The sequence below is a fragment of the Ammospiza caudacuta genome, chromosome 16 (genome assembly GCF_027887145.1).
Source record: "Ammospiza caudacuta isolate bAmmCau1 chromosome 16, bAmmCau1.pri, whole genome shotgun sequence".
NCBI lineage: Eukaryota > Metazoa > Chordata > Aves > Passeriformes > Passerellidae > Ammospiza > Ammospiza caudacuta.
The window spans coordinates 983,028-1,124,526 of NC_080608.1; the positions used below are offsets into that span (position 1 = coordinate 983,028).

At 53.1% G+C, this 141,499-nt stretch overlaps 2 protein-coding genes and 2 non-coding genes across 4 annotated transcripts; all 4 read right to left on the reverse strand.

Moving 5' to 3' along the window:
- Positions 1–7,780: 7,780 nt before the first annotated feature.
- On the reverse strand, positions 7,781–32,094 carry ETF1 (eukaryotic translation termination factor 1). Its single transcript, XM_058815079.1, has 10 exons — positions 31,879–32,094; positions 17,943–18,118; positions 17,062–17,201; positions 13,832–13,970; positions 12,770–12,960; positions 12,202–12,331; positions 11,693–11,848; positions 11,113–11,177; positions 9,870–10,017; positions 7,781–8,631 (listed from the first exon to the last, which is right to left on the reverse strand). The coding sequence occupies exons 1-10, from the start codon at positions 31,962–31,964 to the stop codon at positions 8,549–8,551; spliced, it is 1,314 nt and encodes a 437-aa protein (XP_058671062.1). The 5' UTR covers positions 31,965–32,094; the 3' UTR covers positions 7,781–8,548.
- A 1,229-nt stretch (positions 32,095–33,323) lies between these two features.
- HSPA9 (heat shock protein family A (Hsp70) member 9) lies at positions 33,324–54,805 on the reverse strand. The gene is made up of 17 exons (XM_058815533.1): positions 54,606–54,805; positions 53,277–53,335; positions 51,676–51,763; positions 51,406–51,587; positions 50,626–50,750; positions 48,855–48,928; positions 48,664–48,770; positions 47,709–47,871; positions 46,986–47,078; positions 45,179–45,388; positions 42,710–42,937; positions 41,852–41,956; positions 40,624–40,741; positions 38,313–38,407; positions 36,672–36,764; positions 34,823–34,963; positions 33,324–34,097 (listed from the first exon to the last, which is right to left on the reverse strand). The coding sequence occupies exons 1-17, from the start codon at positions 54,675–54,677 to the stop codon at positions 34,038–34,040; spliced, it is 2,013 nt and encodes a 670-aa protein (XP_058671516.1). The 5' UTR covers positions 54,678–54,805; the 3' UTR covers positions 33,324–34,037.
- LOC131565015 (small nucleolar RNA SNORD63) lies at positions 41,301–41,369 on the reverse strand. Its single transcript, XR_009275425.1, has one exon. It is a non-coding gene; the product is annotated as a small nucleolar RNA SNORD63 (small nucleolar RNA).
- Positions 42,410–42,481, reverse strand: LOC131565016 (small nucleolar RNA SNORD63). The gene has a single exon (XR_009275426.1). It is a non-coding gene; the product is annotated as a small nucleolar RNA SNORD63 (small nucleolar RNA).
- Positions 54,806–141,499: the final 86,694 nt, after the last annotated feature.

Genomic DNA, 141,499 nt, shown 5'->3' on the forward strand with positions numbered 1-141,499 from the left:
GGAGCAGCCCGGGATGGTGGAAGGTGTCCCTGCCATGGCAGGGGTGGGATGGGATGGATGGGATGGGCTTTAGGGTCCCTTCCAGCCCAAAGCAGTCTGGGATTCTGTGGTACATGGACTCAGAAGATGGCTCTGCATGTTGGACTGTTTATTTAATAAACAGTTCTGTTTAACAAGTCCTGATCTGTGCCTTAGGCCTGGTCTGCTGGCACCACTGGGCATTTCCTTGCAGCTGGCCTCAGCCCTTGGCAATGAGCAGCTGATTCAGCCTTTGGGGTCTGGATCCCTCTGGCAAACTGTGCCTCTGCCACAGGAGCCACGGAGCATCCAGGGGCCAGCCAGGTGCTCTGGGGACCAAGGACACCCAGGCTGCCCTCTGGCCACAGGCAGGGACCAACTGCAGCCACAGGCATTGGAAATTGGAAACAAAACTGTGCTGAGCAGCAGAGTGCTGTGACAGCACAGCACTGGGCTTGCCATGGAAATGGACCTGCAGCTTCCTGCTAAGCATCTTTTTCTGTTACCTGTTCAAATCTCTGCCAAATGGTGAAGAGATGGAGGATGAACAAATGGAAATGGTGCAAAGTCCTTTCTTACTGACAGCTCACCTGCTCCACAGGCCAGTGGAGTCAGCAGAAATGTCCTTCATCACTCAAAATCCCTTAGAGCAATACTTACCATGAGGTCTAAACCCTTCTTAGGGCATTTAAAAGGCAAAACAAGAACTGCAAATGCCCCTCCCCATCAAACCCCTGCTGCTGCTCACCTGGGGATAACAAATTGATGTGTTCCCATTTCCATTTGTGGGGACAAAGCCAAACCCAGGGATGCCACTGCCCCAAACCCTCAGGGTGCCCCCAGCAGCGCTGCCCCTCACCCTGACACCCCTGCCCACACAATGGGTACAATCCCACTGCAATCCTTCCTTTCCTGCCAAACTGGGCCCCCTGGCAGCTGGGCTGGATCCTTCCCATCAGAGCCCCTAAGGAAGGATTGCAGTGGGATTGTACCCATTGTGTAACACCCCCACACAGAGAAAGGTGGGACAAAATCCAGCTCCTTTCTGCTGCCCCTGGCTCTGGACATCGACCAAGGCAGCAGAGATTTGTTTGGGACACCAAAGTCAAAAATCAGCATGTCTCAGTCTAAATATACCCAGGGCAGGGATGTGCTGACAGCACCAGGCTCCCAGTGCTTTCCCAAGCACAGCCTGGTGTTCTGGGGATGGGAAGGATTCCTAGGGCAAAGGAAATGAGGAGAAAATGAAAAAGAGAAGAAAGGAGGGGGGAAACCTTCCATGATTCTGTACAAAGGGTAAATCAGTGTGGCCAGCCTGGCAGTTTGAGGGTTCCTGCAGCACAGCAATGGATGTTGCACATCAGGATGGGTCTCACCCTGGCAGGAGATGTCAGATGGAATTGCAGTTCCTGTAATCTGCTCTTAATGGTGTAATAAAAGCAATTCCTATGAGGTGAGAAGGAGAAAAACACAGAAAATAATTAAGGAAAGCATTATAAAAGCATCAAATATTTTGCCTTTAGTGTGGAACACCAAGGAAAGCAGGAGTGGGGATATCAACCCCTGTACCTGTAAATTAAAATTGCTTCTGAACAAGTCATAATTTAAAACCTCATGAGGACTGAGCAACATGTCCGAGGTATAATAAGATGAAAAAACAGGTTTTGATAAATTAGTTCTGAGATAAAACTCGCTGGGAAAGAGTCAGTCCTAGGAGGGGCAGCCGAGGGAGCTGGGAAGGGGCTGGAGCCCCAGGAGAGGCTGAGGGAGCTGGGCAGGGGCTCAGCCTGGAGCAAAGGAGGCTCAGGGGGCCCTTGTGGCTCTGCACAGCTCCTGCCAGGAGGGGACAGCCGGGGGGGTCGGGCTGTGCTCCAGGGAACAGGGACAGGAGCAGAGGGAACGGCCTCAGGCTGGGCCAGGGCAGGCCCAGGGTGGGCACAGCAGGAATTTCCCCATGGAAAGGGGGCTCGGGGATTGGCAGGGGCTGCCCAGGGGGGTTTGGAGTGCCCATCCCTGGAGGTGTCCCAGGAAGGGCTGGAGGTGGCACTGAGTGCTCTGGGCTGGGAACAAGGAGGGGATCAGGCACAACTTGGAGGTTTTTTCCTCCCTAGGGAGGTTTTTTCCTCCCTAAATGTTTCCATGGTTCAAGCACAACATTCCCGTGCCTACCTGGCTGCAGGAATTTGAGGAGCAGTCTCTGGGTGTGCCCTGCTCAGACAGGGCTGTGCCCGTGTGTGACAGATCTGTGTCCCATCTGCACAGCAGCCACCAGGGACACAGCTGCTAATTAATGCTAATGAGGCCCCTGCTCAGGTGGAGGCACACAGGGAGGTGGGGCAGTTCCTGTCCCACAGAACTCGCTCTGCCGGTTTTCCTGCGAGGTTGAGGATGGGGGGAAGTGGAAGGGAAAGTCCCGACCTGGAGATATCTCGGTGTTGTGCAACAGGGCGGGGATTCCTGGAGGGTCACCTCAGCCTCACTGCATGGCAGCAAAGTGATCCTGTGCTTGGAAAAACCCTGGGCACCCCCATTCCCCCGGGCTGACCCAGTGGGACTCAGCCATCGGCTCTGTCCATGTTTTCTGTCCACTCATTGTCCCAGGGAAGGATTTGCTGGTCATCCCCACAAGCTCTATTCCCACACAGGCTCTGTCTGTCTGTCTGTCTGTCTGTCTGTCTCTCACGTGCCCTGGCACCACCACAGCACACTGGGGCAGCATTTTGGGAGTGACACCGCTGGATTTTCTCTCACTACATCTTTCCTGGATAATGAGCTGATCTGTTTCTCCTGACACCCTCCCACACTGGGCTGTCCTGAGGCTGGCCAAGATTCACAGCCCAGACAAGCCCAGGCTCCCCAGGGTCCTTCCAGCAGCCACTGCCCCTCGTTCCTCCCCAGGCTGGCCGCAGAGCAGCTCAGGGCACACGGCAGATCCCAGCAGCCTCAGCCAGGCTGATTTGAAGGTTCCCCACTCCAAGCAAGTCCTGGAGCCTCTGCAGGGAAGAAAAGCAGCCACCTGGGATCTCCAGGCACATGGCAGGGAACAACCAGGCAGGGAAACACGGCTGTGAGGATCCCTCAGCTGGGGAGGAGGGGTTTGTGCCAGTGTGTGATCCTGGTGGCCAAACAGGTGAAGCAGCTTCTCAAGAAACTCCTGCCCTGGCACTGAAATGGAGAAACTGGGCGAGCAACAGCTTTTGTCTCACAGCTCTGGAGGGGGCTGGGGTGGGAGGGGAGCCCACACAAGGGACATTCACAGGATTTACAGAGTCCTTCAGCAGCTCCTGCCTCCATCCCAGCTGCCCAAGAGCTGCCATGTCCAGGGTGGCTCTGGGGAGAGCAGAGCTGCACACTGGGCATGGCCACAGGGCTGCAGCAGAGCCAATGGGGACACCCGGGGACACAGAGGGAAGGGGGGAGAACTGACCCCAAAAGGGGCACAGTGAGATGAGCAAGGAGCCCAGAGCCACCCCAGCATAGCAGCAACCATGGGACACCTGCACAGAGGGGACAAACGGGTGGCAGTGGCAGGGCTGTGTCAGCGCTGTGGCAGAGCTGTGGCAGTGTCAGGGCTGTGGCAGTGTCAGGGCTGTGGCAGAGCAGTGACAAGGCTGTGGCAGAGCTGTGTCAGGGCAGCAATGTGTGACCCCTCCCAGCCCCTTCCCAGCCTAGCCAGGGCCGGGGCTCCCCCAGCTCCCCCACTGGCAGCTGAGCCCTGCAGCAGCTCCAGGTCACCTCCCCATCCCGCTCTTTACAGCGGCCAGGACCTGCCCTTTGGTTTATTTAAGCACTGACAGTGATGCAAAAGTGTTGGAAGAGCAATTTTTCAGCACTGCCTAAAAATAGCGGGGTGAGATTCCAGAGCTGCCTCCAGCAGCACCGGCCGGCCCGGCTGCCCGGGACAATGGCATTTGTAACCCACGAGTGACAACAGCACAGGCCGAGCTCCAGCTCCCGAAATAACAACTCAGAAAGGGCAAATTGTGGCTTTAATTACAGCCAGACAAAAAGGAGCGTTTCAGAAGAGCATTATCAGAGTATCTGAGCATGCAGGGCCAGCTGGAAAGCGAGTGGGGAATGCAGAGGGAGCGGGGCGGCCTCCCCACACAGACACCCCAAATTCCAGGTGTTCCTCAGAGGAGAGGCACATGCAGCTGGAGCTTTCAGAAAAGCTGAAGCCTTTGGCACAAGGGAAAAAAACCCTTCAGAGAGCCAGAAGGAGCTGATGAACAGTGACAAGGAGCCTCCAGCCCCACATCAAAACCCAGGAGCACACAGGGATGGGCTCTCTGAACCTCCCCAACGTGCACAGCAGAAACTCCATGGGACATCCTGGAGTGACTCTTCTTCTCAGTTCCAGATAACCAAGATTGGATCCCTTCTGGGGAAATAGTAATCCCTCACAGAATCCTGCCCAGCTTCCAATCCCAAACCTACTGGAAGTGCCCAAACATGGCCCCATCAAACTCCCCAGTCCCAGCAGCAATCCCGTGTGCTGGAGGCAGCTGAGGCTCCTGGATGGGAGCTGGTGCCCACCTGGACAGGGCAGGGAGAACCCACCTGATGCTCTGCAATATTCAGTATGAAAAAAGGCTTTTTTGGATACAGAGCAGCCCGAGTGCACCGGGAACAAAAGCCAGGCTGCAGCAGAGCTGCTTTCTGAATGTGAAGGGACCCAGTGACCTGATCCTGGCAGCTGAAAGGAAGCAAAGTTTCACCACGTCTCTCTCCAGAGCCCTTGCATGGGTGAGGAGCTGCTGGGAGAATTCCAGGTGCCAGGCACTGAGGTGACCCAGCACACCCAGCCACAGCTGTGCTCTCACTGAAACGAGCAGGGGAAGAGCCGGGAACCAGCCAAACTCCACGGGGAAAGAGCAGCTCAAACACAGCTGTGACAGCAGAGCAGAGCTCTGGGCATCTCTCCACAGCAGCCAGGCCTCGCTGCTCCTCTTGGATTGCACAGCTGGAAAGCAGAAACCAGGCTTGGTGCTGCCAGTAAAGGGTCAACTGAGAAATATCTGGGATTTTATTAAGCAATACACACACACACACATCCCTGGCTGCACCAAATGGGGAGGCTGCAGGAGCACTTCTCTGCAGGCAGTAGCTTCCCCTCACTGCACCAACTGAAGGGATTATTTTTATATTTTTAATTTAGTGCTGAGCTCAGCTTGATGCCTTTACCTACACCAAGAGCTGAACAGTATCACTTTTGTTTTCCTGGGTCACACAGAGTGTGAGATTTGTGCATCACTTTAATGTCTGCTCCAGCAGAAACCTCCCATGTCCAAAATTTGGGAATCCAGAGAATGGAGAACAAGCCAGGCTGTCCCACCTGCCACAGCTGCAGATGAGGCACTGTGTGAGGCAGAGCACGAGCTTGGCAGTCTCAGCCCCAGGAATAACTCTGCCAACCCCCAGTGTGGCAGCAACAGGCCAAGAGCCTCACACCAAACCCTGCTGTTCCCATGGAAGGTGGAGCCTCAGCCTTGGAGAACCTCAGCTAAAAGCCCTGATATTAATGATACCTCTCCCAAACTGCCTGCCCAGCTGTGGGAGCAGGCAGGGGCTCCCTGGGCAGCCAGGGACACATGTGGGTGGCCACAGGAGAAGCCAGAGGTCAGGGCAGGCCCACAGAGCCAGGGCTGGCCCAAGGGGCAGAGTTGAAAAGGCTTCTTAAAAAACACCCTGGGGTTCTGGCCTTGGGATGCTAAGGGCAGGGTGCTGCTGCTGCAGGCTGTCCTTCCTCTGCCTCAGGTGTTCAGAGCACCCAGGTAACACAGCCCAGCTGCCTTTGGGCCTTTCTTGGGTTTCTCCCTCCTTTGGAAGCCACAGTTTCAAGCTCCAGCTTCAAAGAGGCAACTGAGTGTGCTGGAGAAACAGAACCATGGAATCACTGAGGTGGGAAAAGCCCTCCCAGACCATCGAGTCCAAACTGTGCCTGATCCCCTCCTTGTTCCCAGCCCAGAGCACTCAGTGCCACCTCCAGCCCTTCCTGGGACACCTCCAGGGATGGGCACTCCAAACCCCCCTGGGCAATCCCTGATTTCCATGGGGAAATTCCTGCTGTGCCCACCCTGGGCCTGCCCTGGCCCAGCCTGAGGCCGTTCCCTCTGCTCCTGTCCCTGTTCCCTGGAGCACAGCCCGACCCCCCCGGCTGTCCCCTCCTGGCAGGAGCTGTGCAGAGCCACAAGGGCCCCCTGAGCCTCCTTTGCTCCAGGCTGAGCCCCTGCCCAGCTCCCTCAGCCTCTCCTGGGGCTCCAGCCCCTCAGTGTCCTTGCTGCAGAGAGGGGCCAGAACTGGGCACAGCCCTCAGGGGCCTCAGCAGGGCCAGCACAGAGAGAAACATCCAGAAACACAAACTGAGCTGTGAAAGAGCTGCCTCCAACCTCCAGCCCTGAAGCTGGCATTGAGCTGAGAGCAAAAAGCAAAGAGTTTCCTGGACTAGAGAAAATAAACCAGGAGTCTGTACTATATTCTTAAATATGGTTTAATACTCTTCTCCATTTCTGTACATCACAACACCAAGATATCACTGCTTGGGATCTCTCTGCAGAGGCTATATAGTATGCAAAGGCTAGGATCTCCCACCCCCACTGAGTGTGTTTGCATGTGTAAGTGTAATACATATCAGTATATATTGATATACACATCAATATATAATGCAATATATATCACTGAAGAGAACACATTGATTAAAGAAATACAAAAATTTGGCATCATTTCCAAACTTAAATAGTAAAAATAAAAACTACAAAAAGGAGCTGCATACCCTAATGTATAATGTGAAACAACAAGCAGTATATTCAAAAATGTAAATTTACAACCAATTTTTGTGGTCTTGTCATGTCACATTAGACCCATTTACAATGGCAAAATCCAGAACATACTGCTGTGAGGGCCAGGGCTGTGCTCAGCCCTGAGCAGACCCAGCCCCATCTCCTGGGAGAGATTCCAGCTTGGATGTGGGGATGGCAGCAAAGCCACCAGCCAGGGCAGGGACCAGGGGACAAATGGTATTGCTCACAAGGACAGGAATTTTGGACCTCAAACAACAGTGGGACAGAAATTTGAAGAGAAGCTCCCTCTGTTCAAGTGAACCAGGACAAGAGGCGAAGGTTTGCAGCTGGAACAGGAGCTGCTCCTGAGGGAAGCACCGGGAGAAATGCTGGGAGAGCCCCAGGGAGGGACAGGACCTGAGCTGTGTCACTGCTCCATGGGACAGGACCTGAGCTGTGTCACTGGGCACAGAGCCACTGTTCCCTGGGACAGGAGAGGACCTGAGCTGTGTCACTGCTCCATGGGACAGGAACTGTGCCACTGCTCCATGGGACAGGACCTGCCCTTGTGTCACTGCTCCCCTGGCCTGCACAGCCCCTGACCCCCAGAGTGTCCCCAGCAAGCTGGACACACCCCAAGGATGAGCTCCCTGATCTATGGATGCTCTGTGGAACAGGCAGGACACCAAGCCTGGGCAGTCTGGAGCATCCAGAGGAGATCCTTTGCCTCCTGCAGGGCACATCCCCACAGGACAGACACTGCTGGGAGCTGGGTGTTCCCAGGGCTGTGCCAGTGCTCCACGGATCAGAGTCAAATATTCCACACTCCCAGCACTAATTCAGCCTTCACTCCACTGACTCAGTATTCCTGTCAAACACCCACTTCCATTTAAGACCTGTGGGCTCAAATTCACATAATCAAGGAAACCTTACGCAGTCCTAAAGCAAAAAGAAAAACTTACTGAGGAACAAAAAGCCAAGTGTACCTTACTTCACTGAAATCTCATGTTTATTTTTGTCAAGACTGAAAAAAAAATAAATTCCTGAAGGCTGCACTGCTCAAATCCAAATTAAGCCCAAGACTCCAGCAGCATTTTCATTGCAATCCATGAAGTGCATTTCCTAGTTTGTAAGAGCAGTGTTTCTGCAAATAGATTAAAGCACGTTCGGCTGGTGAGCCTCCCCAAACCATCAGAATTTGCAAGCCACATGTAATGAACCAGCACTCAGGTCAGTGCCTCCTCAAGCTTTTGAAGAGAATTATGGCTCCAACCTCGTTCCATTTCTTCTGCAGGCTAAGCTGAGAATGCCATGTAAATGGGTCACGGCGCTGCCAAATGCAGCAATTGATTTCTCCAATCAAAGTATAAAGAAACAAACCAGTAGGATCTTACTTCTATTAATTTTGGAAGGAAGAGGTTTACAGCAGTTAATGTATCATGAAGGTTAAAAAAATCATTTCCATAAAATACAAGAGCAACCAATTTCACCATTGAGTAAAAGTAAAAACTGGGATTCTTTTTAAATTAGTCCAGAGTGGCATATAGGAACTTAGTAGTTTGCTGCTGTACTGACACTATGACAAATCAAAGTGTAGGGTTTTGCTTTCTTAAATCCAAATGCTCGTGGATCAAGTTCTGGAAATGTTCCAATTCTAAGGCAGGGATCAGTTGTGTTTTCCACCATGAGTTTGCTCCTTGGGTTGGATGCTGGAGGGGCGAGGCACGTGTTGCCGGACCCAGCTCGACTACCTAGTAGTCATCAAGGTCAAAAAATTCATCGTCTCCTCCTTGGTATTCCATGCCCTGGAAGTCCACCCGGTACCGCAAGATACCTGCAAAGAAACAGCCTTTAGCTCCCCCAGGCACAGCTCCTCACTCAGCCCTGGCAGCACAGGCAGCTGGGAGGGAAATGCCACAGGGAATTCATTCCGTGCCCCAGGGAAGCTGCCCAGCCTGGCCAGATTCCTCCTGGAAAAGCTGAGCCTGTTCTGGGGCTGCATCTCCACAACACCAGTGGCACATCCCTGCTCGAGGGTCACTGCCCACATCCAGCCTGGCAGTGAAATCCACAGGGCAGCTGGCACTGCAGCTACTTTTGCAATGCAGTAAAAGCAGGATTTATGTCTGTTTTCCTTTTCCTACCCCAAACACCAACCCAGGGCTCTGGAAATCCTGTATCCCTGGAATCACTCACTGAGGTGAAGGAGATTTGCAAGGACATTTCCTTTCCAGCCTACAGGGCATGGGAGCAAAGAGGATCCCACCATGCAATGAGGCTGGATCTGGCAGGAAATGAGAGACTCCTGGAATTACAAACCCTGAAACTTAGAAACCTTGCTCCTTATGGAGCCAAACAATCCCAGGTTCTTTCCTCCCAACTGGTGCTCTCTGTAACCTAGAAATTCTCCTTTACAATGCCCTTCTCCCTGGTTCCCACCACCAGAGCTGAGCCCAGCCAGTAGCACAGCTCTGTCTGGAACCCCAGCCCAGGCAGGATGTGGATCATGGCACTGCTGGGGTTCCCCCTGGCCAGGACTGGTCAGGCTGGCACAGGAGCCACCTGCACTCTGCCAGGCCTGGCTGATGCCAGGGAGCTGCAGAGCAGGACTGGCTCCCAGAGGCCTCACTGCTCCCCAGGATGGACTAAAACCACTTTTCTTCTGAAAAGAAGCAGAAGATCAGGGAGGCTCTGAGAGATGAGCAACAGCTCCAAGTGCTTCAGGAACAGGGCTGGGGGTTGTCAGAGCCCCAGGGCAGGGCAGGGGCTGCCACCAAGCCCCTGTGCACACAGAGCCAGGGCTCTCCTGAGCTCCAGCAGCTGCACAGGGGCACAGCCCATCCCTGAGCCCTGCACAGCACACAGGCATTGAGGAACACAGCTGGAAAATGACAGGGCCCAGCATGGATCACCATCCTGCTGGACAGGGAATGAATCCACCCTGCTGAACACAACTGTTCCTCAAACTGGTTTCAAGACTGCCAGGAATTAAGATTAATCCCGCTCATGTTGGCACCAGGTTATCAAACCAACCACTAAATAACACAAACAGATTTTCCTCTTGCAGTTTACCTCCAATTCCTCCAAATCCTTTCACAAATTGGGATCCTTCTTGTGATTTGTCTGTAACAATTTCCAATGTTGCTCCAAATTTCTTGTAGTTGTTTGCAAACCACTCCAGGAGGGGCATACTTTCTATGAGTTCATGTTCCTGCCCAGTCTGTGGAGACATTGGAAGGGAAAAATAAATAATATAGCCCTGTTACAGTCCCTGTGTGTTCAGTACTGAGAAAATCCCCTCCCAAGGTTGGCTCCATGGCTCTGTCAGCTGTAGCAGGGACAGCAGCCCTCCCAGGGCTCCCTCCACAGGGACATTCCTGGGGGAAGGCATTCCTGGCACAACTGCACCAGGCAAGGGCAGGCACAACCAGCAGCTCCTGGTGCTACAGAATTAATCACTGACAGGGTTTTGGGCCTCTAACACAACATTCAGTGCAGAAGCAGGAGAAAAACTGCCTTGATGCTTCTGCTCCAGTGTCACTCCACAGTACACCTCAGCTTCACTGCTCATTCAGACTTGCTGTGCCCCCTCACCCAGCAGGAACACTGATCCACGCAAGCACAGAGCCAAAAGGCACCATTTCCTGAGCAGGAAGTGCAGTGATTATTGTGAAACAGAAGCCCCTCAGTGCAGGTAACACTGCAAACCCCCCATGCACAGCAGGGATTGGCAGCCCTCCCTCCAGGAGGGAACAGCTGGGAATGGCTCCCAGGCACAGCCCAAGTGGGACACATCCCACCCTTTGGCAAGGGACACTTTTTTCCCAGTTTATCCTGCAAAGTAACACAGACCCCTGGTGCACGAGGGCTGTTTGACCTGCACAGGCAGCAAATGACAGCTCCAGGTGTCAAAGGCATCCCAAAGCTGACACTCCCTTGGCTCCTGATCCAGGTCACCATTCCTGACCTCACAGTGGCTCTGCACAACCAAAGCAGTGCCAGTAAGCAGGAAGCAATGGCTCTGGGGCCTTGCCTGCGTGGGGGCTACCAAACCCTTGGAGGTGATGGTTTGGTGGTGCCCAAAGATTGGCACTGCCCATTTACACAGCCTAGGCACTGGCAGCAGGGAAGAACGGAGAAAAGCAGGTGTGGGATCCAAGGGGTTACACAGGAAGAGCCACAGGATCCTGCCCTGAGGTGTCACTGAGTGCCAGAAGGTCACTGTGCTCAGGTGCTTGGGACAAACTTAGCCCAGATGTCCAGAGCTCTGCACCAACACACTGAGAACAAAGCCAGAACCCCAAAGCTGAAATACCTCCTTGTCTGTGAAGTGGGATTTATCCTTCTCTTGCTCTGGTGTCAAATACAGGATCTTCTCCTCTGAGAAGGGAGGAAAAAATGATAGTATCAGTTTGGGTAAGGCTACAAGATGCAGTTTAAAGACAGCAGGAGACTGAGCACAGCCAGCAACTACAACACAGAGGGTCTGGGCACCACCACTGCCTTCCTTCCTCTCCAAAGCTCTGTGAGCAACCCACAGGGCACAGCAGCACAGAGCAGCTGCAGAGCCAACACAGAGGGGCACAGGCCCTGCTGCAGGCCCAGCAATTGTGTTTCTGGACACAAGGTCCCCTCAGGCTCCCCTCAGGTACCACACTCACAAAGCTGGAAGGAGGTTCCAGGCTGGCCCTGAGACCAAGTGCCCCCCGGCACTGCAATTCCCTCTGTGCACTGGAGCCCTGCTTGCTCCAGCTCTCCCCCCAGAGGCTGGGAAAGCTGCAAAGAGCCCTACACAACATCCCTGTGGTCAGACATCCTCAGGGAGCCCCTCCAGCAAACCCATCCCAGCCAGGTGTCCCACCCTGAGAGCTCCCATGTCCCAGAGCACCACGTACCCTCCGTGCCTTGGCAGTGCAGGACGTATCTCATGATATCCAGGTTTTCATAGACTATCAGGATCTCTACTGCTCCCATTTCCAAAGCTTTTAGTGTATCTTCCACACCAAAGCAGTACTTGCCCGTGTCCTGGCTGATCTCATCGAAGTATCGTCCTGCAGGGCACACAGAGGCTGCCATGAGCACCCAGCACAGCACACAACTCCAAACAAGCTGCATCTGAGTGCCAGAAACTGGGAGAAGCAGCTGCCACCACAAGGCCTGGAACTAAGGGGATCTCTGATGGAAGGACAGAGAAAGTCCAAGATGTCTGGTGTGGAAAAAGGAACCAACCAAACCCCTGCCCCATACCAGCAGTTGAGGTGTGCAGGTGACAAAAGGAACACTGCAAGTGCCACTCTCAGGCAGCATGGCAGGGCTGGGGCAGCACAAGGGCACTGCCAGGAGGGTGAGAGCGGCACCTGTGCCACACACCTGGCTCAGGAGGATGCTGCAGTGCATCACTTACCTATTAGCTTTTTCTCTTGGATGAATTTCACATTGGAGAGGACCTCAGTTGACAACTCAATTGCTTGATTGAAGCCATTTTCTCCTCCATATGAAATATCAACTAGTTTGAGCACTTTGGATTGCAACCGCTGAAGGAGAGGAGGAGGAGACAGGAAATGGTGAATCCAGCCCAGAGCAGAGCTCAGACTCCTCACCCTGCCATGGGAGCCACTGCTCTCACCACTGCACTTCACCTGAGGCACCTCTGAATGCACAGTACTGAAGCACAGTTTTCAGGCAACAGGGACCAGGATTAAGTTTACTGGAGTTCAATTCCAATAAAGCTTCTGCTTTATTGGAACACAAAGAATGTGAATGCCAGTTCCAAACCAGCGGGGACAGATTTCTTATTAGCCCTGTTTCAAGAACAGGAGCTCTCAGCTCCTTGCAGGAGGTATCAGAAATGGGAGACTCCTTTGGATGCATCACATTTTTAGTTTTGATCAAATCTCTTCAGAGGCCAGAGTTCCATTCCCCTGTACAATCACCACCCCAGCACTGACACTCAGCCAGGAGGGTTTGCTCACCTGATCAAACATGTCAGACTGGCTGAGCTCAGTTTTGAAGTCGGCCGAGCCGGCGAGGACGAGCCCGGCCACGTTGACCTTGTCCCCGGAGATGAAGAGCTGCACGGCCGTCTCGGCCACCTTGCGCACGTAGTTGTGCCGCTTCTCCATGCGCAGGCGGGCGAAGCGCAGGGCAGACTGACCTCCTCTGCCTGCAGGGAGGGACAGGGCACCCATGGGGACACACTGCATGCCAGCAGCATCCTCAGGACACAGCTGGCTCGCAATAACCACAGCCAAGGGCAGCTGCAGCCTCCTGAACTCAGTGTGCCACGAGGCGAGGCAAGGGCTGCCACGAACACTCAGAGAATAAAGAGGGCTCATTCCCACCAGGAGATTTTTCTCCACAGAGGAAAATGTTTCTTTTCTTTCTATAAAGACCTGCAACTCTGTAGAAATGGAACATTTGAGCACATCTTCTCTCCCTGTACCTTCAAGAGAAGCCATCTCCTTTGTACACTGCCTCAAACGCTGCTGACGCAGAGCACAGCCCAGCAGTCTCTGCTGCACAGCCTCACTGGAGGCAGTGCTTTTGTTTCATTTTGTCCCATCCCACTCTACAAAGGACAGTGGGCTGGGAGTAACCAGCAGACAATTTGCTGAACTCATCAGTGGCTGGCTAGAACACAGCAGCACAGAGTGGAACTCGAATTTTCCTTGCTCCATGAGGCCCCATGGAGCTCCCTGCAGAGAGCAGCTCGCTGCTCCTCCCTGCGGGGTGCACACAGCACCAGCACATCAAACCTTAATGACCCCACTGAGTGGGATTGCTGCTTGGGCTACTAACACCGAGTTACAACTGTCCCAAAGCCAAAGAAAGGGTCAAACGCAGCAAGAAATAAAAAGTGCCACTTCTGAGATCAACTGAATATTGCTGTGATTCATTAATTCTGACAGAAGGCTCAGACTGGAGGCTTTGCTGTCAGATTCCAAGGGAGCACAGACTTGAGCAGAGCTAAACCCCCACAGGCCAAGTTCCACCCTGCCATCCCAGCCCAGGACAGAGGCAGCCCAGTGAGTTACCGTGCTTCTTTGGAAGATCCACAGTGAATTTGTGCAGCACTTCCCGCGTGTTGCCCTGCAGCGTCCCGAACAGGGCCCCGCTCCCGTCTATTACAATGAAGCCAAACTTGCTGTCGTCGGAGAGCAGCGCCGTGAGGGCCTGCAAAGGACACAGTGTGAGGGGGCAGCACAGCACAGCCCAGCAGCCCCAGCTCACAGCTCTCATGGCTGCATTGGCATCAATAAAGGGGAGGAAAACCAGCACATTAAGGAGCTGTAACTATTCCAGATCACTACAGAATCTCAGGATTGTCTGGGTTGGAAGAGAGCTTAAGCACCTCCCACTGTCCCAGGCTGCTCCAAGCCCTGTCCAGCCTGGCCTTGGGCACTGCCAGGGATCCAGGGGCAGCCACAGCTGCTCTGGGCACCCTCTCCCAGAAAGGAATTCCTTCCACACATAATCCCATCCCATACAACACTGTCAGGAGCACAGAGGAAACTCAAGTTTAATTTTGATCCCAATTTCCCAGCTTTGCCAGTTCTCCACCTGAGGTCACGGTGGAGATGGGCTCTGGAGAGTGTGAAGTGCAATGGATCCCACCTCTCTGAGGCTGCCTCACCTCTCTGGCTGGCACAACTGGAGCAGTAATTCTCCTCAGTAATTCTCCTGGCATTCCAACCAGGAAAGCAGACCTTGCTCAATTCATTGTCGGTTCAGTTTTGTAGTCCAAAGCACTGACACAGCCTCCCTAGCACCACTACTGGGCTGCTGCACCTGCTGACTTCAAGTCCCACAGGCAGAATGATGAAATAAATCTACAGTGGCTGTAGCAAATTCAGCCTTACAGAGCACAAGGAAGAGCAGCAATAATAGTCCTGTGCATAACTGGCTGTGGAGAAGACAGCCAGAACATTTGCTGCAAAATGAAGTTATTCTTCAATTTTCCTCCTTTAAAAAAAGCAGCTGACTATTTCCCATAAGGTCATTTAAGTTGCCCAACCAAAGCACAGAGCAGTATCAAGGTTTTTGAGTTCATTTTGCTCAAGCATCCAAACTCTGCACTCCTTTCTCAAGGCAGTCTCTCAGCTGCTGCAGCCTCAGGGGCTGTCTGAGTGGGCAGAAACATCCAGCACACACACACACACACACACTCCTGCTCACTTACACATGCCCAAAAAAGCAATAGCCAGAATCCTCTTTCTGGCTGGCAAAACCACATCAGTAGGATGGGGAACTTGTCAAAACTCCAGATTGCTTGAAGTCACCAGTTTAACACTGCAAGTGATGGTGCTGGGTTAGTGCACGGGATCTGGAGCTGCCTGCAGGGCTGTCAGCCTGATTACTGGGCTGAACTGACAGGATAAAACCCATCAGTCATTCTCTTCCAAAATCCACACTACCCAGGATGCAGCTCTCAAGCTTAGAAGAAACAGAGGCTAAGGTTTAATGGAATCTCCTGGCCAAAGTAAATATTCTGTATTAATTCCTCAGCAGTGGGATGAATGAGAGGAGGAAGTGGCATATTACACTGCTAACTATTGAACTGGGACTGAGCCAAGCAAAACGTGGGACTGGAATGAATGCTCCAGCCAAGGTATCAGAGTAAGTCACTGTAAATCCTGCCCCTCAGACACATCAGGGCTCACAGCCCCTGGGGGAGTTACTTCAGTTCCACACAGGCAATAAAATATCTAGAAGATATCTTATCAGATGCTCTTGCCAGGCAGCACATGACTACAGCTCTGATTTCTTGCTTTCCTCTTATTTCATACAGAACCAATGATCAGTGATTCCCTGATCAGCTCTGGCAGCAATTGCACTGTTTGACCTGTCAAGCACCAAGGGATCATTGCCTTTGTTCTGCTCCTTCAGCCTGCACTGATGTCCTCCTCTGCAGCCCAAAGGTGAAGAGCAGTCCCTCCTCTCACCTTCCAGGGGAGCTGTGGGTGCCCCAGCAGCTGCTCTCAGCTCAGGGGCTCCAGGCTCTGCAGCCAGAGAGGGGCAAAGGCAGAGCTCAGAGCCCACGGCCCCAGCAGGGCAGGCAATCCCCAGGGAAATAAATAACCCCACAGCCCCAGCAGGGCAGAGCACAGAGCCCGTGCAGGGAGGGGCTGGCACTGATCCATCACCAGGAGCAGCAATTCCCACAGATTCCCCTCAGGTCACTGCCTCACACCAGCACCAGTGGGTTTGCAGCTGCTCCTGGGAACAACCTGCTGGGCACTTCTGTATGGAATCAGTGTCCTGAGGCAGCAGCTGCACAGGAGACCAAATGAATTCATCTCCTGCCAGAGCAGGAGGAAACCCAGCAGCCTCCCACTGCCCACAGCAGCAGGGACAAACACTTCCCTGGGCCTGGCATCCTGGCTCTCTGCTGAATTCTCTTATTTCCCTCTTGCTTTCACTCATCTGTGCACACAGGGACCCAGCAGAACTCCAGACCTGTGTCTGTGCACAGGTTTTTATTCCTGGGAGGTCAAAGGCATGTTGGGATTTCATCCTTTGTGGAGACAGAATAGTAAGGATGGACCTCACCTGTGCAACAAGCACACCTTTCCCTGCTGTACTCCTGCCCTCTGGAAGCCACTTATGGATCAAATCTCCACAGACCCAAACAGACAAGCACAACTACATCACTGGAGGGCCTGCCAAGCCCTGTCAGATGGGTCTGACAACAGGCAATCAAGTCTCAGGCCATACATTTATTATGGGAAACATCAAGGACGTGAGGGGCACTGCAAACATTGAGACCTCTGCACCTGCCAGAGCCAGAACAGCCTCAGAGGCAATACACTGACTGCAGTAATCCACATTTCTTTCAATATGCCTCAAACCATTCATTTCACTTAATTAGATGTTGGATAAAAATAATCCCACTTCCCCCCAGACAGATTAGGCACATGCCAGTTCCCCATCAAGGCTCTCAGTTAACACATCTGATAGCATGGCAGGCAACACTGATAATATCTTGGCAGTATTTTAAAGGCTGACTTGCAATAGTATCTATGGGCCTCTGTGGTTAAGGAAAAACCCAGCCTTCCTCCAGTTACAGAGAGAAGCTCCTGTCTGGGTTACAGAGTCAGGGCTGGAGGAGCTGGGCAGTCCCTCAGCTCCTTCCAGCAGGCATTCCTCATCTCTGGCATTCCCAAGCCACCCAGAGCCCTCCCCAGGCCATGTTCCTGCTGCTCTTGTGGCTCAAGCACAGCAGGGCTGTGCCCACAGCTTGGCCCCTGCAATGGGGAGTTCTTACCTCCGTGTGGAATTTGTTGTCACACAAATACAACGACGTATTGATTGGTTTGAAAGGTTCAAAGTCAATGTTGACTTTCTTCTCTTTTCCTTCTTCTGTCACAATTGTTCCACAGTAAACAACCAGACCATTTGGAGGTACTACAAACAACACAATGCAGGTTTAGATCACTAAGGAATGTGACAAGCTGTACTCATCAAAAACTGACTGCCAGCACAATGAAATCAAGATCCCAGACTTTTCATTTTCCCTTTTCCCCACCTTATTCTCTCCCAGGTCTCTACAATGGGAAACAAACTCATTTAGTGCACCTGTAGCAGACACGCAGCTGCCTCTCAAAGCCATGAGTTTGCAAGCTCACACCCCCAGAGAAGGCTGAGCAGCCCCTGAAGCTCTGCTGCTCCCCACACAGGGATCTGCAGAGTGCCCATCTCAGGGAAGGCCACAGGCCAGGGCAAAAGCAGTAACAATGAACTCTGCCAGGGCTCATCTGACATGGCCTGGGTCTGTTCCCCCCACAATGATGGCAGCTGCTCAATGCCATGCTTAAGGCACACAGAAGTTTCTGCTTGACACAATATTACTACTTTAACACAAATGAACTGTTGCAGAATATCCAGCTCTTAAGCCTGGCCAAGTTTAGCAGAGTCAGCCCTAAGAACAGAATCATGACCCCATTCCTTTAAGACAAGGACCACCTTACTACTCTAATCCCAAAGTCCACCCCTGAAGCAGCCATCAAGGCAACATACCTGGAATATCAGTGCAAAACAGCAGCACAGGCCAACAGATTTGATTAGCAGCAAACTGCATAGTGCAGGAACTTAAGGCTGCTTCCAAGCAAGGGAAGTGTGCCAGCATCCACACAAGCTAGGAGTTACCTTTGTTATAGAGTTTCAGTCTTTGCTGTACAGATGTGATGGCTCCCAGCACTGAAAGGCGATTCACCCGGGACTTGATGTTGGAGGCGGTGCCAAACTCGTCCGCTAACATCTTTGCCACTCGTGAGATCTGGTCTTTGGGGGGAATGATCAACGAGATCATGCTGGTACCATTGCTGCGGAGGGAAAACAGGGATGTGAGCAGGCAGCAGAGCAACAAGCACCCTCACACCAAATCCCTCCTCTCTCCTCCCTCCCCCAAGGACGCTTCTTCACTGTCGCCGGCGTAATTCCCCTTCTGCTGGACAACAATGGGAGAGGAAAGAAAACAAAACCAAAACAGGCTCTGCTTCAGTGCTCAGCCTCCACCAAGCAAGTCCTCCAAAAGCTGCTTGTTCACTCTGGGGCACTACATGGGAAGAAAGAACACATGTACAGAGCAAGGGCTGCACAGACCAGGGGCTGTGAGCAGAAGGAATGGAAGCAGTTCCCAGCAGAGATTATTTAAAACAATGCAGCCACATACTTCAAGGACATCTCAGAGCCCATTTAATTTGTTCTCAGACAGCTGGAGCACCAAGCAGCCCAAGTGCTGTCTTTTAACACGTTGTTTTCCTCAGATTAATACAGAAAATGGAAGGGGAAGGATTCCTTCGTCACAGTGAGTCTTCTCTGCTTTCCCACTATCACTTTTGTCCCCAGAGCAGCTCATCAGCTCTGGCAGCTGCTTTAACTGAGCTGTGCTAAGCACACACTGCTGCTTCACCAGCACCAACCCCAGGCACAGAGTCAGGAGATAAGACCCCACAAATCACAGGACAGGCTTAAATTAAAGGAAAATAAGTTTGATATTCATTTTTCCTAGGGCTTTTGGGTGGGTCTTGCAGAAATCTTAATCCCCAAAGCTGCCTTGTGGTTCAAATCCACCCAAAGCCAAAAGGAAAATTGGGGAAGCTCCCATCTGCCTTCCAGCAGGTACCTCCCATTTGCCATTGAAGTATCCCAGATGTTTGAAGTGCTGCCTCTGCATTGTCTCAGATTTAACCCAGACCTCATGCTTCCCATTAGAGTAATGGCACAAAAATCAAATCCCTCATCGTATTCTCCAGCTCTCTCAAGGGCAAAGCAGCTAAGCTCTGTGAAAAAGCCTTTTCTCAGGATTCTGAGTCAGAGCACCAACAAAGTGCTTTTCAGACATCAAACCCCAGGGTTTTGCTCTTTTACATTTCTTCTGGAAGGAGCCTACCCCAGCCCCTGCTCGCTGCTGTTTCAGGCTGGCACATACCAGTGTCCTGCTGAAGTGTTTGGGCTACAGAGGCAGCAGGGAAGTGCTTTAAAAAGCATCACTCCATTAGCTTCCTTACACATCTTGTACAGCCCTCTCCCAAAGATCCTCAATCCAGGCCAAGTTGAAATGGAGGCTGGTAGGTCAAATAAGTCCTTGACCTTAAAGACAACTAATTGGTTTTAATATGTGAGCTCCCCATCCACACCAGTCGAAGTCACAAAGCCACACTGGCCTGTGTTATTCCCAGGAGGAGCTCTGAGCCATGCTGGCAGCTCTCAGGCTTGCAGGTCACCCCAGCCAAGAATACTCCACACAGCTCAGTCAATTAGAGCATTACCCACCCAGTGAATGGCACCAGCCCTAGGGGACAGATAATGGCTATCACTCCCAGCAGGCTCCTTTGAGCAAGAGGCTGATCAGAATGAAAGCAACTCTTCCCCACTTCTGTGCAAGCAGCACTCCCGAGTTATCTTCTCCTCTCAAAGAACAAAGTCTTACAGCTTCCCAGAGATCAGAAAGCTCTGCCCATCACACCTAACTTCCTGCACCCCCTAAAGGCATCCTAGGGTGGCAGGTGGGAGTGGGACTGTCACACCCCTGGGCACTCCATGGCTCTCCTGCTAGGAGGAGATTGCACACAATTTGTCCTGAATTGAGGGCAGAGGGGAAAGAGCAGGGAGCAAGTCCTGTCACAAGCTGCCTGGAAGAAGAGCCCAATCCCTCACCTACAACCCCCTTGCAGGAATTTGCAGACCAGGAAGGCTCCCCAAGCCTCCTCTTCTCCAAGCTGAGCCCCTCCAGACCCCTCAGCTGCTCCTCACAGGCCTGACTCTCCAGATGCTTCCCCAGCTTTGTGCACAATAAGGAGGAAGGCTGGGTGTGCACTCCCTAGAGCAATTCCTCAGTAAAAAGTCATTTGAAAAGCTCTCTTCAGTTTTCAACAAGCCACCCCCCTCAGATGCCAGCCCCTGGCCTTGTGCTGTGTTCCAGTGCCCCAGAAACACTGGGGCCAGCACAGAGCACCCACTGGATCCTGCACACAGCTCCTCATGCACCAGGCAGGGTCACAGCACTGCTCCTCAGGGACATCCCACCCGAAGTAACAGAGTGGCCTTCACAAGCCTTGGGATTCATTACTGCAAACAAACAAATGTAAAGGGTCTCAGAGGATGCATTCCCCTCATTTAAATCCCCAACTAGTTCAACACAGCACAGTATTGTGCCTGGGCCAATCCTTCAGCAAATTCCAGTCTGGATTTGTATCCAAAAGCACCTTCCACTACCAACATCAAGTGCACTTCTCAGGTTTGGCATGCTTCACCACTATTCACACAGTCAGAGCTATTTCAGGCTCAGACCAATTCCTGCAGAATCCAGCAGAACAGCTGGCATGCAGCTTGCCACAGGAGCCACCCTGCAGGCTGCTGGAAGCCCAGAGCACAAGGAACCAGCCAGCTTGTCACCAAGTCCCCATGCACCCAGCACTCCAAGGGATCACTAAACAAGCAAACAACCAAAGACTGAGACCAGCAAGGCAGCACTGAAGCAGATGGGCAGCAGCACTCAGGGTGGCTGCAGAACTCCCTCACATGCTGCCAACACCTCGTTATCTGACCGTGCAAGAGCAGCTTTCCTCTCTCAAAGCAAGCTTGTACCTGTCTGAGACCCTAATGCAGTATGGCAGGGCCTAAAAAACCCTGTGCTGCATCTGCTAAACTCACCCCAAGGAGACAAAATGCAGCAAGGGGTTTCTAAGAAAGCTGCTGTTCAAAAACACTCAGAAAAAATAGGTTATTCTGCAGAGTAAGGTAATTTCCACGTCTCCTCTGGGTCTTTGCAGCCTCAACAAGATAAAGGGTATTTCTGCAAATCCCACCCTGTCCCCTCCAGAGCTGAGGGCTCCAGAGAACACTTACCTGGGAATGAGGGAAGGAATTTCCCCAGAACCATCCCAAGGCCTCCCAAAAGGGGGCACAGCTGCACCACACACCTGCCATGGGACACAGCCAGGTGATGCGCTGGGATCAGGGGCACTGCTCACACTGGCAGCTGGGTGTGCCCTGCATCCCCCTCAGCACTCCTGGGGGAAGCATGGGCCCCATGCCAGGCCATATCCTGGTATCACAGCACTGCTGAGCTTGCCCCTGCTCAGCACACCAGTTCCACCACAGCAGCTGGGAGCTGATGCTTTTGGACCAAGCTGAGCCAGGGCCTTGCAGAGCTCCAGGCATTGCTGTCCCTGCTCTGGCCAAAGAGCTGCCAGTGCCATCCAAGGGCGGGATGCTCGAGATGTCTGTGATGTCTGAAGCACAGCCCAGCCCACAGGCCAGCACCACAGGTGCCACTGCTCAGGGGACAGGGGCAGAGGAAACAACTGGGAGCACGAGGGGCAGCAGCCCACACACTCCAAAGAAGCAAGGAGGCAGCTCTGCCAGCTCTGGAGAGGCAGGAGGCCTGCACTGTCTGCACTGTGGGCACTGCTCACAGTGCCAGCCCTGCCAGGAATGGGCAATTGGCTCAGATTTAGCAGCACCTGCCATGAGCAGCATTAGGTACCTCCAGGAGCGAGGACAAGGATCAAAGCTCCAACCTTCCCACACCACAGCAGGTGAGCTCTAGCTTTCTCCCACTGTGCTGGAGGGCTGTTTGAGGGAAGAGAGGAAGGAAAAATAAGCACATTTCACTCTTGGGACACAGCAAGTTCCTCAGAAAATCAAGGTTTGTGGATAGGACAGCCTTTCTATTATTAAAGCTCCAATGTTGCTACAGTTGGAATTTTAGACAACTGTGCCACCAAACAGCTCTCCCAGACACACAGAGACCTCAGAGCAACTGCTGACAGGTGATCACAGCGAGTGGCAGTGTGGGCAGCACTGAATCACCGCTGACCCAGTGCCCAGAGCTGCAGGGGAGCTGTGCCACTCCTTTCTTGCAGCTCCTGTCCCTGCCAGGAGAGGAGGGAGCCCAGGAGCCCTCCCTGCTGTGTGTCAGGCCAGGAGCATGGCTGGGGCCCTCCCAGGAGCAGCAATGGCCCAGGGGATGTGGCACCAGCTGGGTCCCTGCTCCCAGCCCATGCTCAGTACCAGGAGTGGGGCCCTCTGGATGTGCTCTGTGCTCCAGCACCAGGAGGCACCAGAGCAGAGCCAAGGGCACAGAGCAGGCACTGCACCCTCCTGGCATGGACTGCTTTCCATGACAGCTGCCAGAGGAGCCTCCTGCTCTGGGTGGCCATCTCACCATGTTCCTACCCTCCTGCCACCAGAAGGAACAGCTGAGCAGATCCTCAGACCTTCAGTTTCAGCTGGCACCAGACAGTAACGTGGTGGTTTTCCACAAGGCTCCCACCTCCTTACACAGCTCTGTGCTGTGAAATGGGTCCTGCTCTGCCACAGCCCAAAGCAGCAGCAGCCAGCACAGCTCCCCTCCAGCAGGCACACAACCACAGCACTCTGAGGAGGAGCACTCAAGCAACCTGGCTCCTGCAATTTGGGCTGTGAGCTGGCACGGGAGAGCACTAATTTCACAGCCTGCTATATAAATAGCAGTGACTGGCCTGCCCTGTGCTATCAGAGAAGGCCTGACAAACAGCAGCTGAGCTGTAGCTGCTCCACAGTGAAACATTTCACACTAACAGCACACTGTGGAATGTGGGATACAGAGGCAAGGCAGGGCAGTCATTCCCTAGGACTCCAAATGGGCTTATTTTATTTTAACAGGGCACAGCTCCATGAGCATCCTGCTCTCCCCAGTAACCAAGGGCAGCACCAGGCCTGTGGGTGACTGCCAGAGACTGGCAGGAGCACAGAGCCAGCAGCTCCCAGATAATCTGATCCCAACCACATTCCACAGCCAGGAAGCTTTCTATGAACCAACTGTTGGCACACAGTGCCCCAAGCCATGGTACCCTCCCCAGGTACCCTGTGCTGCTCTCATCCAGGACTGGGCATCACTGGGCAGGCACAACACATCCCAAGGAGCCCAAGGAGCCTGGACAGCCAAGGCTACCCAGGTTGTGTGGTGGCTAAAGCAGTTCCACGTGCAGCCAGCTGCAGGGCAGATGCAGCAATGTCACTGCAATCCAAGGCACAACTCCACCAGGAACATCACAGAGGTGCCAAGGAGCTGCTCCTGAACCAACACCCACAGTGCTGCAGGCACGTGGCACTTCAGTGAAGGACTACACCCAGGGCACACAAAATCTGGGATGAGAGGAAAGAATATTTGAGGGTTTTTCAGGCTGTACCTGAGCACAGATGCTGAATGGAGTGCTATAAAAAGGACGTGTCCTTTGGTAGAGGCAAGTACAAAATTGCTGGTTTGGGTTCCCTTACAACAGCCAGGCCATCAGACACTCCCCACTCATCCTGCCCTGAGTGCCAAGGCACTGACCTTGCCAGAGGGAAGCTCTACACACACTCCTGCAACTCATGAATGATGGCTGTGAAACAAACAGGTCACAGCTGCACCCATTAAAGATTTCATGTCTTTTAATAAGACAAAGCCCTCATCAAACACAAAGTGCCTCAAGTCCACTTGAGATGCCAAATCTGGAGAGACAACAGCTGATGCAAGAGCTGCACAACTTTTCCTGGAAAACCTGCTAGGAAAGAGCAGGGAATCTCCAGATCCCTCAGAGGCCACATCACCTGGAAGCCAAAGACTGCACAGCCTGTAAGATAACAGCTGAATGCTCTGCAATAAACCCAGCAAACACCCCCAGCCTGACTGCTGCTTGGAGGCACCAGGGTTTGTGATGCCTCCACCAGAAGCAATGAACTCCCCCTCCCTGCTCAGCCCATGGGCCCTGAGCACTGCACAGACACCCAGCAGAGCACACAGCGCTGGGCAGCTCAGTGGGACCCAGCACAGCCCCTCTGAGGTTTAATGTGGAGCTGAGCCAAAAGCCAGGCAGAACTTTGTACAGCACAACTTCAGCAGGAACCCCACAATCCCCCAGAGGCATCCTGCATTTCACCCCAGAGCTCTGGATCATCTCCTAAAAGGCAACATGAATACAAGCCATCCCTCAAAGGCTTCCATGTCACCCAAAGAAGGGTTTGAAGGTATGGAAGGGACCAGTTCCCAAGCAAAAGGAAGGCAGAGTTCACCTCTCTGGATGCACTGACACCTCAGAAGCACAGGAAAAGGACAAGATGGGGGCAGGGTGGGTATGAGGAGAGGATTTGCAGAGCCAGGAGACCAAGTAATTAATTCTTCAGGAATCCTTTTCAGCACAAGCATTTATTGGAGAAATTGAGCCCCCCTCCTCCACTGAACTGAAGAAACACCCCAGACACTGAATTCCTCCACCAGCCTCTGAATGCCACCTCTCCCCTGGACAAAGGAAAACCACTTAACTGCACAGCATGAGACCATGCAGCTATTCCACCATGGCTCACACAAAGCCAGCCTCTCCTGCTGCAGTCCTGCTCCAAAGCCCACAACAGGAATCCTATACATCATTCTCCCCTAATGCTGGCAGACTGGATAGAAAAAGCACCTCATGTAACCAGAACCAGCTTGAAGCAGACACTCAGACTGGCCTGGAAAGGCATCCTGCCTTCCTACCCTCACCCACCACCTTCTCAGAGAGCAAAGGCCTCCAGATGCCAACCAAGCTGTGAGTGCCAGCCAGGGAGAAAAGCACCCAGCCAGAACCCACCCTGGGAAACACAAGTGAGCCTCAGTGCACCCCTGGCTCCAGCAGCCAGGGAAAGCTTCCCACAGCGAGGCAGCAAATGACAGCAAAGGAGCAGAGCAAGGGTCAGGTGAGGCAGGGCTGCCCCTGAGCCAGGAGCTGCCCCTGAGCCCAGCCTCCCTCAGTGCCAGGACAAAGGAGGTGAGACAGGAATCAGGTCACGGACTCCTGCACACAGCACAGCCTGGCAGCTCTCCTGTGCCTGAGGCTGCACAGGGAGCAGGTGACAGAGAGCCCTTGGCCCCTGGGCCACCACACAGCACCTGCCCAGAGGGACAGGTCAGCAGCTCTGTCCCCACACTGGGGCTGGCTCTGATCCTGCTGCTCAGGCCACCACCAGCACCCCCATCCCACATCCCTGCAGCTCCAGAAGCAGATCCCAATTTCATCCCAAGCACTGAATCAGCACAAGTGCATCCTGCACACCCCTTGGAGAAGGTGAATCAATGCCTCTCCAAAATCCTTGGATCAAAGGCAACACACCACAAAACACAATTGCACAGGCATGTTTTGAATAGGCCTCATTGGCTGCATCTGACCTCATGCAGAAAGCCTGGATGCCCAATTACTGGGAAGTGGAACAGACATTTCTGCACTTCAGACATTTGTGACTCACTGGGAGGCTCAGTTTTGCCACAGCTCCCCTGCTCTCCCTCCTCCTTCTCCAATTATTAATGCTCCAAGTTTAAAAGACTTGTTGCATTATGCTAATGGGCCATTTGGGTACAAGATGTACACTGAGGGACTGAAACAAATCCAGATTTGCTTATTAAGATGCTAATGCCCCAGAGCTACATGGGAATAGGTGGCTAACAGGAGGGAAAAGAAATCCAGTTGCCACAAAGCCAAAAAAGTCTGTCCTCTTTTGAGGTGCTTGTTCCCATCTCCTACCACGTCATTCCTCAGGGGCTCATTCATTAGCTCGATGTGAATGATGATCTGTGCATGAATCACGCTGCTCACTAATGATTCACACAGTTGTAAAAGAGGTACCAGGCTGCTGAACAGCCACAGGCAGTCAGACACTCACTGGAGTTCTGATCTGGAGCCACTTTTCCAGCTCAGGTCCTCCTCAGCCACCTGCCAGTGAGCTCTCTCCAAACAGCACTTGCTAATTGTCACTGCACTTCCAAAGGAACAGGTACAGCAGGCAGGTGAGAGCCCAGGAGATGTTTTACAACCATTAGACTGAGGCAACCAGCAGGATGTCAACAACCCTTTGGACATTGTCCCTGGCTTCAGCTTCCCTGGCTCCTCTTCCCACCTGGCACAGCTTTCTCAGACCTCCCACCCTGAGCACCACTGAAACACAGGACACTGCTTAGTCCTGAGAGCTCTGATCAGCCCTGCCTGTATGAAATCCACATTCAGCTTGTACCCCAGCCCTGTGGACACTGGCAGCCTGAAGAGGCCCAGCAGAGCAGGGAAATGGTGTAGAAGCAGCTGCTGCTCATCCCACGTGGTTTGCTGCCACAGTGCCCTCAGCTCTCCCTTCTGCCCTGCACTGTTTCTATTCCAGCCCCTCTGCAAACACCTCCTCCCTGTCCCCACAGCAGCAAAAGGCACTACTGGCATGACAGCCTCTGCCTCTCACAGAAACATGACCTCCTTCAGGAACTCCCCCTGCCACAGGCAGCATGAGAAAGCACAGCTTGGAGGAAGCAATCTGCCTTGGGTAAGAACTTCAACCACAACCTCTTCCCTGAACACCCCACACTAAGGTCACATCACCAAGTCAGAGCAGAAACCTCACTGTCAGTAAAGCTCAATTCCTGCACACCCTCCTGCTCCCCCAGCCCTGGTCCCACCCGTGCCTCACACAGTGACAGCCCAGCTCAATCCAAGCTGGAGCAGGACCTTTCTGCAAGAGAGGGCCACTGGAGACACCAGCTCACAGGAGAGATCCTCAAGCCTCTCCCATGACTGGCACTGGCACAACGTAACAGAGCTGCAACCTAAATACCACAGCACGAGTTGGAAAGCCAAGGACCACCTTGGCATGGCTCTGCCCTTCCCAATGCACCAGCTCACCCAGGCCTGGGGCAAGGCCTCCATCACACCCCCCATCCTGAGGGGAAAGCTGCAGAAACAGCTCCTGTATCAAGTTAAACTGACCCAGAGCTCAGGTCCGAGGCACAGCCACAATGACAAACAGATCCTGATAAAGAAGGCAGGGAAAGAGATCTGCTGCCAGGCTGGGAGCAGGGGAGGGAGCCCCTGCACTGACACATCTCTGGCAGGGCAGGCAGACACCAGCCAGTGCTGACAGACCTCACTAAATGCTCCTCCTGCTGTGTGACACCCCCTGAGCCAAGAGAGCTGCTCTGGTCCTGCCTGGCCATGGTGGTGGGGTCACCCTAAATCTCCTGTATGGAGCAGGAGAATCCACGCCGGAGTTAACTCAGCTACAACACTGTCCCACAGTTATCCCAGCACAACTGCACCTGCAGCACCACCAGCAGAACAACCCACTCACAGGAGAGTGCTGCAGGAGCTGTGCCTGATCCAGGTGGGAAATACAGCTCACTCAGGCAGCAGGAGAGAACCCCAGCACCATGGCTTCCCAGGACTTTGTTCAAAAGAAACTGGGAGCAAGGCAAAGCTGTACAGGAGAGAGCTCTCACTGACCCAGTGATCCCTGACTGCCCCAGCAGCGGAGCTCTGCAGCCCTGCCCACAGTGGTGTTCACTCACAGCCAGATGGGCTCTCAGGCCTCTCATGGAAAGGGCCCCCATCCTCACAGTGGAACAGGTTAAAACTGCCTTATCCCCCAGAAGTATCAGCTCATCCAAGCCAATCTTAGCCCTGCCAAGCTGCCCAGTCCCAGAGCAGCACCATCCCAGCATATCCCACAACAAGGTGTTGAGAAGTGCAGCCTCCTGCTCCTGCTCCACAAGGCTGGGAAACAGCAGCAGCCTGAACCTAATTCCAAGGTTGGACTTTTCCATCAGGACCAGCAAGACTCCAGAGAGACTGCAAGAGAACCCATCTGCAAATGATGTGGGCAAATCTTTTCTGTCCAAGCAACAGGTGAGCTTGTTCACCCTCAAGCAGAACTATGCTCCATTTTCCAGGAACTCAAGCAGAACTTTGTCTCTCTTTGGAGAGAGAGAGGCCTCTGTCCCTCATGGTGACTTTGTTCCTCTCCCCTTCTGTTTCTCCCATATAGCAGATGGAAATCTCAACATGGCAGAATCCAAACCCAGGCAGGAACTGCAACATTTTGCTTTCCTCCCAAAGACTCTGGAGACACCAAGATGTCCCCTTCTCTTGCCATTTCTCCCTCCTCCAGCTTTGAAACATTTCTTCCAGTTACAACCACAATAAGTTACTTGTTCAGACTTTGTTTCTGCATTCGCCTGTCTGACCCACCTTCCAGAGCACATCATTTGGGAAATGTTCCTCCCCACACCAGCCTCAGTTGTGTTTGCACTCAGTGCCTTCAGTGACACCTCAATCTTCACCTCCTCTTTCCCTGTTCCAGTAAAGTAACCAACAAGGGCTTCTGCTCCCAACAGAGCAAGCTCAGGACAAGGGAGAGGTCTCCAGAGAGGATGTTCCTCAAAGTTTTCCCATTGTAAGGGAGCTCCACACCCTTCACTCTCACCTGGGGTCTGGAAGCCCATCTGGCTAGGCAGGTGCCAGTACCATTGCAAGCAGAGGTTTGCAGAGGAAAGCACTTCTAAGACATGGAGAAGTTTCCAAACATGATTCCAATGTGACATCTCAGGTCCTCTCCCAGCAAAGAGACTGCTTGTTGTTGCTGATACTTCATTTTGCCAAGCATTTACAGCTTAGATTAGCAGAAAACCCTGCCCATAGGCCAGCTAACTATTCAGAACTGCAGAGACCAAAGGAACAAAGAGGGATTGTCAATTTAGCACTGACACTGAAAAACTGCATGAAGCAACAGCAGAAAAGCCCCAAGAGAGAGGAGAAGAAAGGAAAACACAGTGGCTAATGCTGCTTCTGCTTGGGCTGCAGCAGCCCCACAGAGAAAGACACAGCTGCAGCTTCTGGGGGGCCCAGTGTTTCTCCAAACCTATTCTACAAAACTGAACTGTGTACTGAAAGCAAAATGAATCCCTCAGTAGGGGAGAAGCAGAAATGTTGGATCTAAGTCTGAGCACTCCAAGCTCTCAGAGATGCATGACAAGGTTAAACTTCTGCCAAGGCCACAACTGCCCCATCAGGAGCCTTTCACTCCCATCTCCTTCTGGCCACAGAGGTTCATTGCCTGCAGGGCTGAACTGGTCCCTGTGCTCCCCTCACACCCTGTGAGAGCCCAGCTACCCCCTCCACCTCACCAAATCACAAACACCAACTCAGCCACTCTGCACAGGACCACACGGTTTGCAACTCAGCTTTGGAGAGCTGGAAGGAGATAACTTCTGGTTTAGGAAGCAAGACACAGATAACAGCTCCTTCTAGTCCCTGTCAGCAGAGACAGGGCTTTGAGGTGGGGCTGGGGAGTTAAAAATTATTTTTCATTGTTTGGAACTGACAGATTCTTTCTATAGAGATCAGTGAGAAAGGCAGATTTCCTTAGCAGGGCTGGGAAAACAACACAGAGCATTCCCACTCGGATGTTAGCTCCAGGTTTGAGAGGCAGCCCTACCCCTGCTGGCCTCCACCTGATCAGCTTCTGGGAAAGCTGAGGTTTTAACCTTTCCCCTGGGTGCTCTGACCAAGCACTGCCCCTCTCCTCACCCATCCCATAAAGGCCCTTCCTCGCCCTCCTGCTCACTTTTGTTAACCCCCTGCAGGCTGCACTGAGAGCTCACCCCATGAGCTGGGTCAGAGCAGAGGGGCCCCCACACATGCCAAGGCAATGTCTGACTCCAGCTTCCTCCATTTCCCGTCCTTTGATCCCGGCAGGAGCAGCCAGCACACGAAACTGGGACACTGCTGCTGGGTCACTAATGGAGCACATGAGTAAGGCAAGGTGGGGACGCCTTCCCAGCGAGGCCTGGCCCTCCACATCACCCTGCTGGAAGGCTTTGCCCCTAACCCAGCCCAGAACAGGTCTTCCCACTGCACAGGAAGGGGAAGTGACTCCTGCAGAGGCAGGAAAAGCCTGTTCCACTGCCCCACAGCTCCTGTGCCAGGGAGCCCCAGCCTGCTGGGGGCTGAGGCTGCAGCACCTCTCCTCCTCACTGCACCCACACCAGGGTCATTTGGGCTAGGCATCCCTGGAAGACACCAAACCAGCATCACCTCGCTCAGATTAGACTGCTGGCACCAGCACCGCCTTCCTCAGGAGCTGCTTCAGCAGCTGGCACAGATTAAATTAAGGGACAGCAGCATCACCACTTCCAGGAGATGTGCTGGATCCAGGGGGCACAGCTAAACCTCCTGCACGGATCTGACTGTGCCTGTGGCACCTCTACTGCACAGCAGAGCTGTCCAGGGATCACTGGAGGAGGGAAGACAGGGCAGACCCTGGCCTGTGGCCCCAGGAAGCTGACACCACAGGAGACACCTGCCAGGAGCACCCCAACAGCTGCTGGGACCTTCTCTGCAGCACTCGCCCATCCCAAACAACACTGAAATGGGCACAGCTCAAACCAGGGAGAGACAAAACTCCAACTCCACATTTCCAAAACCCACCCAGGCTCCCTAAATGCTCTTGCACAATGCTCCAGCGGATGCCTGGAGTTTCCCAAGCCCTTTCAGCCTCCCAGGACCCCTGTGAGCACAGCCTGTGCTGCCCACAGCACACACAGACTCAGCCCAGTGATCAGCTGGGGCAGCCAAAGTCCAGTGTGCCACAGAGAAGGGCAGCCCAGGCTCCCCACTCCCTTCTACCCCCACCATCCCTGCACAGCTGCTCATGAATCAGAGTAAAACACATCCAGGGAGACCTGTGACTCGGGATCCCCTCCTACCTGGGTTAGTTTTCAGCTAATGATTGCACAGACCAAGCACCAGCACGAAGGACATGGCAAGACAGCAGATCTGCCAGCTGGCCCCAGAACGATGCCAGTGCTGCCCAGCTACAGCAACACCTGTTCAGGTGAGCCTGGGGAAATTGGAGCCACAAGGGCGGCTAAGGAGTGACCCCTCATTTTTATTTTACCAGGCTGTCTGCCCAGACACACTTTCTTTGCTATTTTACAGCCCCAGAACCTTGAAGTCTTGCAATTCCTCAGGCCCAAGAGGGTTCCCAAACGATGGAAGCAGCCACTGCCAAGCTGCCCTCTCAAACAGGCACTTCTGGCATGGGGCAGGCTGCAGGAACAGATATTCTGGGGGGACAAAAAAAGTTAAAGTGCAAGGATTAAAGGGGAATTAGAGACTTTAAATTTCCCACTGTCCAAACTTTGGAAGAGCTTACTTCCAGGGAAATGGAGCTGAGCACCTTCGCTGGGAGGGGAAGGGGCGAGAAAGATCGAACAACTCCCGGTAAGGAAAGCACCGAGTACGCGCTGCCCTCACCCCGCCGCCCTCCCCGGCCCAGCCGGTCCCTTGGGAGCGGCCCAAGGCGGCACGGGGACAGAGGAGCGGCTCCCCCGGCTGGAATCCGCCTCCCGCCGGTGCCAGCTGGCACGGGCCGGCCGGACGGGCCGGGCAGCGGGGACCCGCACCTGTGCCACCCCCGCCGGGCCGGGGGCACCGCCCCGCCCGGGGCCGGCTGCGGGAGCGGCTGCGGGGCCGCGCGGGGCCGGCGGAGCCGGGGGCAGCCGCCGTCCTTTTCCCTTTTCCCGTGCGGGAAGCGCGGCCACGCTTGCACTCGGCCCTGCCCTCCCGACCCCGGCCCGCCCTCCCGCCGCCCCCCGGGCCCGAGCGGCCGCCGGGTCCCACGCGGCCGCACAAAAGGGCCCCGGGGCCGGGGCTGCGCCTCCCGTCCCCCCGCGCCGGGCGGGCCCGGCCGGCGCCCCGGCCGCGGCCCCGCTCCGGCCGGAACACCCGGCGCTCCAGGGCGGCGGCCCCGCGGGCCCGGCGCTCACCCGCGGGCCGCCTCCAGGCTCTTGATGAGCTTCTTGATCTTCCAGATCTCCACGTTGCGGTCGGCAGCGCTGGGATCGTCCGCCATCTTCTCCCTCCTCCTCCTCCTCCTCCTCCCGCGGCGGCAGGCGCTGCGGCGGGCGCGGCGGCGCGGGGCGGGCGGGCGGCGCGGAGCGGGGCGCTGGGGCCGGGTGTGTCCCGGGCGGTGCCGGTGCCGGTCGGGCCCCGCCGCTCGGTGCCCGCTCCCCCCGGCGCGCGGCGCTGACGTCGCACGCGGTGCTCGCGCTCCCCCGCGCCGCGCACCATGTGTTGCAATCGCCTCACATGGGGGCCCTTGACGTCACTTCCGGGGGGAGCCGGCAGCGGGGCGCCGCGCCATTGGCCGCCGCCCCTTCCCGAGCGCGCGCGCGGGGCATTGTGGGGCGCGTAGTCCGGAGCCCGCCTGGCGGGGCGGGAGCGCGGGCGCGCGTCTCGCGAGAGCTGCGCAGAAAGGCCCGCGCGCGCTTAAAGGGCCCGTGAGGGGCGGCGGGGCCGGGGCGGGGCCGGCACCGAGCGGGACTGAGGGGACGGGCGGGGCTCGCGCGGGAACAGCCCGGGGGACGGACACCCCACAGCCGCTCTGCACCATCGACTCACGGCCAAGCACCGCCACCGGGGGAATCGGCCACCCCTGGGGGCTGTGTGTCACCGGAGAGCTCGCACTGACCCCCCTGTCCGAGCCACGTTCATCAATGCCCGCAAGGGAGAGGCCTCCGGGCTACGGCCCCCAGGCAGTGCCCAGCCCGTCCCGCTGTCCCCTCATCCAGCGCACAGCGCCCGGCTCTGCCCAAGAGGATTCCAGCCTGGACAGGGAACGGCCAGGGCTGTGCAGCCATTCACGCAGGGGCTGCCCCACTGTGGGAGGCAAGCACGCGGGTCAGACACAACTTCCCTTTAATGAACCCACACCGACGGCTCCTGAGCACGTGCCGGGCCACCTCTGTCCCCTCTGCTGGAAACTGTCCTGAGTGCCAGAACAAAACCCATCCTTTCCTCCCCCTAATACTTGAGCCTGCAGGACAGAGCAGCCGCAAACACGGGTTCTGTTCCAGTTCAAGAGACACAGAGTTACACATGGGGAAAAAGGAGACACAGCCACATTTCTGCACCTCCCTGCAAGGCTGGGTTGCTGGAAGCACAGTGGGCAAGTGCTGCTCCAGGCTGCAGCCTGTTCGGTAAGGCTAAGCCCAAGCACAAGGTGCCTGATGGTGAAGTCCCAGTGCTACTGCAGTCACAGGACCTGGGGCACCTCATGAGAGCAGCACTGCCACGCTCAGCAGAGCCCACCCCCAACCTGACACCAGAAACCTCCTTTGTGCCTGTGAATGAAGCACAAGTTCAGAAAGTTACAGCTGTCACAGGCAGTTAAGTACTTGTGCTCTCCACCAAAGGCCAGGAGACCAGGAACTCCACGTTGGACACTTTTCTGCTTTTATTTTAAAAAAATCCAGAATGGATCCAGTAACAGTTTTATTATCAAGGAAATTGTTTTACCATAAGCAGAGAACAGACACAGGATGGAGCAGAAGGCTTAGACAAGCAAAGTATTGAACTTCCACGCTGCCTCTTTTGTAAGAAATAATGTTACAGCTGAGTTTGAAGTAGCCCCTTTCCTTCAGAACAAGGGTACCAGCCTAGCCCAGGGCTAAATGGTCTCCAGCAATGTCCCCAGCCTTGCCCCTGCTGCTCCCAGCCCTCACCTGCTGCCAGCTCCTCAGACCCACGAGGAGGAGCCATGCAGGCTGAACTCTCCTCCCCATGCCCGGACAGCTTCCATCTCCACCCTCCAATTTCATGACATGGTTTCCAAGCTTGGATCTCGGATTTACTACACCATTGTGTCAAGTATTAAATGATCAGCCAGTCCCCAGGTGCTCAGGGAACACGCCAGGGCCAAACTCGTAACTTTGTCTGGCATGAATTAACTTTCATCAAGTGACAATTTATCTAGCAGACACATCACTAAATTTATACATTGAAGAATTTTATATATAGAATACTGCAAAAACACAGTAAGTCTGAATTCTGCCCCTTGCTGCTCAGGAAGGTCCCTTCTCTCCCAAGCATCAAGAAAATCGACCTCTTCATCATTCTCTTGTCAAGGCAAGACAGAGACTCCTCCTTATTGCTTCTCCTCCTTCTGATCTCCTGCACTTCCAGACCCCTCTCGCTCCGAGGCCATCTGTGAACAAACAGGATTGTTATACAACAGACTGCTTCTCCTGGCCACTTTGCCCTGGCTGGCTGCTCAGGTCAGCTCCAGCCTGCAGAACCCTCCCTGGAGTGCAACCAGCAATGTCCACTGAAAAGGGAAATCATCTCTGCCTGAGCTCTGAGAGGGAGAAACAATCTTCCCATTATTCCCCTTCCCAGGGGATGTAACAGGCTGACACTGCAGCACTGAAGGTTTGGTTTGACATCAGCAAAGCAGCTGTCCCCAGAAAGGACAGCTCAGCACCAAGGTCACCTGGGCACTGTGCCCCTGCCATGCTGGGACTCCTCCCTGCACAGGCAAGCACAGCCTGGCCAGGGGCCAGGGGCTGGTAGGGCCTTCCACTGGGAATGGGGTGGAGAAGAAATCCCAATGGCCTTTACTGTGGCTTTAGGCAGACTGAACAGCAATCATGTTTTAAAGCTCAGGAGTTACTTTACTCCTTCACTGCACTGAGGGGAAAGCCCTCTCCTTACTCTTCTGAATGCTCCTTACTAGGAGCTTCCCACCCAGCCTGAAGCATGGTCAGGATTTCAAGCCTTCAGCTCTCCCTGTCATTCCAGAGCTGCCCCTTCAGCCAGTGTCACTCAGAGGGAGCTGCAGAGGCTCAGCACCACCTCCCACCCAAGGGTTCAGTGTCCTGACTCCCCCCTTCCCCTCTGAGGGCTCTGACTGAGAGCTGGCCATGCACCTACCTTCTTGTATGCCATTTCAAAGAGTTTCAGGGAAGCCTGCTGCAGGCTGGTTGCTGCCTGCCTGATGTTCTCTCCTGTTTCACTATCTTTACGAGCCAGAAGTTCTCTCATTTTAGCAATTTCTTCCTTTAATTTGTTGCACTGCAAAGAAGACACAAAGGTGAAATGCTGCACTTGGTTCATCGTTAATCTCCACCCTGTCATGCCACCACCTGCTGGCCCCCTTTCTGTGCCAGAAGCCACGGAGTGGAGCCTCAAAGTGAGTGTGCAGGGCCTAGGACTGTGCCCAGTTCCCAGTGGGCACCTGTCCACTTCACCAACAGTGTCCCAGTTGGCATTAAAGGGGCCCTGTTTGCTGCCTGGGCAGAGGTGCCAAGAACAGAGCTCTGCAGGGCCTGACCACTGGCCAAGGCTGTGCTCTGTGCCTGGCACAGCTCACCTGGCACAGCCATGCCAGGGGACAGCAAGCTGGCTTCCATGGATATTGAAGCCCTGCTGGGGAGCTGCTCCTGCCCTGCTCAGAGCAAAGCAGCAGAGTGGGCTCAGCCTGGCCCACAGCCATCTGCCAGTCCCTGCACAGGCTGGCACTGCCTCCTTCCCTGGCAGGCTGCTGGAGGGGGCTCCTGGGCACGGCTGTGCCAGCAGGGCTCACAGACACAGCTCTGCAGCACACCAGGGGACAGGGACACAGAGTGACAGCCACCATCAGCACCAGGCTGCCCCCACCTCCCCAGGGAAGGCACAGGGAACAGTCCCTGCAGGGAACAGGGATTTAGGCTCTGTGCTCATGTGTGAGGAAACTCTCACATAATTCCAAACAAAGAGGCAGCTATTATCATGGAATCACAGAATAGTTTGGGTGGGAAGGGACCTTAAAGAACATCTCATTCCACCCCCTGCCATGGTCACTCAAACAAGTTGTTCCAAGCCCCACCCAACCTGGCCTTGGGCACTGCCAGGGATGCAGGGGCAGCCACAGCTGCTCTGGGCACCCTGTGCCAGGGCCTCAGCACCCTGCCAGGGAAGGATTCCTTCCCAATATCCCATCCATTCCTGCCCTCTGGCAATTAAAAACCACTGCCCCTCGTCCTGTTCCCATCTGATGGCAGAGAAACAGCCTTTAACTGACCAGAGGCTGCTACCAACAAACTGTAACTGTGCTCCCTCAGACACCTCAGAGCCCCCAGGAGCCCTTTAATTCTGCTTCCTGGAGCTGTTAAATTGGTAATTGGGTGCACTCTTCTAAACTTGACTTTTGAAATTCACAACGCACTGCCTTAGAATGCTGTGAAAAGCACTCTTGGATACCAAATACCCATTTCATTTCTGAGAGAGAAAAAATGGAGTTAAGCAGGGGCTGCTTTTTACTGTCCCCAGGTTCCTGGGTGCTGTGCACACACTGCAGGAGAGCACAGCAGCTGTGCCTCTGTCCCTGTGCTAACAAGGGCAGGCATTGTCCTCAACCTCCAGCCTTGGAGCAAACCCCCTGTGAGGAGCCAGCCACAGCACAGCCCTTATCACTGCATGCAAGGCCACAGCTCTGACAGAAACCTCTCACAGCACCTTCCCAGGCTAATGAACCTTCACAGCCTCAGTGACACCACCCAGCACTCTGCAATAGGTTATTTGCCAGCACCCAAACCCTGTTCCCCTAAGGATGTCTGTCCATCCCCCCCTCAGCCACACTCAGCCCTCCCAAGGAGTGCCACAGGCAGAGGTGCAGGGCTGCGCCACCTTCACCCAGCACAGAAACACGGCCAGAGCCAGCTGGGAGTTGAGTGGGAATGTGAGCAATGATCCTGTGAGGAATTTCACGTGCTGTAGCACTCCAGAATCAGGAACCACCTACCTCATCTGCTGGCAGCTGATCCTTGAACTCTTCCATCTTGGACTCCGTGTCGTGGATGATGCCCTCGGCCATGTTCACGGCCTCCACGCGTTCCTGAGGGAGAGCGCTCGTCAGGGCTGCTGCCCACACCCGGGTGACACAAGTGCTGACATTTCATGCCCAGACTGCCAAGCCCCACAATAGCTCCCACCCAGGGTCCTTCTTAATGGCACCAGGGCAAGAAGAAATGCAAGCAAACCATTCCTAGGTGCACTGTGGCCCCACAGGGCCCCAAGAGGAGTCTGTGCCAGCCAGCCCTCGGGCTTTCACTCACAGTCACTCCCCTGAACTACAAGTGACCAATGCACCACCATTGCTGGCACATGGGAAAGGACAAGACACCTCAGGGACAGCACAGCACACTGCTCCATGGGAAAGCAGCAGACCTTTTGGAGAACATCCTGAAGCTTCTTCAGCAACAGGGGCACTAGAGACAACTCAAATGTTGGGTGCTTTTACTCATGGTCCCTTATACAAAAACTCCTATTTATGCATTCCTGATGCTTTATGGCAGCAAAACCAGGAGCAGAAAAGTGTTACAAGGAAATTTTTGAAAACTACAGTTATACAAGTGATCACCTTGCTCTGTGAGCTCACTGGACAGGGGTGAGTCCCACTTCAGGATTACAACAGAGAGGAACTTACCCAGCAATTTAAGACAAAGTAAGGCAGCAGAACAATTTTCAGTGCAGCCTCCCCCACCCTCCACAGCGGTGATGAGGTTGTTCAAACAGTGGGATTTTCAGAGCAAGGTCTTTGAAGGTTTCCCAGCTAACCTACAAATGCCCATCAGCCACTGCTCTGTGGCTTTGGAGGTTCTGAGGCCAGGCAGTGATGCTTCCTGGGGATTTATTCCATGTCTTCTCCCCTTCAGCTCTCTTCTGATCCCTTCCCCACTGGGGGCAGGATTTGCAGCACTGCCTGGACACCTGAGACAGGCTGAAGGACACAAAGTGGATCAACTCCATGTGCCAGTTTCAGCAATCACTAAACACACGCTGGTGCCACATCCCAGAGTCAGCCTGTGCTGTGTCTGCTTAAAAATCAATGGTCTATATTTAGTTGCATAATTCATTATTACTACCCTCATTAAACCAATTAGTTCCAACCATTAATCTTGTGTGTATTACAGGTTCAGTCCACGGCAAGCACCAGTCTTTACTCAACAAGGCCAGTGAGGATTTCCATCACCTCCTTCTGGTCTCACCTGCACTGAGGCCAGCACTGCTCACATGGACACAGCATTCCAGGTGCCAAATGCACAGCCAAGGGGGACAGTGCAGAGCACTGATGACAGAAACCCTCACCAGAGCTGCAAAGCTGTTTGCCATGAGCAGCAGGCAGGTGGCTTTGCTCACTGCTGCCTCCACATCCCAGGAATTCCTCAGGGAGCAGTAAAGTGCAGTCACACAGGGCAAGGTATCCAACCTCAAGACCCAAATGCCTCTGCAAACACCTTCATGCAACCCTGGGGTATAAAATGAGTGTAGGGCAAGGAGCAGAGGCTTGGCAAGAGCACAGAGAGCAGAGCCCTGGGCCCCCAGGGGTGGGCAGAGCTCAGAGCAGAGTGCTGAAGGCAGCAGCTCCTCTGCTCCCCGTTACCTTTCTCCGCCTGTCCTCCTCCGCGTACTTCTCTGCGTTCTTCACCATGTTCTCAATTTCATCCTTGCTGAGGCCGCCAGAGGACTGGATAACAACTGCAGCACAGAAGAACAGGAATGAAGGATCTGCTCTCCCCTTTGAGGAGAGGATTATTCCCCAGCCTAACAGCAGCAGCCTGGCTCAGAGGCTCTGCACCCAGGGAGGTCCCATGGGCAGGACACAGCCTGTGACTCTTTAAAGAGCCACTGCTGCTGCTGGCACGGTGAAAGCCTCATCTCCTGGGTCTGCAACTCCCCAGCTCCGCCACACACACCCTGCCTGCTGGTCTGCAAGTCAATCCTCCTGCAAAGTGAGGGTGCAAATCCCTCAGACCAAAGGAGCATTCCAAATTAGAACCACAGAACTAAAAAAAAAAAAATCAAAACCAAAACCACCCAAACAAATAAACCCTCCAGCAAAAACCCAACCAAAAGAAAAAAATCCAAAGAGAAGGAATGGTTTCACTAAAGACTCCTCTCCCTGCTGGGAAACAGCCCAGGCTTGGTGGCAGGGTAAGACAACATTTCCCACCCAGCTCCTAGCATTACCCTTAATAAGGAATGGAGCATGATTCTATGGGCAGGCTCTTACACATCCCTTCCTTGGTGTTTTCCCTCTATTAGTGTCAAAAAGCACAGCCCAGATTCAGGTTTTATTGCAGGAATTAGTCAAATTTCATTGAAAGAAGACCAATATCCAAAATATCTCAATGCCCATAGAAGTGGATGCTACAATCACCATTTAAAGGAACTTTTCTAAGGAATTCTTTGTCTATGGTACAGAACCCTGAACAAATACACACACACAGAGGTGTCCATTGGATACAGATGTGGGATGAGCAATTCAGCTTTGTAATTAGGACCACATCTACCTACAGGTAGGCAGCTAAAAGTCATTCTGGTTGCCAGTCACCAGGAGCCTTTTACTCAGCAGTAGAAGGCTGCCACATGTGCAAGATCTCCAAGGAAATCCAAGTAACAAGTGTAGGGTGGTTCTGGTGTCAACCTGCTGCCAAAAAGCCAAGCAGTGTGATTAAACCCTCCAGCTGTGCATAGCTTATGCTTCTGCTAACTGGAGCATTTCACTGCTCAAGGGCTCTCTCCAAGAAACAGCTGAAGGGCAGTACAGAGGCTTCCACTTATAAGGGAGAAGAGGGTTTTATTTTGTATCAGGGGAATCTGTAAATGCTTAAAATTAATCTCCTGAACCTACCACAGAGCTTTTGAAACTGTCAACTGTGACATTAATTACCCCAGTACATGGGCCCCAACATTTCACTGTACCACAGAGCAGAATACACTGGCAACTTGAATTCCCTGAGCCTCCTGTCACTGGAGTCACTTCCAGCTTCAACACAAGAAATGGACAAGGTGGGTGCAGGTAAAAGCTGTTGCTTCAAAATATCCCAATCTCCAGACCTTTATAATGGAATATAACAAACAGGTCTTGGCACAGGGCTGCTCTGCTCAGCTGTACACGACACACCCTAGAGTCAGAGATCCTCCTGATCTGACTCTGCCTTAAAAGCTGGCACCTTCATGCAGCCAGGCTCTCCCTGCGTGCTCCCAAAGAAACAGCACCCCCACACAGCACAAGGACAACTCACACACAGTGCTGCAATCCCAGACTCCAACTTCTGTCCCCTCAGGGTACACAGGGCACACGTGACTGTCCCAACACCTCGGTGACAGAGCATGGCCCACCAACACCAGGGAGCCCTCAGAGAGCCACTCTGTGTGCCCACACCTGGCACTGGGACACAGCTGATCCATGCAGCAAACCCAGGAAACAGCTGCACTCTGCTCACATGTTGCTGCAATTATTCCAGATGGCAACATCAAGGCAGGACTGTCACACAGGGCAAAACCACTTGGAATGTGGTGAAACCCTGCCAGTGAGGGCTGCCTAGACATTGGCATAGGCAGATGCTTCATCTCTGCCTAACGTGCAAGGAGAGCATCCCCTGGCAGCAGGTACTGGAGAGGGCAGAGGCTGTGTGCCTACAGAGCTTCACTGCCCTACAACAAACCCAGAGCTCAGCTCTCACTTATCCCTTTGCCCACCCTCCTTTCCAGGGGAGACACAGGCTCAGATGACTTCAGCTGCATCTGTGCTGCACTGGCAACAGCCTGAAGAGTGGGGGTGACCCAAGCATGGAGACACACGCTCCATCCCCACCCAGGACTGTGGGACAGCACCCAGGCAGCACTGGAGCACACTCCATTCCCCTGGAGTCACCCCTGCTCAGTCCCTGCCATGCCCAGACACTCACTCTGCTGCTCCCGCCCGGTGCCCTTGTCCTTGGCTGACACGTGCACGATGCCGTTGGCGTCGATGTCGAAGGTGACCTCGATCTGGGGCACTCCCCGCGGCGCCGGAGGGATCCCCACCTGGGCAGGGACAAGGACAAGGACAAGGGGTGGCCATCAGCTCCCACAGGGACACAGCTCAGGGGACAGGCACATCACCCTGGGGATCTGACACTGAATGAGCCACTAACCAACCCTCAGAGCTTAGTACCTGTTGGCACCATGCTGTGCACTGGGATCTGGTTTCTGCCCTGCAAAAGTGCACAGAAACCCCAAGAGAGAACCCCCAGGGTGGGTTCCAAGGTGGGACAGGCTCTGCTTTATTGCTACACAAGCCTGTCTTCCCTAGATGTGGCAGGATGCTCTATTTCCTCAGTTCTGGACATAGATTTCACTGGCCACCTCTGGGGAACCATTTTAAGACAGTGAGAGGCAGCACAGCTTCCTTCAAAAGCACAGAAGGGCAAAGTCCTTCCTTTCTGCAGGGTTCCTCCTAGGAAGTTCACACAATCTTGGACAGTCTAACAGTGCCAAACTTTGCCAGCAGTGACCAAACCCATTTTGCTGAGGGAGCCGGTTGGGCAGTCCCTCTCTGCTCCCAGCAATCCCAGAACACATCTATTCCCCAGGGAGCAGGGTGTGGGCTCAGTTCACAGAGTCTCCACACAATTCTTCAGAATGATGTGTTGACAGTTTAACATCATGGCACACACACTGCAATCCCACAAACACACCCTGGAGGACCTCAGCTCACACTGCTCCCAGGGTCTCACCAGCCTGAGATGGGCTTCCCTGGGGACTGCAGGAATCCTGGAGCTGCTCCTGGTCCCATCTTTGCTACACCAGAAGAGAGGCCAGCATTCGGATTATTTCCTGGTACTTTCAGGCTTTTTATACCCAGAGAGCCCTTCCTGGTGACCAGGCCCTAAAGCTGCAGCAGCCCCAGTGCTCCATGGGAGTGCTCAGAAACTCTGAGCTCCATCTTCAATGCCAGCTGGTCCTCAGCCACAGAAAGGCTGTCCCAGGGCCAGGCTGTGCCTCTAGAGGCTGCTTTGTACTAGAAAGGGGTCAAATGTCTTCTGTAAGACGACTCCCCTCAACACTGCCTTCAGGGGGCAGCTGAAATGGAGAAGGCTCTGAACAGCTCCCAGAAGGTCAGGTCTAAGGTCAGGAGTAGAGAAGCCAACGTACCAATGTGAACTGGCCAAGCAGTTTGTTGTCACTGGCCATCTCTCTCTCTCCCTGGCACACTTTGATCTCCACTTGTGTTTGCCCATCAGCAGCTGTAGAAAACACCTATGGAGAAGGAATTGGAAGTTACTGTACAGCTAATTAGAACACAAACATCTGCAGTTACAAGCTGACTGAACAAGGAATACAAGGAAGCTGCTTGGAGGGGAAAATAATGAAACACTTGTTCCCATGTTGCTCTGACAAAACTCCATGGCATCAAGGCTAGCAAGAGCCAAACCAATGTCTTCTTGTCCTGTATGCTCCTGTGGACACAAAAGCTGGACATCCACGGCAGGAGCAGGTTCCAGGGCAGCCACCACACTCCAGAAAATCTCCCCTGAAGCAGCAGGCTCCAGCCCACACCCCAGGCAGCTCAGGTGCTATCAGAGAGCACACAGCAGCAGGCCCAGACAGAGCCAAGGGAAGGAAGTGATCACACCCAAGGCACCAGGACATTACAATGCAAAGATAACCCCTTCCCAGGCACTCAGCCAAGAAGGGCTCTCCCATGGGCATGGTGCTCAGTCCCACAAGGGCTCCACACAATCCTTCTTCAGAATGACGTGTTGACAATTGACATCATGGCACACACACTGTAACAACCCTCAGCAGGCCACAAACACCCTGGCATATCTTGTCATCATTAACTCAACTGCCCTCCCCTCAGAGATACTCAGTGGCTGACATTAAACCTGATTTCTCAGGCTCTCTTGTCAGATGAGGAGGCAAATCCATCTACTGGCATGCTCTGGGTGGCCTTTCCCGAGCTGTGTGACAGCACCAGCAAAGTGCCACCCATCCTGAGTCAACTCTTACCTGGCTCTTCTTGGTGGGGATGGTGGTATTCCTGTTGATGAGCTTTGTGAAGACACCTCCCAGGGTCTCAATGCCCAGGGACAGGGGAGTTACATCCAGCAGCAGCACATCTGTCACATCACCAGCCAACACCCCGCCCTGGATAGCTGCTCCAATGGCCACAGCCTCGTCAGGATTGACTGCTTTGCTCGGAGCACGGCCAAACAACTCCTGCACAGTCTGCTGCACCTGAGTGGAGACACAGCACAGCTCATCCACAGGGGAACCACCATGGCCACAGCAGCCTTGGCTCAGCTCTGTGTCCTTAAGCTGCCAAGGAAGCCTGAGACAGACACTGAGCCTCAGCTCTGTGCCTGCTCCCTCACTGCCCACCCTCCTGCACAGCACTGCATGCCCTCACTGCAGCCCAGGCAGCCCCTTCTGCAGAGGCTCTGGGTGCCAGCTGCAAGGCAGCCCCCTGAGTGCCCTGACACAGCCCAGCCACATCCCCAGGGGATCCTTCCAGGCTTATCTGGGAGTCAAGGACTGCTCCCTGGGAACTGTGCAAGCCAGCACTGAGCAGGACACAACTGCCAAGGACAGTACAGCTGTGGAGGAGCACAGGGAAGGTAAAAAATCCAGCAGCACAGTTCATGTTGTTTGTGTGCAGTGAAGGGGAGAAAAAGGGAATTGTATAAAGAACAGTATTTTCCAAGTCTTTACTTCATGGGCTGTTTCAGCAGAGATTGTTTTGTCAACACTCTGAGCTCTGCTGTCAGCTCTGCCCTGCTCAGCCCAATCCCCAGGACTGTGCTCACGATCCCAACAGATTTCCTGCTGAAGAATCCACGCAGGAATGCACTGAGGGTCTGCCCCAGAGCACAGCTCAGAATTGCCCTCCTCTGCCCTACAAGGGAAGGCTGTGGGGCTGGGCCTCCTCTCCCAGTAAAGGGGTTGGGCACACCAGCCCAGCTGAGTGGGATGTGCCTGGAAAATTGCTGGAAGCAAACACCCAACTCTGCAGCCAGGAGACATCAGCCCAGAGCACCTATTACAGAGGAGACTATGTGTGAACATGTAATTAAATGCAAGTCTTTCCCTCTGGAGGTGTATTTTACAGTACAAAACAATGCTTGTAACCACCCACAGTCCATCTCCCAGAGTACTGGCCATGGGACAGTTCCAGAGAAGCCACATTCCCTCCTAGCAGGGGGAGGAGAGAACAACAAGGTACTCAGGAGAAGGCCTGGCACCAATTGCAGAGGAAACACACACACTGGCACCAATTGCAGAGGAAAGCACTCTGTCACCCGAAACCTACACATGGCTAGGGGTTAAGAGGGGAAGAAGGGGGAAAAAAAAAATCAGTATTTGAGTTCTGTCTTCCACCTCTGAAGGATACATAATGTTTCAGGAAAAGCTTTTGTGTTTGTCATCACTTTATACATAGGTAATCACACCATTTTTCCTTTGTCCAGCTGGAACAACAAGGACTTTGGGAACATGCAGCAGAGTTACTCCACATGAGCTTTGGCCAGAACAGGAGCTTCTGTTTATCTTGCTGCTCTGGCTCCCCTGCCTGGGTGACCTTCTGCTTATACCAGTATCACCTCCAGCCACCAGGCTCATTAATGCAGGGATGAAAAACCCTCCCACCAAACCCCAAATCAACCCCAAGCAGGACCATGTACACACCTACTGCCCTAGAGAGGACCTGCAAATCAAAAAGCAACAAATAGTGCAAGCCTGAGTGATCCCTCTGGAGTGAGATTTTGGTGCTCTCTGCAGGAAAGGCCAGGCTGTACCCCTGGAGGGAGCAGTGAACATCCCTGCTCAGCTCTGGGACGGAGGAGCAGCAGCAGGGCATGGCTGGAACAGGAGCAGTAATAACCTGCAGACAGCACTTATCTGCACAACTGTGCATGTCAGCACAGCAGGCTTTAAAGCTACCTGCTGAGCTTATCTCCACAGAACTAAGGGCCAGGCTTTAGATAAGGAGTGTCTGCAAGAGCCAGGTAAATGGGCCTGCCAACAGCAGCCTCCAACAGGTAGCTCTGATTAAACACAACCAGCAGGTACCAGAAGGGTTCTGCTTGTGCAGGTTCTTCATAGCTGGAAGTGCTGGAAATCCCTTGGGAGGCACAGACTGCTTACAAGTGGCTGCCACTGAAATGCACTGAGCCCACAGCAAGAGGAAATGCCCTGCACTCCTCAGCAATGCTGCTGGTGTCCAGTGCACCCCAGGCTGTCAGGCTGCAGCTGGACTTTCACCTCCCAGCACGTTCCCTTGGCTCTGCACAGTGCAACTCAGCTCCAGCCCGCAGGGCCCAGCTGGGCTGAGCAAACAGAACAGGAGATCCTGGGCAGTGCCCCCGTGGGACCCTCAGCACTGAGCCTGCCCTGAGCACTCCCAGCTCCTCTGTCCTGCTCCCCAAACAGAGGCACAGGGCAGCTGTGCCAGCCCTGCCCGAACGGGCCCTGAGCTCATACCTTTGGCATTCTGGTCATGCCACCGACAAGGATGACTTCCCCAATGTCACTCTTGCTGACTTCAGCATCCTGCATGGCCTTCTGGCAGGGGGCCACTGTCCTCTTGATCAGGTCAGCCACGATGCCCTCGAACTGCGCCCGGCTCAGCTTCATGTTCAAGTGCTTTGGTCCGGAGGTGTCCATGGTCAGGTAGGGCAGGTTGATGTCGGTCTGTGGCACGGAAACAGGCTCAGGAAAAACCAGCAACGGGCTTCACACCAGCTTACAGGTTCTGTTTGGCCTGTGCTGAGGTATCTGTGCAGCTGCTCACCCTCCAGCCCAGTTTAAATGGCAGCAGGCTCACTTTTATGTTTGAGATTTCAGAAATAAGACAATTATTTTGTTCCACACCTCACTGTTACAATTGTTAAACCCCAATTTTAATGCCCTGTTACTTCTAAGTCTCATTTTTGAGCAGAACAATTTGTCACAGCCAGGAGGTAAGAGCAGAAATACTGGAAGTGACAACCTTAATGCTATTCCTTCAGCACAACACAGAAGAAAGCCCATCTGCAGAGCTCCAAAGATTCTGCCAACTGACTGACATCCACACCAGGTAAACTCCTTGAAGGTATTTCCCTCCCTCCTGGCTATTCTCTCAATGCCAACAGCTCATGCTCAACAGCCACTCTCCTGCCATTTAACACAAAGTTAATCAGAGCAAGGAACCATAATCCTCATTTTAATGGCTGTTTGTCACATGCTGGATTTATAAAGCAAATCTTATACTGAAATAATCTGATTCAAGTGCTGAGTCATGGTGACCTCAAAAGACACTACAATCCAAAGCAATTAAAACATTAGTGCTTTAAGCTCTAGAGATTAAGTTTATACAAGAATTAAAACCATGATGCTGACTAGAGGTGTGCATTCACTTTATACACAGCATGGTCAAAAGTATTAGGGGAAAACAGGACCAAAAGCAAATTGCTTTCACTTCACTGCTAAGGAATTAAAGAATTCAGTCTTTCCTGGTATGAACAAACTGCATTTGCCAGCTCTTGGGCTCATAAAACAGAGCTTGCTATGTCTCTGGCAGAACTATGCAGCCATTGTGACTGCCCTCAGCTCCTTGCTATGAGCTCCCCACTGGCCAGCAAAAAAGACCACCATCAGATAAAATTCAAGATGCTTATTCAGAAGCTAGAACTTGGCAGATTCCCCATTTCAATTACTATATAATTGACCTTAATTTCACTTAGCCAGGACTATTACACTCCCAACTTTCTGCTTTTACAGTTCCTTATTCAGTAATGAATTCATAAAAGACACACTTGACTGCATTAATATACAAAGCTGATGGAAAAAAGGAGGGAGGGTGGCTGCTGCCCATTGTGCAGCCAGCTTGTCCATAAGCAAGTAAGTCAAGGTTCTGTATAAGAATTACTACACAAATTAGCTGTTGCAGTGGAATGAGCAGCACCAAGGGTTTGGAAGTGCTTGCACAGAGCTGTAAAGCGGTTCCAGTAACCCAGCAGCACTGGCTAAATTCCCTGATGCCCATCACAGTTCTGAGGTACAGAACAAGTCGGGAAGGTCACGGTCCCTGCAAGATCAGATGTGGTGCCAGAAAAAGGGCAAAACCCAGCACCCAACAACTCAGCTCTCTGTGGTCTGAAAGCCCACCCTGCTGACTGACCTCCTGTGCCAGTGATGCCACTGGGTTACACAGAAGAAAAAACAGTGTCAGAGAGCTCAGTAAACAAAGCCAGCGCAGAACTCCACATCTCCTAGTGCTGTAGTGGATGCTCTGGATCCAGGCACGTACCTGCACAGATGATGAAAGCTCACACTTGGCTTTCTCTGATGCTTCTCTCACCCTCTGAAGAGCCATGTTGTCTTTAGTCAGGTCAACTCCCGTCTGAGTGAAAAAACAGGGTTAAGAGACTCTCAGCACCTGCCCAGGAGTCACATCCCTGCAGTTCACCACTCAGAGCTCTTGACTGAAGAGCTATTTCTAGAGCAGACTGCCATGTGCACTGTGCTGCTCTCTCCCTGCTGCCAGGGGTACTCAGCATTTCCAATCTGCCAGCCCCCTCTGCTCTGCAAGTGATCATACACTGAATTACAGACTGAACCTTGCAAAGGCTGCTGCAGCACAGAACAGTAAGACAGAACTGAATTAGCAAAGGAGTTGGAATTACCTGGCAGTTTCCTCCCAGCAACCCATTTGCATCTGTCCTGTAACATTCAATTGCACCACAGATGTTTACTTTTAAAAGTAAGCAGACTGTGCATAGGACAGTCCTGCTACACCAATGAGAAAGAAGACACAAGTTCTGCTATTCTGCGTATTCCAGGAAAGGAACATTCTACTTCAAGAAAAGAAGTGGAAGAAGTGGAAGCCAGGCTAAAGAGTGTCTAATCTTCTTAAATTCCAGCAGTGCCAGAGCTGACAAGCCCTAAGAATTTAAGAGAGTGCTCATTCTTCTAAAGAAGTGAGGTTGAAAAGCAGTGTAATACAGGATTGTACTCTCAAGAGACACCTTACCTCTCTCTTGAACTCTTTCACAATATACTGTAGCAAAGCCTGGTCAAAATCTTCTCCACCCAAGAAAGTGTCACCATTGGTAGACTTCACCTCAAAGACTCCCTTCTGGATTTCCAACACAGAGATATCAAAAGTGCCACCACCCAGGTCATAGACTGCAATGCTGCAGGGAGAGAAGCAGGACAATGTTACTTTCTCAACAAAGATGAGTGGCTCAGAACTCCCCCTCCTCAAGAGATGACATGCAGAACGCACACTGGTGCCCACACAAGTTCAAAGCTTCTCTAGAGACAGACTGAACTATCCCAAAATGTCCACACCCCGAGCACTCAGAGTCCACGTGGGGGTCCCTGGAAATGTGCTGCACAAAGCCTGACCTTGCCCATTTTTTCAGAGAGGGCAGCCCCTGCCTCTACAAAATAAGACATCGCCACATTCAGTGACAAGAGCAGTGACACCAGAACTATTATGAATTTTTTTCCCCAAAATGTTTCAAATGTAATGAGGCTTTTGCAGCATTATCACTAGCACAGAAACACAGAACGTCTAACAAAAGCCTGCACTTCTGTAACCACCCCTGACAGCAACAGAGGACAATGCAGGCAGGGGAGCTGCATGCCATTGACAGCTGGCACAGCTCAGCACAGCTCCTGTGCTGCCCATCAGCACCTCTAGGGACAGCCTGTCATCCAGCTGTCCTCAGCCACACCCACTGCTGCCACCGGCAGGTAAGGAAATTAAACTGACACTCAGGTTGGATAATTAAGTTGTAGCTGCAAATTATGAACTCTCTTTAACAAGGCTGGTTGGCACAGAACAGAGATGACATTACAGAGCTCTCACTAAAAGCTGAGTCCACTGCTTGGCAGAAGTCCAAGCAGTGCTCTAAAACCCAGCAAGCAGAGGAGGCAAATCCCAGCAGGTTTATTTCAGAGGGTTGGTGTTATGCACTCACACTTTGTCTTCAGACTTGTCCAGCCCATAGGCAAGTGCAGCTGCTGTGGGCTCATTAATCACCCTCAGCACGTTCAAGCCAGCGATCTGCCCGGCGTCTTTGGTAGCCTGAGGAGGAAAGGGGACACTGCTGACTGCTGAGAGAAACTGAATGCAATTCATGAGCCTCAACAATCCCAGCCTGATGAGTACCTGTCTCTGAGAATCGTTGAAGTAAGCAGGGACTGTGATCACGGCATTCTTTGCTGCATGTCCCAGATAATTCTCTGGAAGAAAAAGGAGACAAAACAGAAGTTATCCTTGTAAGAACACCAAGTTATCACTCAGAGAATGGGTGGGAAAGGGACCTTAAACTCCATCCCACTGCACACCCTGCCAGGGGTGGGGACACCTTCCACTATCCCAGGCTGCTCTAAGCCCCAGTGTCCAGCCTGGCACTGCCAGGGATGCAGGGGCAGCCACAGCTGCTCTGGGCACTCTGTGCCAGGGCCTGCCCACCCTCACAGGAGAAACTTCCTCTTACTGTCTAACTGAAACTCACTCTCCTAATTTAAATCTACTGTCCCCGTCCCATCACTACATGCTTTTGTAATTAGTCTCTCTCCACTAGCACCTAGTTTGAAATTATTTCTCCCAACCAACAGAAGACAGGCCTGCTGTTTTCTGGGAAAATGCAGAGTCAGCTGTGCAGAATTCCAGTCCTTCCACAAAACAGAACAGCTTGTACACTTCTGGCAGCACAGCAATGCACCTCTGCAATTCCATCAGTGAGTGGATGCCACTGTAATGAATTATCTGAGAGCTGTCTATTTATTGCGTGAGACTGAAGTTGTACTCCATTTTCCTGCACATGATGCACTTAGAAGTTACCCATTTTGATCCTATTTATAGAATCTTGTGTTGCCAACACTTAGACAGCACAAGCAATGTACATATACCAACTTTATAAATGTTTGAGACAGCAAGTCAGAAAAATATCTATCACACCCTATTTTAAAGTCTCAAAAAAGGGAAGTCACCAAATGCTAAAAAACACAAATGTGCATGATGCAGTGTGGATGCACAGACAAGACTCATGGCTGTGCAGCAGTCCTGCACAGAGCTTACACACTGCACTGCTCTCTGCTGCCTGCAAAGCCACTGCTGAAACCAGGCAGCAGCCAGGCCAAAAGACAACACTCCTCCAGAAAGCAGATCCCTGCTGAAGGTAGATCAAAGTCAGGTCTATCACCTCCAGATACTCACACACCACATAGTTGTATTTTACTACTGCTGGAGCTCTAGCAAGTGCCCAGAACCTAACAGAGAAAACACAATAACTGATGAAGCTTCAGTCCTGTCCTCCTCACACTCACTGGACGCAGTGTTCAACACGTGAGGGTGCAGAAGGCACTATTGATTGTTCCCTCTCTGTACTACACTCAGTTTCCCCAGAAAACAGTTAAGGAATTAAGAAAGAGAGGAATATTTCTCCAGGCCAATAGGTACTTTCCCCTAGTGAAGACTTAAACTCACCACTGTCTAATTAACTATTAGGGCCCAACAATGTGGTCCCTTGAACTCTTCCTCCTCTCTCTTTACCTGCCACATACCCAGCAGCTGAGTAGCAACAAAGCCACTTCAAGCCTGGCTGCCCCAGCCTGTGCCCAGCAGCAGCCAGGGAGGCACAGGGACTGCAGCTTCCAAAGAAATGGAGCTCGCCCTTCAGAGAAAGTGTGAATTCAGAGTCCACTCAATCAGCAACCAATTCTGGTATGAGTATCTTAAGTAAAACACTGATATTTTGCCATAGATCCAAGATTGAGGCAGGCACTGATCTTCCTTAGGCTTCCTAGGAGCCCACCCTGTTGCCTTCCCCCATCTGCAGCCCTGCTTTACAAGGGTTTGGTACCAAGAAAGTGCTGTTTTGGCTGCAGCACTTCCACGTTCAAAGCACAGACAGCAAAGAGCAAGCTGTACCAACCTGCAGTCTCCTTCATCTTCATGAGGACAAAGGCACCGATCTGGCTGGGAGAATAGAGCTTCCCATGAGCCTCCACCCAGGCATCCCCGTTGGAGGCACGGACAATCTTAAACGGGACGTTCTTACTGAAACCAACAAAACTCACACTCAGTTCCTGCAGCAGCACAAACCCCCCACCATCAGTACCAGCAGATGAACACGTGTAGCTCTAAACAGAGAACACTGAACTTGCCAGCAGAGCCCCAGGTCCAGAGTCCCAGAAGTAGCAATTACAGATTGCTGCTGCCAATACTTACACAACACAAATAATATATATATACCAACTTTATAAGCGTTTGAGACAGGTCAGAAAAATATGTATTACACCCTATTTAAGGTCTCAAAGAAAGCGAATTAAGTCATCATCAAATGCATAGACAGGACTCATGCCTATGCAGCAGCCCTGCAGAGAGCTTACACACTGCATTGTTCTCTGCTGCTTTAATCAGACACCTCATTTAATCACAGGCCTGAGGTATGATCACAGAGCTTTGATTGCAAGCACCCTCAAGAATAAGAAAAGTCTGCACTGCAAGCACAGTGTTCTTTTTCTCTGGACGCTTTAATGTGATCACAATGAATGCAGCTAAACACAGCTGGCCCTCACACAGAAGCACTGCAATCTCGAGAGCAGAGGGCACAACAACTTCCCCCAGAGCAGGGTGGTGTCTGGAAGCAGAGCAGGTCGTGCTGCCCCCGTGGTGTTTGCTGCCCTGGCAGTGTCCCTGTGCCCTCACTCACATGTCCTTCTTCACCTCGGCGTCGTCGAAGCGGCGGCCGATGAGGCGCTTGGTGGCGTAGAAGGTGTTGTGGGGGTTGGTGACCGCCTGGCGCTTGGCCGGCATCCCCACCAGGCGCTCGCCCTCGGCCGTGAACGCCACCACCGACGGCGTGGTGCGGGCACCCTCCGAGTTCTCCAGCACCTGGGCACAAAGGCAGGAGTGACAGCCACACACTCACCTTGGGGACACGCTGGGGACACCCCACGTGTCACTCTCCTGCTTTACTCACCTTCGCTTGCTTCCCTTCCATAACGGCCACGCAGGAGTTGGTGGTGCCCAGGTCAATCCCAATAACGGCGCCTTTGATCGCTTCTGAGCTGGATGGCACATCAGGGGAGAGAAAAATCACCGTTAAAGGAAAATAATTGTAAAAAAATGACCAGTCCCAAAGACAGGACAAAGTGATTTTCCACTCAGTGTTGAAGCAAAATCAGGCTGCATCCTAACCTAAGGTGTTCTCTGACTCTTACACCGAAATTCAAGCTTGTGCCTCTGTTCTGAGCCAGATGACTTACAGGTAAACCCTTGCTTGTTAAAATAAGCATATAAAATATTATTATTCCCCAGAATATCTTTACTTCATATTTATATCTTCTCAACAACCCTTAAGAGTTTGGTATAAAAAAGTCATAAATAACTTTGTCCCTACAAACAGAAATTGTTTTGGGTCACTTTTGATCACAGAATCCCAGACTGGTTTGGGTTGGAAGGGACCTTAAAGCCCATCCAGTGCCACCCTCTGCCATGGCAGGGACACCTCCCACTGTCCCAGGCTGCTCCCAGCCCCAATGTCCAGCCTGGCCTTGGACACTTCCAGAGATTCAGGGGCAGCCACAGCTGCTCTGGGCAACCCTGGTGTTCAAACTTATTTGAAAACATTTGCCTGGAATGAAAAATAAACAAATACAATTTATTTGTGCTACCACTGCTTAGCATGGGGAAAAGAATCCACAGTGATAAATCACTTGGTCCATGCAGGGTGCTATGGGCCAGAGCCAAAGCAAACCACCTTCCTGACCCTCAGGAGCAACAGGAGAATTTAGTCCTGAAAAATGGGGGTGGTTCTCACACAAGACAAATGTGAACCCCTTCCTCCTGTGTGGGAAGAGTGCATCACCCCTCCCAAGGCTCAGAGAATCCCTGAACCATAGCTTTGCTTCCAGACAAAGGCACAGTCTGGGATGGAGAAGGCATTCTGCAGCAGAGCAGGACTGTTTATTTCCAGGAATGTCACCTTCCCAGTGCCCAAGCTGCCAGGGGCTCTAACTCCAGTTCCAGTAACAAAGCAGTGAGCTTGGAACATTCAGCTGTAGCAGACAGACCCAGCTTTCCCAACACAAACAGATTTCCCAGCCCATGGCCTGAATCAGCATCAGCCACAAATATCTGAGTAAGTCACACAAGCAACTGCTCCCTTCTCCCATTATCCTGCAACAACGAAAATGAGTGATTCAAATGCATGTTTGAAATGTTTTATCTGCAGGGAAATGGATCCAGACATCACCCATACTATGTCAGTGTAAAACAATTTGTCCCAACAGTGTTTGGATTACTTTTTGGTTGGTTTTGATCAAACAAATCTCAGCAATCCATTATTTGTGGGCACTGCTGGTGAGGGGAGCAGCAGGGAACAGCAATTCTGAAAGCTGCCCTGGACAGAAACAAGATATTAAAAAACAACCTAAGAGAAGTTAATGGAGGAGACTCCAGCTTTATTCTGCTGGTTTGGCTCTGTTACCCAATCCCTGGCTCCAATAACCAGTTCTGGTATCAGAAAGAGATAAATATACACACCAACAGCCAAACACAACCACCCCAAGGAGCACTTACGCATATTTCCTGCTGGATGCTGCTCTGAGAACATTTTGGCTGAGGCCATTCCAAAATGTCTGTAAAACAGAGACATTCAATGAGAATTTAGTTTAAAACATCAAGAGATCTTCAAACCAAGGCTTTCAGAGGCAGATAATGGCTGACGTAACACAATCCTACTACAGTCAACCCTCTTCAAACCCTTAACTGCAAAGGAATGAATAACTTGAGCAAGACTCAGGCTGACATAAACAGCCCCCTCAATTACTGCACTAATTCATTTGCCACAAGCCTAATTTCTATGACCAGAACCAAGGTATTTCCCTGACACAGAATAATCTGTGAGCATGTTACCAGGCAAAATACATCTCAGTAAGTCAACACTGAACCTTCAGCATTCCACGAGCAGCAGCAGATAAACATTAACCCCATTTCTCATAGATTTTTGTGCCTAGTCAGCAACAAAAGCCCCAGTGCATCCCTTGAGGAACCTGCAGCTGAGATTTTGCTGCACAACTCCAGCTCCGCCCCAGCTCGGCCGCCCCTGTGCACGTGTAAAGCACATCCTGGAGAGCCGGGGAAGCACTGGCCCTCTTTCTGATGAAGAACGAACGTCTTAAAAAATAATTAATGCGAACGGAACCGAGCCATGACTACTTTGAAGAAATTTAAAGATGTAAGGCCCGGGCACAGTGCATGGGTGGCTCAGGCTGTGACAGAGCAGGGCCAGCACAGCGCGGGGGGATTTGCGATCCCCGCTTGTCCCTAAATCGCCTCAATGTGCCCCGCGCAGCCCGATCCCCGCTGTCACCGGCACAGTGAGGAACCGAGAGACCTCACTACAAACCTCCTTAACGCCAAACAGACTCAAACATGTAAAACAGGCTCCTCTACGGCCCCCAGGTCCGCATCGCCCCGCAAATACACGAGATGGCTCTTAATAAAATCTGAGCACTGAGGAGCCGCGGCCCGGGCCGGACCCGCCCGGAGGCAGCGCCCTTCGCGGCTCTCCCAGCCCAGCGCTGTCCCCCCGGCTCGGTGTCCTGGAGCGCTCGGGCCTCCACGGCCCGCGCTCTCCCCGCTGCCCCTCTCGGCCCGTGCTGTCTCCCCGGTCCCTCCCGGCCCGCGCTCTCCCCCCGGTCCCTCCCGGCCCGCTCTGTCCCCCCGGCCCCTCTCGGCCTGCGCTGTTCCCCCCGGCCCCTCTCGGCCCGCGCTTTCCCCAGGCCCATCTCGGCCCGCTCTGTCCCCCGGTCCCTCACCGCTCTATCTCCCCCGCCCCTCAGTGCCCGCTCTCTCTCCCCGGCCCCTCATGGCCCGCGCTCTCCCCCGGTCCCTCACGGCGCTGACCTGCGCGGGGCGCGCGGGCGGCGCGGGCGCGGCGCGCGGCAGCAGCAGGGGCAGGCGGCTCGCGCTCAGCATGGCGGCGGCGGAGGACGGGGCGCGCGGGGCCGCGGCTCTTCTGGAAACCTCCACCCACGTGGGCCGCGGGGGGGCCGAGACGCGCCGCAGGACCCCCGCCGGGGGGTGACTCCAATAATGCCTGATCCCACCGCTCGCTTTCGGCGCGCCGCTCGGACTCCGGCACCGGAGGCGCGGGTGCACGGTGGCTTCCCGGCACGGATACTCAGCTCGGTGCACAGGCTGGTGAGGGCCGAGGCAGGACACGGGCAAAGAAGCGGAGCGGTGCACACCGGCGCGGCTGTGACAGCCCGGGTCCTGTAGCGGCCGCGCACTCAAGGTCGGACAGGATAAAGCGCACGGCGATTGCAGCACCCTTGCGTCAGGCCCCGTACTGCGCATGCGCAGCTCGCGCAGCTCGCCGCATGCGCCGGGGGCCCGGGGCCGCACCGCCCCTTCCCGCGCATGCGTAATTCACCCTCGGCCGCTGAGCGCTGGAAGGCCGCGATCCCGAGAGCCGGAACGGAACCTGCCGAGCACAGCCCCTAAACTCTGCCGAGCACAGCCCCTGAACCCTGCAGAGAACAGCCCCTGAACCCTGCAGAGAACAGCCCCTGAACCCTGCAGAACACAGCCCCTGAACTCTGCCGAGCACAGCCCCTGAACCCTGCAGAGAACAGCCCCTGAACCCTGCAGAGAACAGCCCCTAAACTCTGCCGAGCACAGCCCCTGAACTCTGCCGAGCACAGCCCCTGAACCCTGCAGAGAACAGCCCCTGAACTCTGCCGAGCACAGCCCCTGAACCCTGCAGAGAACAGCTCCTGAACCCTGCCGAGCACAGCCCCTGAACCCTGCAGAACACAGCCCCTGAACCCTGCAGAGCACAGCCCCTAAACCCTGCAGAACACAGCTCCTGAGCCCTGCATGCACAGCCCCTAAACCCTGCAAGCCGTGGCCCTACCGCCCCACAAGCACCAGAAACCGCTGTGCCACTGGCTGCACCTGGAAAAATACCTGTGAGGGATGAAACTGATATTTCCTCAGCCCCAGAGGAGAAACAGGACTTCAAATCAAGTAGTTCACAATTCCCCAGCATTCCCAGCCTGAACCCAAAGCCAGCACCGAGGCAGTTCCTGGGATGAAAGGAGCCCTCTCCCAGTCAAATCCAGAGCCGCAGGAACACTCTGACAGCACTTTGGGGCAATCCCAGTTTATTTAACACCCATCCCAGAAGGGCTCTCCTTCCCCAGGCCAGCCCCAGGCCTGGGGGTCTTGGATGAGCCTCTGGAGAGCACAGAACCTCCCGGACACCGCCTGTGCCACCGAGCATGGGCTGTCCCGGCTGGCTGAGGCATCCTGGGAGCCCTGGGGTGGACACTGGGGGCTGCAGGACACCCGTGGCTCTGCCACCTGCTCCTGGCAATGCCTCTGTGGCTCCAGCTGAGCTCTCATTTCTGCTTCCTGGCTGTCCTTGGCCGTGTCAAGAGAAGTGGTTATGCCTAGCCGTAAATAGGCATATCCATTTAAGAGAGGTTCCAAACGAAGAAGAGATACAATATGCAACCTGTTGGGTAGAAAATAAAATTTGGGATGAGAAGATTAGAGTATATAAAATATCCAAAGAGACTAAAAAGGAAAAAGAGGAATTTGAAAAGAAATGGAACCCACTGGACTGTCTCCCACTCGCTCCTTCTCTTGTGCTCCCAGCAGCCCGTCCTCCTACTTCTCCATTACCTCTCTTTATCCAACCCATACTCCTCCCTGCCCCTCAATTACCTCTTCCTGTTCAACCCATACCCCTTCCTGCCTCTCCAGTATCCCCAATAGCCCCCTCTCCTATTATGCTCCCTACGCCACTCACTACTCCCACTGCCCCCCAGCCTCCCCCCTTAATCCTCCTCAGATACCCCACGTTTCCCCTGCACCTCCTCCTGCTCCTTCTATACTTCATCCCCCCCTCCCTAGTATCTCCCTAACACTCCAAGTTTCCTCAGGAGTGTCACTGACTAGTAAAGAGAATGAACAGGAGATTATAAATCAAGAGACTCCCCTGAGTGAAGGTGTAATTCATTCTTGTGATTGTACAATTGTGGTGAGACAAAGGAAGAAGCTGCAGTTTCAGGGGGTCACCCTTACAATACCCGATGAAGTGCCAGCTATAGTGCAAGTTGCTGTTAAGGGAAATTCGAGAGAGGGATATAGAATGTAATTCATTAGGCCTGGGGGTAGGAGTAATCCCTAAAGAAGGACAGATGGTAATGAAGATGATGATGCTCAAGTTGGAAGATGAAAGTGAGATTGATTGCAAAGTCTGGGCAGAAGAGGGAGGTCATAGCCTACTAAAGGAAGAAGGAGGTCATACCCGCCATAGAGGTGAAAATGAAACCAGGAATTTCACCTATCCAGGTAAAACAGTATCCCATTTTGGCAGAGAGGAATCAGGGATTGGCTCTAGTGATAAAAGAGTTGATGAAAGATGGGATACTGGAATCGTGCATGTCTTCCCATAACACCCCAATATTACCAGTAAAGAAATCAGATGGTGCTTACCAACTGGTTCAGGACCTGAGAGAAGTTAATAAACAGACCATCTCACGATACCCAGTAGTATCTAATCCATACAAGTAAGATACCATCAAAACATGCATGGTTCAGTTTTGTACACCTAGAAGATGCTTTCGGGGCTTGCCCCCTAGCTAAGGACAGTAGGAGTTGGTTTGCCTTTGAGTGGCAGGATGAAGAAACAAGGAGAAAACAACAGCTCCAATGGACCCAGTTACCCGAGGGCTCACAGAATCCCCAAATTTATTTGGACAAGCTCTAGAAGAACTATTAAGACAGTTCCAACCAGTAGGAGATACCCAGATCCTACAGTATATTGATGATTTATTAGTGTCAGGAGAACAGAAGGGACAAGCTCAGAAAACAACAGGAAAACTATTAAACTTCCTGGGGGAGAAGGGTTTAAAGGTGTCAAAGAAGAAACTCCAATTTGTAGAACCAGAAGTAAAATATTTAGGCTATCTGATTGGGAAAGGGTACAAGAAACTAGAAGCAGAATGAATCTGAGGAATCCTCTCACTACTGGCACCAAAACCAAAAAGAGATGTACAGAGATTGCTAGGGCTGGTTGGGTATTGTAAGTTATGGATAGATGGACAGACCAAATTAGTTAAATTCCTCTTTGACAAATTAGTAGAACAAGAACCTTTAAATTGGAATGAAGAAGATGGACAGAAATTGAAAGAGTTAAAGGAAAAATTAGTAACGGCCCTGTTTTTAAGTTTACCTGACTTAAATAAACATTTCAAGTTGTTTATAAATGTGGAGGAAGGAATTGTGTATGGAGTACTGGTGCAAAAGTGTTGTGGGTATAGAAAACCGGTTGCATATGTGTCAAAATTATTAGACTCAGTAGTTAGGGGCTGGCCAATGTGTTTACAATCAGTAGCTGCAACCATGTCCTTAGTGAAAGAGTTACAAATTAGCATTTGGAAGCAAAAATTAAGGCGTATACTCCTCATGATTTGAAAACCATACTGAGCAAAATGGCCAGTCAATGGATTACAGAGCCAGGTTACTGAAATATGAATTGATATTAACTAATATTGAAAACTTAGAACTAGCTACAACAAAAATTCAGAATCTAGCACAATTCTTATGTGGAGAACCTGATGAGAATCTGTAACATTGTTGCACAGAGATTATCAATTTGCAGACCAAAGCGAGAGAGGATTTACAAGAACAGCCATTACCAGAAGGGGAAATGTTGTTTTCCCATAGTTGATGGTTCTTCCATGGTGATTGGGGGAAAGAGAATGTTGGGGTATGCAGTAATAGATGGCAAGAACATGGAGATTATAGATAAAGGGAAATTCCCGACAAAATGGTCTGCACAATGCTTTATTGAGATTCATGCTTTATTAAAAGGACTGCAGTGGCTAGAATATTAGAAAGGAACTATTTACACTAACTTGCAATATGCCTATGGGTTAGTACATACATTTGGTAAAATCTGGGAAGAAAGAGGATTCATAAATTCTAAAGGCAAAACGTTGATCCATGGGAAATTAATAAAAGAAATAGTAGAGGCTTTGAAAGACCATTTAGAGAGTGCAATAGCGCACATAAAGGGACATCAGAGAGGGACCTCTATGGGAGCACAGGGAAACGACTTAGCAGATCAGAAGAAGCTGCCTCAGAAAAGGATGAGCAGATCCTACAGTTAGTGGACTTGGGGGACAAAGATAACGAGGAGAACCTTTAGTGAACAGGAACAGAAATAGTTACAAAAACATGGAGGAACCAAAGATGGAAAGGGAAGAGGACAATGCCAGATGGAAGACAAGTGTTAAATAAAGCTTTAACCAGAAAAATTTTAGAAAACTTAGGTTCTTTGACACATTGGGGAACACAGGCCCTTTGCTGTGGGGGCTGAAGAGCCAGCCAAGGCCACAGACTGGTTAGGGTGAGCAAATTTCACCCCCAGAGGCCTTTGCAGTTCTATGCTGATTGTTTGTTACCCATTGGTCCCTTTCCCCATGCTCCACCCTTGAGCCTATATCCCATTTGTTGCCAGTTTAACCCCGGCCCTTGCCTTCCCTATACAAACCCCTGGTTTTCCCCTGTTCAGGGAGCTTCTGTTCCTGGCTCCCTTCACAGAGGGTCCTGCTATTAATAAAAGCTCTTACTCTGTGGAATGCTATACAGAGCTTGAGTCTCTTCTCTCCGTGTTGCCTGAGAGCTGAAGCTGAGCTGAACATCACTCGCTGGGCTGGGAGAAGAATGTGCCTGTGCCCCTGAGCCATCCTTCATAGGACATTTCTTCAGGAAGGTCACAGTGCCCTTACCACCACCCCCTGCTGCCACGGCACTTTGCGATCATTTCATGTGAGCATGTGTATGTATGTATTGGAATATTTGAAATTGCTAAAATGGTAACGAGAGAATGTGTGATTTGTCAGAGGGTAAATAGAAAAGTGATGAGAAAAACACCGCTGGGTGGAAGGGAGCTAGCTTGGAGGACCTTCCAAAATGTTGAGGTAGATTTTACTGAACTTCCCCCAGTCCAAAAGTTTAAGTATTTACTAGTGGTAATAGATAATTTAACCCATTGTGTTGAAGCATTTCCAACTACAAGGGCTATGGCAAAAGTAGTTAGTAAGACTCTACTTGAGTAAATAATACTGAGGTATGGAATTGTGAATACTGTTGATTCAGATAGGGGGCCACACTTCACAGCCAAAGTTCTACACTGGGTGGCTAAAGCATTGGAAATCATGTGGAAACTCCACACCCCGTGGAGACCCCAAAGTTCTGGGAGAGTAGAAAGAATGAACCAAACTTCAAAAGAAACACTCACAAAATTACTAGAAGAAACTAAGATGAACTGGTTAAAGTGTCTCCCATTAGCATTAATGAGGATAAGAACAAAACCAAGAGCTGACATAGGTGTTTCCCCTTACAAAACAATGTTTGGATTACCATTCCTAACCACCTCAGATTGTGTGGGGACTTAGGAAGGACAACAGAGTACGAAGAAGTATATACAGATTATTACAAACACCCTGGAAGAATTAAAAAAGAACAGATACCTTCCTCAAAGCACACCAATTGACTTTAAAATCCATTTGTTCCAGCCGGGGGATTGGGTTTTAATAAAGGTGTGGAAAGAACAACCATTTACCCTAAAGTAGGAGTGTTCCTTCCAGGTCCTCCTAACCACATAAACTGCAGTAAGGACACGAGAGAGAGGATGGACTCACATCACCAGAGTTGAAGGTCCCCTACCAAATGGGCAGTGATCAATGCAACAGACACAAAACTAACCCTGAAAAAGAAGCTCCAGGAGAAGTAGAGTAAAAAGAGGTAGAATTTTTAACCTTTTATGAAATATCAAAGTTAAAAGTTATTTGTGAGTTGTAATGTTATTTATAAATAATGTTATTTAAATATTTATTAGAAACCATTGTAAAATTTCTGGTATTTCTCATTACAGATCTAAACCCCTGAGATCCCGAAGAATAGAGCATCCCCCCACTCACTTATCAATCAGGCTCTACAAAGAGAAACATACAAGTCAATACAAGAAGGGAAGTGAGTCACTGCAAAGCAAAGTAGTCAGTAGTCCCCCTCTTCCTGCTGAAAGGCCAGGTCATCACTCAGGCCATTCCATTCCCACAGCAGCTGTTCACTGACCTGGAGCTTTCAGTTTATTACACTGAGGTGGTAGGAGAGGACAAGCCCCTCATTTAGGGGCCTTAAGAAAGGGGGGCACTCAATCCAGCTCCAAGGGATGACGGACACAGGGGAACACGGGACGGTCATTCCTCTACACAAATGGCCATCATACTGGGAGCTGCAAGATGTGGTGAGTAAAGTACAAGGTGTAGGGGGGATCCAATTGGCAAAACAATCAAAGAACATTGTACAAATTGAGGGACCCCATGGGCAATTGGCTGCTGTATGCCTATTTGTTTTGAATTCGAAGTTCACCCTTTAGAGGAGAAATGCCACGTCCCAGTGCGGAGTCAGGCTCAAAATCCCAAAGACTCCCCAGCTTTTTTAGGTGCGGTCACTGAAGAAGAGCACTCTACCCAGAAATTAAATTGGCTCACAGAAACACTTGTCTGGGTAGATCAGTGGATGCTAAGTAAACAAAAATTAAGTGCACTCACTCAGCTAGTGGAGGAACAATTGGCCAAAGGTAAAATTTGAGACAAACAGCCCTTGGAATTCCCCAGTGTTTGTCATCAAGAAGCCGGGGAAGGACAAGTGGCATCTCCTCCACAATCTGAGAAAAATAAATGAAGTCATCAAGGACATGGGGTCTCTCCAACCAGGGATGCCATCCCCTTCAATGGTCCCCCAAAATTGGCAATTGGCTGTAATCGATATTAAGGATTGCTTTTTTCAAATTCCCCTACACCTGGCCAATGTCCCACATTTTGCATTCTCGGTCCTCGGTTTTGCATTCTCCCTCCATCAACCAAGAAGGTCCCATGAAGCACTACCACTGGCATATTCTTCCACAAGGAATGAAGAACTCCTCCACCATCTGCCAATGGTACGTCACCAGAATCCTGTTCCCAGAGCATGCCAGAGTCGGGGAGTGCATCATCTGTCACTATAAGGATGATGTACTGGTGTGTGCCCTCAATAAGAATGTGCCTACCAGGGTTCTTGATGATGCTATTATTGCTTTGTTGGTGGCAGGATTTGAGTTGCAGCAAGAAAAGGTGCAGAGGCTGATGCCTTGGAGGTATCTAGGCCTTGAGATCACCAACTGGACAATAACACCTCAGAGGTTGGTGATCAATGGTAAGCCCAAAACCTTAAGGGATCTCCACCAATTGTGTGGGTCCTTGAACTGGGTCAGGCCCTGGCTGGGGCTCACCATGGGATATTTATCTCCTCTTTTCATCTTATTAAAAGGGAGGAGGAGATAGATGCCCCAAGGGCTTTGACCCAGGAAGCAAAGGCTGCATTGGACAAGGTCGAGCTGGCACTGTCGAACCATCAGGCCCACCACTGCCAGCCACAGCTTCCATTTAACTTCATCATCTTGGGGAAACTGCCACACCTGTATGGGTTGATATTTCAGTGGGACAAAGATCAGAGGGACCCCTTCTTAATCATAGAGTGGGTGTTCCTTAGCCACCAACTGTCCAAGAGTATCACACGGCCACAGGAGCTGATGGCCCAGCTAATCAGCAAGGCCAGGGCATGCATGTGATTGTTGGCAGGGTGCAATTTTTGCGTGCATTCATGTATCCATCAAGCTGTCCACTGGGAAGTTAACCAATGAGACCCTGGAACAACTATTAAAGAGAAAATGAAAATCTACAATTCACTCTAGATAGTTACCCCAGAAAATTGTCAAACCACCATCTGGGCCACAAATTATTTAACATCTAATTTAATCTGGTCCCAAAAGACAAACAAAGTCCTAAGCCTCTCAAGGCCCTGAGAGTTTTCACCAGTGCATCCGGAAGTTCTCATAAGTCAGTAATGGCTTGGAAGGACCCCCAAACTCAGCAGTGGGAAGCCAATGTTAAGATCATTGAGGGCTCCCCTCAAGTAGCTGAGTTGGATGCAGTCGTCAGGGTCTTTGAAAGATTTTCAGAACCAATCAGCATTGTCACCGATTCAGCTGATGTGGCAGGGGTAGTATCTAGGGCAGAACATGCAGTACTGAAAGAGTTCTCTAACCCAGTGATTTATAGGTTGCTCTCAAAACTCGTACATCTGGTTTCCCACTGAGAGCAACCATTCTACGTAACGCACATAAGATTGCACACAGACCTGCCTGGATTCATCGCAGAAGGGAATTGGAGAGCTGATGCCCTGGCTGCTTGCTGCAGCTGGCTGGCCAAGGAATTCCCTCTTCTTTAGATCAATACCCAGTCCATCTCAAATTCATCACTTCAGAAGTTAATAAAAACTCTCCCCTCATTTTCAAACGTTATGTTCCCATTACAAACCCCTTACTTTTATGGTGTAAATGGACCTCTGAGTTGCCTGAGTTAGAAAAAGACCCCACTGAGTTTGAACTCCTTGGTTTGTCCATTGCACCCTTTTGCATTCCGTTTATTTTTAAGCGTCTCTACTACCCTGAATCTTATATTTCTGTCAAAGTCCCCAAAAAAGAATTTCAGGCAGCCAAATGGTGTAAAACCATCACCCACTTAAGCATCCCATTGAGCGAGAACCAACAGCCGCTCAAGCTGCCAAAGGGTACCTTTTGGATTTGTGGGGAAAGGGCTTGGGCTTGTCTTTTAGGAGGCCCGTGTACCATTGGACAGCTGTCTCTGTTTTTGCCAAACTGAACCCAAATTTTGAATTGGCTAGTCCAAATCTAGCAATTCAGCTATCCAAAAATGTAGTATCAAAGACTTTGATGAACACTGTGACTCTGAAATTGTACATTGGTGTCTTCCAAAAAGAGCTGCTGTCTCTGCTTTTTTACTGTGGGAGGCAGCAGCGAAAGCCCTAAGTGAATTGGGCCACCTAGAGTGCTGGGTGGTGAAACAGGTGAATTTAATATCAGTTGCTCTTAGCGAGCTCCTTGAAGATGAGGAAGCGACCAGGCAGGCCACTCTGCAAAATCAGGCAGCCATAGACTTCCTCCTTTTGGTGCATGGGCACGGCTGTGAGAAATTTAAAGGATTCTGCTGTTTCAATCTATTGGACAGGAGCCAAAATATCCACACCTCCATCAGCAAGATGAAGGATATTGTCCATTCAATCAAAGAAGAAAGCGAGGAATGGTTCCAGAATATGTTTAAGAACTGGGGCCTGACTGGGTGGATGTCTTCAATTACCAAAGACATTTTATGGGTTGTTTTAGTTCTTCTATCGTTATAAGCATCACTTAAAGAGTTCTATTAAAGAAAACAGTCCACCAGAAGTCCTCCCAACCACAACTGCAGTGGGAAGAGACATTAGTCTGAAATCTATCACTTCCCCACTCCCCCCCCTCTCAAAAAACTAAACAAAAAAGGGGAGACGTGATGGTGCATTTTAGTTGTAACACTTAGTTCAGTTGTTGTTGTGTATTACTCAGTTTGTTTTATTGGGTTCTATCCTACCTACCCCCTTGCAGTCAGTTTAGTCCATTGTTGTTTCTTCCCCTTTCCCTGTCAGTTCAGGTACCTTCCCCTTGTTCCTCATCCTTCATTGTAACTTGGCCCCTCTCCCCAGTCAGTTAGTGCAAACCTGGCCTTTCCTTCCAGAACCCTCTGTGTCATTTATGTGATCCCTAAGTTCCCATTAGTTGTAGGAGGATGCTCTCCTCCCCTCATACCCCTCATTGGTTGTGAGATTGTGTATCCCGGCCCTGTACTCCTCCCCAACTCCCCTTGATTGGTTGATGTATCTTCCCCTAAGACCCTTCTCCCTTTATAAGTTGTTGCACAAGTACCAAAGGTGGTTCCTTGTCCTTATCCCCTTTATTCAGAGAATAAACCCTCTTGGAGACTCACACAAAGGACCCCTCTGGCTCCTTTGTCCAAACCCTCAACACCACTAACCATCCAATACTAACCATCCACCTGCTATCGGGGTCTGCACCCTGGCTGCACCAGGGGTGACCTGTGCCAGTTGGTGACGGGGCAGGGAGTGGCTGCTTGGTGGCACAGTTTGGGGGAGAAAGCGAGCCAGAGTGACAGAGGCTTCTCCCAGAGACTGGACATTGTGTCACTTTCAAACACTGGAAGGCACTGGGAGGTCTCCCCACAGCCTTCTCTTCTCCAGGCTGAGCAGATCTGACTCTCTCAACCTGTCTGCACAGGAGAGCTGCTCCCATTAGCAACCTGGTGGCCTCCTCTGGACTTGCTGCAACGCTTCCATGTCCTGATGTTGGGGACACCAGCACTCTAATTCCTGATCCAGGTTCATCCCACAGGATCAGGATCCATGTGGGGCCAGTCAGTTCCAGCTGCTGTGACTGGGCAGGATTAGTGCTCCTGCAGGATCACCAGAGCGTTCCCCACAGCTCACAACAGCTTGACCTCCTCCCTCGGCCATCCTTGCTCGTGTAAAGCCGAGTCCTGCACGGGCCACCTCCAGACTGGTCAGAGGCTGCCCGTGCCAGCCTCTCCGCTCGCCAGGCAGGGGCAGCAGCCGGCCGTGCTAGCGCTGCTCGCAGCCTGCTCAGTCACAGCCGGCACAGCGACAGCTCCACTGCCGGCACTGGCAACTCCCAGCTCTTGGCACGGCAGTGATGGAAGCGCAGACCCCCCGGGAAGCACCTCGGGGAGCTCTGCTGTCCTTCCCCTCCGAGGGAGCGGGGCTGCTGTGCCCTCAGAGCCCCTGGCTGTGACGGGAGCAGCTTGTGCAGTGGCCCACGGAGCAACAGGCAAATGTTTCAGCAGTCTAGAGAGGAGCTAAAAAGAGGAGTAAAAGAAAATTCTGCTCTGAAGGTCACCAAATCCCCCTGTGACTACTTCTAAGTGAGATGTGACCTGTAGCAGCCCTGGGCACAGCATGTTGGGGTCTGGTGTCTTGGGGTGTCAGTGCATGAAGCTTGTCCATGCTCCAGGTCCCTCTGAGCCCCCAGCAAAAGCCAGCACACACCTTCAGCCTGCTCTCCTCAAGTGCAACAAGTTCTCCTGCTCTCTTTAGGCTTCAGGCTGCCCTCAGGTGTTGCTTTCAGCTGCCCCACTTCCAGTGCCCCTGCACTCTGGCCCCTCTTCCCACACACACTGATCCCTTAGGAGGGGCCTGCCTTGTGTCCCCTCTGCTCCCAAACTGAGCTCCACAGCCCACAGTGCTGGCAAAGCACCCGGCCATAGCCCTTGGTGGCAGTGGGCTCACAGCCCCAGCAGCCCTGCAAGAGCCCCAAAGCTGCCACTCGCTGCCTTTGGGTGAGCCAGAGCTCTGCAGTGGGCAGGATCAGCTCCTGAGCACGCACTTCCCTGCCCTTGGGCCTTCCTGGGGATAGGGGAGATGTGGCAGGGAGGGGACTGCAGGCCGAGGCCGTGTGATCCCTCTTGGACAATCCACAGCAAGCACCAGGCAGCGCCTGCCTGCAGCATGGCATGGGCACGGTGACACGGGCATGGTGACACAGGCATGGTGACACGGGCCTGGCCCTGTGGCAACCCAAGGAATTTCCTCCCCATGAAGTGCTGCCAGACACGAGGCTGCTTTGAAGCCCTGGAGAGGATGCTCTTGCAGCAGGACAGCCCTGGGCAGGTGCAAAGGCAGAGCTCCACAGGGATGTCCTGTCCCTGCTCCCAGGGGATCAGCAGCAGAGCATTTGTAGGAGCACAGCCGGGCTGTAACTCCATCCCTGCAAAGCCTCCAACCACTAGGGTGCGTTTGTCAGTCCTGCAGGCATCTCTCTCAGAAGGATGTCATTTTCTGGCCCCACATGCATTGAAGTTATCCTGAGTGATGCTAGCCTGGCTTCAGGTGACCGGGTGTGAAAAGGCTTATTGAGGCAGCTGCCAAAACAGGCACACTTCAGCTGCTTTCCTGCTCACTGGGTGGAAGGAAATGGGAAAAGCAGTGATGGATCAAACACAGCATGACATGAGGCAGCACCCTGAGTCAGGCTGAATCACACTGCCCCACAGGCTGTGTGTGCAGGAGGGGAGAGTAGCCTTGGGATCCAGGGTTATCCTCCAGACTCACTGAGGGCTGCCTGGGGGAGAGGGGTGCAAAGGACAGGAGCAGTGGGAAGGGGCAGAAGGCAGAAATAAACCCACTGCAGGGGTGGGACGAATGGAGGTGTTTGACTCAGGTATTTAATTGCTCCAGTGGTGCAGTGAAGGATCAGTCAGATGCTGGCTAAGTAATCATTTCAGGAGAACCACAGCAGGAGCGCGAGGACTTGGGGTGGGCATGCAGCACAGAGCTGGTCACCCCCCAGCATCCTTCCAAGCTTCCCTGGTTTCACCCTCATGGTCCCAGTTGGGCTGGCAACAAGCATCAGCCTGGAGAGCATCACAACATAAACTGGAAAGTAACCTGAGGCAGCAAGGCAGCAAGAAGGCAGCTGGGAGGCTGCCTGTGTGTGCCAGCAGCTCACCAGACCTTCCTACAGGGCAAGTGGCAGAGCCCTGTCACTCAGAGAGGATGCAGGAGAGCAGAGGGAGCACAAACCACATCTTGCCCCTCCACGACTGCAGCTGCCTTAACAAGGATTTGAGGTGCCTCCAGGAACCATAATAATGAGGGCAATTAGCACAGTACAAACGAAAATTTCCAAGTGTTGCACTCTGCAGATTTTTTCACCCTGATCTGAAGCAGCTGAGGTACAAAGCCAGGCATTCTGAGAAGGCTCTGAAGGCTGGTCCCAGCCCTGCTGAGGGGACAGGCTGGCTTGAAGGTCACCAAGCTGTGCCATGGTGGGAAGGCTGACAGGGTCCAGCCTCGCACCAGGAGAAGGCCGTGGGGACCCCTCTGTTGAGGGGTTGTGCATTGGCACAAGTCTCCCTCTGCTCCTTGCTGGCCTGGGCTGGACCTACTTTTCCTGGCCCATGGAGGGATTTTCCAGCACAGCCCAGCACTCTGCTCTGGCCTGGAGCCTCAGAGTGGGCTCATCCCCTCTCCCACATACCCTGCAGCACCCCAGCACAAACCCCAGACATCTCCCTGTTCCTGCTTCCCAAAGTGGCTTTGGAAGGATCCCGTGCCTCTGCTGCACCAATCTCTCCCTCCCTGCTGGCCCTCCTGTCCTCCCCATTCTGGTATTTGCAGGATCACCAAATTCACAGCTGTGGAACTCCGAGTGCTCCGTGCTCCTTCCTCCAGGCCATCACAGGGGTGTGTCACTGTGTCCCCACACCCACCCCTCTGACCCAGCTCCTCACAGTGCCCATTCCCTCTGTCCTCTCACCTGTGCTGGTTTCAGCTGCTCTCTGATGTTCTGCAACCACCAAGAACCAGCACTTTCCATTCCCAGTGCAGCTCGAAGGATGCAAAACTCCCCAGTCACTGTCTTTGGTTTTGGAGGAAGAGCATAGCTTTCTGTTCTGGAAACAATAAAAAACACTCCGCTGATCCATACCTGCCCTTCCTTTTCTTATTCTTCAGTACCTGTCCTTCCCTTTGGAAACCTTGGAGCCAGGAGCCTCATCAGCCGCTCTGTGCAAATACACTTTGCTTTGTGCTGGCTGTCTGAACTCAGAGCCAGGAGAGAGAGGCCAGCAGCTCCTGCTGGATCAGCTGTTGCCAACGCACGTGGCCCAGGTGGAGCCTGTGATTTATTTAATATGTACAGATACAATAATTTCATTTTGGAATCAGCCTCATGAGACAGGTGTGAACAAAAGGGTGACATTTGGAGGAGGAAAATTCCTGATTTGTGCTCAGACAGTAGAAATTCTCCTTCTCTGCTACCTTGGCAATAACACAATGAGGGAGGAAAACAAAATCATTCACATTCCCAACTCCCTCCTCTTCAATAGCACCAACATATATTTTGAAGAGCCTCAGTACAGGTTTTTACTGCAGAAAATAAAGAATGAATTGTGTCCCCCCTGAACAGCAGCAAGAGAAACATCCTGACTGCCTCCAGCCTCAGCTGCTCACTTCCTGCTGAGCCTTCTGGCTTGGCCAAACCACAGCACAAACACATCTGGCACCAGCCAACCCCTTCATTGCTGAAGGAGGACATGTCCAAGACCTCCACATCTTGAATTCCAGGAGCTCCTGCAGCTCCCTGGACCGGGATTGCTGGACTGTCCCTTCCCCAAGGCAGCTCCATGCAATGCCAAAGGCAGGCCAGGGTGGGCACAACAGCCAGAGCAGGCGTAGAGGCAGCTTTTAACGCACTCAAATAATGCTGTAGCCAGTTATAGACTGTGAGAAACCACTGCTCACTTTAAAAGTCTGAAAGGTTTATTAAACCTTAACAAAGACAACAAAGGACTGAATGAGGAAAATGAGCAGAACTGGCAGCATGACCAACTACCCCAAACTCCTCCACAAAATGGCTGCTCCGCCTTTTAAATCCCTGGTGGTGCAGCCAACCCTGGCCCCTCCCACAGCCTGTCAGTCAACTCTTCTTCACTGCCCATTGGTGGGGATCACTTCCTTGCAGTTTGATTGGCGGTCAGGTGCTGTTGTGCCCCGCCCCCAGCACGGAGCCCGTTCCCGAGTTCCCGAGTGGCCGGGGCAGGGCCCGCGGGTACCCGGCACGGCCCTCACACCGTGTGGGGCTGTGGGGTGGCAGCAAGAGAGTGTGTCCAAACAACAAACTGCAGTAACTCAACGACCATACAGCAACAAACCTTCTTGTAACATACACACAGTATTCATCCCTTAATTGTGAGAGCCAGTCATCACATTACCCATCTGTAACACAGACCCAAAGGCCTCACACGGGTTTTTCTCCTGCAGGAGAAGCCAAAGCCTCTGGGTGTCATTAGCAAGTGGCTGCAGGGCTGAGGGACAGCTCAGGGGCTGTGTCTGAGCTGCTGCTCCCAGGTCTCTCCCTTCCCTCAGCAGGAGCTGGCTCTGGTGAAGCTGTGGGGATGGAGCTGCCTGCCAGGGTCACAGCCCCACATGAGGCTGCCCTGCTGGGTGACACCCTGATGGTCCTGCTGGGTGCCAGCCTGTTGGCCCTACTCGGTGACATCCCGATGGTCCTGCTGGGTGCCAGCCTGTTGGCCCTGCTCGGTGACATCCCAATGGTCCTGCTGGGTGACAGCCTGTTGGCCCTGCTGGGTGACAGCCTGTTGGCCCTGCTGGGTGACATCCGGATGTCCCTGCTGGATGACAGCCCAATGGCCCTGCTGGGTGACACCCTGATGGTCCTGCTGGGTGCCAGCCTGTTGGCCTTGCTGGGTGACAGCATGTTGGCCCTGCTGGGTGACATCCCAATGGCCCTCTGGGTGACAGCCTGTTGGCCTTGCTGGGTGACAGCGTGTTGGCCCTGCTGGGTGACAGCCGGTTGGCCCTGCTGCACCCCTTGTTCTGCCTGTGACACCCAGCCAGGTTCAGGAGCAGCCCAAGGCTGGCCCCAAGCAGTGATGTCTTTGTGGGGACCCAGCCCCTCCTCGAGCCTGGGGACAGCACAGACACCCCTGTGCAGCCTGTGGGAGCCCTACTCACGTCAGCCACAGAGGAGGTGTCCGTGTCCTCTGGTGCCCTGAGCATGCAGTGGAGGCCTTGGGCTGGGTTTTTCCTGCTCTCAGCACCCTCCAGAGAGCTCTAGGGCCCCCTGAGAGCTCCCCACAGCACTGCCCATCCAGCTGCACCAGCATCTGCTGTCTGGGTGTATTGTTAGAGCAAATGAGGAAACAAGGACACACAAACCACGATTCACTCAAACTGATGCAGTAGATTGGGGTGAATTCTGCCCTGAGGTGTTTTCTCCTTGGATCATGTCAGTCATTTTTCAGTCCATCAGCCCTGTGTGTTTTGCAGCCTTTCAGATGCTCCCCTGACCCTCAGCAAGGGAATCCAGCTGTACCCAGGGCTCATGTGGATGCTTCATTCCTTGCTGGGGGCCATGAGCTCCATCCCTAACCTGAGCCACAGTTTGGCCTCTTCCAGACCAAAACTCTCCACTCCTTGAAGCCAGGAACCTCTGTCCTTGGGTGAGGAGGATGAGGAAAGGACAAGGTGGGGAAAAATACGAGCGGTGAGCTCAGCACCAAGTGTGTGATTTCCACAGAGGCCCCTCAGATGCTTCCAATCCTGGTGTTTTTTGGAGGGAGGGCATAATTTCGAGTATTGATTCAAATGACCTCCACCATTAATCTTTGCAAGGGATTTTTTTTTTTTTATTCCTCCAAGAGAACAGGCAATTTTAGCCACTGCATCATCCTGGGGGGGAGGAGAGGGACGTGGACAGCTTTGAAGGCACCCACCTCAAAGCCCCAGTTATTCTCCCTGCTTTTCCCTCACCACCTCAGCAGCAAGAACACATAAATTGTGTGTCATAGCTGCCTTTTCATCTGTCCCAGGAGTTATAGACTGCACACATAAGACAATTCGTGTTCCTCTGCATAATGAGGTGAGTTTTATAAATCATAAATCTTCACTTAATATGCAGGTGGTGTTTGCTGCCAGGTTTAGGAAAACTGATGTAGTTGCCAAGTTCATGAATGTCATAAATCATTCATGCTAAGGTAGTCTGCAATTGCTCAGTCCTTTGAGACAGACCAATTTCAAGGTGGTTGTTTAACACACAAACACGATCTTCATTGATTGTTTATACAAATATATATTTTCATTAAGTTTTTCCCTCTCCATTTTTTTCCCCTTTCTTTAGTGCCAATAGCGATGCCCCAAAGAGTCCCCACTAGTGGCTTCTCTCCAGTTTCACAATTCCATCAGAAATCCATTACCAAATGCATAAAAATCCATGGATTTGTAATAAAATGAGCCCCCTAAAGCTCAGAAAACAGCCTGGATGTCTCCATAAATCTCGATGCATGTGATTAAAGAAAACAGAGTGCAAGAGCGTGCCTGAATTCGTCACAGGGTCATTTTGGACATCCACTATTTTCTGCAAAATTGACATTAATTAAAGGTTTGCTGATCCCAGCAGGGTTTTCATCGCTGCTGTAGCTGCTGTGTGCACAGGAGCAGGTAATGCACTTCCCATGGGGAATACCCCGTGTGCTTCTGGATTTATCTGAGCCTACACACCCGGGAGCTTGCTGGGTGCTCTGCAGCCCCCTGGGATGTGCAGGATTCCGTGGGAAGTCTCTTGGGAAAGCAGCTTTCCTGGGAGATGTGCAATTTTTAGCGGGGTGGAAAATTAAAGCAGTGTAAATCCTGCAGGTATCTGGGAAGAGCCTTCCCCTGTCAGAGCTGCCAGTCCTGAGGGGCTGAGCATGGACAGACCTGCCCAGGGCTGGGTCACCAAGCTCAGTCCTGGTGGGAGATGCTCCTCTTGGCCTCACATCTCCCAGCCCCAAATGTCCCCAGGAGCTTTCCCCTCATGGCCTTTGTGCCTCATCTTCCCCTCCCACAACCTCCTGGGCTTTACAGTTTGCTTTCTGGTTTTCTATGACAACATTATTTCTAGGCTGGTTGAACAAGGTGAAATCTCTGTCCTATCTTGCAGTGTTCAGGGTCATCCAGGGGGAACTGTCACCTCCCCTGCAGAAGCAGGGGTTGGGTTATCAGAGCCTTTCACTTCCCACCTGATTTGCATCTTGGAGACATCCAAAAAACCAAGACACAATACTACTGGACAGAGTAGTAAATCAAAAAATGCTCAGGCTCAGACTCACCCAGCACTTGAGAGGGTCTGATATTGAACTCCACATTAATTTTAAGTGGATCTCAGAAAACTGTGTAGGTGGGAAAAGGCAGAGAATTTTGACTGCTGTTCTGTCTTCCATCATCCTTTTCCAGCGTAATTAACTCATCACAAAAAATTCAGGCACTGAGTTCTTTCTCTTCATTTTCCCTATGATCAGCCAACAAGTGCTGAAGTTTCTCGAGTTTATTCCTTGTTTCAATCTACTCACTGAATCACTGTTGCTGTTAACTCCCCGAAGGGAGGAGGAGGCTGTTCCTCAGCATCTCACTGTGTGTGCCAGCCAGAGCTGGAGATCTGGGCCAGACTGGTTAGTTCTGGTCAGATCTGGAGATGGCTCCTTTGATTTGATGAGCATGAAACCCAGAAAAGACTTTTAGGGGAAAAGATGACTTAAAATTTGACTTGCCACTAATGTGGTATTGGATTGGCTCCCAGCCTGCCCTGAGATTTCTGTGATGTCAGTATTACTCTTCCCAATTCTCCTTTGATCTTATGGTTCTCAGATTGGTGTAGCATCCTGGTTTCCTTGCACTCCTGCATGCAGACCAGCTCTCCAGGATATGATTGAGAACTCAGCCCTGGGCATCAGAACAGCCAAAGGGAACATCCCCCTCCATTCCAGCAGCTCCAAGGTTTCCACCTCCTTGTTGTGAGGTGCCCTTCAGAGAAGCATCATTCTCACTGGAGTGGCAGCTGATGCTTCCTACTAATTCAGAGCTGAGATAAAACCTCAGGGAAGCTGCAGTGCTGCAGGACCTTCACGGCCATAACTCTTCCCTCTGCAAGTATTTATGTTCTTGAGACTGATTAAGCTGGGCTTGAGCCATGCCTCACACTCCTTGAGGGGCTCTCCTCCTGCAGAGGGTGACATCTCCTGGGAGCAACAGTCAGGGATGTGGGAGTGAAAGCTGAGAGTCCACCAGGAACGATCTGAGGTGAAACCTGGCAAGAAAAAATATGAACTTGCCAAAATCCAGCGACGTTATTCCCACCCCATCTGAAATGGGAAGGAGCTTTTGGGGTGGTTTCTCTAAGGATGCGGAGGGGGGACTCAAATCTGCCTTTGATTGTTCCTCCTGGTCATAAACTAAAGACAGGGAAGATATTTCTGTGGAAAACACCACTGCTGGATATGTCACCTCTCACTCAGGATATCCCTCAGGGGCAGGACAGGGCAGCAACAAAATGCAGCTAGAATTGGGGAAAAGGAGAGGAAGGAGAAGAAGAAAGTCAAATGAAAATAGGGAAGAGAAGAGCTGCAGGGTCCTGCTCCCTCAGGTCCCTGCTGCTAAGGCAGCATCCAGGCAGGCACAGCAAACTGGCTGGGGCTGCCACATGGGATGTGATTAACAGGAAACTGCATTTCCCCCCAACACTTTGAGTTAAAGGGGAAACCTTCCCATAGCCTGGGGAGCTGCTCACACTCAGAGGGGCATGTGGGGCTTCCCTGGGTGCTGGCTGGGGCAGGTGGCCCCAAGGAATGCTGCTGTGCCCACAGGAATGGAGGTGCCAGGATGGGCCAGCCCTGGGAGCCAGGCTGTGTCAGCAGCAGCACTTCTCCCTTCCCTCTCATCCCTCTGAACACGTCCTACTTCTTCAAAGCTCCTGACCATCCCAGCTCCTGATTTCCCTCTCCTTTCTCCAAAGTGTGACATTCCCACCATCTGTAAGGCTGCCAAACAAGCGACTTTGCATTTCCCTGCAGGGCTGCGCTTCAATTAAAAGCTTTTCTTGATGTTTTAACTTTCACCTCACTTAATTGAGGTTCCCTTTCCCAGCCTCCTCCTCCTTTTTAATGAGAGGCTAAAATTCTGGTTAATGGTGTTTGCAAGGGGCAGCACCAATCATGCTTCAGAGGGCAAAGGCTGCTCCGGGCCTGGCCGAGAGCCATGGAGCCTGGAGCAAAAGCCACTGGAAAAATATAGGATCCAGGTCACAGAACCAGTGATCCTGCCCTTTTACAGGCTCCTGGACTTCCTCACTCAGCACTTCAGCAGCAGCACTGCTCCTTTCCTTATTGGAAAAGCAAGGACCTAAGTGCTGGAGCCCTGTTGGACACAGCCAGATGCTGCTCAGCCCAAATTTCCCTTTCTGGAGCACCACTGCTCCAGAAAGCACAACCACCCCCAAATATTTCAGAAGCGTGGGCTGGGTTAAATGTAGTGAAATTAAAAAAAAAAAAAAGCTGTACTACCTCTTTAATTTGCCTACTAATTTATAAGCAGGTAAGCTGTTCTGCTGCCAAGCTTTTCTTCACCAAAAAAAAGGTTAGAAACACTTCATAAAAAATATTGAGCACTTCAGAAATTCTACAAGTCTTTGTGCAGGGGTGGGGATGATTTTTTGTGAATTACTCCTGTTTTAAAGAGGATAATGTGTGTGAAACAAAGCACACCTTTATTTTACAGCCAGCCTAGGCTGGGTTCAGGAGGCTCCCATTAGGTTCACCCAGAGCTGCTCACTGGTGAAACCAAATTTTCTGAGGAAAGAAGGGATTGGAAGCTTCCAGGGAATGTCCCTCATGCTGCTGAGAGCTGGGGAGGATAACAGAGCCATCAGTGATCTCTGCAGGCTGGTCCCTCCCCATCCCTGCCTGGCCCAGCCCTGCTGGCTCCTGCCAGTGGCCCTGGGTTGCTGGTGATGGAGCAGCTCTGCACTGGGATGCACGGGAGCTTTTGGGGCTCAATGCAAAGGGTTTCCTTGCTCCAGGGCTGATCCCTGCTGCAGGCACAGCCCCATCTTCCTACGGGAGGCCCCCCAGCTCCTCCCCAGAGCGGCTGCGCTTGCTAAGCTGCTCCCATCCAGGTGGTGCCAGATGTCCTTGAAACACTGCCAAGGGAAGGGACAAATGTCTGCAAAATCACTCATCTCTCGCTGTCCCAACCATTTTATTTCTTCCCTCATGCTTGTAAAAGCTGGGACCCTCCTCGCCAGCTCTGCAGTAGTTTGAAATCTGAGCTGCTGCGCTGGAACACTTCCACAACTTCAGGTGCAGCTTTTATTTCTGGCCTTGGAACAATGTAGGAATTTCTGATCTGGGTGCTTGCTCATCTCTAAAAATCATTCATTTGCAGCATTGCATTGCCTCACAGCGCCGTGGTATGGGGTCTGGGAGGGAAGAGCAGGAGCTGGAGCAGAAGGGCGGCTCGGAGCCCGTGCCGGAGCCTCGCAGATGGACGAGCAGATGCTGCCAGGGGGGAGCCACAGGCTGGCAGCCAGGGAAGCGGGGCCAGCAGGGCCGGGGAGCGCAGGAGTTGCAGCCAAGAGCAGGATTTCCCAGCCCCAAGGGCTGGACAGTGCCCACAGGGCCAGCACAGGCATCTTTCCCATGCCAGCGCAAAGCCAGGGCCGAGCTGGCTGCAGGAGCCCAGCCCCGGCTCATCCGAGGGGCAGGGATGCAAACACACTGCTCCAGTTTTGGGTAAATTCTGGAGGAGGTGCACGCTTATTTTTGTAGACAATAATTTTGGTTAACAGAGAGAGAGTCAGTTTTATTGGGGCTTTTAGGGCAATGTCTACCAGCATGAATAAATGAATGCTGTCACCCAGCTCTGGGGACAGGCTGGGCATGGGGTGGGGGCACAACCTCAATGGGCTCAATGGACCACATGCCCACCACCCCCTGCTCCGTGGGGGCTCGAAGCCTGGCCATCACCAGAGCCACTGAGAAAAATGCTTTTACCTTTTACAGATCATTTAACGCTCTAATGAGATGCCTTAAAAATACAAACGAGCCGCCTGATACGGCGGGATGCAAACCTGTCTCCATGGCAGTGATTTTCCTGAAGATGCTTTTTGTCTCTGGCTGCTGGAAGCTTCGACGTAAAAATTTATCGTGCAGCCTCCCCTAATAAAATGTGATAGTTTTACTGTATTTTTTTATATAAATGTACATTTACTTGTGAATTATACCAAGAGGCGGGCGCTGGCTGTGGTCGAGCCTGCGACACTCGGCATAAATCACAGCTCCCTCTCAACTTCCCGGGACCGCGGACTTGTGCCTAAGGGTGTGAGTAACTTCTCTCGACTTCAGTGAAAGTTTCTGGTGTGCTGCCATGAGAGGATAGGCCCCCAGAGGCTCATTTAGTGTTGATTAAAAGCAGGAGACTGATAGCACCGGGCACACGGTGCAGCCGAGCGCTTCCGCCGTGCTGCTGCCTCACCTCGGAGCCTGGGCCTGCTGCTCCTGGGAGCCCCAGAGCTCTCTGAAATGCATCTTGTTTCTGACCCAGAAAGTGCTTACTTCAGCTGTAACAGCCCCAAACGTGCCCACTGCCACCTCAGTGTCGCCTCAGTGTCACCCCAGCTGCCCTGCGCTGGTCCCTGTGTGCCCACCACAGGCTGCCCATTCTCGCTGCCTTCCCGGGAATATCCCACCCTCTGCCTGGCTTCCAGCAGCTCCTAGGGCTGCCTCAGCAACTGTGCAAGGCACGGAGAGAGGGGACATGGGTTTAGGGGGTCACAGCTCCCACTGCTCACAGCAGCCCCAGCCTGGCTGTTTGTTTCTTGGCCAGCGTGTCCTGGGGCAGGCAGGGCTCAGCAGAGTCCCCGAGCTTGTGGCTGGGACATCAGGTGATGGAGCAGCTGCCTTTGATGTGATGGAGCTTAACGAGCAGCGCGGGAACTCGGACCTGCACCATCAGCACGATCAGCCGAGCTCTCCGGGGAAAGGGCTGCACCCGGGAGATGGGGAGATGACTGGTGATGGAGGAGTAGCAGATGGTGTCTCTCAAGGAGAACGCTGGGACAGTAATTACAAGAGACAAGAGGAGAGCTGCTGGCTCACGCACAAGAATTTGTCCAAGCAATCATGGGAAGCACAAGTCTCTCCAGAGAGCGTCATGGGGGAGGAAGAGTTTTGCCAGCAGCTCCCAGTGCTGTGCCAGGCTCTCCCCACCTCTCCAAGGGGGCACGGACGTGTCTGTGGCTCCCTATTCCCAGAACAGCCGTGGGGTCTGTGCTTCTAACTCGCCTTTGCTTCCTCCCACTCTGCCTTGTCCACAGGGCATCCCAAACACCATCCTGCCTGTCCCAACTTCCCAGCAGGTCTGAGGCAAAGACATGCCTTTGGTTCTTGTGTGGGAGAGCTGTGCCAGGAGGGATGGGCTGGGAGCATCCCTTCCCAGCCCGCTCAGGGAAGGACAAGCAGAGCAGAGCTCACAGCGTGCAAGCGCTTTCTCTCCTTTTGCTCAGCTGTGATTTTACGCCCTATTGCCGCTCTACCCCATGCCCTCATTTTTTCTACTCTACCATGACTCCCGATTCCCCTCGGAGAAGTTCCCTGCCAGCCAGAGCGGTTCGGGAGCAGTTTAATTAGCGCTGCTGTCCCTCGCTGTCCCTCCCCGTGCTCAGCCGTGTCCCTGTCCCGGGAGCGGAGGCTGAGGAGGGCTGTGCCAGCCCGGGGAGCTGTCACCGGGAGGGATCCCCTAACCATGCATCCCCACTGATGCTTTAGCTCTGCAATGCAGCCTGAGCAGGAGCTGGACCTGCAGGTGACAAGGAAATCGAGGCTAATTAGAACCGCTAATTAGATTTGTGTTGAAATCCCGCCTTTGCCGTGTGCCCGTGGGCTGTGCTCCGGGATGGGTTCCTCTGCCGGCACCTCCCCATCGGCAGCGCACACGCTGCACACAGGAGCCAAAACCAATAATAATTCCTAAAAAAGGCACTTGGCAAGACTGAAGGGTTTCACGTCCTGCTGCCGCTGACTCGGGAGAGCCGCAGTCCCGGCACCGAGGCACGGAGCCAGGAATATCCAAAGGAGATCTGCTTCACCTCCCATGGATCCTGCCTAGGGAGCAGCTCCTGGGGGTTGGGATGGCTCCGGGCACGGCGGGGAGAGCCCAGCGATGCCCTCCTCCAGCACCTGCCAAAGCGGGGCCAGCAGTGCTCTGGAGAGAGCCCCTGCCAGGGCACCCTCACCTTGGGGCTTTGCAGGGAGCAGAGGTGGGATTTCATTTCTGCACACTTTTCCTAAGGGCTCTCTCTGCAGCACGTCTGCCCAGCTCAGGCACCAACACCTTTCCCATCTCCTCCGTGGTAGAGGAGCAGCAGTGCCCATGTCCCAGGAACAGCTCCTGGCCCGGGCAGTTGGCAGTGCCAGCGCCAGCTTTATACTCAACTTGCCTGTCCTGTTCCCGCAGCAGCAAACCCTCAGGTCATGCCTGCTCTGGAAGGGCGCTCAGCACCCACATCCATCCCCCTCTGGCACTGGGGGACTGGGACTGCCTCCCTCCCTCCCTCCCCTCCCAGCGGGGTTTAAATGAAGCCCCCAGCACTCCAGAGCACAGCCCCGTGCCCAGCTGGGTGTACCTGGCCTTGTGTGGGCGTGGGCCTGTGCCTGGGATCTGCTGAGGGCATGGGGGGAGCCACGTTTGATTTGTTGTTGTCCCCACCAGGGCTGGTCTCAGTGCCCAGAACAGACTCCTCAGGGCAATTTCTGTGGTGGTGGGAGCTGGGTGTGGAGTTGGAGCTGTCAGGTGTAGTCACAGGATGGAGGGAGGGAATGCCAGAGGTGGGACCACACAAATTTCAAAGGAACGAAGCACAGGACAAGGTCCTACAGCTGGGTCAGAGCAATCCCAAACACGTACAGGGAGCATCTCCTGTAACACCGGGTGTCTGATCAGGTTTTCCCACTTGGTTCCCTCCATGCATCACCATCTCCTTTGTTTTTCTGACTGAGGGCAAACTCTGCATGTGAGATCCCACCTGCAGAGCTGCCCCAGCCCTGGGCCCAGCACAGGAAGGAGCTGGAACTGCTGGAGCCAGGCCAGAGGAGGCACTGGGATGATCAGGGGATTAGAACACCTCCCCTTTCAAAGATAGGCTGAGAAAGCTGGGGTTGTTCAGCCTGGGGAAGAGAAGGTTGTGTGGAGACCTCACAGCATCTTCCAGAGTCTGAACGAGCTGCAGGGAAGCCAGAGAGGGACTTTGCATCAGGAACTGGAGTGATAGAAAAGGGGGAATGGGTTAAAACTTAAAGAAGAGAAATTTAGATAAAATGTTTGGAAGAAATTCCTCGCTGTGAGGGTGCTGAGGCCCTGGCACAGGTTGTGCAGAGAAGCTGTGGCTGCCCTATTCCAAGGCCAGGCTGGACAGAGCTTGGAGCAACCTGGGCTAGTGGAAGGTGTCCCTGCCCATGGCAGGGGGTGGAACCAGATGATTTTCAAGGTGCTTTTCAACACAAACCATTCCATAATTCTAACACCATTCACCATTTCCATCAGCACCCCCCACCAGCAGGACCAGGGCAGGCAGCAAGCCCTGATTTACTGCCGCACTTAAACCTGTGCCTAACTTTAAGTGCACAAAGAGATCCATCGACTTCAGTGGTTTAAGGTTCGACATTTGTAAGTAAGTTGCAGAACAAGGACCTACATTATTCATCGGAAACCCCGGGTAATGCATTCTTAGAAAATAACTACCAAACTCCACAAATCCCTGCTGAAAGGACATCCTAAAGCCCTGCCTGGCTAGAGAGATTAGCTGGGATTGCTTTGTAAGCACCACACATACATACATACAGATATATGTATGTCTCTACCAGGCACTGCAATTCAGACTTGCCAGATCCCAGCTCTGCCTGCCTGGGAGGAGATGTGAGAGAAGCCACAGCAGCCAGCAAAGCAGCACAGCCCAGCCCAGCCCTCGCCACAAGGCTGCCAGAGAGGGGACGATGCAATTAAGCAAACTAATTGAAGTGCAAATGTAGGTGCTTATAGCACAGACTGCCAGGCAGCATGGGCCATAACCGCAGCTGCAGCTCAGCTCTCTCATTGCAATATCAAGATGATATAATGCCATGTCGAGTTAAGACACGGGCGTGAAATGCTGCAAGCAGAGCATTTTATGTCCTTTATTCTGCTCCCAGAATAAGGAGAGACCCCCTGGGAGCAGCAGAGCCAGCCCTGGGGTGCAGAGCCAGGTGCCTGGGCAGGCGAGCAGAGCCAGCCCTGCGACAGCCCAGCAGAGTAAAGGCCAAACCTGGGCAGCCTGGCCACAAAGCAGGGCTGGTGAGGCACAAAGCCAGGAGCCCAGCTTAAATCCCTGAAATTCTTTATCCTCCCAGGATGACGGGGAGGCCCCCAATGAGGCTGCTCCCACCTCCTCAGCACTCCCTGCCCCAGCCCAGCAGCCCTGGGCACGGCTGTGCCACCTCAGGACATGCATTAAACCCCCCTCTTGCCCCAGGATGGGCAATGTATTCCCTGCAGGATGGATTTTGAGTGTCTGAGAGGGAAAGCAGCTATGCCATGGCAGAATGCACCTCATTTGTGAGGAACAGAGCAGGGCACCCATGTCTGCAAGGACAGGCAGGAAGCACCCAAGGTTCTCTAGGTTGGCAGGAGCCACCCAAGGTTTTCCAGCTGTGGGGAGCAGGGCAGGGCCAGCACTGTGCATCTCTCGCTGCCCGTGACCGGGAGCTGCTGGCAAAATCAGCTGAAACTACACAGGTTTGAGCCATTTCATAAAATGTATTCGAGAACTATATCCCTGTTGTGCAATTCCAGCTGATAGCTGGAAAAATAAAAACCCCAGAACTCTGTTGGAAGGATCTCATTCTGCATTCAGCCTGATGAGCAGCAGGAGAAATCCTTGCTGCAGCCACGCGTGTCCCATGGCATCCCGTGGGATGTGCCACACACTGTGCAACCTACCTATGGACTGTGCATCCTCCCCATGCCCTGTGCATCCTCCCCATGCCCTGTGCACCCTCCCCATGCTCTGTGCATCCTCCCTATGCCCTGTGCACCCTCCCCATGCCCTGTGCACCCTCCCCATGCCCTGTGCACCCTCCCCATGCACTGTGCACCCTCCCCATGCACTGTGCACCTTTCCCATGCACTGTGCACCCTCCCCATGCTCTGTGCACCCTCCCCATGCTCTGTGCACCCTCCCCATGCACTCTGCACCTTTCCCATGCACTGTGCACCTTTCCCATGCACTGTGCACCCTCTCCATGCTCTGTGCACCCTCCCCATGCACTCTGCACCTTTCCCATGCACTGTGCACCCTCCCCATGCTCTGTGCACCATTCCCATGCCCTGTGCACTTTTCCCATGCCCTGTGCACCCTCCCCATGCCCTGTGCACCCTCCCCATGCACTCTGCACCTTTCCCATGCACTCTGCACCCTCCCCATGCTCTGTGCACCCTCTCCATCACTGTGCGCCCTCCCCATGCTCTGTGCACCATTCCCATGCTCTGTGCACCCTGACCATGTACTGTGCACCTTCCCCATGCTCTGTGCACCCTCCCCATGCTCTGTGCACCCTCCCCATGCACTCTGCACCTTTCCCATGCCCTGTGCACCCTCCCCATGCACTGTGCACCTTTCCCATGCTCTGTGCACCATTCCCATGCACTGTGCACCTTTCCCATGCTCTGTGCACCCTGCCCATGCACTGTGCACCCTCCCCATGCAGAGGGCCAGAGGTGCATGGATGGGGTGTATGTGCCTGTCCCTGTGTCTGTCCGTGCCAAAAAACTGGGAGCAGGTGGAAGAGGGCCACAAGTGGGATGGATCCATCTTCCTCACCACGCTGCTGCTGGTGAGATTCCAGCAGTGGGAAGCAGGGAAAGCCAAATGTTATGGATCCCTCAACCACTGTTATTTGTCCCCTTGTGCATCGCTGGTATTTTGCATTAAAATATATGTTGTTAAATTTATGCCTTAATATATATATAGATGTGTAATATGGCTGAGTTACAGTTGCTGTGGGAACTATAACTTTCCCTTTTCCAAGAGGCTGTTATATGTCTTATTATGCTGTATCATCTGGAGGGTGGCTGGGAACACGATTGCTGCTGTTAATCCTTCAGCACGGAGGGTGATTGGAGGCAGCCCAGCGAGCAGTGAGCGGGGCTGTGCCTGCAGGTGGGCAGTGCCACTCTCCTGCTGACTCCACTGCTCTGGGCCAGGGGATCTGGGCAACAGCACGGTGTCAGCCAGGTGTAAATCAGCTCTGGAGCTGCTCTCCACTCCCCCAGAGCTCTGCTGGGCTCTGTGCTGGGGACAAGCACAGCTGGGCTTGGGCTGGGACCAGCCACGCTGCTGCCACCTCTCCCAGGTGACAAAGAGCATCAAGGTCCTGCTTTCCACAGGGCAGGAGCTTGGGCAGGGTTTGGGTGGGGCCCATCCCTGCCAGGCTGAGCCATTGCTCTCCACTTGGGAGAAAGGCAGATCCCACACCCCTCCTGCTCCTGCCTGACCTCCATCCCGACCACTTGGCATTGATGGGATGTATCCAAGCTCTGCTCCCAGCAGGGACAAGGAGGGAAATGTCCACGGACAGCAGGGAAAACACCTGAAAGCTGTGCTGCCTGCCCTCCTCCTGCCTCAGTTTCCCCACCTGCAGAGGGGGAGGCTGAGCTCCCTTGGGTTTTGGGGGCTGTATTTGGCACCCCTTGGTAAAGCACATCCCAAGCCCTGTCCTGCAGGGAGCTGGGTCTCTGTCCCCAGCACTCATCCCATCCTTGGCACATCCATCCATCTCAGGGAGCTGTGTTTGCAGGAGCCCTGGCTGTGCCCAGCAGGACACGGCTCTGCACTTCACCTGCTGCTCCTCAGGTGAGTTTGTCCTCCCCTCAAGTCCTGTTTGGTGTGAGGTCACTCCCAGCCTGTTGCCCATGCCCACGGCTCCATCTCTGCCTAGTCCTGCCCCACATCACCCACCATCTGCTCTGGCAGATTTTTCCATGGACACTGGCTGGGTTTGGGATTTGCACTGCCTGGTTTGATGCCGCTTGTCTCTGCCCCTTGCCTGCATTTCCTCTGCCTGTTCCATCAGTTCTCTCCCCCCGCCCTCGCCCCCATGTTATTTGTTGTAATTTGGTTTTCTGGCATTCTGCTTGGTTTTATTATTCTTGGCATTGCATCTTTGGGGATTTCACTCACATCATTTCAGCCCAAATTTGTGTTGACATCATTATGATTCTCCTCCTGACGCTGCCCACTCTTCCTGCGGAGGCAGCGCTGTCCCGATGCTCCCTGGCAGGGTTTGGGGACACTCCCTGCCCTCATTCCAGGCTTTGCCTCCGAGCTCAGCCTGGCCTGGTTCAGTGTCCAGGGCTGAGATGGGGAAACGTCCCCGAGCCCGTGACAGGAGCAGCTGTGGAGGCTGGGGCTGGCTGGAACAGGGAGCTGCTCCTGGCCTTGCCCCGACAGATCCAGCACCTCCTTTCTGCCCCATTTTCCTGGCCACAGGAATTCTGCTTCAGCAGCCGAGGAGGAGAAGGAGCAGGATCCACCTGCAGAGCTGCCCAGCCCTGCCCCAGCACAGGCAGGAGCTGGAGCTGCTGGGGCCAGGCCAGAGGAGGCTCCAGGATGATCCCAGGGATGGAGCAGCTCTGCTGGGAGGAAAGGCTGGCACAGCTGCCATTGTTCACCTGCACAGGAGAAGCTTTGGGGTGATTTAATTGCAGCCTTCCAGTGCCTGAAAGGGCCAACAAGAAAGATGGAGAGACACTGTTTACAAAAGCATTATTTACTGCTGGTATCTCTCTCCCATTCTGCTTTGTCACATCCCTGTGTGTCCCTGCCCAGACAATTTGTGCTGTGTTTAACTGGGGTGTTTTCCCAGGGCTGGATGTTAGTGTTGGCAGGGAAGGAGCCAGGGAGCTCCTCAGGCTGCCCAAGCATGTGCAGCAGGTGAGGAGGAGAAGGAAAACCACCCTGCCTGTGGGGGACACCCCAACCAGTTTCTCTCTAAAGAGGAATTTGGATCTGTCCTTGTGATGGCAGAAACTGTTCCTGTCCGTGGCAGGGAACTTCAGAGTTACCAGTCATAGAATAACAGAATCACAGCATGGCCTGGGGTGGAAGAGACCTTAAAGCCCATGCAGTGCCACTCCCTGCCATGGGCAAGGACACCTTCCACTAGCCCAGGTTGCTCCAAATCTGTCCAACCTGGCCTTGGATACTTCCAGGGATGGGGCAGCCACGGCTGCTCTGGGTGCCAGTTCCTGGACTCTCTACAGCAGCTCCAGCTCCTGCCTGTGCTGGGGCAGCTCTGCAGGTGGGGTCTCACCTGAGCACAGGGACACTGGGGCAGAATCCCCCCTGCCCTGCTGTGGCCTCAGCCCAGGGCTGGGGGTTCTGGGTTGGGGCAGCTCCAGCTCCCACCCCCAGCACCCCCAGCTCCTTCTCCCAGGGCTGCTCCATCTGCCCATCCCAGCCTGGATGACCCTGGCAGATGAGGGTGCCCCTGCCAAGCACCCCCTGCCAGGCTGAGCCCCCTGTGAGCACAGGGCAGGGCTGAAGCCTCATCCCAGATCCAGCACTTGTGAGCTTGGCTGGAGACACCAGATTTTACCCTCAGTCAGATAAAAGAGGAGATGCAGGATGCATGGAGGGAGCCAAGAGGGAAAACACGCTGAGACTCCCGGTGCCACAGGAGGAGCTCCAGCACGGCGTGTCTGAGCAGAACAGCACGTCCCTGTCACAGCCCATGTGTGCAGCCAGCCCTGGGAGCACAGGGATCTGGGCACGGCACCTCACGGGGAGCTGAGAGCCCCCACTGCCTCCAGCACAGCCCAGATCCACATTTAGACTCTGGGAAATGCTGGCTGGAAGGAGGCTGGCACGAAATTTCCATTTGCAGTCACAGGGGTTTGGAGAAATCAATCTCTTTAGAGTCCTTTGGAAACCTCAGTCTGGTGGCTTTAAATATTTACTGTACTCCTGCACACCAGATGCCAAAATTGCAGGGTTCATTCTCCCAGGCAGCCCGTTGGTGCAAGCACTGTGAGGCTCCAAACCAGCCTGTGCAGGTGCTGATGAAAAACAGCCCTTAATGTGATTGTGATTTGCAGTTCAAAATCTCTGAAGTGCTTTTGAATTTGGGGGAAAAAAATCAGAAATTATTTTTGTGCCTGCAGAGCGTTGGAGCCCTTCGTGGTGGCACAAGGGCAGCCCACGCCTGGCCAGCTGTGCCCACAGCCCCTGTGCACCAGCAGCACCAGGAGTGCCCACCTGGCATCAGCCCCGGTGCTCCTCTGGCCCTGGATGGCTCAGCTGGGGCAGTGGGAGGCAGAGGTGGTGCCTGTCCTGCTGTGTGGGTAGTGCAGTGCCCTCAGGGGCTTTGACATGGCCAGGGGGAGATTTAGGGGTCTCTGGGATCCATCATTTTGTCTCATAACATAACAGCAGGTGACATCTGTTTTTCCCCTTTTGAAGATGCCTCTGATGTCCCTGCCTGCTTCAGGGAGAGCCCTTATTCAAACCTTAAAAATTCAACATGAGAGCACATGAAAACCCTGCCAGGGCTCAGGGCAGCAAACCCTGCTGGGCATCGCTGGGGATGGACAAATGTCACCTGGAGCTGGGGCTGGCTTTGGCTCTGCAGGGACAGGGCCGTGCTCCAGGTGTCCCTCAGGTGTGGTCAGAGCCCTGGTGTGCTGCCCACCCCACTGCAGGACACTGCTGAGGGACATGGGGACACTGTGGGACATGGGGACACTGCTGAGGAACACGGGGACACTGTTACAGGACACAGGGACACTGCTGAGGGACATGGGGACACTGCTGTGAAACACGGGGACACTGCTGTGAGACATGGGGACACTTCTGTGGGACATGGGGACACTGCTGTGGGACACAGGGACACTGCTGTGGGACACAGGGACACTGTTACAGGACACGGGGGCACTGCTGTGGGACATGGGGACACTGCTGTGGGACACAGGGACACTGCTGTGGGACATGGGGACACTGCTGAGGGACATGGGGACATTGCTGAGGGACACAGGGACACTGCTGTGGGACATGGGGACACTGTTCCAGGACATGGGGACACTGCAGAGGTTCCCAGCAGGGTGGGTGGGTTTGTGCCAGCTCTGGCTGGAGCCAGGGGTTTGTTTGGCCAGGCCAGCATGGCCTCAGCTGCTGCCTGAGCAAACAGCCTGGGAATGTCCCCCAAAGGCACAGGGCTGGGAATGTCACCCGAGGGGACAGGGCTGGGAATGTCACCCGAGGGGACAGGGCTGGCATGTCCTGGGTTGTATTCCCGGCCATCCTGAAGCTGCTCTGGTGCTGCTGGGCAGCTCCTGAGCATGGCTGGGAATGGCCAGCAGCTGCACCACACCAGCAGCTCTCCAGACTCACTCCCTGTGCCCCAAACCACAGGGTCTCCCCCAGCTGTGCAGCCCCCCAGCAGCACCAGGATGGGCACACCAGGATGGGCACACCAGGATGGGCACACCTTTGCACACAGGAGATGACAAGAACAGCGCCCCTGGGCCAGCCCAGCCCTGCCAGCTGTGCTGGGCCTTTGGTGGCAGTGCCTGAGCCCAGGTGTGCAGTGCTGGGCAGCCAGATCCCCCAGAAATGGGCTCCCAGGTATCAGCAGGTTGAAGGCTGAAGAAATGCCAGGTCTCATTCAGCAGCCCTGAGCTCCAGCAGGGTCACCCGGCCAGGACTTCCCACTCCAGCTCATGGACCAACAGTGTTCTGCACAGTTGTTTCCTCCAGTGCCAGCAAAGGTTCTTTGTTGCTGTCCAGGGTATAATTAACAGGAGATGCATGTGGGAAATACCAGAGCCATGAAATCAGAGTGGTTTGGGTTGGCAGGGACAAAGATCATCTCATTCTACCCCTGCCATGGGCAGGGACACCTTCCATGAGCCTCAGTTGCTCCAAGCCCTGTCCAGCCTGGGAGACCTCCAGGGATGGGGCAGCCACAGCTTCTCTGGGCAATAAATCCACAGCAAACCCACAGGGATGCTGCTGTTTGTATCTCCAACAGGTTTGCAAGCTGAAAAGGAAGGAGGAACCAGGACAGGACATCAACAGCTGGAGTGTAACACAGTGCCTGGTGCATCCAGCAGGATGAGGGCTCAGTGACACAAACACAGCACTGTGCAAGGCTCTGACAGCTCCCACAGTCACTGAGATGCCCAAAAGCACCAGCTGTGCAACTGGCTGACTCTGCTTCAAAGCCATCTTTCTGATAAAAAGGGAAAGGGAAGATTTAAAACCCCTCAGCAGTGAAGCCCCAGCCTTGCTCAGCCTGGCTGGTACAGCAGTGCTGAAGGAAGGGAGATGCTGTGGACCCAGAGCTCTGCTGGAGCCCTGCCCATCCCAAACCAGCTCCCCAGCACTTTCCCAGCTCCCCCAGCATCAGCAATCCCAGTCAGAATGCCACAACTCCAGGCAAGGGGCAGAGTGTGAACCAGATTGGCACAGGAGGTGAAAGCACCAGGCATGGGTTCAAGCAGTTCATGCTCCCAGACATCTCCTGTGCCCTGGCTGTGCCCTGGCTGCAGGGAAGGGCACATCCATGGGGATTCTCCAGGCTCATGCAGGGATTTGGGAGGGCAGCACAGACCCAGAGACCTGCTGATACCTGGGAGCCCATTTCTGGGGGATCTGGCTGCCCAGCACTGCACACCTGGGCTCAGGCACTGCCACCAAAGGCCCAGCACAGCTGGCAGGGCTGGGCTGGCCAGAGGGGCTGTTCTTGTCACCTCCTGTGTGCAAAGGGAGAGTAACCCCAAGCTGTGCTGCTGTGAGTGACTGCAGGGTTACACGACCTGGGGCTGTGCCCCTGCAGCCCCAGCAGAGGCAGAGCTGGGTTAGGGAGGATCTGAGTGAGCCCTGCTCTTCAGTCAGCGCCCTTGCATCCAGAGAACCATGAAAAAAAATAACAGCCTGATAAAAGACTAATTAGGGACAATCCTAGCTCCTCTATAGCCAATAAGTTTTGCTATTAACTATTATCAAGGCTAGATTTTACCCAAGGAGATTTCCTGTTAAAAACAGCTTAATTAAAGTGGGCAGAAAGCCCTTGTAGGTCTCCCTACTCCCACACCAGCACCCCAGGCAGGCAAGTTCCAAACACACAACCTTACAGACCTGAAACAGGGATCAAGGGGAGATAAAAGGGACAGGGAGAGCCCAGTGGCTCAGCTTGAGCTGGAGCAGGGAGATGGCTCCTTCCCACAGAGCTCAGCATCCTCCCCAGCCCAACATCCCAGCCTGTTCCTTTACAAACATCCCCTGCTCCTCCAGATCCTGTCCTCACTCTCCTCCAGCCCATCCCCAGCTGCCCTCCCCAGCAGCCCCTGTTTCTCTCTCTGATGTCTCCTCCTGCAGATATTTTAAGGTATTTTCAGCCCCTGTGGTACCCAGCTCTTTGCAGCCGGGTGGAAGCAGGAGCTTCTCTCTCATCTGTCAGGGTAGATGCAAACCAGAGCCAGCCAAACTGGGAGAGAGCTTTATATAACTGGAAAGAAAGAGCCAAATTCATCCTGGCCCTGCCACAGGCTGGAGGGCTGGGATGTGCCAGGAGCTCTGCCTATGCTGGTGGTTGGGATGTGCCAGGAGCTCTGTGCTGTGGTGCCCTGGCTGGCAGCAGCCTGGGCTCCAGAGTTTCCTCCAGAGCAGAGCAAACCATGGTTCACCTCCATCCTGGGAAAGCAGGAGCTCCCAAGGCTGGTGTTGTCACAAGAGGTGGCTGCAAAGCTCCAGTTGGGTTGTTTGAATCCAGATTTGGAGGAGAGATTTTGTGTTAATCAAAGGTGTGAGGCTTTCCCCATTCAAAAGTCTGAAAGAGATGCTGACCAAGGGATCAATGTGATGCTGGTCCAGAGGGCCAGGGAAGCAGTGGAGCTGCTGCCAGGGTGTGAGCTCTGTGCTCAGGCCACGTGCCAAGCACTCACTGAGGGCAGAGCCTGAGCTATCCATGGGTGCAGAAACAGCAATTCTTCAAACTTTGATCCAAAGGAGAGAAGGAAGTGAGTTCTACTTTGCAGGAGCATGAAATCCACTGTACAGCATGGAAGTATCTCATAAAAAGACACAAGAATGACAGCTCCAATGTCACATAAACAGGCATTTTTCTTGATGCTTCCACAGAAGAGTCTTCCCTGCAAACTTTCCCAGTTGGGCTGTTCGGACTGAAACTGCAGAATGCAATGAATAAACGTGGCTTGAATAAAGGGGGCTGAGCTGCTTTGTGCAGAAAGGGCAGCCAGGTGTCCTGGGAGAGGTGTGAGAGCCAGGCTTTGGGGAAGCCAGTGGTTGGTTTGGGATGAGCATCCCACAGGACAGGGTTTGGCTGGTCCCTGCACTGGCTGCTCCTGCAAGGAAGAGCAAGGATGTGGCAAGAGCAAGGACTTCTTGTAGCAGTGATGGCTCTTTCCAGGAAATATCCAGAAAACACCATTTCCTAGGCTGGGCTGGGAGCTCAGAGAGACTTGAAAACACAAATTAATTGCTGGAAAGGAATGTGAAAATGACAGCTCTTTTTCTGCCTGGTGTTACACTTCACCACTCTTCTCCCTCCTTTCATTAATTCCTGTGACTTCATACATTTGAGGAAAGCTCCCATTAGTCACAGTTGCTTTCCCACTCATCCTTGGGTGCCTTTCAGCAATAAGTCCAGGCTAACTGGTGCCCATGTAAAATAGATTTCATGATGGCAAGAATTTCCCTGAGCCTAACAACGATCTGAGACTCGTTATGTCTGAGTAGTGTTACCTCTCTCTGACAGTCATGGCCAGAATGCAGAACCTAATGATTTGGGACAGATACTTAATATCAAATAAATCCTTGCTCCAACTCCAGCATCTCCAGCTGCAGGGACGAGCACCAGGCCAGGAAGGAGCCCTGTCAGCAGGATGATCCCTTCCAATTAGCTGAGATGATCTGGCAGGGATATCTGTGCACTGGGGAACTGAAGTCACCCCCAAAGGAGCATCATCAGCTTCTCTGCCACCCTCCTGAGCCCCAGACTGCCCCAGAGGCGGCTCTTGGCACAACCAGCCCGGCAGCTTCCCCGCCATCTCAAAGGTCGAGGGTTCCCACCTGCATCCTGTGCACACCACGTTTCATTCCAAAGCCTGCACGAGGGCTTGAAGTCTCCTTTTCCCCTCTCCCAGGCGTGAAGAACTCCTGGTAAAAGCGAATAGGAAAGCAGGGGCAGCTCAGCAGCGGGAAACCAGGTGGGGACAGCACCAGGAACATCTGGGGAGCCAGCTCCCGTCAGAGCCTGCCCCACACTCTGCTCTGGTGTGTCAGCGCTGGTCCTCGCTCTGAGCACCGCGATGTCCCCGCTCTGAGCACCGCGATGTCCCCGCTCTGAGCACCGCGATGTCCCTGCGGCTACAGGAGCAGCCGGACAGAGCAGCGGCCGAGCCGGGGACAGAGCTGGGAGGACAGTGCCATGGGGACAGTGCCATGGGGACAGTGCCATGGGGCAGTGCCATGGGACAGTGCTATGAGGGCAGAGCAATGGGGACAGTGCCATGGGGCAGTGCTATGAGGGCAGAGCAATGGGGACAGTGCCATGGGGGCAGTGCCATGGGGGCAGTGCCATGGGGACAGTGCCATGGGGCAGTGCCATGGGGGCAGTGCCATGGGGACAGTGCCATGGGGCAGTGCCATGGGGGCAGTGCCATGGGGACAGTGCCATGGGGCAGTGCCATGGGGGCAGTGCCATGGGGGCAGTGCCATGGGGGCAGTGCCATGGAGGCAGTGCCATGGGGACGGTGGCATGGGGACAGTGCCATGGGGGCAGTGCCATGGGACTGTGCCAAGGGACAGTGCCATGGGGCACTGCCATGGGGGCAGTGCTCGGAGCCTCCTGAGCTGGCTGCCCCGCAGCAGAGCCCGCTGCCCGAGGCTGGCACTGTGGGCACACAGGAGGATGCGCTGGCTCTCGGTGTGGCCCGAGGCTGGCACTGTGGGCACACAGGAGGATGCGCTGGCTCCCGGTGTGGCACACGCTGTCCCCAGCGCCGCGCTGGCGGCACACCCCGCGGGCTCGGTGCCACCCGGCAGATGGGCAGCGGGGCAGGAGCGCCGGGCGCGTTCCCTGGCGCGGTGTTCGGGCAGGATCGATGGTCAGGAATGTCAAAGCAGCAGCTCCCGCAGGGTCCCCATCCCTCTGCAGAAGGAGCCGAGCCGCGGGGCGGGGACAGGGCGAGTGCTGTCAGCGCCCCTATCGCCACCAGTCCCGGCACTCTGCTACAGAAATCACTGCCCCAACTCTTGCAGCCCCTTGCCAAGAGCTCGGCCCTCCTCTGGAAGCAGCCCCAGGCACTCCCAAGGCTTCCACAAGCAGGGAACGGGAGCTGAGTTTGCTGCAGACGGGGCCGCTCCCCCTGAGCTGTGCAGGACCTGCCCTGGCTGCTGCCGGTGCTGCAGCTCTGCGTGTGAGGGCTGACCCCAGATAACCACAGGGACACGCTGTGAAATTCCGAGATGAAACAACAATAAAAACCATCTTTATTGCTATCACTAAAAGCACAAACAGCAGCACTTTGCTCAAGCTGAGCTCTAAAAGCAGGGTTTTAAAGCCTGCCCAGGGGGATCTGTGCCAGCAGTACATGGCACCACAGATTCCCCAGGCTCCTTCCCAAATGCTGCACCCAGCATCTCAGGGACTGCCCCCTGCTCTGTGTCACTCCTGATTTGTGCAATAAAAACCAATTGGTTTCGAGTCCCTTTGTGCCAATGTGGGGTTATTGGATTCCAGCAAAAAGGGGAAAACAAATACTGAGATTTCACAAGCAAGCAAAGCCTGCACTGAAGCTCTGAGGTACTGTTGCACCCTCTCCCTGCCTCTGTTCTGTGCCTGTTTGACCACATTGTCATTGTTTGGTGAGTGGCAAGTGAAGATCTGCTGACAAGTCACAGCACAATCCCACTGGCAGGGAAGAGTGGCACAGAGGCTTTGCTGAGCATTGGCACTTCATCTGGAATCTGTTCTGTGTGTCCCAGAGCTGTGCTGTCCTTGCCAGAGCTCTGCCAGTCCCTGTGCCCACATCCTGGCTGCCTCTTGCCAGCTGATTTTGGCCAGTGCAGAGCTGTGCCCTGGCTTTTCTGTGCCATTGCTCCTCCTGACTCCTGAGAACACCAGTGCTCATCTTCACCCTGAAGGTTTCATTGGAGAAAGGTGTCTTCCCTTCCCCAGGGAGCCATGGCCAAATGGCACAATGCCCCAAATTATCTGTACCTGGTTTTGTTTCCTGGACCACTGTGCACCACACCCCGCTGTGTCTGTGTCACATCCCTTCCTCAGGTGCTTTCCATGTTTCTGAAGGAAAAGCCGTGAACACCTCACACAGCATGTCCATGACTCTCTCCAAGTGTAAGCAAATAAAATGAGACTTTAATCCCAACTTCCCTGGTTCATTCAGTGCCTGCATGGATGGTTTTCAGCTTCCCAGGCTGGTTTTGAGGTCTTGTGGTGCACCAGAGACTGGTGGGCAGATAGATGTTCAGCAGGAGAAGGGAAGGGGCAGGGACAGAGGTGGGTGGATCCTCTCCAATTTCGTTTTACTGATAGAGATAACACTCTTTGGAACTGTGAATTCCATCCCACTGCCCTGGGCCTCTTCTGGGAGATCAGAACAAGCTCCCCAGTGCTGGGCTGAGTGAGGAGAAGAGCTGGGAGGATGGGTGAGTGTGACCGTGTCACAGGGGTCTTAGACTGAGGGAAGAGACAAAGATTTGACTTTGTTTTAGAAGGCTTGACTTATTGTTTTATGATATATATTACATTAAAACTATACTAAAAGAATAGAAAAAAGGTTTCATCTCAGAAGGCTAGCTAAGCTAAGAATAGAAAGGAAAAGAATGATAACAAAGGCAGCTGCCTCAGACTCTCTGTCCGAGCCAGCTGGGCTGTGACAGGCCATTATATTATACACATTAATTATACACATCTAAGATGGGCCAATCAAAGATTTACTGTTGCATTCCACAGCAGCAGATAACCATTGTTTACATTTGGTTCCTGAGGCTTCTCAGTTTCTCAGGAAGAAAAAAATCCTAAAAAAAAGATTTTCATGAAAAGATGTCTGTGACAGGTGAGGAGAGCAAGCCCAGCACAGGGTTTCTCTGGGCAATCCCAGATAGATCCAGCCCCCATGAGAAGAACAAGAGGCATTTGCCACTTCTACCAAAGTTCTGTGCTGGCAGGGAATGAGGCAGGGCAATGAAACGTGCCCTGGTTTCCATTTTTGCTGGGAGGACAAGCCAGAGAAGTGGCAGCACCATGCAGAGGGAGAAAAGCTGTCCCTGAAGGCTCTGCACAATTCAGGGCTCAGCTTTGCTCCTGTACTTCAGCTTTGGTGGTGTCTTCAAATCCTAATTTTCATGCACTGTTACCCCAGGGGATGGAGGGGAAGAGGCAGCCCCAAGGTAGCTCAGCTCTCAAAGGTTACACATGACTGATTGAAGGAAAAATCTTCTTCCTGTCGTGGTAGCTTGGAGTTCAGCTTGTGCCACAGAGCCTGCCCAGGGGTCACCTCTCAGCCAGGAATTCCTGCAGAGGTGGCAAAGCTCCCCAGAATGAGGAGCGGGAAGGAGCCTTGGCTTCGAGGTGGATGGAACCAAGAACGTTCTGGAATCATCGTGCTCCCTGCCAGCTGGATCCAAACATCTCCGGACTGTCCTTTCACGCCTGCAGGAAATAAACATGCTGCCACTCTCAGCACTAAAGCCCCAATAGGCCACGAGCCTAAAAGAGACAAACCAGGGGCTCTTCCCGTCCTCAGGAAGTCACCAGCACTCGCTTCATTCCCAGAGGAGAGGGCCAGGAGGAGCTGGGGGCTCTGGCTGTTCCACTGCACGTTCCCCAGGATGGCCCATCCCTCGCTCCCTGTTTGGCCACCGTGCTGCAGAGCTGCAGGTGCTGTCCCAGGGTGTGAGCAGTGCCTGGCACTCACCCAGCTCCCTCCAGTGCCTTTTACAGCTGCAGGTTCTGCTCTGCAGCCCCACAGACATCACACAGTGCTGGACTCGTGTCTGCTCTGGGGGCACCACTTGGGGAAGGCTGCTGAGCTCAGCTCTCCTGGATTTATTACGTGGTCAGGCTCATAAAACAGGTGTAAACTCAGGTGCCTGAATTCAGGCCCCCCATTTGTCAGAAGGTGAAATCCGTGCTGAGCTCAGGGTCTGACAGCCTGGAACAGCACAGTCAGCCCTGCTGGGCAGCCTGGAGTGCAGGGAGCCCTGCAGTGCTGAGTGGCCTTCCTCAGTCAAAATCCTCCTCATCATCACTCCTGGAAACCCTCTGGGGCTGCAGGCTGGCACTGAGGCCTTACACAGGAATAATCCTCCAGGATAAGGAGTTTCCAAGCAGTGAGAGCAGCTGGGTACACTGAGACCTCAGGTGCAACCACAGGGAAGATTCAGCCCTGGGAATCATAGTTTTGCCATTAAATATCCTCATTTCAGGCTGGTGGCACTGCAGTTTGTGTCACTGTGGTCTGAGCTCCTGTGTCTGTGCCAGAGCTGGCACACATCATGCTGTGCTCCTGATACCCACAGCCTTCAGGGCCCCCAGAAACCAGGATTGGGAGCTTTCAGGTCTTGTCTACAATATATTCTACCTTAAATGAGACTTGATTTAGCTTTAATAATTCTGCCAAAAGTTATTTAAGGAACTTTTGCTGTGCCTGCAGCTTTCTCCAGGGTCAGATGCCTCACACAGCTTGTCTGAGTTGTGATGGAACCCAGGTGACTATTGTTTATCCTGTTGGTTTGGGGTTATCTTATTTATATTACTCCCAGCTCCTCTTAGCTCCACTTTTGCTTAGCTCTGTGCAATTGCATGACTTTCCCCTCCATTAAGAAATCCCGTAGTACAGAGAGAAGTTCAAACAAACCTAAATAATCACAGCACAACAAATATACAGCCCAGCAGGAGAGGGGAGAGTGCCATCCAACAGCAGACATTGACTAGTAATTTATTAAAATAACCCTGAATGAACCCAAAATTGAAGAGGGATTGCTCCCACTGTGCTTCTCCAGGGCGCTCCTTTGGGAACCTCGCTGTGATGCCATGGGGAAGGGTGAGCATTAACACAGGGAAAGGGCAGGGCATTTGGCATTGCTGTTTCCTTACCCTTTTTCCACTCTGTGTCCCCAAAGCAGCAGAGATGTCACTGCCAGGAAAACAGCTTGGTGCGGGACAGTTTGCAGTAGCCTTCACCCATGCCAGAGTTTAACAATTTTCATTTATTTGTATCTAAAATCAGGAGGAAAAGTGGCCAAACCCCATCAGTTTGGGGAAAGAACACCCACACCCACCCAGGCAGATGGGTCTGTTTTTGGTTTATAATTAAACTCACCCTCCTGGCAGGGAGGGAGAGCCCGTTTACAGCAGGGGAGGGAGCAGGAGATCCTCTCCAGGCGGTTTTCCAGCAAGGGGGAGCTCATTCCTGCTGCGGGGAGCGGGATGGCAAAGCCGTGAGCGACCAGAGAGGGATTTGCTGCCCTCTGGGCACGCTCCCTTTATCTGACAGCTGGAATGGCCTCTTTTAAAACATGTTCAGCTTTTTGTCCCGAGGAGCAGAAATCTCTGTGGCCGTGGTGCCATCTGTCCCTCTGAGCAGGGCCCTGGGGATGTCCCTGCTGTCCCTCCCCGTGTCACCAACCCGAGTGGGGACAGCCCTGAAGGAGCCAGGAATATTCCCAGAGCCCACATTTCACCAGGACAGTGAGAAAACCATCACTGGGGCACTGGAAGAGCTGTGCTGGCCTCTGGGAATGGGGCAGAGCCAGAGGGGCTGCAGAGCGTGGAAAGTGCTGCCAGTGGGGATGGGCAGGCAGCAGAACGGCGGGGAAAGGGCAAAACAGGAACGGGGAGAAGGCAAAAAGGAAAGGGAAAAGGGAAAGGGAGAAGGGAAAAGGAAGATGGAAAAAGGGAAAAAGACAAAGGGAAAGGGAAAGGGAGAAGGAAAAGGGAAAAGGAAGATGGAAAAAGGGAAAAAGAAAAGCAAAAAGAGAAAAGGAAAAATGGAGAAGGGAAAAATAAAAGGCAAAGTAAAATAAACCAATATTCAGTTAAATTCTATTAAATTAAAGGCCCTTCTATTAAATTTAAGGCCCAGCAAGGCCAGCTGAGCTGCTCTGCATCTGTCTCCCCCAGTCCCTACCGAAGCCACGGCTGAGGGATTGTTCCCTGTGGGATGTGGCCCCGTGGGAGCCCCTGCTAAGCCCCCTCAGCCTGGCTTTGTAGGGGCTTTGCAGCCACAGCTGCAGAGCTGTGCTGCTGCCCAGGGCACTGCAGGCAGGGATGGGCTTTGGGAAGGGAGCCTGGAGCACGCAGGACACTCCAGCCTGGTCCCTGCTGGGTGACACTGCCGTGCTTTAGGGAGCAACACTCAAAAATTGTACCCTAAGAGCCAAAAATTCCTGAAGGAGAGCAAGAAAATCAGATTTTCCTCCTGGCTACAAAGGCTCAGCCACTGATTCCCCTTCCCAAGACTGGCTTGGAAACCCAAGGGGACAAGAGTGCCTTTGGCAAGAGACTGCCTGAAACGTGAGGAAGGCTTTTCTCTAGATTTTCAACATGGTTTTTTAATTCTAAGCAAAACATCCAGAGTCTCCTACCTCATGAACCTTGCTCCACTGCCTTGACTTTCAAGTCATATATTTCTCCCAGAGAATGCACTTGGCTTAAAACAACTGAACTACTGAGATGCTCAAGTGTCCTTCTGGTTGAGTGGTGCCCAGGGTGCCCCAGATCCCTGGCACTGACTGTAGTGGTGAGACAGGAAAATCCATCCCCCCTTGTCATCCCCCCAGCTCCCCATCCCCTCTGCATCCCCACACATCCTCATTCCCTCATCATCCCCACAGCTCCCCATCCCCTGTGCTTCCATCCCCACAGCTCCCCATCCCCTCTGCATCCCCACACATTCTCATTCCCTCATCATCCCCACAGCTCCCCATCCCCACAGCTCCCCATCCCCTGTGCTTCCATCCCCACAGCTCCCGGTGCCTTTTCCCAGCCGGGAGGGGCCGGGGCCGGGGCAGAGCATCCCTCGGCAATCACAGCCAGCAGATAAAGCCTCATTTGCAACGTTGCCTCAAATTGACAACTGCGTGTGAAACAAGATAACAGCTTGTACTAATGAAGGTGTGATTTACAAACTGAGGGGCTCTAAGGGTGGCAGAAGAGCCCGAGAGAGGCAGGCGAGGGCTCCTGGTCCCCTCCACAGCTGTCCCAGCGCGGCTCCGCCCGCCTGGCCCCGGCACCGCCGCTGCTCCTGCCCTGAATTGGCTGTAACTGATCCGTTTTAGACAATCTCTGAATTTCTAATGAGGTGATTAGCTGCAGAAAGGATTTCCTTGCAGAACACTTCATTGCTGTTTTTCTCACTGTCAGGCATCAGAATAAGGACCCGCACTTGCATATTAATAGCAGCATTAGGTGCTGGTGCAGCTGCTTTATCAGGGATGTTATCACTCTCCTGAAATAATAGACGTGGAAAAGCCCCATGGTTTTATTTTGCATGAAATAAAACGTTCCAATTCCCCAGGTTTTGTTTTCAAAACCTGAAGCGTTTTTATAATTTCTGGAATGCAGAATAACAACAGAACAATTTCCCTTAAATCAAAAGCTGGATCTCTTCCAAGTCATTTAACTTCTAAAAGTTTGAGTTCCTTAAAAAAAATTAAAAATAAAAGCGATTCAGTCTGAGCACTTCTAATGAGAATATCACAATTATACTTAGATTGCCACACGGGATTTCTCCTTACAGCAGCTTGATTCATGGGGGAAATTAACTTGTTTAAAAGTAACAGTTTTTAATAGAAATGTTCTGCTGACTTTTCTCCCTGTATTCGAGCTGGAATCTGCTTTGGCACGCCAGGTCCCGAGGCTGGGATGAGCTCCCTGCTCCACGCCTGCATCATTCCAGCAAGTGGATCCTGCCCACAGCCTGTTGCAGCCACACAACTCATACCAACAAGGCCACTCTAACTGTTAAAAGGAAAAAAATCAAAGGGAAAAACTACTTAAAGTCTTGAAAACTTCCAAAGTCAGCACTTGAAGAAATATGAAATTCAGTGAATTAATGAGAAAGAGAGAATGAATCATTAAAATTGCATCACCACGGCGTGTTCCTGATCGCATCTCCTGTAATGTTCTCACAGTCTGAACAATTGATTAAGAAAAACACCACTGCACACTAAAAATTGGAAACGGTTAAGAAGAAACAGGATTAGCCAAGTCTTACAGGAAAGGTCAATTATTTCTCCCAATTTATTGCTAACCTGACATCTGTAAACAAATCACTGGGGGAACTCCCCGAAGACTACACCGTGTCCAACAAGACATCCTAATTAATGAGGATGCTCCATACAAACACAAACACGGGGAGAGAGAGAAAATCTAAACCCAGCCCTGAAAAGATGCAGTGGAAATGTTTGGCCCAGAGGTTGTGGGAAATCAGCAAAGGGGGAGAAGGTTCAGGAGAGCCGGAATTTGCCGTGGAGTAAAGGCGAATAATCTTTGCAGTTATCAGAGCTAAGATGGTGAAATGAATTCAATTACTTTAGAGAGGGCTTAGTGAGACTGGCTTAAAAATAAGAGAGAATTGGCTTAAAAATGATCGAGGGCTGCGATCATCTCTTGTGCTCCACGGTGGCAGAGGCCGAGCCAGGATTTTCCATGGAGCCAGCCAGAGCCTCGCTGACCTTCGCCGTCTCTGCAGGCCAAGCCATCGAGCTTGGAGAGCTCTGCAAGGAAGTCTCTGATCCCACTGGAGCTCCAGCCAAGCTCCCAGGCCCAAAGGTTGGGATTTTCTCCTCCCTAGCTGCCAGTTTGCAGCCAGGCACCTTGGTGGCAGCCCTTGCACCGGGCACGGTGCCTCCCCCAGAGCCCATGGTGAGCAAAGCTGGATGGAGACAGCTCATATTAAACATTCCTCTTCATCAGCATCCCAATGATTAAATATGTATAGAGGCATCTGAGATCCAATTTATTTCTTTTGTGTTGTAAATTCCTTTTCTCATCAGCTTTTTTTTTGTTTTTTTTTTTTTTTTTTTGAGCTGCTTATAATTAAGACCTTCAGACAGAGCTCAGCAGGGCTGGAAAGCAGCCATGCTCCTGTGTTATCCCACCCGTTGCAAGTGCATTCCCCTCTCTTACTCAACCAAAAGATTCTTCTTTATTCAGCCCGGTAATGACTTGATTTTCTTCTTTCTTAATGAACACAGCGACACTGCATTGAGTCACTCATGTACAACTTGGTGTTTTTTCCCTCCCTTTGGAGAGCTTTCAAAATATTTATAAATTTTAAAAGGAGTAGAGAAAGAAAGAAAATAAAGTTGCATTGTGTTTATCTGGCTGGTGCTGCCCCTTCTCTCTCTCTCATCTGCAGAAACTGCAATTGATCCCATTGTCCAGGCTGCCATGGGGCTGCCAGAGGGGTGGCAGTGTCCCCTGTCCCTCTGCTCATCCCTCCTGCTAACCAGCACTTCCAGGGAAGGCAGGGCTTTATGAGGGGCAGGTAAGGAGTGTCAGAGCCAGGTGAGGGCTGCCAGACACAGGTAAGGAGTGTCAGAGCCAGGTAAGGAGTGTCAGAGCCAGGTGAGGACTGTCAGACCCAGGTAAGGACTGTCAGACACAGGTGAGGAGTGTCAGACACAGGTAAGGAGTGTCAGAGCCAGGTGAGGGCTGCCAGACACAGGTGAGGGCTGCCAGACACAGGTAAGGGCTGTGAGACTCAGTGCCTGTCAGGAGGAGACTCCACAGGAAGCATGTGGAGGAGAAGGAATTCCCTGCAGGTGCAGAGCAGATGTACCAGGGACTGCTGCAGGGTTCTGGGAGGGAGCAGCCTGTGGCTGAACTGAGCTCCGTGGCTGTGGATGGACTGGATGGACCTTCAGGTGTGATCCAGCTCTTCCCTCATGCCATGGGGGACTCAGCACCTGGAGCAAACCTGAACCCTCAGCCCCCAGGTGGAAAGCCCAGAGCTCCAGCAGGGCTGTGGCACTGGGGCAGGTGCCCCTCACATCAGTGGGCCCCCAGCACGGTGCCAGCCTGGGTTCCCCTCTCTGCTCACACCCACGACAGGCACTGAGGGGCTGCTCCCATTCCCTGTGCCCCACACGGGGAGGGCAGGGCCAGCCCGACATAGCCCACGGATCCAGCACACCAGGGCACTCCAAAGCTCAGCATCCTCCTCCCCTGGGTGCCGGGGGTGTCCCGGGGCCCTTGGCTCCCACCCAGCGTGGGTTCCAGCTCCCCCCGTGCCAACCCCTGCAGGATCTGCCCGCAGAGGCAGCGCTGCCTCCCACAGCCCTGCAGCGAGGAGTGACTCCCTCCAGATGGCTGTAAAGGTTAACAAGGAATTTATTCAGAGTTACACACAAATCAGATTGTCTTTTTTTTTTTTCCTCCAAGAGGGAACAAAACCAACCACAATTTCAAGCCCACACAGGCAGTGCAGCCTTCCAGGGTGGTTCAGTTGCCATAGACGACCGCAGGCAGCCGCGCTGTCACACCGAGCCCGTGGGGACGCTGTGAGTCAGGGCTGGGGGTGAGCCATGCTGCCATCCCTCCCCCTGGCACCCAGTGAGCTGTCAGGGCTGGGGTGAGCCACCCATCCATCCATCCATCCATCCATCCATCCATCCATCCATCCATCCATCCATCCCCCTGCTGGCACCTGGTGAGCTGTCAGGGCTGGGGTGAGCCACACTGGCACCCACGCCAGCCCCGTCCTCATCCCCTCCTGGGTTGAGCCCAGGTGCCCTCCCCCAGCATTTTGGGACAGTGGTATTTGCCCCATGTTTGCCCCATGCCTGGTGGAGATGGGTGGCCCAGGTGGCGTCTGATGGGGCAGCTCCTCCCCAAGGTGCTGAAAAAGGGTGGAGCTGGAGATTTAGGGCAGAATCTGAAATCTGATGGTGGTTTCACCATCCATCACGAAGACTCAGCTTGCAGCTGCTGTGTGGCTGTACTCCATCTTCCTCCAGTCCTCACAGGAAATCATCATCCTACCTACAAAACCTTGCCATGGCCAGTCAAGGGGCTTCTTGGGGTGGCCTCACCACCCCACTGGCCAATGGCTTGTCCATCACTTCTGGGGGACCAGAACCCCCAAACTCATTGGGTTTGGTCTGCAAATCACCCCCACACCCCTGGGCTCTGAGTAAAAGGGATTTTTTGTTTCCCTTCAAGGCTGACTGGCAGAGCCCAGGGTCTGTGGTGCTGCAGAGGACCTGGGTGGAAACTGTTGTGGATTTGGGAAAAAGGGAAATGTTTGTGTGTGAAAACTCCAGGAGAAACACCCATGTGCTGTGAGAACCACCTGGATCCATAATGCCAGGACATGACCCCAGCAAGGACACTGGGAAGCCCCAGGGTGTGCATGGCAGCTCACCAGCAGGGACCAGCAGCTGCAGCAGCGCCAGATCTCTCTGGGGAATGGTGCTACAGCAGCCCTTGGGCTTTCCTGACACTGACAGACCATCTGCACTCCAGGCAGAGACATCCCAAGTCCCCCAGGGCTGGGACATCAATTGTAGATGTGGATGGAGTTGTTTTACCAGCCTGGTAAACTTCCCCAACATCTTTAATAAAATAAGTTTTTGGAAGTTTCAGGTAGAATTGATGTCAGATATGGAAAGGTCACAGTGGATATCACCAGCCACAAAGAAAATGTTACACTCAAATGAGCCAACACTGTCACAAATCACAGCAGATCCCCTCTGCTCCACTCAGGTGAGACCCCCCTGCAGGGCTGCCTCCAGCTCTGGGGTGCCCAACACCAGAAGGACCTGGAGCTGCTGGAGAGAGTCCAGAGAGGCCACGGAGCTGCTCCAGGGCTGGAGCCCCTCTGAGCCAGGCTGGGAGAGCTGGGGGTGCCTGGAGAAGGGAAGGGTCCAGGGAGAGCTCAGAGCCCCTGCCAGGGCCTGAAGGGGCTCCAGGAGAGCTGGAGGGGGACTGGGGACAAGGGATGGAGGGACAGCACACAGGGAATGGCTCCCACTGCCAGAGGGCAGGGCTGGATTGGATATTGGGAATGAGGAATTGTTCCCTGGGAGGGTGGGCAGGCCCTGGCACAGGGTGCCCAGAGCAGCTGTGGCTGCCCCTGGATCCCTGGCAGTGCCCAAGGCCAGGCTGGACACTGGGGCTGGAGCAGCCTGGGACAGTGGGAGGTGTCCCTGCCATGGCAGGGGTGGGTGGTCCTCAAGGTCCCTTCCATGCCAACCCATTTTGTGATGCAGGGTGATGGGAGGCTGGCAGGTGTCAGTCACTGCAGTCCCAGCACATGCAGTGCCAAGGGTGGCTCAGAGGTGCAGAACTTCCCCATTTTTTGCCTGGGTTGCTCTGCAGGCCTGGCTGAGGTGCCTGTGACATGGAGCAGTGTCATGTCCCTTGTCCCTTTACACACACAAAACATGGAGAGCACAGATAGGCTGTGCCTCGGGGAGAGGAAGATGAAGAACACTTCTTCCTCTCCTCCCAAAGAAAAGTTGATATATCACCAGCTTCCAAGGGATTCCCCTGGGCTTATAGGTGAGATAAAGGGGAATGGAGAGGTTTGATTCTGGTTTGCAGAAGGAAAATGTCCTCCAGCTCTGTGGGGTCTCGAGGCATCATCTGACACTTTAAGAGAAGTACTCCTGGTCAGATTGAATCCTGCCATTCTTGCTACACAGCCTCACTGGTCAAATAAAGCAATCCAGAGCTACTTGGATGGAATGTGCCTCTGCAGCCCTCCCTTTTAGGTGCCAAAATAGGAAACAAATGGATCCATCCCTCCCTGGACACAGCTGCTCTGCACTGTAAACCATGCGAGTCCAAGGCAGACCCTCAAAACAGCCAGTTTACGTTCACCTGGAAATTTCTAAAGCTGTTTAACAGCATCTGGATGCCATGTTTTCCATGGCTGAGCAGGGGAAAGCAGGAGGAGGAGCTGCAGTTAGCTATTATCAATAATAGGAACGAGCACACCACGTGCCACATTAGGAATGTGCCTACAAAATGTGTTCCTGGGCTGCACATTCACAACATGTGTGGCTTCTTTTTTAGCATCAATGTGCAGCAGAATCCAAAATCTGTGTGGTTTCTTCCCCTCAAGCCTGTCCTGTTACCCAAATTGCTTTGGCTTCAAACATTGGTTCCCTTGGGCGTCTGTTATTCGCAGCCTTCCCGGTGCCAACTGAACAGCTTCCAGCAGCTCTGATGTCTCTCTTTTTATTTTATTTTTTTAATACTGTGAATCACTTTATTCCATCCACCTTCTGGAGCAATTCCTTGGAGAGTACCAATTCTGACGAGCATCTGCTCGAGCAGGAAAGCCACGGCCATCCCTCCACTGGAATTTTTCACTCTTTATGGTCATTAAAGGCTCTTCAATCCCATTTACTGATGAATCTTGGGGGTAATGGATCAAAACAAGTTGTCCCCGCAGATATCTGTCACTTGGGTTGCCTGGAGCCTGTCCCCACTGCTCCCAGATGCTGATGCCCATCAGGACCATGGGCAGCCACATGGGTTCTTCTCTCCTGTCCCTTTCCATGGGTCACAGTTTTTCTGTAGGTCCACAAGTTTCCCCAGAATTTCTCCTAGGCTCTATATGGAGGCTCCCTGGGAGAGGAAGGGAGGGGAGAGTGAAATGAGAGCTTTTTGTTAATGCTTCCATATTATTTAGGATATTAAGGACAAGGAGTGACCGTGAGAAATTGCAGAAGGACCTTGAAGTGATGACTGGCCAAGAAAGTGACAGGAGAAATGCGGTGTGGATAAATAGTGGCACACGTGGGAGAAGCCATCCCCAACTTCAGAAATAAAATGATGGGCTCTGAGCTGACTATTAACTCTCAGGAACAAGATCTTAGGGTTATAATAGATAGTTCTCCGAAAACATCAGCTATTGCTCAGCAGAGATAAAAGAAAAAAACGCATCTTGAGTGTTAGGGATTACTCAGAGAAGAACAGAGCAAAACAGCCCCAATCACGCTGCCACTGGATGAATTCCCCGTGCTCCCACACACCGAGCGCTGCACAGGTGGAAAGGGATGTAGTAAAGCTGGGAAGGCGTCAAAGAAAGGTGGGAAGGATGATTAAACACGCTGACTGCATTGAGGAGAGGCAGAGAGGGTGCAGGTGGGGAGCTCCAAGGCTTCCGCCCGTGTGATGAGCCTTTCCCTCCCACTGGGAGACAGCAGCGACCTCAGCTCAGCTCCTGGTGCAGCAGCTCCTCAGCAGAGGGTGATCCAAACCCACACAGGTGTTCCCCTGGGTTTGGGCTTGGTGTTTCTGCCGCCCCCTCCTCTTGCAGGGAACTGATGGCCACCAGGCCTGGCACTGCTGTGTCCCCCATGCTGGGCAGGCAGCGTGGGCACTGGGGAAGAGGAACTGGAGCAGTTTGGCAAAAAGCAGGCAATGGATGCCAAAATAAAATTTTAAAAAAAGGGGAGAAAGATCTAGCTTCACCTTCTGTTCTTGTGATTCTTCTGTGCAAGCAAATCTGGTGGGAGGAGGAAAGGGAAAAAAGGCAGAAATCCAGCCCAGTGATGGAGGCAGCAATGTTGCACTGGAAGGAAAAAAAAAAACAAAAGACTTTGGGGCTAAAGCCATCACCCCCATTTGAAATGCCCAAGTCCAAAACTCTCTTCCAGCCCTGACTCTTGGGTCTACCAGACACTGAGGGAATATTTATCTTTCTAGAGGGGGAGGATGAGACCCAACACCAAACATCTCCTGGTATTTGGGGTGGGGCAGCAGGGGGCTGAGAGGAGAGGGGGAGAAAAAGAGAAGGATGAGAGTGGGGGAACATTTGTGCAAAGAAGCACTAAGGAGGACAAATCCCCCCTGAGGCCACACCTGCCAGGGCCTTGTCCCCTGCCAGGTGTCACAGCCCTGGAGCAGCACCTGCATTGCCACTGCTGGTGCCAGCACACTGAATTATCAGGGAACACAGGTTCCTGTTGCCAGGGGAGGAACAGGACTGAGCATGAACATGTGTATGAGGGGACAGCTGAAAGCAGAATTTTTGCAGGATTGGGCTTATCTGCTGCTGGCAGGTTGGAGCTGCCCTTAGGAAGGACTGGGGTTGCCAGGGAGCAGGAACTGGAAGCCTCCAAAGAGTTCCCCCTTCTTCTGAGCATGACACAAGGAATGAGACACTCCTTGCCTTGACTTGTGCGCAGCTAGAGAAAGCAGGCATTGGAGAGAAAAAGAGAGGTGCAGGAGTGAGAGCCATGCCCCAGAACACCCCTCTGATCACCCCTCTGATGGACAGTCCCAGCTGGACACTCTGCTGTTCCCTTTGGATAAAGCATCCCCAGGGTCCTCCTTTCCAAGCTCAGGCAGTCCCAGGGTCCCTGTGCCAGGGACAGAGGAGTCCTGTGGAGCACTGATGCCATTCCCAGCTCTGGAGGGCAGGGTACAGCACACATCTCCCCTTGGTGTGCAGGGGCAGCCAGGGATATTTATTGCTGGGGAACTGTCTGCTCCCAGCACGGAGCCCACGCACTCGCGGGGCTGTGGGACAAGGGCTGATTGCTCTGCCCTTCACAGGGGCATCTTCATCCATTCCCATTATTCCTTCCTCAGATCCCTTCTGGAATCCCTGGCTGCTGAGGAGGAATCACAGCTAACAAGAAATTATGGCAAAGTCACTTTGTCCACCTATAAATTATTAATTTTCATCATGTGAGGGAATAATAGACTCCTCTGCTCAGAAGCCTTGGCCCATCAGACAGAGTGCCCTTACAGATGCAGGGACTTGATTCACCCTCCTTGGAGAAATTTCCAGTATTTCACCATATTCTGGAGCAGGGCAGAAATTCCCACCCACTGCTGGCTCTAACTTCCTACCTAAACAAGTTCCTTGTGTGTGGAGTGAATTACTTCCCCTCGCCTCCTCCTGCCAGAGTCCTGCTCTGAAGTGGAGGAAGGTGCTGTGGGAGAATGTGCACAGTGAGGAGCACAGTGCTGTGAGTGTGCAGGGACATTTGCTGTGCTCCCCGTGTCCCCTCTGTGGCAGCAGTGCCCTGCAGGACACGCGGGTGGCACCGAGGAGGAGCTGGGCTGGAGGAGCTGGGCTGCTGTGGGGATGGAGGCAGGCAGGGCCTGTGGGGCTGCAGCTCCCTCAGGGGGTTCAGCTGGAAACCCCAAACTAAAATCAGGTACTAAACCCACCCCGAGCCTGTGAAAAGCCCTCACTGCCCCCAGCCCAGAGCAGGCGGGGCTGTCAGGTCAGCACTCCCAGCTCACTCACAGGATTTATGGCTTTAATCAGATCTGTGGGGTGAGCACGGGACAAGCAGCAGCTCTCTCTGGTTCATGTCTGGAGCATGGCAGGAGGGAGCAATCACAGCCCTGCTCAGTGTGAGGAGGATGAAGGAAAATCCAGGCACGCTTTTCCAACTGTGCTGCCCCAGGCTCACACTGCCTGTCACACCACAGGCAGGGACCCAGGATTGTCCTCGCTCCCTCTTCTTTGGCAAAATTCCTTTAATTACCAGGGTCCATTCACAGAACCATCTCATTTCACCCCTGTGTCTCTCCACACCCCCTGCCCCCCCATTTTTTCTGTTTCTTGGGGCTTTCACAGGAATGAATATGGGATTAGGAGTGAGGCATTGTGAGCTGAACTGAACATGTTACTTAATGAACTGTATGAAATATTAAACCATGCCTGATATGAAGCATGGTGAATTCTGTAAGAAAGAATATATTACACTTGGGGAGGACTGAAGATAATCAAATCTAATGAATGGATTGAGAATCAGGACACAGCAAGCTTAGAGGAGTTAAGTTTGGTTCATTGTGAGGCTGAATTGTGTGACGGCTGTGCAGGACAGGTTCTGCCATCGTGTGTTTTCTCCTGTTGTGAATGACATTATTGTATTTTTCCATTTAACATAAATCTATTTTTCGGAAGGCTGCTTCCACCCAAATGGCATCAGCAGATCCCATTAATCACGGTGCTCTCAATCACTCAGAATTATTTAGAACCTCTTTTGTATGTCTCTGGCACTTTCCCCATTTATGATTAATCTTAAACTAAACCAACTAAATAAATAAAACTGCAAGGATCCAAAGAGCATCCCTGTGAAGATTTTATTTAAGCAAGACACGTTGACAGCTTCGGAGGTTGGGAAGTTTCTGCTCCTGGAAGTTTCAGGAGGAGGAAAGAAGCTTTTTAGTCCAAAGAGGAGGCTGAGCTTGGAAAGGAGCTGAATCCCTGATTTCAGTGGGACTTCCTATATTTTGGGATTGATCCCCTTGGTCCCAGCCCATTTCATTTGGTCCTGAGCCTCTTCTACACCTACAGGAGACACCTGATGGGCCACCCCTCTGCTGTGGGGTGGCCTGTGCCAAGGATGGGGCATGGAGCAGGGGCTACTTTTGGGCTCTGCTCTGGGTTTCCGCACCAGGGCTGGAAGCCAAACTGAGCCAACCTACTCAGGAAAAAAGAGACAACGCCGCTGTTCTGGCATGTCTGTACCTCTCTGTTTCTCAAGTGACAATTGCTATGGCAATGCCACCCCCTGCCACCGGTGAGGATCCAGCTATGCCCCAGCAGAGCCATCTCTCCAGGTGCTTCTCCAGAAAAATCCAGGAAATCTCCAGCTGGACTCCTGGATGTGCAACAGCACTGCTATTTCTGCAGCCAGGGCAGTGATGGTGAGAGGTGAAGGAATTTACAGCTGGAATGGGTTGTGCACCAGCCAGAGCCAAAATCCTACCTGGAGCTGGAGAGAGCTGGAAAGAGCCAATTGCCAGTGTCACAGCCAGGGCACGCTGCAGTGAGCCAGATGAACACGTACAGGTTGGAGAGTCATTCCCTGATGGAAACCCTGGGGTGTTTGATGAAGCATGCCAACAGCACATATCCATACTTTAACCCCAATCCTACATCTTTGTATTAGCTGGTGAGAATTTTTTGTTGCTGTTATCCACATCTTTATTTGGGGCTTACAAATATAATCCCTGTGAGTCACAGCCACCAAGACTCTGAGTTTCCTGTCCCCCCAGCACGTTTCCCACCCCCTTCACAATGTGGGGATGCTGTGTGCTCCTGAAGGGCTGCCCAAGGAGCCAGCTCAGCCCTGGCAAACAGCAGATTAAACCATGTACTCACCAGGTCTGGGGAACCAGGGCTACAACAATGATCTGTTGTAGGGCAAACCCACAAGGGCTGCTTTAAACGTGCAGCATGGGGTGATCTCTGAGGAAGGGCAGCTGCTCTGCCTCCTTTCCCAGGGTGCAGCATCCCTCTGCTGCTCAGCTGGCTGTGGCTCTCACTAATAAACTAATTGATTCAGCTTGGCTGTCCAGAGGTCTGAGTAATTTCAATATTGAAGCTCAGCTGTAATTAATTCAGTCAATACAGTCAACACAATCACGGGTGAGCAGGGCCAGTGGTGCTCGAGTCCCTCATCCGGGCAGAGCACAGAGAGGGAGACACTTCACAGCTCCAAGGTGAAGAAAATACCCCAGAAAAGCTTGCCCATGACACCAGGGACTCCTAGCTACCAAAAAAACCTCCACAGGGCCCCAAGAACAGAGACACTCCTGCAGCCCACCCTGAACAATGGGCACATGCTTTGCCTGAAGTGGTAATTTTAGAGTTTGGAGGCAAAATAATTTAAAATTTAGCAATTTAATAGCTCTGAAATGGGGGAAAAGGCAAGTGCCTTTGTGGGGATCTCACCCAGGCAGACCCTGATTGCCTTGTTTTCTCCTGCCAGGTGCAGGGAATTGTCCCAGGAGCATGAGGCCACCCTGGGCATCCAGGAAGGCAGGGCAGGAGCTGAAGGAGTGCCTGTCATCTCTGGAATACAGCTCCTGAGCCAGGAGATGGATTTCCTGGAGCCTGGTGAAACCCTGGGTGCTGGGCCTGTGGAACACCAGCATCACATCTTGGAGAGCTCAGCACAGGGAGGAGGAAGGACTTTGGCCGGGAGACACGAAGGCAGCTCATAAATAGTGGAGGGCACTGTTATTACTTTTTATCTTACAGAGTCAGAGCAGCTTATGAAAGCCAGGCTGGTGCAGAATGCTAATGGGGCAGCCCTGGCAGGATGGAGTTATGGTTCCAGCCCCACATGAGAGTCAACCTCCCTCCCCTGGTGTGCAGAGCTGTCTCTACAAAGACTCTGCTCCTGCCTAGATCATGCCTGCCCACTGGGTAGAGCCCCTTCCCAGCTCCTTCCCTGGTTTTTGCTCCTCTGATAAATACCAAGGACAAGGGAGAGCCTTGAGGTGCTGGGGCAGGTGGCTGGGACTGAGTGTGACACGTGCTGAGTGAGAAGTGCCTTCTCCTGCCATGTGAAACCACCATGGGAATGGCCAACAGCCATGGAACGGGAGCCCCTCTGTGTGTTATCTCACCGTGGGGATTTATCTCCTTGTCTCAGAGGAGGGGCAGGGGGTTTCTGGAGCCAAGGGTGGTGCCCACCATCACAGGAGGTGCTGGTGCCTTGCCCTACCCTGGGCTAACACGTGCTGCATTGAGCCCTGTGCTGGGGTGCCAGCTCTGGGAATTGCCCAAAATCCCTGGCAAGGGCAACGCACTCCAGTGAATAATGCTTCTTTTCTTGCTTAGATGAAGAGGAGCAAATGCAGTAACAGAGGAAGTGCAACAGAGCAGCTGTGAGGAGGCATCAGGGAGGTTGGGAAGCAGAAAAAAGCAAACAATCAGGTGTTTGGCATGAGAATGTTCCAAAGTTCCATGAAGCAAAGGTAAAACATCAAAACATCAAAGGCTGACTTGCAAAAACCTCCCTATCACTTTGACAGTCCCCTGCAAAGCTGTGGGCAGCAGCCCTCACTGTGCCTGGCACTGGAACAGCAGCGCCTTGGGGCTGTTTTGCGCAGTCTGGGCAGCAGAACAGCAGGAAAGGGCAGCAAATGAGTTCTGACTTGAGTGCTGCTGCTGTCCCCCAGCTCCCCACCCCCCTGCAGGATGGGGCCCTCAGCTCAGAGCCTTTCATCACACAGGCTGAGTTCAGATAATTCCCCAGACCTGCTTTTGACAAACCACTCTTACAGTGTGCTATTTACAGAGGGTAGAAGGCACTATATTAGGAACCTGCAGAGAGAAAAATACTTTGTTTATCCGCACAGGAGGCACAGCTGATCCTCAGCAGCGTCACCATGGCCCTGTGCTGGCGCTGGCTGAGGTGACACTCCTGTCACTGCAGGCCCAGCCTGGCCCTGCACACTCAGAGCCACAGCACCAGCTTTTCCATGGCAGCATCTCCCCAGTGGTGCAAACTGGGGCTGTGGGTGGTGGTGGCAGGGACGAAGTCACACAGGGGTTGGCAGTGTCACTGCTGGCACTCAGTGCCCCATACCCAGCAAGGTGCTGGCTCCTGCCTGTGACAGTCCCCACCTCACAGAGCCCTTCCCAGACCCCAGGGGTGTCCCAGGCTCCTGGCACTGATGCTCTCTGCTCTCTCCCCTGGGACACAGGCTAATGCCAGCTGCAGGGACACTTGTCTGTGAGCCCAGAGGGATGGCAGGGCTGCTGTGGAAGAACCATCACCCCCGAGGGATTTCACCTCCTTCATTTGTATGCATGGCACACACAAGTCAGCAGGCCTATTTTTCTAATTATTGGATTTTATTGGAAATCAATAAGCAAATAAGATGATTTTTCGGTCCTAATACCTCCATAGCTCTTCTTGCAGAGCACAGGTATTACCAAGCCCACTCTGAGACTCTTCCAGCATGGTGATGGATAGTCCCTGCCTAGCTGTGCTCAGGATGTTTGCTGGCATGTGGGAGTGGGGTTAACCCTGATGTGTGAAGCCTGAGGTAATTATCCCCTGAGCTCTGCAGGAATTGGGGTGCTGGGTCCTCTTCAAGCCCCTTTGCCTGCTCAGAAGGACTTGTGAACATCTCTCACTATGAGAGCTCAATTGCCTCTTAATTTGAGCCCTGTCACCACAAGAGCTAAATGAAGAGTCGTTTCTGTGAGAAGGAGTGCTGAGAGAGCCATGGGGCCTCAGGTGGCTCACTGGGGGGCCAGTGAGCTCTGCTGCATCCATGGGCTCCAGCCCAGCACATCCCAGCCCCTCTCAGCACAGCTGGGTACAGGAAACAGAGGGCAAGCCCCTCTCCTCAGGGAGATGTTTTTCTAAGTATTGGACCTACTGAAGATCAATAAGTGCACAGGGTAATTCTTCATCTTATTGTATTGGAGAACAATAAGCGTACTTCAAATCTTCACAATTTGTCAGTGGAAAGAATAAAAAAAAATTACTTACGTTAATGCTGCATATTTTAAAACTCTAGCCTGTCTCTTTGCTGGAGCAGTAGAAGAAAACACTGAAATAGAAGTAATTAGGGAAGGAGGGAATCATGGGCAGCCTCAGCACAGCAAAACCCATGAGAAGGTGCTTGCCCTGCTGCTCCAGTCCTCTGGGGCTTGCTCCCACTCACCCTGGCTACCTAGGGAGTGCCAAGTCCTTGGATTGGGAACACGATTTACAAAGAGACCTTGTGGAAAGGAAAAAAAAAAGAAGGAAAAAAAGGCTGGGCTGATTTAAAGAAACCTGGAGTGAATAAATTAGTGGGGGAGCGGAAACGAGGAGATGGAATTACACGGGAGCGTTACATAAAGGCAGCTGACGTCTGACTCCTGCAATTAATTCCAATTGGGCTGAGCCTGGGCTTTGGGGAGGAACAACTGGTGGGTGGTGGTGAAAGGCAGAATGAGCAGTGGTGCACTGAGCACTGAGCTGAGGGTGGTGCAGGGCTGGGCTCCTGCTAGGCCTGGCTTTAGTGAGCACTGAGCTGAGGGTGGTGCAGGCCTGGCTTTAGTGAGCACTGAGCTGAGGGTGGTACAGGGCTGTGCTCCTGCTAGGCCTGGCTTTAGTGAGCCCTGGAGCTGAGAGTGGTGCAGGCCTGGCTTTACTGAGCCCTGGAGCTGAGAGTGGTGCAGGCCTGGCTTTACTGAGCCCTGGAGCTGAGGGTGGTGCAGGCCTGGCTTTACTGAGCACTGGAGGTGAGGGTGGTGCAGGCCTGGCTTTAGTGAGCAGTGGAGTTGGGGCTCTGTAAGGATATACCAGGGGAGCTCTTCAGTGTTGGGGGCTGGAAGGATAGAGAGAGGAGCACAAGCACAGCAGAAACACGCAGAGGAAGAGGTGCTTGCAGCTCTCTGTTGGCTCCTTGGCTCACAGGCAGCCTTTGCTCTGTTCCCCTGCAATCTGGAGAAGGCAGAGCCTGAAGGTGGCCTCAGGGTTTGACCTGGGCTGCAAAGACCTCCTGGGTCACTGAGCCCATGCCCTGCTCTCAGGGGCATTGCCTGTGTCAGTGGCTCCTCCTGGAGAAAGGACACCAGCGAGCCATGGCCGGGGCTGTGCTCTCTGCCACCATCCCTGGGACAGAGAACAGGGAGTGACCCTCAGCTGCAGCTCCTACAGCCTGGAAAAGGCTATGGGAAAGGGGGATGAGGTCATTGCACAGTGCAGGTCAGAGCCAAGGGCACTGATAAATCCCCTTGTCACCTCTGAGCACCAACACCTGTGGTGGTCTCGCTCCTCCTTAGCATGGAGGCTCTGGGAAGGGGCTCAGGGGCACAGCAGGGTCCTGCCATGAGCAGAAGCATTCCCTGGATCTCAGGCATCCAGGGATTCCCCTACTCCAACAGGTTTGCCATGGTGACTGCTTGTTCTACAGGCACTTGATCCACCCCCACAGGATGGCTCCCACTGAACCTGTCACTGCCACTCCTGCTCATTCCTGTTCCCAAAGCGTCCATTTCATCCCAATCTCCAGTCCTCCAAGTGCTCTGACCTTTGGGTGGTCTCTGCTCCCCAGAGCACTACCATACCCAAAACCTGAGCAGGAGACAGAAACAGGCACGAGATGATTCTGAAATGGAGAAGTTTTGTGCAGGGACAGCTGAATTTGGGCTGAACTCAGAGCTTGGGAGCAGAGCCCCGTGGACTCCAGCAGCCCCTGGGCTGGTGCTCCAGCCCAGCTCTGAATTCAGGACAGCACTCCTGCCATTGGAGGAATCTTCTGCAGTCTTTGTGTTTGATAATCTGAGATCTGTGGGAGTCTCTGCTTCATAATCCATATATCTTGTGACCCTCTGGAAGCCTGACAACTATTTCATGCTCGGATGGCTCCTTGCTCATCTTTGTCTGTGCAAGAGGAGCGTGTCCTGACTGGCACAGGAGTAGCTCATATTTCCATCACGTCCAGACAATGATTAAATGTCTTCAGCCAAGCACAGGGCAACTTTAACTGGGTTTATTCTCTGTGGTCCGGAAGGGCTGGGAATGAGGCCAGAGGAAGATGCAGAAGACCCCAGGCCAGGCAGAAGCTGGAAAACAATGCTTAGAGATAGATCTGGCACCTCCAGCAAATCTCACCAGAGTCTGCTGGGAAGAACAGGCTGTGTAAAAATCAGGATTGTCCCAGGTGCCCCAGGGTCCTTATGGGTGGCCAGGCCAGAGCAAGAGGTCTCTGAGCCTCTTGCACCCCTCCTCAACCTGTGATGCCTCCTGGGGATTTTAATCAGGATGGGGAGGGAAACCAAGGCATGGCTGGATCTATTTACTTTCCTTAAGCTATTCCTGGTCTGACTGTGCAATATAGAGCCCCCACGGCTCCACCCTGCTCCTGGCACTGGACCCTGACAGAATTCCTGGTCCCACCATCCAGCAGCACCCCACCAGGTCGTGCAGCTCTCCAGGCTCAGTGGGGCTTGGAGCAGCGCCCAGACAGGAGCCAAGGCAGGTTTGGCTCTGCAGGTACAAAGCTCTGGACACAAATAAACCTACTAATAGAAAAATGGTACAAAGGGAGCTGGGCTCTTGGGGCCAGGCTGGGAGTGAGAGCAGTAAATTGGAGGATAAAGCAGTGGCTGCTGGTCAGCCTCCATTTCACCCTTTCAAGCTGCAGTAAAGAGGAAATGGTTTTTTTCCCAGATTTGTGCTATCATCACTAAACCCTGTGTATGTAGAGAGTGTATTTCATGTCCTCACGGGCTTTGCAGTCAATTGAAAGCTTCTAAAGCTCTCCCTCCCTGCTTTCCTTGCTCTGGATGCTAAGGCACGCTCTTGCCTGGGATTGGGAGCCAGGCACGATGCCACCGGGATGGGCATCCATGAGTAGGGACCAAAGACTTGGGGATCAAGCATTTAAAGTGACATTATGCCTCTGGGCCCCCTTTTACTCCTGGTTTCCTGATGCTATCCCAGGTATTTGCCTTCAGGGACTGTTGGCACCCTGAGGCACAGCCCAAGAGGAGAGAGCAGCATTGCCCCAGGATGATGGCATGGGGTGCAGAGAAACCTCAGCACACCACTTGGAAGCATGCAGAAACGTTTTGGCTGTGCATGGTGTTCTGCAAACACAGCAGTGAATCGGCAGTGCAGCACCAGCAGATGAAAATAATTCAGTACTTTCACAATTTTCAAGGCAGCCCCAGCTTAGCTGGTGGGGGATCTATCAAAGGTCACAGAGAATCACAGCAACAGCCCAGCAGGGAAAATTCATTTTCCCACCCAGTGGCAATAGCCCAAGTCTGGATTTGTGGGAGTAGGCATGAACACACCCCACATTCTGCCGCCACAACCCCAGCCCTGTGGCTCAGCTCCGGATGGATTTGCAAAGACAAAGGAAATCAAGGGAGAGGAATGCCAGGAATACACTCATACAGGAATTAAAGAAAGGCCTGGCTCTTTCTCCAACCTGCCAGCCCTGCTCTGAAATTCTCTTTAGTTTGGTAGCTCAATTTTTCCCTTGCTCTCACAAGAGCAGCGTGGTGAACTTCAGTCTGAGGTGCCCCCTGAGGGCTCCCACACTCTTGGGTGTCCACAAGCAGCTGGACTCTTCTTGTAGGGAGGTGTGGTGCTGTGGGAGATGGAGATGAGACTCCAAAGCACTCACTGATCCACCTTTCTCCATCCACCTCCTCCATCCAGACCTTCCCAGCCTCCATCCAGACCTTCCCAGCCTCTTTTGAATCCTCCACCCAGACCTTCCTGCTGTCCTCCCCAGCGGTCAGAGTTTGTCCAAGGACTTTGATGTTGGCCATTGGCCTTGGAGGAGCTGTTTTCCCAGGAAAACGAAGCGTCACGTTGGCTCCATACATATGTCTGGTAGAACCATGAAATATTGCAGAAGATTGAGATTTATCAGTTCGGACAGATTGGCCTCTTTTGCTGGGCCTATAAAAGCTCTGAATGATGCCATCCATCACGGGCTGGACAGCAGCAGCTCTGACTGAGGACCAGGCAATTTTGCATCGCTGGGGCCAAGTGCCAATTCCTTAAGTAATCCCAGGTTTCATTACAGAGGCAGCTGGAGGAGGGCAAAGCTTTCAATTTTTTTTTAAAGTCAGCTGCAGGACACTTGCAAGTTACAATGGAATTGATGGTGGATGACTCGTTAAAATTAATTATAGCCATAATTAGGAATATTCAGGAAGAAAACCACAGGAAAATGATCCATGGAAGAATATTTTCGATAGTAATGTTTTAAAATGCAGCAAAAATTTTTCAGCTGCTTTATTAATTTAAATAATAAGCCTTGTATTTTTCCTGCACAGCTTCAGAAGGTTTCTAATGGAGGGGGCTGCTAGATGAGGCATTTCAGAAGAAATCAAATAACCTCATAAATAAATGAGTTTTCCTTTTTTTCAGGGCTTAACTGTATTCATTACAATATTCATAGAATGTCACATTATGGGGGGAAAGAGGCAGGAGGAGCCTCCAGGCTGCTGCTGCATCCTGAGGACAAACTTCTCCATGTAAGGAACTGCCAGGTCCTCACCATGACCTCATCCTGCCTGTGCCTGCAGCAGGGCAGCTCCTGCAAAACCCTGCCCTCGGACACAGGGACACCCCCAGAGCCTCCACACCAAGAGGTACAGGAATTTTAGCTGTAGCTGGAATTTTTGTCAGTGGATTTTCAACAGAAACAGCCCTGCTTTTCTATTCTTCACATTCCTCTACTCAACAGCCCAATTTCCTCCTGACAAAGAAATTCATTAGGAAACTTTCAAGTCGATCCCAACCATGGCAGCGAGTTGAAATTGCTCAAATCATCTCCAGAAAACCTTCTTACAATACATCCATCTCCGTCTACCTCTGCCTCCCCTGGTAACTGAGTCGAACTCATAATGACCCACGAGCCTTCTGCCTGTTTAGTCCAGCTCTGGCACTCTTCATACCTGTCACAGCAGAAATATATTCTCCCAAATTTATTTCCAGGCAGTATTTCTGTCCTCAGGTTGTTTCTCTCAGCCACTCTCTTTCATGTGGTAATTGTAGGAGACTGCAAAGCTGAAGAAACCTTTCCCCAATATTCCTGTTCCTGTGCAAAGCAGGCAGGTGGAGGAGAGATTGGAGCACAGCGTGCACTGCTCTGGAGGGTCAGGTGATGTCCTGCAGGATGTGGAGAAGCAGATCCAGCACAGCCATGAGGATGAGGAGCTGGAGCTGGCCTTGCTCAGACTGTGCTCCCCAAAGGGAAGCGCTGTGGCTCATTAGCCAAAGAAAGGGCTAATTTTAGACTGGTGGCAATTAAAAAGCATTGTTTTATCTTCCTGTGCTAAACCAGCCAGTCACCATCTTTGGGTAAACCTGCAGTTAAATGAGGGGCTGACGGGGAGTTATAATAAGGAAAGACAATGGCATCATTATTTTGGGATTTATCTTCCCGAGACAGGATTGTCCTCATTATTCAGGAGCAGTGTACCCAAAAGCCACTAATAAGGCTCCCTCCCAGCATGGAGATAAATCCCAAACCTTTCGGAGACTTTTGAATGTAAATGCTCTGTGGCATTCAAAGTGCCCTTTGATTCCAGCAGGCTCATCCCTCATGCCAGTCCTGCTGGAGGCTAAGTGGGCTTTGGGGTCTTCATGGGCAGAGAATGGGATTTGCTGGGATGAGGGGGCTGGCTCCTGCAGCACAGAGACATTTGGGTCAGCTCTGCAGGGGCTGCAAAGTCCCACCTGCACAGAACCCAGCCCCCAAATTGCCGTGGCCGCGGTGGCCACAGCTGGGACCAAACACCTGCAGGGACCCAGATCATCTCTGTGGGACACAGAGCTCTCAGCTTGATACAGATCAAGGGGAATTGGCAAACTGTCTTCTAAAATGCAGCAAGGACAGGATTGGAGAGCTCCAAGCGGGCAGAGCAGTTTGTAGGGTGCTAAAGGGGCCGGTGTGCCCCATGTCCTGCAGTGAGCCTGGGGATATCAGCTCGGCTCCTCGGTGCTTTGTGGCACAATTAAATTGCATCCACCTAAAGAACCCCTTCCCTTCCACCATGCAGAAAACTCTGTGCTTCAAAAACACCTCAGACGCTTTCTTTTTTAATGCTACAAAATAACAGGGTGAGTAGAATATCCATCCATGGGTGGGAGGGGGGCGTTGTTTCAATTGCTGTGCTCTCACCTTTGACATGCTCAAATGAAGAGAAATTCCTGATAAAAACCATAAGTGTTGGGATAGATTTGGAAAGGCAAATCAGCTCAGCAGCAAGATGAGAAAATGAATTTCTGGCTCTGCATTTCAAAGGGCTCAGGGTATAGGAGCAGCCCGGGGCTGGCTCTGGTGTCCCTACCCCAAGAGCAGCCAGCTTTTCCATGGGTCAGTAAGACTGGGGTGTGACTAAGCAGAAAGGATGGGGTGCCCACTTCCCAACCTCCTGCTGCAAACCAAATTCCCTCAACAGCACCAAAGCTGCCAAACCCCAGTGCTGTGGCACAGCCCATTTCACCCGCCCAGCCTGCTGGGGACAGGACAGCTGGAGGAGAGCAGCCCAGAAGGGTCTTTCTAAAGTGGTGGTGAAGCCATGAAAGACCTTTTATTGCAGGGATTGGAGAGCTCATAAAGGGAGTGTTCTGCCCTGCCATCAGGAAGGCAAACCCAGAGCATGCACAGGGTGGGAAATGCTGACAAATCTCTCATCAAGCTGAGGTCAGGGTCAATTCTAATATGAAAAAGACATTTACTGAGAGCTTTAGGATGACCGTTGAGACAGACCTGCAGGAGGCACACGGGGTGAGGTGGGAGACGAGCTGGAGGCTGATACTGATGAGATTATTTTCACTGCTGGAGCCTTTGTGGGGAGCAGCGCTGCCCAAGCAGCCTGATGCTGATGGAGGGATTTCTGTTGTGGTAGCTGGGGGATTTTAATGGGCTTTGAGAGTCCAGAGTGCCACAGATTTGATGACAAAAACTCCCTAACCAGTATCCCTGCTGCTTTCTCCCATGGCAAACAGCCCTGGCACACCATGGCTGTCAGACTGCAAGTGCTGGGTGCCAGGTGCCCATGTCACAGCTCCTTTGGGCTCTGCATCACCCACATCCATCCAGTAATTAAACCTCGTGGTTAATTTATCCAGTGCTGCCTTGGGATCTCCCCTGGAGCAGCAGAGAAACAAAGAGCAACCAGCCCCAGCCCTCACATCCCAGTGCCCAGTGCCCTGGACTAGGCAGCACTGTGCTCTCTCCTCCAAAGTGTTTATCTTAACAATCCCATTTAATGATTGCTGGCTTCTATTTCACCACTCAGGAATGAAAACCTCTTAAATAAATATTTAATGAGTGCTGTTGGGTGCAGGGCTGGTAATGGGGCTGCAGGCCCAGGGAGCCACGCACCCGCAGATAAAACCTCCGGCAAAATGAGGACTCTTGTTTTATTGTGCCCGATGTTACAAAGATTGACTCTGCTATTAGAGCTTCTTGGAGGATTTCCCTGGGATAAAATCTCCAGCTAGCAGAATTTAATCAGTCAGGGATGAGAAATAGATTTCAGGTGGCACCAGCTTTTAAATAGGTGTAATGTTGTTTCTGCAAACACAGTGCCTGCTCTGCTAATAAAGCGCCCTGCTGACACCCCCGGCCAGTCCTGACCATGCACGGTGGGCACAGAGGGCTGTGGTGCCCACCCTGAGGGGCTGTGAGTCTGCTGGTCCATCCTCCATCCCCTATGGACCTCAGGGAAGTGCTCCAGCCCAGGGCCAGCAGAGCAAATTAAGAAGGAACTAATTAACAGGAGGCTGGCACTGGGTGGGTTTCAGGTACAGCACGTTTGGACAGGAGAAAAGCTTTATTTATTTAAGAGTAAAACCCTTAAATAAAGGGTTGGGTTTGGATGGTTTGTTCCATCCTCAGCTCTGGGATTTGGAGGGGCACAGCCCCCCACCTGTCCCCACTGCCAGAGAAAGGTTTGGGGATGGTGTGATCCCAAAAGCACAATCCAAAAAATGGGAAGGGAAGGGAAGGGAAGGGAAGGGAAGGGAAGGGAAGGGAAGGGAAGGGAAGGGAAGGGAAGGGAAGGGAAGGGAAGGGAAGGGAAGGGAAGGGAAGGGAAGGGAAGGGAAGGGAAGACTGAGGCTGGCAGAGCACATGTTCCAGCCACAGCAGATGTTCCCATGGGTTGGGAAGTTGTTTACCTGCTCGCCTTTTGAGCTCATAGCCCTGGCAGCCACCTGTGAGGAGGAGAAGCTCCATCTGCTCCAGGCCAGGCTGGGGACCCTCGAGGTGGCAGCTGAACCCTGCAGGACCGGGTGGCTCTGCCTGGGGGCTCTCTCTGGCTGCTGGGCAGCTCCCCTCCTCCTGACCTTCCCTCATCCCTGCCTTGACCAAGTGAAGTTCAGCTGTTACACAGTGTCAGGAGATGAATTACATGAAATTATAATTACATTCCCCTTGCCTGCTCTGGGCAAAATGCAAAAGGTCATCCTTTCCCTTGCTGCCTGAACTTTAATAAGTTAGACCACTTACAGACACTGACATGGTGGTTACACAGGGCCAGGCAGGAAGGATGCACGGGCACTCACCAGTTTTTCCTCTTCTGAGGGACTGGTTTGACTGGGGACAGCCAGAGCCACGCTGAGCTGTCAGAGCCAGGCTTTGCTGGAGGGCTCAGCACCCCTGGCACAGAGAGGTCAGACAAGTCATCCATTCCCAAAACTGAGGGCCTGCAGGTGTTTTTGGGAGGTCTCACAGCAGCTTTCCCATCTCCCAGCCTGGAAACTGTGATGACTTCAGGAACAGCAATGCCTGGCTGTGTGCTTGGTAGCACAGGAGAGCCCAGAACCACACAGAACATGGGGCTGTGCAGCTCAAGGCCTCTGGGGAGGCTCTCCCCGCTCCTCCAGCCTCCCAAAGTGAATCCCTGATGATAACTGCACTGCTAAAAGCCTTTAGGTACCTTTCAATGACACGTGTGAGCAAACACTGTGGCTGCTGACACGTGTTCTGGGATGAGCTGCAGCACTGACCACCTGAAGCAGATTTGCTGCCAGGTTGCCCTGAGCCAGCTCTGAAGTTGCTTCAGGCACACCTGTGAGACCTGAAACTGATGACAGGGACAAGGACAGGCCATGGGGCTGGGGGTGCAGGGCACACTGCAGGGCTGGCTCCCTCAGGGCAGATTCAGCCCCCTCAGAAGGTGAGAAGCCAATTTCCTGCTTTTCACAGCAATTTTCTTCACTGCCAGTGGCTACCAGCTGCTCTACTGATTGTAAATAAATACAAGGGGAGCTTGGCCCAAAATAGAAAGCAGAGAAACCTCCCTAGCTCAATAAGCAATAATGAGCCCTTGCAGGCAGAGAAGCTGTAATTTGTAGCTCCCTCTCCCCACGGGATGCAGGCTTGGCTGGGGTCCATCCATCGAGGTCCAGCAGGGATGGAAGATGGACCCCAGCCCCAGAGTCCTCTCCTGGGCTGTCCTGCTCCTCTCCCTCACAGGCAGGGATGGCAGAGGTAGCCTGGCCCCAGAGCTCCTCTCCCTCACAGGCTGGTCCCTTGGGATGTGGCTGAGCCCTGCCACACCTGGGGGCTCCTCCTGTGGTGCCCTGCCCTAAGCCCAGGCAAACCAATTTACAGTTCCCCACACCAGAGGTGCTCACTCAGAGCACAGCCCTGGCAGAGGGCACAGCCGTGGTTGGTTCCATCCTAAAACACCCTAAACCCCCCCAGTCTGAGTGAAATGAGTCCCTGCCAGCACATCCCTCCTCCCTCCTCCCATTCTGCCAGGTCCTCAGAGGCCACAGCTCCTCCTGTGCCTCCCACCAGACCCATGGGGCTGCCACCAGCAGGGAGGCACCAGCAGTGTCCCTTCACAGGCTCTGAGTGACAAACACGAGCTGGGGAGCAACTCCTCCCTCCTCAGAGCCCAGTGGAGCCACGGTGCTCCAGGCACAGCTGCACGGGAGCCCCTCAGCACCACAGTGACCACGCAGGCCACACCTGCCTGGCCTCCCCCTGCTCTCAGTCCTCATCACATCCAGGGGGTGGAACATTCTTCCATCTCTGTGGCTCTCTGTGACCCTGACATGCTTCCAGGAGAACCTGTGGCCCCCCCAGCCTGGGACCAGCGAGGCCACCGTGGCCTCTGGCTCCTCCATCACTGGCAGCTCAGTGCTGGCCTGGCACTGGATTTTCAGTTGCTGACTGTAGTAAATTCCTCTGAGTTTGTGGTTTGCTGTTGCTGCTCTCCTTTAATAACCTCTAATAGGTTTTTCTCCTTAAGATAAGACCTCAGTAGAAGCGGTTTGGCATCGGATCAACAGTATCAGGCATTCTCCTCTGCTGTAGGTACACTGAGATAAAGATTTCAGAGTCCTTTGAGCTATGGTGTAGACCTTTCCACAACAGTAAATGGTGATATTTCCATTCAGTAATGTATTTATATCTTCCCAGTGAGGTCAATAACAGAGTATCCCTTGAGCTGGGAAAAATGATGAGTGATGTCTAGTAATTACAGAGAACATAAGGCATCCGTGAATCTAATTTTGACATTAAAAATCACGACAAGCACCTCCATAGCCTGCTTTATTTGCTGGCTTGGACAGTGAGGTCCAGTGCTGTGCTGGGGAAGGGATGTCTGCACACAGGGCACGTTTTGGGGCTGTTGGAATCTAAAGCAATTAACTGCTCCTGCCTCTCTCGCTTTGCTGGCATTGCGCCTGACCTTGCATACGATTCATCTTCCTCATTCCTGTTGGATGTTTGCAAGTCATCTTGCTCTGAGCAGTGTGGGCTGCAGTGGGGATTGGGGATTGGAATGTGTGCCACTGCCATCCTGGTGCTCAGCCCGAGCCCGCTGGGGCTGGGGCTGCTCATGGAAAAGAGGGACCAAGAGCTCACAGTGCAGATGAATTGCATGGAACAACTCTCCAGTGAGGTGCATTTTGCATTTCAAACACCATCACTCCAAATGCCCAGCTGTCTGTACCAGAGGAACCGATGGGAAAAAATAAATTCATTCCCATTTCATAGAAATACCATTGTTCCTATTTCTATTTTAGAAATCCAACACTTTTCCACCACAGTGAGACCTTCCCAAGCCAGGCTTTCCAAAGGCAGGGTGGATGGAGGAAGCCAGCAGGAGCTCCAGTAGCTCCTGGAAGACAGGTTACTCCATTTATGCCACTTGTTTGGAAATCTGGGTTAATATACTGAGATTTTGGTAACCAAAATGCAGTGCTTTTTTTTCAAAGTCATCACATATTTCCAGATTTTTGTGGTGTTTTTCGTACTTCCCCCTAGGAGTCATTAGAGATGTGATGCTGCTTTTGGAATGATGCAGAATCACAGAAAATAGGGCTGGGAAGGACCTCAAGTGTTGGCCCTGCCCCAGGGTAGGGTCAGCTTCCATTAATCCCAGGAGATGTTTCTCCAAACTCTTCTCAAACACTTCTAATGATAGAAACTCCAGAGGCAAAACAATCCAGTGCTTAATTGTCCTTTCTCCTGCGAGGCTGGAAATCGCCTTTTCTGCAGCTGCAGCACTAATTCCCATCCTGGAGCTCTGCAGCCTGAGCAGAGAATATTCCATCATTTGGATCGTTAGGGAGAACACTGACTCGTATTAGACTGAGGATGGATTCCTGCAGAAAGTCACTCAATCCATCCTTTTATTTGACAGCCAGTTATTGATTTCTCTTGTCGGGTTTTCAGCCATGTTTTGCACCTCTTCCACAGTAGCTGTGTGGAGACCTGCTCACCAACCTTGCTAAAAGGAATGTCATGGGAAACACAGCAAATTCCTAGCAAAGCCAAGGCATCCAGCATCCCTGGCTTCTTCTCAATCCAGAATATTTAGTCTCATCACACAGGGAAATCAGATTAGCTTTTTCTTTTGGGAAGGATTTTTTTTTTAAATTTTCATTAAGAAATATAATTTAGAAATTATATTTTTCTGGGACATGAGTTTAAAACAGTCAAGTTAGAATGTTAATACCAATTCTCCAAGCCTCCTCCTTTCTTCCCTCTGTAAATACAGATTTTACCTTTGCCTCTGCCAATCTCCTGGAGAGCTGTAACAGCCCAGATGGCTTCTGCCCATTCCTTGACTAACCAAGGATAAAATTCTGGTTTTGGCCACTTCCAAAATGCTTTACTTATCTGCAACTGATCCTTATTGCCCTTCATAGTCCCTGCTGATTGCACAGCATCTCATACCCTGAGCTGCCTGGTTCCATCCCTTCCTGCTCATGCTTTGGGAATGTGACCTGGATTTCAGTTCTTGCAGAATTTCCTTCTCTCCCAAAGGTCAGTGCTGGGCTGGAGCTGAACAGACACAGCCCCTGCTGCAGATCCTGTCCTGTCTCCTCAGATTTGGATGATTCTATTTGCATACAAAAAGACTTGGTTCACCTCTAGACCTTTGGATTTTAGGAAAAAATTCTTTCCCCAAAGGCTGACACAGCTGCCCAGGGCAGTGGTGGAGTCCCCAGCCCTGGAGGGGTTCAGAGGCTGTGTGCATGTGGCACTGGGGGACACAGTTTAGTGATGGCCTTGGCAGTGCTGGGGGCATGGCTGGACTCGATGATCCCAGAGGTTTTTACATCCTAAACATGATTAATCACAGGTGAGCAGCCTCACAATGTGAAATATTCGCTCATCTCCCCCAGCTTTTCTGTAGGTCCCAGATCCCCTTGTTCTCTAGAGCTTGTGGCAAGGCTGGCCATTCCTAACACAGAGCAAAACCATCTCCCTTCTCCTCTGTTTCTTTTCTCTCTTCTGACACCATGCCAGGCACATGAATCACTTGGCCTCAGCCAAAAGCTTCCCAACCATACTATCAAAGAGCTCTCCTGGAGATCTCTGTGTCAGTGCTTGTCTGGCTGCTCCTTCCAAACCTCCACAAAGGTGGTCTGGCAGCACTTCCCAGTCCTACAGGGACAGGTTAAACCTAAAAAAGGACTGGCCAAATCCAAGAGCACAACCCCACAGTCCTCATTTCCTCAGACTCCTCTGCCTCAGGAGTGCTGATCTTGGTCCCAACACATGGATTTAGATTGTAACCTCCTTTTTCACTCCGTGCCAGGCAAAAAATGATGGAAGCAGCTCAGTTGCTGTGGTCTGTCCTCTGCCATGTCAGTCAAACCTACAAATCACTGTCAGACACTTCTCCCTCACGGGTTGGTCACATTGACACGTGCAGAAGATATTAATTCCAAGCAGCTCATCATCCTTTTCAGTCAGGAGAGATCCTGACAGCGTTTGCCACGGGAGGTCCATGGCTGTGACAGGATTTTGCTGGGTGAGCTCAGGAGAGGAGCCCCCAGGATGGGAGAGAGAGGGAACAGCTGAAATCCAAGGGCTCAGTGCAGCTGCACAGGGAACCCAGCACGTCCAGGGGACAGGGACAGCTGGGATGTGGCACCAGGAGTGTGGATCACAGCTGGCAACATGACAAACAGCTAAAGGACAATTGTCCTGACACTTTTTTATGGCACATATCATTCTTTTTAATAAGCATTTCTTTCATAATTGCATGTGTTCCCCAAAGGATTTACTATGGATTAGGAATCCCATGCGAACATGGGGAAGCAGACTGTGATTAATTATGCTCAGCTTGCTCAAGGTGTGCTGTGGGTAGACACACAGAGGATGAACATGAAAAAAAAAATGCAAAACAAAGTCACTGGGCTGTTTTTTTCAGCAATGAAGCTCTGAGAAGGGAGAAAGCCTTGAAAATTGCAAAGTTCCCAGGCAGTTTGGAGAACTGTGTGGGCTTCCCAGCCTGCAGCATCCAAAACCACGTGGCTGGAACAGAGCAGCCAGGTTCAAGAACACTGCTCCCTGCTTACACCCGACTTTTGAGTGCTCTGCTGGAGCTGGGCTCAGGTGGGGGACACAGGAAGGAGAAATATGGGAAAGCTGAGCCCTGTCTGCAGGAAACAGCCCAGGCAGATGGTCCTGCTGCACAGCGGGGATGGTCACCGAGAGCCCCTGGAAGGCAGGGGACAGTGAAACCCTGCTGAGCCCCAGAAGGGAGCAGAGGAAGGAGCAGGAGCAGCTCCCAGGCCCTGTCTCTGTTGTGCAGGAGCCAGGGCCGTGGGAAGGAGAGGCCAGGGGTGCCAGGTCCTGCCTGCCCGGCAGAGCACGGCTCAGTCCCGCAGGCACCTTGCCAGCCGATCAATAAACCATTGTTCTACTCAAGCGAGAGCCATTCGCCACCCTCACACTGACAAATCCCCTGCTCCTCAGGAGATGCTGCCCCTGTCACCAGGAGCAGCACCAGGATTTCTGAGGTCTCCTGTCCTGCTTGTGGCTCACCCTCCTCCTTTGGGCAGCACTCACTTCTCTCCCTCTCCTTCCCACATTCCCAGAACTGATGCCACAGGAATATTTTAGCAGGAAACAGGGGGGATCCCCTCCTTCAAGGGGATAAAACCAGGGGCTAAACCTTTGTGCAATTCTCACCACGTGGAGAAGGAGCTGTGAACAGTTCTGCCACCACCACCACCGCGCTGAGGTCCATGAAAGCTCAGAAATACTTCCCACCTGCCCTGCAGAATCCCCTCAGCTGGGCTGGGACACCCACCTGTGTCCCCAGCTGAGCCCAGAGTATCTGTGGGCTCATGACAATGCCCAAATGGCCATCAGCTGGGCACAGGCAGATCTCTGCTCTTTGGGGAGAAGGATGTTGGTTCCTGTGGGCTCCTAATCCTGAAAAAATGGCACAGCTTTTTCTAAAACTGCTCCAATTTTGTTTTCTGAGCACTGCTGAGGCTGTTTTATGATTCCAGGTGTCCTCTCCTCTGAGTGGAAGGCTCTGCCCTGCTTGGTATGGGATAAAACAACACATGGAAAGCAACAAAAGGGTTAAACACAGAGCTGGAGTTCAAAAGCTATTTGATCCAAGCAAGAACATCATTTCAGGATGGGGAATTTCTCCCTCTAATAAATATATATGGCAAGGAAAAGCTGCTGCCAGTAGAATTACTCATAATGTTATAAATGAAAATGGATTTGGGGATGCTGGGTTTTTGCAGAGCAAGAAAGACTTTTAGACCATTAAACAAGAGACATTCATATTTCATTTCCATGCACACAGCACTAAACAAGGATCTCAGATCTCTTGGATCTGAATGCCCAAGAAGTGGGCACAGTGGTTGGTTTGAGCATCAGGAAAGACACAGCTTTACATTAAATAAAATCCAAGAGAATGAAGAAATAGAGAGACACCCTCACTCCCTGGCTGTTGCATTTCACATGGGATCATTTGTCAGTGCTCAGCTGGGACACACCTGCAGGAGAGGCTGAAGTGCTGGGAGAGGGTGCCCATGCTGTGCCCAAGGCACAGATGATTGCAATTATTGCTGATTAATAACTACAGTTAATAGTAATGCTGGTTGCCCCACTGATATTCAAGCATGGAGAACCAGTGCTCACTAGGGCTGAGAACCCAGAGACACCATCAGACAGGTAGAAAAGACAAAAACAGAAATGAAAAAGCAGGAGGAGGAGCACATTCCCCCCTGGCAGGAGGAACTGGGGGCAGCAGGGCAGGCACTGCTGGAAGGATGGAGCCTGGGTGCTTCATGCAAGCTCTGCCAGCCGGGCACTGAATTCCAGCAGAAACAGAAACGCAATGAAAGAGCAAGGCAAACAGTTTAAATGAGCCCAGGAGGCACATCTGAACTTCAGAGCAGGCAAGGGGACTGGCATTCCAGAGACTGCACTGCAAACACTGAGCAATAAAAACCACGTAAAAACCCTAAACACTCCCCTGGTCCTGTGTGAGCTCCGAGTGGAGAGCAGGGAGGCTGGGCTGGCTGCTGGCCAAACGCTCTGCACTGAGCTCCCACACAGCAACACCCCAGGGACAGCTGGGCTGGCTGCTGGCAGTGCCACTGAGGGGGCAGCAGGGTCAGAGCAGGAGGGGGACAAGGGCAGAGCTGCCACCCATGATTGGGAGCTGGAGAAGCTGCTGGGGGCAGGCACAGGTCAGACTCTGCTGGTGAGCAGGACAGGGTCCAAAATTCTCCTCTTGCCCAGCAGGGCTGGCTTTGCCAGAGGCTTTGGCAACAATGGGCACCAGAGAGGCAGCAGGGAGCTGTGAGAGGCAGGATGGAGCTGTGAGAGGCAGGAGGGCTAGGAGAGGCAGGAGGGTTGGGAGAGCCAGGATGGAGAGATGAGAGGCAGGATGGAGCTGTGAGAGGCAGGAGGGCTGGGAGAGGCAGGAGGGTTGGGAGAGCCAGGATGGAGAGATGAGAGGCAGGATGGAGCTGTGAGAGGCAGGATAGAGCTGGAAGAGGTAGGATGGAGTTGGAAGAGGCAGGAGGGGCTGGGAGAGGCAGGATGGAGCTGTGAGAGGCAGGAGGGGCTGTGAGAGGTAGGAGGGGCTGGGAGAGGCAGCAGGGAGCTGTGAGAGGCAGGAGGGACTATGAGAGGCAGGATGGATGGAGCTGTGAGAGGCAGTGGCAGGGGTGGCTCTGTGGTGTCTCACTGTGGTGACAGCACCCTGGGCCAAGGCAGTGGGAGTCAGAGTGGGGCTGAAGTGGTCTGGGTCCCTTCTGGCCACCACAGGAGATGTGGAAAAGCCCAGGAAGGATTCAGGGTGCTTGGCTTCATGGGTAGGACCAGTCCAAGCTCCTCTGAAGCGTTTCTCCAAATTAATGCTTTCTGAACGTGACCACATCATTTAGAAAAGCACCCAATCTCCATTTTAAAATCACAGGTGAAGGGGAATCCATCAGGAGCCCTGGCAAACGGCTCCAATTGCTGATCACCCGTCCTGTTCCCCTGGATTTGTCTAACTTCACCTTTCAACCATCAGGTCTTTGCACGCTAAATTGAAAAGCCCTCTGTCAACAATTTGCATCCTTTAACCTTCCCCTGGAGAGCTGCAGTCACTGCAGCGTGAGGAGTTTGCTTTAACCTTGGAACTGCCTCTGAAATGACAACACAAAGAAACTCAGCAAAAGTTAAGGAGGACAAGCAGGAGATTTGGGTCTCTAATGAAAAAACAAAGACTAAAAACTGATGTGGAAAAAGGCTTTCTGAAAGAAACATTTCCTTGGACTTGATGCAGACACCAACAGCTCCTGGCTGTGGTACACAACAGGGTTCCTGTCAGGGAGGATGTCCTTCCTTTCCACCCCAAAATGCTGTGGAAGGCATCAGGAAACCAGGAGGTTTCTAAAATGTTGAAAACAAGACAGGGTGTGAACCCCTGATGGAGGTGAGGCTGACACCATCCCCATGGGCCCTCCTGCCCTGGCAGAGCTGTTCAGTGTTTCCCTCACTCCGTCTCCACTTGCAAAATCAAGGCAAAACAACTCAAAGCCAAAACTCAGTTTCTGTCAGGCACTGCCTCCCTGTGAGCCTGGTCCAGGCAATGCTCCCCAGCCACCCCTGGCCCTGGCACCCCGATGGGGACAGGCATTGCTGTCCCTGCACTTGCTGACCATGTGTCACTCTGCCCCTGAAGGACCTTTTGTGGAGTTTCACCTCCCAGGGGCTGCAGATGACCCAGAGAGGTTGGGTTTGCCCCGCTGCTGAGGCTCTGAGGTTGGCTGGTGGCACAGCAGGCTCCTGGGGCCGGTGGTGGCTGCAGGGACCTGGGCACATCCCTCTGGGAATGCAGCTCTGGAGTGACAGTGCAGCACAGCCCATGCAGGGCCTCCTTTGCCGCTTTCTGTGCTGTTCAGCTGGGCTAAAGCTGGCTCTGGGTCCCTTCTGTGGTCACCACGCTGGGCTAGACCCTGTGGGGAGCACTGATGTGGTGTTGAGGCTCACTGGATGGTTGATGTGGTGTTGAGGCTCACTGGATGGTTGATGTGGTGTTGAGGCTCACTGGGGTGGTGATGTGGTGTTGGGGCTCCACTGCAGTGGTGAGCTGGTGTTGGGGCTCCCTGGAGCAGTGATGTGGTGTTGGGGCTCCCTGGAGCAGTGATGTGGTGTTGGGGCTCCCTGGATTGATGATGTGGTGTTGGGGCTCACTGGATGGTGATGTGGTGTTGGGGCTCACTGGATTGATGATGTGGTGTTGGGGCTCACTGGTGACTCCCAGCCCATGCCCAGGGGAGCTGTTGTAACCACTGAGCTCCCTGTTTTCCCTTGCCTGTCCCTTGGCACTTCCAGGAAGCTGCTGGGCTGTTTTCCAGGTAGGTCTGCCCTGCCCCTGAGTCATGTCTCTGCAGGCAGCCTGTGCTGCTGCGTTTTGGGGCTGGTTTGTGCTGTTCACCACCAGCTCCTTGTTTCCATGACGATGACTAACACAGGCTGACATCAGGATGGGCCCAGCAGGGTGGCAGCAGCTGCCAGCACCTTGTGGGAGCTGCCCTCCCTCGTTTGGGGTGAGCATCACCCGTGGGAGGGGGGCAGCAGGTGCCCCCCTGCTCCCACACTGCAACTGATCTGGAAAGATCCTAAACCACAGGAGAGCTCCCAGCCCTCTGCCACCCCAAAGCACAAGTGCTGCACAGGGATCATGACTGCATTGCAAATGTTTGTACAACACCTTCCAGGCCACAGAGGCAGAGAGCACAGCAGGGTGGAGCCAGACAAACCAGCACGTGCAACTATTGGACGAGGAGGGATTAAATGGAGCAGGAAAAGCAAAATGCTCCTGGTCCAGCTCAAGGGGCAGCTCTGCAGCACCCAGCCCTGCATGCCCAGGCAGCCCTGAGACCCCAAATAGCTGCCACAGAGCCCAGGTGGGGCTGAGAGAGAGCTCAGGTGCCAGGCAGATGAACCTGGAAGGGAGGGATTCCCTTTTGGTACCTTTATTAGGTAGGAAATGAGATTTACGATCTCCCACCCCACTCAGAGCTCCCCATGCCTGGTACCTCCCTGCCAACCCCAGCATCTCCTCTTTGCCAGAAATTCTGGGGTGTGAGCTCCATGTAGGCACCAGGGTGGGTGTTGGCCTCAGGCAGAGGTGTTTGAAGGATGGGAAAAGAGGCACCTCCTTGGTGAAGCTGCCAGGACACCCCAAAAGCCCCTGAGCCGGTGCTGAGCTTTCTGCCAAGGCTGGCACCTCGGGGGAGGCGGCTCTGGGGCCCAGCAGCACTCCCTGTGTGCCCCAGCTGCTGCTGGCCCTGCCAGGGGCTGGGGACAGGAGGCTGTGCCAGGGGGGGCCTGACCTGCAGGGCCAAGGCTGGGAGAGCAGCACACGGTGGCTGTCACCAGCTGTGCTGAGGGTGACACCCAGGCGTGCCAAGGGAGGTGTTACAGTGCAGGCCTTGGTGGCTGCTGGTGGGTGCAGAGGCTGGAGAAGCCCTGGCACGGCCTGAACTCCCCCCCCCAGTGCTGCCAGTTCAGCCCTGTGCTGGGAAGGACCAACATTCCTGTGGAAATTGCTTAGCCAGAGAGGCCAAGTGATGATGAGTGGCACTGGGGGGGACAAGGCCACAGAGCAGCTCAGTGGCAGCTCCTGTCACAGCCCCAAGGCTCTGCCCTGGGCATTTCCAGCCGTGCCCAGGCAGCCTGTGGGCAGGGGATGCCTGTGTGGGATGACCCCAGCAATCCCTGGCTTGGGTTCTCTGGGTTCCATCCCCGAGTGCCACACTGGGGTTGCCCTTTGGGGGAGCTCTGAGGTGCCCCTGGCTGTGCTTTGTGCTGCTCTGAGTCACTGCCAGCTCGGCTGTTAATCCACCTCAGGCTGATGTGAGGGCTGGCAGTGATATTTTCCGGGATGATTTCAGACTGTTTACTGCTCCGTGTTCCCATGGTGATTAATGCAGTGCCACTCCATGCACCAGTCCTATTAAACACCCACACACGGGGCTGCTTCCACTGGGGATGAGCTCCCCATGCCCTCAGGAGCCTGTGCCCAGCTCCCTTTGGCACAGCTGTTCCCTGTGCTCTGTGCTCATCCCCATCCCCTCTGAGTGATCCCGTCCCTGGAGAGCCCCACAGCCACTGCTGGAGCACTTGTTTCACTTTGCTGTGACTTGACATCCACAGGGAGTTTCCCAAAATCCCTGGAGCACGCAGAGGCTGGCGGGAAGGTGAACACCAGGTCAGAGCTGCCTCTCCATGATGATCCTCCCTGGTGAGAGGAGCTGAGATGCTCAGAATCCTCAGGGCAGCAGCGAGCAGCACCCTCAGCCTGCTGCTCCAAACCCACCTGGGCACTGTGGGACACCTGGGGCAGGGCCTGGTGCAGCCCTGGCTGTGGGGGATGCTGCACTCCCAGCTCTGCCTCACTGTCCACCAGCCACTTCCCTGCCATGGCACACACACTCACAGAGCATTTTAGGATCGATTTTCCCCCAGCAGCCCTGATTTAATAATTCTGAGGCTGCTGCTGCTCCCTGCTCCCACTGCTGGGTGGCTCCTGGGGGATGAGGAGGCAGCAGGGGCTGCACACAGCAGGCAGGAGTGCCCCTGAACAAGCCCATGGGCATTGGCAGCAAGGAATGTGGGGCTGGGGACAGCCACAGGAGGGATGGCTGTGCAATGTGGGGCTGGGTACAGCCACAGGAGGGATGGCTGTGCAGTGTGGGGCTGGGGGCTGCCCAAAGGAGGGATGGCTGTGCAGTGTGGGGCTGGGGGCAGCCACAGGAGGGATGGCTGTGCAGTGTGGGGCTGGGGGCAGCCAAAGGAGGGATGGCAGTGCAGGCCAGAGCAGCTCCTCACCTCCCTTCCCAGCCTGAACACACAGAGCTCCCAGCCCCTGGGCCAAATGTTTCTCAAGAGCTCCCAGGAGACACCCAGGGGAGTTGTCCCTGTGGGATCAGCCACCCACAGCAGGGTTTTCCTGTGAGGGGCAGAGCCAGGGGAACAGAGCCCTCTGTTTGCCCAGGAAAGCAGCCTCTCTGTGAGTGTTCCCTGATCAAGCAGGAGGGCACTGTGTCACTCTGCCCTGCTGCCCCTTCACCCCACGCCTCTCCAGCACCCCCATTTCCAAGCAGGCCACCCCACAGCCCTGCCAGGCTCTGCAGAAATGCCGGGGCAGTGCAGGAGCAGCAGCAGATCCGTTTTCCAGCCTCTGGGACATCTCCTGCAAGAGGTGTCTGTGCAGGAGGCCTGACCCCACAGCAGGTGCTGCTGCCCACTCTGGGGTTTGGGAACACACCAAGGAAGCTGCTGCTCCTCCTTCTGCAGCCTGGACTTGCTCCCTCCTTGACAAACTCTGAACATCCCAATCTACACACCCCACAGAGGGGATTTTTACAACAGACATGAAATCCAGCTGCGCAGCACCCTGGAAATGTGGCACAGCTGAGCCCTGCCATCCTGGAGGGACAGCAAAGGCCATGGAACCTGGAATCCTTCAGGTTAGAAAAGAACTTTAGGATAACCAAGTCCAGCCATTAACCCAGCACTGCCAAGCCCACCACTCCCCCGTGTCCCTGAGGCCATGGCCCCTCCTGTGCCTCCCTGGCCAGGCTGAGGTGGAGCCTTGAGCTCCTTCCTGAGCCTGGCACCCTGCCTGGCACAGCTGGCCAGGGCTCAGCCTCCCTGGGAATGCTGGCCCCTGGCAAAGCCCCCAGCCTCGTGAATATGAATGTGCATCCCAAGGAGACATCTATTTCATCTCCAACTATTGTGTTTTTCTGACATATTTATGAGTCCTCTGTCTCATTAATCTGGTGAGCATTCCTAAGACTCCCCTTTCATGCTAGAACAGCTAAGGGCAAAAGCCTCTATTTATCTACTCAGTGTCAAGGAACTTCCTCAGGAGTCAATTGGATGAAAGGTTTTCACCTTTTAAAATCCTTAATCGAGGCTTTCCAGCAATATGTCTGGTGTGTTTTAGGTAAAAGTCAAGTTTCTCTTTATGGTACACCTGGGATTCAGCTCTTTTACAGCCCTGACAAAATAACATTCCCTTCCTCTCCCAAGGCCTGCCTTTCTTCCCCAGCCCACATCAGCCTCACAACATTCCAGCTGAATGGGGATCTGTCATGGTAACAGCCTGCTGGGAGAGCCTTTCAGATAAAAACCCAAACCAGAGCACACCACAAAAGCAGCCTGGATTTGAGCTTCATGCTCAAATCCCCTTGGGCAGGACTGACCTGGGGCTCTGCCCTCAGAGGCCTTTCCTGGCCCCCCCAGGGGCTGGCACCCTCCATGCTCTGCCAAAGCCTTCAGCAAGGCCTTGGGCTGGTTTAGCTGGGAATGCTGCTCCAGGAGGAGGAGGAGGAGGATGGACACCCTTCTCCATCCTGGGCAGAGCTGGGTGACCAGGGCAGGCCTGGCTGTGTTATTGATGGAACCAGCCTTGCCCATCCATAACTCTCCATGCCAGCCCAGCCAAGTGCTCCTTCCCAGGGCCCTATAAATAATAATAACTGCTGAGGTCTGGGCTGATTCCCTACGTGAGGCTCCTTTCCATTAAAGCACTCTCTAGTAATTGCTTTTCATTTACCTTTTTTCAGGGGTCTTCTTAGCATTGTATCTAAATCAATATTGTAGTTAAAACAAAAATATTTCACAAAAGCCACAGAGCAGTAAAAACAGGGAAGCAATTACAGGAAACCTTCGAGCATTAGCACTGAAAAGGAAATAAAAGAATAAAAGCTTTCAAACACTCATTTGAAACATTTACAAAAACATTTCAGTGCAGTAAATGAGGTTTTGGAGCCTTCCCCTCTGGGTGGGCCAAAGAGTTTGTGTTTCACAGTTTCAGTGCACGCTGGGCTGAAGCACATCAGGCACTGAGCTCTGCTTCTGGGACAGGGACAGCACCCAGGAAATGGCTGGGGATGGGCCAGGGCAGGGCCAGGCTGGATTTTGGGAGAAATTTCTCTCCCCAGAGGGTGCTGGCACTGCCCCCAGGGAATGGGCATGGCCCCGAGGCTGCCAGAGCTCCAGGAGCCTTTGGGCACCAGGGATGCACAGGGGGCACTGCTGGGGGGTCTGGGCAGGGCCAGGAGCTGGATTTCAATGATCCTTGTGTGTCCCTTCCAGCTCAGGATATTCCATGATTCTGTGATGATTTCTCCTTGTTTCTGGCCTCGCTGTCTCCCTCCACACACCCCCATGCACAGGTTTTGGGCTCACTCCTCCTTTCAGCAGGACTCAGACTGAGCCCAGCCACATCCCTTGCATCATTTACCTCAGCCCCCAAGAGCCCACACCAGCCATCCCTGGTATCACCCACCTGGAGTGTGACTCCATCTTCACAGCCAGCCTCAGCCAGAGCCTCAGCACCACATTTCCCCTCCTGACACACCACAAAGGCCCAAACCAAGGCGAGTGCCTCTCGGTGAAGCCCTTCCCAATTATCTGATCAAGCAAAGAGAGGAAGCAAACACACAGAGAACAGATGGGGCTGGTGATGGCTTGAGAAGTCAGTCTGTTTGTCTACTAATTATTTAATGTATGAGACAATTTCAATACTTAACCCCCTTGATCCTGGGAGTTGCTTTGCTGTTAAGCATGGGAGTCAGGCATCGCGCCGCTCATTAGCATTGAGCACCCGGAGCCTGGGATTAGCCGGCGTTGAAGTTTGGAATTAAAAATGAACAGGACTCAGACAGCATATTCATCATCCTGGAGGAAGATGTCAGCTTTGGATATCCCGGCCATTATCATAATTGCCAGCGATCTCCAGCCATAAGTGCACATCCAGCAGCGTGGGGCTCCTCTGGCCCTAGAGGTTGGCTCTGCTGCCCCTTCCCTGGACAAGGTCATGTCTGCTTTGGGGAGGTCCTGGTGCAGATGTCACCCCCTCCTTGGACAAGGTCATGGCTGTTTTGGGGAAGCCCTGGTGCAGGTGTCACCGTGATGCACAGCACTGCTGGCCATGGACAGGTCCCCTGCACAGATGGTCACAGCCAATGTGTGACCAGACAGGCATGGAGAGAAAGGAAGAGAAGGCTGTTGGCTGCACAAGTGATCACAGGGTCATGGAAGGCTCAAAAAGCCCTTGAGGGTCATCATGTTCAACTATTCCCCCAGCAGTGCCATGATCACCACTAAACCACGTCCCCAAGTGCCACATCCACTCAGGGCTAGTGACCCCACTGCTGCCCTGGGCAGCCTGTTCAGTGCCTGATCACCCTCGTGGTGAAAAAATTGTTCCTAATATCCAACCCAGATCTCGGCCAGTGCAACCCAACATTAGCCAGCGTGTCTGAGAGCCCACTCACTGGGCAGAGGTCTCAGGCTCAGTTACAGCACGGTCTGAGATCAGGGGACGAGCAGGACACGCTGTGGGTTAGAGCTGCTCCCTCGGAAGGACCGAGCAAGGGCCGGCAGCAGCAGCCGCGTTGGGGATTGTCCGTCCCGCAGCCCGGTCCCTTCTTCTGCTCCTTCTCTCTGACCCAGGGCTGTCTCCTCATCCTTTAATAGGCACCAGTTTGGCCACAAATCCTCCTCAAGCAGCTCGCGGCTGGGAAGAGGCGGCTTCCCCTCCCGGCAGCATCCATCCCTGCCTGGGGGTGCTGCTTTAGAGTGCCCCAGAATTCCTGAGTGACCCAGTGCTGATTCTGCCCCTTCACTTTACAGCCAGGGCTCACAGAGATCCCCAGTTCAGTGTTTATCAGCTCTGCAGGACAGTTCTACAGCCTCCATGGCAGCAGATGGGCTGGGCATCCCAGGGAGAGATCCAACACCCCAGGGAGGGATCCAACAGCCTGGGGAGGGATCCAACCCCCCCGGGAGGGATCCAACACCACAGAGAGGGATCCAACACCTCGTGAGAGATTCAACACCCTGGGAGGGATCCAACACCACAGAGAGGGATCCAACACCACAGAGAGGGATCCAACACCCCGGGAGGGATCCAACACCCTGTCTTCACCCAGGGCACAGGCTGGGAACCACAACACGAATGTGGCGTGCTGGGAGTCAGGGCAGGCACACAGACATCCCGGGAATTCCTTCCCATTTCCTCGCCTCTCTGAGCAGACCTGCTGACAATGCCATTAAAGCATCTCGGGCTCTCTTATCCCAGCTGAATTCCCTGCTGCTGGCATCAAGGGATGGCCAAACCACACCTTGGATTGAAACAAAAGATGTTTCTGCTGTGTGTGGAGGCTGCTGTAAGCACCAGCCCAGCTCCCATCTCCCCACACCCAGATGAGCAGGAGGGATGGGAAGGCAGCATGGCCTCACCCAGCACAGCAGGGCTGGGGCAGCATCGCCTCCCCCAGTGCCCAGAGGGTCCCAGCTCTCCCCGGGTCTGCAGGCACAGATCAGGCTCCTGGATGGCAGCATATATGAAACCATCAGTTCCCTTCTCTGTTTTATTAAAGTCAGCATGCAGTTTTTATGAGAAGAGATAATTGCAGAAGAAAAGGTCACTGTTATCTGCGCAGCGCTGTCAGGGATTGCCAGAGCTGTTTATTGCATCGTGCCTGGCTGATCCAAACCCGGCAGCCCAGGGAGCAGCTCAGGGCTGCTGTGGGCACAGACACTGCCCAGGACTCTGCTCACACTCCTCACAAGTGTTCTACCCCTGCAGTTCCCAAACACATCCTGCCAGGCCAACATTGCAGTGTCCTGAGGTGTCTTTGCCAAGGGGAGGGTGAGACCCTCCCGACGGTTCTCGGCTGGTGCCCACAGGGGCCTTTTTGATCATCTTGTTCTAACTTTAGCAGCTAATGAAAAACAAAAATCTCATTTCTTGGATTTATGACCCCCACACTCGCTGGAGTCCCCAGCAAAACTTGCTAGAGGGGAAGAAAACACTCACAGAGCGCCTTGTTGTGCCTTGGAATTGCTCAGCGAGGGCACCTCAGCCCGATGGGTCTGAGGCAGTGAAGGGTCACAGGGGACCCCACCCAGAGCAGCCTGGTGTCCACCCTGGCCTCAGCACAGCCTGGGACAGGGCAGGGTTCTGGGGGCTGTCTCCCCACACAGCACAAGGATCCCCTGCCACCACTGCCCTGCAGCAGCTCCTGTCTGCCAAGAGCTGGGGACCTCATCCCTGCTGCTGTGACCCCACAGCCAGCCCTGCACCCACCCCTGTCACAGCTCTGCATCCCCCAGGGCAGCAGCAGGGGAAACCATTCCCAAAACAACATGGAGACACTTCTGGGGCAGAACTGCCCCTGCAGCCAGAGCAGGATGGGCACCGCATTCATGGCGGGAGGCAGATGCCAAGAGCCCGTCCTCATCCCAAGAGCACCTGAATCCCGAAGTCAGGGTGATTGATCCTTCTTTCCATGCTCCTGGGCCCCAGCTGGCCTTGCCCTATGTGTCCCACGTGTCCTATGGGCTATGCCACCCCAGTGCAGCCTTTGCTGCTTTCCCAAAGGGGTGGCTTTGTGCTCAGGAGCAAGGCTCAGGGTTTGGGTACCACTGCAGGGGAAAGGGAGGGGAGGGCTGCAGGTGTGCCCTGCCCCTGGCAGCACCTCTCACCCCCTGCTTGCCCACACACCCCCAGTGTCCCACAGATGCCAATGCCATGGGATGAGAAGGTGCTTCCATGGAGATGCTGTGCAGCAGGTGGGTGTCCCACAGCCCCTCCTGGGGCAGTACCCTCACTCAGTGACATTGGTGTCACTCAGTGACATTGGACATGGGTGTCCCACAGCCCCTCCTGGGGCAGTACCCTCACTCAGTGACATCTCTGGGGCCACCTGAGGGCTCCTGGGGGACGTCAAGCAATCTCAGCTGTCACCCACCAGCCAAGTCCTCCAGAGAGGGCACATTTTGGGCACCTTTGCTGCCTCTCCCATGGGATGTCACCCTGACATGATGCAGTAAGGAGCACTTGTTCCTGACCATGCTTTTCTCCTGCAGCTCCGTGGCTGGGGATTCCTGCCAGCACCTCTCTTCCCTCTCTCCCTCCTCATCTCTGGCTGTTCCCCTTTCCTGCCTCCCCGTGCAGGCTGCAGCCCATTCCTGAGTGCGGGCTGGTGCAGGGAGGCTCTGCCCTCAGCCCTGCCTCCCCTGCACGCTCCCTCTCCTCCTCCCAGCTGGCAGTGCAGGCTGCAGCCAGGTGAAAATTGATTTGCAGTGAACCAGTGCCCTGCCAGTGCCTGACTCATCCATTCCCTGCACGCACACACACACACACACACACACACACACACACACACACACATACAAACACACACACACACAAACACACACACACACATACACAAACACACACATACACACACACACACACACACACACAAACACACACAAACACACACACACAAACACACACACACACACAAACAAACACACACACACACACACACAAACACACAAACACACACACACACACACACACACACACAAACACACACACACACCCACACACACACACAAACACACACACACACCCACACACACACACAAACACACATACACACACATACACATACACACACACACACCCCCTGAGGAAATGCTGCCCCAGCCTGGCCAGGCAGGACTCAGAGCAGGGACCCCCACGGCCCCGGGGAAATTCAGAACCAAACCCCAACAGGCAGAAGAAGAGGGTTGGGAGGGAGGAAAAGGTGCTCAACAGATCCACACCAGAGAAGGGTGGAAAGCTGCAGCCGTGGGAGCTCCTGCTCCAGCTCTCAGTAGTGGCATTTAACAGCACTGGTAGGGTCACTGATGGATGTGGCATTGCTGGAAGTCACCAAGTGGCAGCCCTGAGTTTATCATGGAATGGTTTGGGGGGGAAGGGACCTTAAAACTCATCCAGTGCCACCCCTGCCATGGCAGGGACACCTTCCACCGTCCCAGGCTGCTCCAGCCCCAGTGTCCAGCCTGGCCATGGGCACTGCCAGGGATCCAGGGGCAGCCACAGCTGCTCTGGGCACCCTGTGCCAGGGCCTGCCCACCCTCCCAGGGAACAATTCCTCATTCCCAATATCCCATCCAGCCCTGCCCTCTGGCAGTGGGAGCCATTCCCTGTGTCCTGTCCCTCCATCCCTTGTCCCCAGTCCCTCTCCAGCTCTCCTGGAGCCCCTTTGGGCACTGGAAGAGCTCTGAGCCCTGGAGATTCAACCCAATGCTCCTGCCCATCCATTCCTGCCCACTGACCACTCCTCCCCCAGAGCCACACTCACCCAGCCAGCCTTGAGCTCAGCTGGGGACACCCCAAATCCAATGGACATTAAAGCACTCTCACAGCCAGCATGAGGGTGCAAGATCCACTGGGCTTTCCTCCAGAGCATCCCTGGGGTGTGAGGGTGGGAGCTGGAGCCCAGAAACGGGAGAGGATGAGACTCAAGGACAGGATGGAGAATGATGCTCTGGAGGGAAGCAAGAGGTGGGAACCCAATAATCCATCATGGAACAGCTCCTCCAACCCACTTGGAGCATGGAGCAGCCCCATCCCCACTCCCTGGCTCTCCATCAGTGCAGACCAATTCTATTGCATGTGAATCTTAGATAATTAATGTAAAGCAAAAAAATGTGCCTCTGATTAGTTAATATCCCCACACTGCTCTGCAAAAAAAAAAAAAAAAAAAAAAAAGAAAAAAAGAAAATACAGTCCCTCAACAGGCCTGTTCCAAATAATAATTCAAGTTCTTTCAAAAGCGGGTCAGCAGCGCTGAGTAATAAGTTCATTATAATCTAATAAAGTTCATTAGTCCTTGAGAAGTCTAAAATGCACGAGCAGTACAACCAACAAAATCATCCTCTGGCAGGATCATTTCTGGGGGGGGGGGGGCGGGGAAGGGAAGGATTTGAGATAAAAAGAAGTAAAAATAGGCAGGAAGAATTTCAACGAGGAGAAGATATTGCTGGGAGAATTGGAAACACCTGAAGTGCATCCAGAGAGCTGCAATAAAAGTGCTGGGCCTCACACATGAAAGGTAAAAGCAGCTATTAATAGCAGGGCAGCCGGGATGGCAGCGCTTGGCCGTGGCTGCACAGGCACGGGCAAAGAAAAATCCCTGCACAAGTGATAATAAAAGCCCTTAATTCAATGTCAGCAGGGGCCGGGTTTGAAGAAAAAATAGGAGGAGAGGCGTGATTCAGCTGCCAGCCACACGGGGACATCTGTATGCAGGTCCCTGCGTGCACATATTGCCCCTGCAAAGTCAACAGGAGGAATGGAGGAAAGCAAACAAATACCTGGGAGCCTCTCAGCCATGATAACCTTGGGCACATGGCACCTGTGGGGAGCCATGCCAGGGATGTGCCCACAGGATGGCACCTGCAGGTGTCTGAGGCTGCTCTGCAGGGAAATGACCCCACGGGACAGCAGGAAAGGACAGTGCCAGGGGCAGGAGAGGCCGTGGGCGCTGTGGGGTCACACCCAGCACAGCTGCTGTGGAAGTGTGGTTTGCTGTCCTGCTTCTCCTGCATCCATATTAAGTAGGAAGCAGGGATTGGGCTGAAAATCTGATTTCTTGCCCAGCTGGGAAGCAGCTCTGAGGCAGCTCCCCGGAGGGCAGGGCTGCTGGGACAGGCAGAGCCAACGGAGCCACTGCGAAGGACAGGGGCAGCACATAATCCAGGCAAGTATCCCGCTGGATCTGCAGGAATAAATCCCCACTAATGAGAGCCAGGGACACTGCAGACACAAATAAGAGGGCCAGGAGGATGTGTCCTTTACTGCAGGTTTTGTGGTTGTTCCACTGGGACTTTGCACTCTGCAGAAAAATTACTGGTTTGTCCGAATTTCGACATTTCAGCAGAGGCAGACTGTGGAGTGATGCTGTCCCCCATGGATGCAGAGAGGGCACCGAGGGCAGAGGCCTGTCGTGGGGGCAGTGCCCCAGTACCCACACGTTTCCTAAACCCTTCCTGGGCGTATGGAGCCCCAGGGAAGCGGCTGCTGCCACCCCATGAGGAGTGGGAACAGGGGCTCTCCAGGCTGCAAGGACACTGCTCCTTCCCCTGTTCTGCCTTGTTCTGGTCTTTGTCCTCAGGGAAACGGGATCAGACATCGAGAAGAAGAACAGCACCAATTTCTCCAGCACATATTGGCTAATTTTTTCTCTTTCCGCCCCCAAAACGACAGCTATTGCTGCCCTCAAGGCCACCCGGACTGTGGCCAAACAAGGTTATGAAAGCTCACTTTGCTTGAAGGGAACAGGGATGAGGGAGGGGGTGTTAAAACAAATACTTCACTTGAGACTTCATGTTTCAAGCCCTTAAAACGTTTTTCCTTCTTTTTCTAGTGGAAGGCCAACACACCTTTAAGAAATAATTGTTTGTGGTTTGGACAGCTTTTCATTGGCGTTGAACGTGACCCATGGGTTCATCCCTCACCTGCTGCCACAAATGTGGGACATGAGGTGCTCCTGGTGCCCAGGA

What these genes read in the sequence shown, in the direction of transcription:
- ETF1 (XM_058815079.1), bottom strand. Translation starts at nt 31,964, where the DNA reads ATGGCGGACGATCCCAGCGCTGCCGACCGCAACGTGGAGATCTGGAAG. An exon ending in CCCACTTCACAGACAAGGAG is followed by an intron (nt 10,018 to 11,112) that starts GTATTTCAGCTT and finishes ATGTCTCCACAG; the next exon opens with ACTGGGCAGGAACATGAACT. An exon ending in AGGATTTGGAGGAATTGGAG is followed by an intron (nt 8,632 to 9,869) that starts GTAAACTGCAAG and finishes GTTTCTTTGCAG; the next exon opens with GTATCTTGCGGTACCGGGTG.
- HSPA9 (XM_058815533.1), bottom strand. Translation starts at nt 54,677, where the DNA reads ATGCTGAGCGCGAGCCGCCTGCCCCTGCTGCTGCCGCGCGCCGCGCCC. An exon ending in CGCCCGCGCGCCCCGCGCAG is followed by an intron (nt 53,336 to 54,605) that starts GTCAGCGCCGTG and finishes TCTGTTTTACAG; the next exon opens with ACATTTTGGAATGGCCTCAG. An exon ending in GCATCCAGCAGGAAATATGC is followed by an intron (nt 51,764 to 53,276) that starts GTAAGTGCTCCT and finishes TGTGCCATCCAG; the next exon opens with CTCAGAAGCGATCAAAGGCG.